Source organism: Phocoena sinus, chromosome 13 (assembly GCF_008692025.1).
Source record: "Phocoena sinus isolate mPhoSin1 chromosome 13, mPhoSin1.pri, whole genome shotgun sequence".
Classification (NCBI taxonomy): Eukaryota; Metazoa; Chordata; class Mammalia; order Artiodactyla; family Phocoenidae; genus Phocoena; species Phocoena sinus.
The window spans coordinates 25,179,728-25,323,906 of NC_045775.1; the positions used below are offsets into that span (position 1 = coordinate 25,179,728).

Below are 144,179 nucleotides of genomic sequence, written 5' to 3' on the forward strand. Positions count from 1 at the left end.
GATAAAGTTAACCAAGGTGGTGAAAGACCTGTGTACTGAAAACTATAAGACACTGATGAAAAAAATAGAAGACACAAATAAATGGAAAGATATTCTGTGTTCATCAACTGGAATAATTAATATTATTAAAATATCCATATTACCCACAGCAACCTACAGATTCAGTGGAGTCCCTATCAAAATTACAATGGCATATTTCACAGAACTAGAACAAATAATTCTAAAATTTTATGGAATCACAAAAGATCACAAATAGCTGAAACAACCTTGAGAAAGAAGAAAAAATCTGGAGGTATCATTCCCTGATTTCAAACTATACTACAAACCTATAGTAATCAAAACAGTATTGTGCTGGCACAAAAACAGATACACAGATCAGTGGAACAGAATTGAGAGCCCATAAATAAACCCATACATACATACAATTCATGTATGACAAAGGAGCAAAGAACATACAATGGAAAAAGGATAAACTCTTCAATAAATGGTGTTGAGAAAACTGGACAGCAACACGCAAAAGAATGAAAGAAGACAACTATATTACACTATACACAAAAATTAATCCAAAATGGATAATGAATCTAAGACCTGAAACTACAAATTCTCAAAAGAAAACATAAGCAGTGACATTGGTCCCAGTGATGCTTTTGTGGATCTGCCTTTAAAGGCAAGGAAAACAAAGCACAAATAAACAAATGGGACTACATCCAACTAAAAATTTCTGCACAGAGAAGGAAACCATTGTCAAAAAAAGAAAAGGTAACTTACTGAGTGGGAGAAGATACTTGCAAATCATATATCCAATAGGGGTTAATATTCAAAATATATAAAGAACTCAACAAGATAAAAACAAACAACCAGATTAAAAAATGAGCAGAGGATCTGAAGAGACACTTTTGCAAAGAAGACATACAGATGGCCAACAGGCACATGTTCAACATCACTAATTATTAGGGAAATACAAATCAAAACCACAATGATATGTGACCTCTCACTTGTCAGAGTAGCTATTACCAAAAACACAAGAAATAACATTGTTGGATAGGATACGGAGAAAAGAGACCCCTCATAAACTGTTGGTTGTACTGTAAATTGGTATACCCACTATGGAAAACAGTATGGAGGTTCCTCAAAAAATTAAGAATAGAGTTACCAGCTATTCCACTTCCAGGTATTTGTCTGAAGAACCAGTAATTTGAAGAGATATATGAACCTCTATGTTCACTGCAGCATTATTTACAGTAGCCAAGATATGGAAACAACCTTAAGTGTCCACCAATGAATGAACGGATAAAGAAAATGTGGTATAAATATACAATGGACTACCACTCAGCCATAAAAAAGAATGAAATTCTGCCATTTGCAACAACATGAATGGACCATGAAAGTACAGTGCTCAGCAAAGTAAATCAGAGAAAGACAATACTGTATGACTTCGCTCATATGTGGAATCTAAAACAAATAAGTGAACAAACAAAATAAAATAAAAACAAAGATATAGAGAACAGGTTAGTGGTTAGCAGGGGGTGCGGGGATTAGAGGGTGGGCAAAATGAATGAAGGGGGTCAACTGTATGGTGATAGATGGCAGCTAGGCTTGTGGTGGTGACCACTTTGTAGTATACACAGATGTCAAATTATAATGCTGTAACACCTGAAACTTAGAAAAAGAAAAAGAGAAGAGCAGAGAGGCAAGGGAAGAAGAGTGAGTTGAGGGAATTCTGAAGCAACCTATCAAATCAGCAGCAGTTACTGAGCCCTGTATGCCTTCACACAATGCTTTGTGCTAAAAGTACATTGAAGTGTGAGACATGTGCTCTAGAACTCAGAGGGGACTAGACATGGATCCATAAAACGATCGAGAAACCATCCTAGGCAGGATGTAAATCATGACCAAGTTGTGTGGGACCACTGGGAAATTCATGAACTACAAATCAGCAGAGGGAGGGCGTCTGGGGAACTTGAAAGAAGGGAGTGACACTTGAGCAGGATTCTGAAGAAGAATTTGAATTAGCTGAGGAGAAGAAATGCAGTGGGGGAGACATTACTAGTTTGGGTAGAAAAGGAACAAAAACTTGAAGGGGTAATTGAGTGCAGAATGTTCATGTGACAAGAAGGAAGTAAAGTATAGAAAGAGTGGATAAGGGATTCATAAGAGTCAAGCCATAGAAGATTTTGTAAGCTGATAGGTTCGTTTGATTTCATGTTTGGGGAAATACAAAGCCTTATTAGTAAATCTATCAATTTAGCTGCTATAAGGGCCAGGACTAGAATGAGGCAAGTGAGGTGAAAGGGGCACTTGCCTCTATTGCAAAATTTAAGAAGGCACAAAAAACTCAGTAATCAATATTCTAATGCAACATTTAAAAGACAAATCAATGTACAAAAAGTCCATGATAAGCAAAATATCTAGGGTTTTTTTGTTTTGTTTATTTACTTATTTATGGCTGTATTGGGTCTTCATTTCTGTGTGAGGGCTTTCTCTAGTTGTGGCGAGCGAGGGCCACTCTTCATCGCGGTGCGTGGGCCTCTCACTATTGCAGCCTCTCTTGTTGCGGAGCACAGGCTCCAGACGCGCAGGCTCACTAATTGTGGCTCACGGGCCCAGTTGTTCCGTGGCACGTGGGATCCTCCCAGACCAGGGCTCGAGCCCGTGTCCCCTGCATTGGCAGGCAGATTCTCAACCACTGTGCCACCAGGGAAGCCCTCAAGGTTTTAAATAAAGGCAAAATCAGTAACAGTGGCACACTGAGCCATATTAAAGCCTGAGACAAAAGCAAAAATAAGTAATATCTTGTCCTCTTTTGGAAACTCAGAACATGTATTAGCATATTAAAGGCTTTGAAAAATACTGCAGAAAAGAACCCTATTAAACTTTGCTTAATCCTACAGATTCCGAACATACTTAACCACCCAACAATTTTGCAAGCAACATCTCTTATCACTGTAGAATATTTTTCAGGGAAGGTCAGTATAGTCTAACTTTTTTTTAAACTGGTAATGAAACCGAGGCATTGAGAGTCGGCAAGATCTCTCTAGTTAACTAGGAGTAAATCAATGAAAAATGTTATAGATGTATGAGTTCTTTTCTTCATTAATAAGTGTGTTAATAATGAACAGTTTTAAATTTTTCTTTAATTATTTTTTACATACTTTAAGTCATTATACCTCTTGATTCATTGAGAACCATCTGTGAAATATGGCTGTATAAATCGTGAGTGGTTGGGTTAAACCCACGCTGACTCCAAGGTAAAATATTACCTTTAGTTTCTGCTTACTGTATTGGGAAATGAACACCTAAAAACCTGATCTTGCTGCAAGTAAGAGTTATAAAGTCTGGACAAAATATAAAAACAACTACCTGAGACTCTAGAGATGGAACAGAAGCAGGCAGTTTTTGGAGGAGAGTTGAAATCTGCTGCATGGAAAACAATAACATCCCCTTCTTGTGACTTTCTTCTGAAAGCAGTAACTTGAAGATGGATCAATAGGAAGTATACAGTCCAAACAACAGGAAAAAAAGTCAACACAACCTCTTAGATATATGGAACAATTTCCAAAGGTCTAACATATGTGTAAATGTAATTAAAGACAAAGAAGAGAGAGAAAAGGGAGCAGAAAAAATATTTGAAGAAATAATGTCCAAAAACTTCCAAAATTTGGTAAAGGATTTAAATTTACAAATTCTGTAGTTTCATGAACCCCAAACAGGATAAATATGAAGAGGCACATGAGGTTCAAACAGTTGAAAAACAAAGATAAAGAGAAAATCATGAAGTATGATTTCCGAAAAAATATGACACATAACGTTCAACAATTATTTGAATGATCACAACTTCTCATCGGAAACCAAGGAGGCCAGCATACAGTGAAACATCTTTACAGCACTGACAGGTTAAAAAAAAACTGTTGACTATGAATTTTGTATCCTACAAAAAATGCTTTTCAATAATGAAGGTGAAATAAAGATACTTTCAAATAGTGGAAAACTAAGGGTACTACCACACTTGCACTATAAGAAATGTTGCAGTGAGTTCTTTAGGCTGAAGGAAAGTAATACCACAAGAAAAATCAGGAAAGAGTAAATATAGAGATGTAGGTACAAGACTATTTCTTCTCTTAAGTCCTTTATAATACAGATGGCTATTTAAAGAAAAAATTTTAACATTGCCTTACAGACTTTACTATGAATGTAGATGTAATACATATGACAACTACAACATAAAGCATTGTGGGGGCATAAATGAATGGACCTTTACAATTGCAAGGAATATAGATAGCTAGACGAAGTGATATAAGGTTAACTCTAAGTTACTAAGTCTAAGATTAATTCTAGGACCATAAAAAGCTAAGGAGGGATATGTAATCCCTAAAACATTAACTAAAAATATAACACAAAGAAATATAGCTAAAAATCCAATATATAACATTAAAATGGATTTCTAAAATGTATATAAACAAGGCAAAAAAAGAATAATAGAGGAACAGTGAACAGAGGGAACAAATCAAATAAATTGGTAGACCTAAATCCAATCATGATAATAATTTCATTAAATGCTAATGGACTAAACATACCAAAAATTATCAGACTAGATTTTTTTAAAGGCAAGATTAAACCTGTGCTGCCTACAAGAGGCTTTTTTTTTTTTTTTTATGGTACGTGGGCCTCTCACTGTTGTGGCCTCTCCCGTTGCGGAGCACAGGCTCCGGACGCGCAGGCTCAGCGGCCATGGCTCACACGGGCCCAGCCGCTCTGCGGCATGTGGTATCTTCCCGGACCGGGGCACAAACCCGTGTCCCCTGCATCGGCAGGCGGACTCTCAACCACTGTGCAAGAGGCATATTTTAAATATAAAGACACAGAAAGACTGAAAGCAATACATGGGAAAAGATACAGCATGTAAAAGCCAGCTTAAGAAAGCTGGAATGGATATATTTAAATCAGATAAAACAGACTCTCAGATAAAGAGTAGAGTATTGTCAAATATAAAGAGATGCATTTCATCATGTTAATGTTATCTATTAGCTTTTTAGCTTAATTGAGAAGATATAACAATAAAACATACATATGTATACACACACACACACACACACACACACACACACACAAAGTGCCTCAAAATACAAGAAGCAGAAACTGATGGACTTAGAAATAAACAACCTCATAATTATAAAAGGAGAATTTAACATTCTCTCAGTAATTTATTGAATAACTAGTCCAAAAAATCACTTTAAAAAGTAGAACCTGTTTTTGATCATTTTCGTTTAATTTGTACTTGTAAAACACTATAGCCAACAATGGCAGAATACACATTCTTTTCAAGTGCACATGATCATTTACAAGCATAGAACATGTTAGGTCATAACAACAGTTTTAATAAATTTAAAAGGATTCAATCCATACAAAGTATGTTCTTACCACAATGGAAGCAAATTAGAAATCAATAACTAAATAAAACATTTCTAAGCAGTCCAAGGCCAAAGAAGAAAACATAAAGGAAATAAAATATTTGAACTGAATGACAATGGATATACAAGATACCAAAATTTGTGGGGATACAGTAAAGCAGTGCTTACAGGGAAATTTATAGCATCAAATACTTAGAAAATAAGAAATCTAAAATTCTACTTTTTAAAATTAGGAAAAGTAAATTAGAGTTCAAAACAGAATACAGAATTTATAAAACTGCCATTTACAATAGCATCCAAAAATGGACTACTTTGATATAAATTCTACAAAATATGTACAGGATTTGTATGCAGGAAACTACAAAACACTGATAAAAGAAATCAAGTAAGATCTAAATCAATATTTATGGATTGGAAGACTCAATCTTATTAAGATATCAATTCTCTCCAGGTTGAGCTCTAGTTACAGTGAAATACAAATAAAAATATAAAAAAGGGGTTTTTTGTAGAGAATAATAAGCTGATGCTAAAATATATATGGAAAGGCAAGTGATTTACAATAGCCAGAATAATTTTGAAAAAGAAAACAAAGTTGGAGTATCCCACTGCTTGATATTGAAACTTATAAATCTAAAGTTATCAAGACAGTGTGGTATTGGTAAAAAGATAGACACACAGAACAGTGAAACAGAATAGAAAGTGCAGAAATAGAACCCACAAATACAGTCAACGAGTTCTTGGCAAATATACAAAACAAATCAATGGAGAAGAGAGCCTTTTCAACAAATGGGGTCTGAGCAATTTGATATTCATATGTGAAAGAGTTCATCTCAACTCATATCTCACATCTTACAAAAAATTAACTCAGAATGGATTATAGACCTACATGAAAAACATAAAACTACAAAACGTCTAGAAAAAAAGTAATGATGCAGCCACTTTGGAAAAACAGTTTGACAGTTTCTTCTTTTTCTAAAAAATAAAACCGTTTAAACTAAAAAAAGAAAAACAAAAACCATTCACCCATTTCAGTTTCAGAAACAGTTTCCTGTAAACATATGCATATCATAATCCAACAATCCCTCTCCTATGAAGTTACCCAAGAGAAATTAAATTTTTGTTTGTACAAAAATCTATACATAAATGTTTATAACAGCTTTATTTATAATCGCCAAAAACTAGCAACCGTTCAAATATCCATCAATATATGAAAGGATAACTAAAATGTATATATTTTGGCAAATTTAATGCAATATTACTTCGCAGTAATAGGGAATGAACTACTGATCCACACAGTAACACAGATGAGTCTCATGACTGCTGTGTTATGCCCAGTGAAGGAACCAACACATACTAGAGTATACACTGTATGATTCCATTTAGGTAAAACACAAACTAACCTGTAATGAGGAAAATCACAACAGTGGTTGTCTGTGACTAGCGGTGAAGGGAAGAATGGACTGCAAAGAAGCATAAGGAATCTTTTATGAGGATGAGGAAATATTCTGTATCTTGATTACAGTTGTAGTTTCACTGATGTATATGACTGTCAAACTCATCATATATACACTTGAAACAGATGCAATCTGTTGTAAATCAATTATTTCTTATCAAGTTGATAAGGAAAAGATATCTCTACTATCATTTTGCTTTCTTATGTTCTTCTTTCTCCTAAAAATGAATGAAAAAAGTTTGTCTAATAAAGTGATTTACATAATCAAGTCACTGATATATCATCTTTCTAGAGCCTCTTCTCCTCTGTCACAGTTTCTCCATCTTTTTTCCTTCACTAGTTCCCTTGAATGCAAGTAGTACAAGTGTTTTGGAGCACTAACCCCACTTCTGTAGACAGAAGTTCCATAGCTGTTGTCCAGAATCTGGTGCTCCAGAAGGTACAGCTTTCCCTGGAACTGAGCTAAGCCTCTTGAGTCCTGCATTTTTCCATCCACACACATCCAGGTGTTACTGGCTCAGACCCACAACCCGATGCAACTGAATTACTGATGCCTTGAGAGATCCTAGGTAGGGCTGGATTGATTTCCATAAAACAATTGTAACTGTAGGCCAGGTTGGCCCAGGAAAACTTGTCAACCAGGAATTTTGTCAATGCCTAGCGCTTAGAGTCAGAAACTTTGAAGGGCTTAGAGACCACTAGTCTAAACCCTGGCTTCCATTCAACCTGACCTTCCCCAAGTCGTCTTCCAGCCTCTTCTTTTTCTTTTTTTAATTTTTATTTATTTAACATCTTTATTGGAGTATAATTGCTTTACAATGGTGTGTTAGTTTCTGCTTTATAACAAAGTGAATCAGCTATACATATACATATACCCCCATATCTCCTCTCTCTTGCGTCTCCCTCCCACCTTCCCTATCCTATCCCTCTAGGTGGTCACAAAGCACCGAGCTGATCTCCCTGTGCTATGTGGCTGCTTCCCACTAGTTATCTATTTACATTTGGTAGTATATATAAGTACATGCCACTCTCTCACTTCGTCCCAGCTTACCCTTCCCCCTCCCCGTGCCCTCAAGTCCATTCTCCACATCAGCATCTTTATTCCTGTCCTGCCCCTAGGTTCTTCAGAACCATTTTTTTTTAGATTCCATGTATATGTGTTAGTATACGGTATTTATTTTTCTTTTTCTGACTTACTTCACTCTGTATGGCAGTCTCAGGTCCATCCACCTCACTACAAATAACTCAATTTCGTTTCTTTTTATGGCTGAGTAATATTCCATTGTATATATGTGCCACATCTTCTTTATCCATTCATCTGTCGATGGACACTTAGGTTGCTTCCATGTCCTGGCAATTGTAAATAGTGCTGCAATGAACACTGTGGTACATGAATCTTTTTGAATTATGGATTTCTCAGGGAATATGCCTAGTAGTGGGATTGCTGGGTCGTATGGTAGTTCTATTTGTAGTTTTCTAAGGAATTTCCATACTGTTCTGCATAGTCCATCCTCATCTTGAATGCTCCAGTGATGGGGAATTCACAGCCAGGTTCTTTGTCTTCCTTATAGCTAATCAAATCTCTCTCCCTTGAGGTTTACCCTTTGGTTCATTTCTGGCCTGTCTCCCCCAGTCCACGGGGTGCCCATAATCCTCATCCCAACCCCCAGTTGCCCACAACCCCTGCTGCACGTCTAAACAATCCCCACCAGAGGGCACTCCAAGCACTGCCCGGTCTCTCCCCTCTGTCGGCTCCTCCTCTGCTTCCATTTCTTTGACCTGCTGCAGGCTGACCCTGTGACAAAAGGTCAACCAAAGTAACCCCTGCCAAGAGATATTTAACTGAGTGTCATTTCAGGTCACTTGGTGCTTTAACCCAACTAGAAGAAGGTAAATACCTAGACTTGCTGGGTTATAGGGTAACCTAAGTTTAACATTTTCAGGAACATTTCAGGAACTGCCAAACTGTTTTCCAAAGATGCTGCACCATTTTGTATCCCTACCAGCAATGTATAAGGGCTCTGATTTCTTCACATCCTCATCAACCCTCATTATTATCTGTCTTTTTGATTATAGCTGTTCTAGTGTGTGCGAAATGGCATCTAATTGTGGTTTTGATCTGCATTTCCCTAATGACTAATAATGTTCAGCACCTTTTTATGTCCTTATTGGACATTTGTATATCTTTTTTAAAGAAATGTTTATTCAAATCCTTTGTCCATTTTTAATTGGGTTATCTGTCTTTTTATTATTGAGTTGTAAGATTTCTTTATATATTCTGGATATGTCTATTATCAGGTATGATTGGCAAATATTTTATCCCAGTCTGTGGGTTGCCTTTTTACTTCCTTGGTGGTGCCCTTTGAGGTACAAAAGGTTTTAATTTTGGGGCTTCCCTGGTGGCGCAGTGGTTGAGAGTCCTGCCGATGCAGGGGACGCAGGTTCGTGCCCCCATCCGGGAGGATCCCACATGCTGCGGAGCGGCTGGGCCCGTGAGCCATGGCCGCTGAGCCTGCGCGTCCGGAGCCTGTGCTCCGCAACGGGAGAGGCCACAACAGTGAGAGGCCCGCGTACCAAAAAAAAAAAAAAAAAAAGGTTTTAATTTTGATAAAGTTCAACTTGCCAATTTTCTCTTTTATTGCTTGTGCTTTTGGCATCATGTCTAAGAAATCATTGCCTAATCCAACATCATAAAGATTTATTCCTATGTTTGCTCCATTGGGTTTTATAATTTAAGCTCTTACATTTAGCTTTATGACTCACTGTGAGTTAATTTTTGTTCATTGTGTAAGATAGGGACTCAAATCCATTCTCCTGCATGTGGATATCCAATTATCTCAATATAACTTAGCTTAATGAATGAAAAATATGATATGACGTGTCTTCAGCAATCACCAGGCATCTGGGTTTTTCTTACAGTTCTTATAGGCTAAAGGAAAATGATGAATCTATCAAACTAGTACAGGGCAGAACAAATCTGCTTTTACCTAACATATTTCTATGCCTTTTAGGGTGGAGAGTGCGTTAGAACTGTTGATAAAGTGTGGTGGTGTTTCAGCTACATGAGGCTCTGCTAATAATTCTGCTAGTTGCCAAGTGGGGGATGGAGAGGGTTAGAGCATTCCTAGCACCTATAAATTTGGGAAGAGTAATGCCTCATATGTCAGGGAAGAGTAGACTTCAGTTGCATTGAGAAGACCAGATAAGGATTAGATAGAGCCCCCAGAGTCCAAATGACTACTGTATAGAAGGCTACAAGGCTCATTTTCATCCCTTAAATTTTTCTATCTCAAATTTTCAATAAAATATATTGAGAGTTTTGTCCATATTTAAAATTCATCTCTAGTTTCATAATGGACATAATGAGGGCCCAGTATATGTGACTGACCCTGTGAACCCTTCCCAGACTCCTCACAAATACCATCTCACTATTTTCTATTCTCCCCTTCTGGGTTTTGTTTTGTTTTGTTTTTTAATTTCTTCTGCTTTTACTGCACTATTTTGGGATTGAGTAGTTTTTTGTGATTGTTTTTCTTTTCCACTATTAGTTTATTATTTATATCTCTTTTTTAAATTGTTGCCCTAGAGTTTGTACAACATATATATCTTTAACTTAACACAATTTACATTTATATTTATACCTCTCTCTGGATAGTTAAAGAATCTTACATTATTGAAAATGAATTAATGCATTAATGAATTAACAAAATTTAATGGATTTTTATGGTATTTGCTTTCTAGTCAGTGCTGAAAAATGCACCCCAAAAGGATTCTCTTCTCTAAGGCCTCTGGAGTAACGGAAAACAAAGACCATTACAAGGGAAAACCCTGATGGATGCTGACTCCTCCGGCTGCTCTCCCTCCCCACTGGCCTCACGGAACTTGGATGCTGCCATACGCTTCTCAGAACAACTCCTTCACCTCTTTTTCACAAGTGTCACTTCTGCACAGACTTAAAACCATCTTTATGAGGTGAGCGGACAGAAATACAATAAAATTATTTATCGTGAGGCACAGCCATATGGCTTGTGTTTAAAGAAACTCAGCTTCTTCCCTTATAAAAAAGGAGCTCCAAGAAGAGCTTATTTTCTCTCTCAGAGGGATTTTTTTTCCCTGCGAGGATAAGGAAAGGATCTGGCTTATGCAGACCTGGACACAAGGGAAAGAGAAGAAACCACTCTGTCACGAGAGGCCACCCTCTCCCAAGGCCCCTTGCCTCACTTCACTGCAGACCTTCTGCCACCGCAGCCCATTCCTCCCACATAAGTCCCCACCTTCCTCCACTTTCTCTCTCTGTTTCCCTCCTCCTCCCAGCCAGGCTGCCACGTGGGAGAGGATACTGGCATATCCTTCACTTAGACTCTGACTACAGTGAGCAAAGCCAAGCCCTGCACCCACAAAGGTTAGAACAAAAGGAACTAACACAGCTTAGTACATACTTTAACCTTCCCCCAAAACATATTTCACTCATCCAAATCCCAAGCTATGGTTAGTGGGAAGAAATAAGACACAGGTAACACAGAACCTTTTAAGATCAAGGCTCAGTGGACTTACAGAGAGAAAAAGCAAATCTCTTATTTAGAAATTAAATCCATTCAATGGCTATTAAATCATCCAAGCACCCACATTACCAAGTGGCACCATGCCTCTTTCTTTTATCATAAGACAGTATAGATGCTTTAAAACAATCAGCAGCCCTCTCTAGAAGGTTTTGCCTTACATTTATTGTTACCCTGCTTATTTGCCATGCCCGGACCTCAGCCCACAGCCTATTAAAGAATCAAAAAGGCAGGCAAAAATGGAAACGACTCTTCACAAGTCCATTCTTTCACATGCCAAGAGCTTTCTCTTGGTGAGACTAACATGAGGTTACCACAAAAAGTCAAGATGGCTATTGCAAGGGCTTCCGGGAAGATGGCGGAAGAGTAAGACGCGGAGATCATCTTCCTCCCCACAGATACACCAGAAATACTTCTACACGTGGAACAACTCCTACAGAACACTTACTGAACGCTGGCAGAAGACCTCAGACCTCCCAAAAGGCAAGAAACCCCCCACGTATCTGGGTAGGGCAAAAGAAAAAAGAAGAAACGGAGACAGAAGGATAGGGGCGTACCAGCACCAGTGGGAGGGAGCTGTGAAGGAGGAAAGGTTTCCAAATACTAGGAAGCCCCTTTGCGGGCGGAGACTTTGGGAGGCGGAGGGGGGAGCTTTGGAGCCGCGGAGGAGAGCACAGCAACAGGGGTGCGGAGGCCAAAGCGGAGAGATTCCCGCACAGAGGATCGGTGCCGACCAGTACTCACCAGCCCGAGAGGTTTGTCTGCTCACCCACCGCGGCGGGCAGGGCTGGGAGCTGAGGCTCGGGCTTCGGTCGGAGGCAGGGAGAGGGCTGGGGTTGGCGGCGTGAGCACAGCCTGCAGGGGGTTAGTGCGCCACGGCTAGCCGGGAGGGAGTCCGGGGAAAAGTCTGGACCTGCCGAAGAGGCAAGAGACTTTTTCTTGCCTCTTTGTTTCCTGGTGCGCGAGGAGAGGGGATTAAGAGCGCTGCTTAAAGGAGCTCCAGAGACGGGCGCGAGCCGCGGCTAACAGCGTGGACCTCACAGACTGGCATGAGACGCTAAGGCTGCTGCTGCCACCACCAAAAAGCCTGTGTGTGAGCACAGGTCACTATCCACACCCCCCTTCCAGGGAGCCTGTGCAGCCCACCACTGCCAGGGTCCCAGGATCCAGGGACAACTTCCCCGGGAGAACGCACGACGCGCCTCAGGCTCGTGCAACGTCACGCCGTCCTCTGCCGCCGCACGCTCGCCCCACCCTCCGTGCCCCTCCCTCCGCCCGGCCTGAGTGAGCCAGAGCCCCCGAATCAGCGGCTCCTTTAACCCCGTCCTGTTTGAGCAAAAAACAGACGCCCTCCAGCGACCTACGCGCAGAGGCAGGGCCAAATCCAAAGCTGAGCCCCTGGGAGCTGTGAGAACAAAGAAGAGAAAGGGAAATCTCTCCCAGCAGCCTCAGAAGCAGCGGATTAAAGCTCCACAATCAATTTGATGTACCCTGCATCTGTGGAATACATGAATAGACAAAGAATCATCCCAAATTAAGGAGGTGAACTTTGAGAGCAAGATTTATGATTTTTTTCCCCTTTTCCTTTTTTTGTGAGTGTGTATGTGTATGCTTCTGTGTGAGATTTTGTCTGTAGAGCTTTGCTTCCATTTGTCCTAGGGCTCTATCCGTCCGTTTTTTTTTTTCTTTTCTCTTAATAATTATTTTTTTATTTTAATAACTTTATTATATTTTATCTTACTTCATTTTATTTTACTCTATTTCCTTTCTTTCCTTTTTCCTTCCTTTGCTCCATCCTCCCTTCCTTCCTCCCTCCCTCCCTCCTTCCCTCCCTCCCTCCTTTCTTTCTACTTCTACTAATTCTTTTTTTTTTTTTTTTTTGTATTTTAAACATCTTTATTGGGGTATAATTGCTTTACAATGGTGTGTTAGTTTCTGCTTTATAACAAAGTGAATCAGCTATACATATACATATGTTCCCATATGTCTTCCCTCTTGCGTCTCCCTCCCTCCCACTCTCCCCATCCCACACTTCCAGGCTGTCACAAAGCACCGAGCTAATATCCCTGTGCCTTGCGGCTGCTTCCCCCCAGCTACCTACCTTACTACGTTTGTTAGTGTGTATATGGCCATGACTCTCTCTCGCCCTGTCAAAACTCACCCTTCCCCCTCCCCATATCCTCAAGTCCGTTCTCCAGTAGGTCTGCGTCTCTATTCCTATCTTACCCCTAGGTTCTTCATGACATTTTTTTCCCTTAAATTCCATATATATGTGTTAGCATACGGTATTTGTCTTTTTCTTTCTGACTTACTTCACTCTGTATGACAGACTCTAGGTCTATCCATCTCATTACAAATAGCTCAATTTCATTTCTTTTTAAGGCTGAGTAATATTCCATTGTGTATATGTGCCACATCTTCTTTATCCATTCATCCGATGATGGGCGCTTAGGTTGTTTCCATGTCATGGCTATTGTAAATACAGCTGCAGTGAACATTTTGGTACATGACTCTTTTTGAATTTTGGTTTCCTCAGGGTATATGCCAAGTAGTGGGATTGCTGGGTCATATGGTAATTCTATTTGTAGTTTTTTAAGGAACCTCCGTACTGTTCTCCACAGTGGCTGAACCAATTCACATTCCCACCAGCAGTGCAAGAGTGTCCCCTTTTCTCCACACCCTCTCCAGCATTTATTGTTTCTAGATTTTTTGATGATGGCCATTCTGACTGGTGTGAGATGATATCTCATTGTAGTTTTGATTTGCATTTCTCCAATGATTAATGATGTTGAGCATTCTTTCATGTGTTTGTTGGCATTCTGTATATCTTCTTTGGAGAAATGTCTATTTAGGTCTTCTGCCCATTTTTGGATGGGGTTGTTTGTTTTTTTGTTATTGAGCTGCATGAGCTGCTTGTAAATTTTGGAGATTAATCCTTTGTCAGTTGCTTCATTTGCAAATGTTTTCTCCCATTCTGAGAGTTGTCTTTTGGTCTTGGTTATGGTTTCCTTTGCTGTGCAAAAGCTTTGAAGTTTCATTAGGTCCCATTTGTTTATTTTTGTTTTTATTTCCATTACTCTAGGAGGTGGGTCAGAAAGGATCTTGCTGTGATTTATGTCATAGAGTGTTCTTCCTATGTTTTCTTCTAAGAGTTTGATAGTTTCTGGCCTTACATTTAGGTCTTTAATCCATTTTGAGCTTATTTTTGTGTATGGTGTTAGGGAGTGATCTAATCTCATACTTTTACATGTACCTGTCCAGTTTTCCCAGCACCATTTATTGAAGAGGCTGTCCTTTCTCCACTGTACATTCCTGCCTCCTTTATCAAAGATAAGGTGTCCATATGTGCGTGGGTTTATCTCTGGGCTTTCTATCCTGTTCCACTGATCTTTCTGTTTTTGTGCCAGTACCATACTGTCTTGATTACTGTTGCTTTGTAATATAGTCTAAAGTCAGGGAGCCTTATTCCTCCAGCTCCTTTTTTTGTTCTCAAGATTGCTTTGGCTATTCGGGGTCTTTTGTGTTTCCATACAAATTGCGAAATTTTTTGTTCTAGTTCTGTGAAAAATGCCAGTGGTAGTTTGATAGGGATTGCATTGAATCTGTAGATTGCTTTGGGTAGTAGAGTCATTTTCACAATGTTGATTCTTCCAATCCAAGAACATGGTATATCTCTCCATCTATTTGTATCATCTTTAATTTCTTTCATCGGTGTCTTATAATTTTCTGCATACAGGTCTTTCGTATCCTTAGGTAGGTTTATTCCTAGATATTTTATTCTTTTTGTTGCAATGGTAAATGGGAGTGTTTTCTTGATTTCACTTTCAGATTTTTCATCATTAGTATATAGGAATGCCAGAGATTTCTGTGCATTAATTTTGTATCCTGCTACTTTACCAAATTCATTGATTAGCTCTAGTAGTTTTCTGGTAGCATCATTAGGATTCTCTATGTATAGTATCATGTCATCTGCAAACAGTGACAGCTTTACTTCTTCTTTTCCGATTTGGATTCCTTTTATTTCCTTTTCTTCTGATTGCTGTGGCTAAAACTTCCAAAACTATGTTGAATAAGAGTGGTGAGAGTGGGCAACCTTGTCTTGTTCCTGATCTTAGTGGAAATGCTTTCAGTTTTTCACCATTGAGGATGATGTTTGCTGTGGGCTTGTCATATATGGCTTTTATTATGTTTAGGAAAGTTCCCTCTATGCCTACTTTCTGGAGGGTTTTTATCATAAATGGGTGTTGAATTTTGTCGAAAGCTTTCTCTGCATCTATTGAGATGATCATATGGTTTATCACATTGATAGATTTGCGTATATTGAAGAATCCTTGCATTCCTGGAATAAACCCCACTTGATCATGGTGTATGATCCTTTTAATGTGCTTTTGGATTCTGTTTGCTAGTATTTTGTTGAGGATTTTTGCATCTATGTTCATCAGTGATATTGGCCTGTAGTTTTCTTTCTTTGTGACATCCTTGTCTGGTTTTGGTATCAAGGTGATGGTGGCTTCGTAGAAGGAATTTGGGAGTGTTCCTCCCTCTGCTATATTTTGGAAGAGTTTGAGAAGGATAGGTGTTAGCTCTTCTCTAAACGTTTGATAGAATTCACCTGTGAAGCCATCTGGTCCTGGGCTTTTGTTTGTTGGAAGGTTTTTAATCACAGTTTCAATTTCAGTGCTTGTGATTGGTCTGTTCATATTTTCTATTTCTTCCTGATTCAGTCTTGGCAGGTTGTGCATTTCTAAGAATTTGTCCATTTCTTCCAGATTGTCCATTTTATTGGCATAGAGTTGCTTGTAGTAATCTCTCATGATTTTTTTTATTTCTGCAGTGTCAGTTGTTACTTCTCCTTTTTCATTTCTAATTCTATTGATTTGAGTCTTCTCCCTTTTTTTCTTGATGAGTCTGGCTAGTGGTTTATCTATTTTGTTTATCTTCTCAAAGAACCAGCTTTTAGTTTTATTGATCTTTGCTATTGTTTCCTTCATTTCTTTTTCATTTATTTCTGATCTGATTTTTATGATTTCTTTCCTTCTGCTAGCTTTGGGGTTTTTTTGTTCTTCTTTCTCTAATTGCTTGAGGTGCAAGGTTAGGCTGTTTATTCGAGATGTTTCCTGCTTCTTAAGGTGGGCTTGTATTGCTATAAACTTCCCCCTTAGAACTGCTTTTGCTGCATCCCATAGGTTTTGGGTCGTTGTGTCTCCATTGTCATTTGTTTCTAGGTATTTTTTAATTTCCTCTTTGATTTCTTCAGTGATCACTTCATTATTAAGTAGTGTATTGTTTAGCCTCCATGTGTTTGTATTTTTTACAGATCTTTTCCTGTAATTGATATCTAGTCTCATGGCGTTGTGGTCGGAAAAGATACTTGATACAATTTCAGTTTTCTTAAATTTACCAAGGCTTGATTTGTGACCCAAGATATGATCTATCCTGGAGAATGTTCCATGAGCACTTGAGAAAAATGTGTATTCTGTTGTTTTTGGATGGAGTGTCCTATAAATATCAATTAAGTCCATCTTGTTTAATGTATCATTTAAAGCTTGTGTTTCCTTATTTATTTTCATTTTGGATGATCTGTCCATGGGTGAAAGTGGGGTGTTAAAGTCCCCTACTATGAATGTGTTACTGTTGATCTCCCCTTTTATGGTTGTTAGTATTTGCCTTATGTATTGAGGTGCTCCTATGTTGGGTGCATAAATATTTACAATTGTTATATCTTCTTCTTGGATCGATCCCTTGATCATTATGTAGTGTCCTTCTTTGTCCCTTTTAATAGTCCTTATTTTAAAGTCTATTTTGTCTGATATGAGAATTGCTACTCCAGCTTTCTTTTGATTTCCATTTGCATGGAATATCTTTTTCCATCCCCTTACTTTCAGTCTGTATGTGTCTCTAGTTCTGAAGTGGGTCTCTTGTAGACAGCATATATAAGGGTCTTGTTTTTGTATCCATTCAGCCAATCTGTGTCTTTTGGTGGGAGCATTTAGTCCATTTACATTTAAGGTAATTATCGATATGTATGTTCCTATTTCCATTTTATATATTGTTTTGGGTTCGCTACTATAGGTCATTTCCTTCTCTTGTGTTTCGTGTGTAGAGAAGTTCCTTTAGCATTTGTTGTAAAGCTGGTTTGGTGGTGCTGAACTCTCTCAGCTTTTGCTTGTCTGTAAAGGTTTTAATTTCTCCATCAAATGTGAATGAGATCCTTGCTGGGTAGAGTAGTCTTGGTTGCAGGCTATTCTCCTTCATCACTTTCAGTATGTCCTGCCACTCCCTTCTGGCTTGTAGGGTTTCTGCTGAGAGATCAGCTGTTAACCTTATGGGGATTCCCTTGTGTGTTATTTGTTGTTTTTCCCTTGCTGCTTTTAATATGCTTTCTTTGTATTTAATTTTTGACAGTTTGATTAATATGTGTCTTGGCGTGTTTCTCCTTGTATTTATCCTGTATGGGACCCTCTGTGCTTCCTGGACTTGATTAACTATTTCCTTTCCCATATTAGGGAAGTTTTCAACTATAATCTCTTCAAATATTTTCTCAGTCCCTTTCTTTCTTTCTTCTTCTTCTGGAACCCCTATAATTCGAATGTTGGTGCGTTTCATGTTGTCCCAGAGGTCTCTGAGACTGTCCTCAGTTCTTTTCATTCTTTTTTCTTTATTCTGCTCTGCAGTAGTTATTTCCACTACTTTATCTTCCAGGTCACTTATCCGTTCTTCTGCCTCAGTTATTCTGCTATTGATCCTATCTAGAGTGATTTTAATTTCATTTATTGCATTGTTCATCGTTGCTTGTTTCATCTTTAGTTCTTGTAGGTCCTTGTTAACTGTTTCTTGCATTTTGTCCATTCTACTTCCAAGATTTCGGATCATCCTTACTATCATTATTCTGAATTCTTTTTCAGGTAGATTGCCTATTTCCTCTTCATTTGTTAGGTCTGGTGGGTTTTTATCTTGCTCCTTCATCTGCTGTGTGTTTTTCTGTCTTCTCATTTTGCTTATCTTACTGTGTTTGGGGTCTCCTTTTTGCAGGCTGCACTTTCGTAGTTCCCGTTGTTTTTGATGTCTGTCTCCTGTGGCTAAGGTTGTTTCAGTGGGTTGTGTAGGCTTCCTGGTGGAGGGGACTAGTGCCTGTGTTGTGCTGGATGAGGCTGGATCTTGTCTCTCTAGTGGGCAGGTTCACGTCTGGTGGTGTGTTTTGGGGGTGTCTGTGGCCTTATTATGATTTTAGGCAGCCTCTCTGCTAATGGGTGGGGTTGTGTTCCTGTTTTGCTAGTTGTTTGGCATAGGTTGTCCAGCACTGTGGCTTGCTGGTCGTTGAGTGAAGCTGGGTGCTGGTGTTAAGATGGAGGTCTCTGGGATATTTCCACCGTTTAATATTATGTGGAGGTGGGAGGTCTCTTGTTGACCAGTGTCCTGAAGTTGGCTCTCCTACCTCAGAGGCAGAGCCCTGACTCCTGGCTGGAGCACCAAGAGCCTTTCATCCACACAGCTCAGAATAAAAGGGAGAAAAAGTAGGGAGAATTAGTAGAAGTATGAGTAAAGAAAGAAGGAAAGGAGGAAAGGAAGGAAGGAAGAAAGAAGCAAAGAAGGAAAGAAAGGAGGGAGGGAGGGAGGGAGGAAGGAAGGAAGGAGGGAAAGAAGGAAAAAAGACAGAAAGAAAGATGATACAGTAAAAATAAAATAAAGTATTATATAGTTATTGAATTAAAAAATATTTAGAAAAAAAAAAAGGGACGGATAGAACCTTAGGACAAATGTTGGAAGCAAAGCTATACAGAGAAAATCTTACACAGAAGCATACACATACACCTTCACAAAAAGAGGTAAAGGGGGAAAAATCATAAATCCTGCTCCCTGAGACCACCTCCTCAATTTGGGGTGATTCGTTGTCTAAAGGAGGGAAGGAAGGAAGGAAAGAAAGAAAGAACGAAGGTAAAGTATAATAAAGTTATTACATTTAAACTTAATTAAGAAAAAGAATTTTTAAAAAAAAGTCATGGACGGATAGAGCCCTAGGACAAATGGTGGAAGCAAGAGTATACAGACAAGATCTCACACAGAAGCATACACGTACACATTCACAAAAAGAGGAAAAGGGAAAAAAATCATAGATCTCGCTCCTAAATTCCACCTCTTCAATTTGGGATCATTCCTTGTCTATTCAGGTATTCCACAGATGCAGGGTATATCAAGTTGATTGTGGAGCTTTAATCCGCTGCTTCTGTGGCTGCTGGGAGAGATTTCCCTTTCTCTTCTTTGTTCTCACAGCTCACAGGAGCTCAGCTTTGGATTTGGCCCTGCCTCTGCGTGTAGGTCGCTGGAGGGCGTCTGTTTTTTCGCTCAGACAGGACGGGGTTAAAGGAGCCGCTGATTCGGGGCCTCCGGCTCACTCAGGCCGGGGGTTGGGGGATGGGGGAAGGAGGGGCACTGCGTGCGGGGCGGGCCTGCGGCGGCAGAGACAGCATGACGTTGTGGCAGAGGCCGGCGTGACGTTGCACCAGCCTGAGGCCCGCCGTGCGTTGTCCCGGGGAAGTTGTCCCTGGATCCCGGGAACCTGGCAGTGGCGGGCTGCACAGGCTCCGCGGAAGAGGGGTGTGGAGAGTGACCTGTGCTCGCACACAGGCCCCTCGGTGGCGGCAGCAGCAGCCTTAGCGTCTCCCGCCCGGCTCTCGGGTCCGCGGTTTTAGCCGCGGCTCGCGCCCGTCTCTGGGGTTTGCGCTTTCAGCCGCGGCTCGCGCCCGTCTCGGGGGCTCGCGCCCTCAGCCGCGGCTCGCGCCCGTCTCTGGGGTTCGCGCTTTTAGCCGCGGCTCGCGCCCGTCTCTGGAGTTCCTTTAAGCAGCGCTCTTAAACCCCTCTCCTCGCGCACCAGGAAACAAAGAGGGAAGAAAAAGTCTCTTGCCTCTTCGGCCGGTGCAGGCTTTTCCCCGAACTCCCTCCCGGCTAGTCGTGGTGCACTAACCCCTTCAGGCTATGTTCAAGCCGCCAACCCCAGTCCTCTCCCTGAGCTCCGTCCAAAACCAAAACCCGAGCCTCAGCTCGCAGCCCCGCCCGCCCTGGCGGGTGAGCAGACAAGCCTCTCGGGTTGGTGAGTGCTGGTCGGCACCGATCGTCTGTGCAGGAATCTCCCCGCTTTGCCCTCCGCACCCGTCGCTGTGCACTACTCCGCGGTCCCGAAACTCCCCCCTCTGCCTCCCGCAGTCTCCGCCCGCGGAGGGGCTTCCTAGTGTGTGGAAACTTTTCCTCCTTCACAGCTCCCTCCCACTGGTGCAGGTGCCGTCCTTATTCTTTTGTCTCTGTTTTTTCTTTTGCCCTACCCAGTTACGTGGGGAGTTTCTTGCCTTTTGGGAGGTCTGAGGTCTTCTGCCAGCCTTCAGTAGGAGTTCTGTAGGAGTTGTTCCACGTGTGGATGTATTTCTGGTGTATCCGTGGGGAGGAAGGCGATCTCCGCATCTTACTCTTCCGCCATCTTCAAGGTCCAGTGCTTAGCTGACTCCGAGGCAGAATTATGTCCAGTTAAGCCGAGATGCTGAGGCCACGGGGGAAGCCTCAGGGAGCGAGGAGCAGGCGCCGCGCGGTGCCAGGACTCGTTGCCGGCACGCCTGCCTGGTGGAGTCCCCACGACGTCTCAGCCGCTGCCTCACGTGCTCTACTAATTCTTTCTTTCTACATTTTCTCCCTTTTACTCTGAGCCGTGTGGATGAAAGGCTCTTGGTGCTGCAGCCAGGAGTCAGTGCTGTGCCTCTGAGGTGGGAGAGCCAACTTCAAGACACTGCTCCACAAGAGACCTCCCAGCTCCACATAGTATCAAACGGCGATAATCTCCCAGAGATCTCCATCTCAACACCAGCACCCAGCTTCACTCAACGACCAGCAAGCTACAATGCTGAACATCCTATGCCAAACAACTAGCAAGACAGGAACACAACCCCACCCATTAGCAGAGAGGCGGCCTAAAATCATAAGTCCACAGACACCCCAAAACACAGCACCAGACGTGGACCTTCCCACCAGAAAGACAAGATCCAACTTCATCCACCAGAACACAGGCACTAGTCCCCTCCACCAGGAAGCCTACACAACCCACTGAACCAACCTTAGCCACTGGGGACAGACACCAAAAACAACGGGAACTAAGAACCTGCAGCCTGCAAAAACGAGACCCCAAACACAGTAAGATAAGCAAAATGAGAAGACAGAAAAACACACAACAGATGAAGGAGCAAGATAAAAACCCACCAGACCTAACAAATGAAGGGGAAAGACAGTCTACTTGAAAAAGAATTCAGAATAATGATAGTAAAGATGATCCAAAATCTTGGAAGTAGGGCTTCCCTGGTGGCGCAGTGGTTGGGAGTCCGCCTGCCGATGCAGGGGACACGGGTTCGTGTCCCGATCCGGGAGGATCCCACGTGCCGCGGAGCGGCTGGGCCCGTGGGCCATGGCCGCTGGGCCTGCGCGTCCGGAGCCTGTGCTCCGCAGCGGGAGAGGCCACAACAGTGAGAGGCCCGCATAACGCAAAAAAAAAAAAAAAAAAAAAAAAAAAAAAAAAAAAAAAAATCTTGGAAGTAGAATAGACAAAATGCAAGAAACATTTAACAAGGACCTAGAAGAAATAAAGATGAAACAATGATGAACAACAAAATAAATGCAATGAAAAATACTCAGATGGGATCAATAGCACAATAACTGAGGCAGAAGAACGGATAAGTGAACTGGAAGCTAAAATAGTGGAAATAACTACTGCAGAAGAGAATAAAGAAAAAAGAATGAAAAGAACTGAGGACAGTCTCAGAGACCTCTGGGACAACGTTAAACACACCAACATTCGAATTATAGGGGTTCCAGAAGAAGAAGAGAAAAAGAAAGGGACTGAGAAAATATTTGAAGAGATTATAGTTGAAAACTTCCCTAATATGGGAAAGGAAATATTTAATCAAGTCCAGGAAGCACATAGAGGGCCATACAGGATAAATCCAAGGAGAAATACGCCAAGACACATATTAATCAAACTGTCAAAAATTAAATACAATGAAAACATATTAAAAGCAGCAAGGGAAAAACAACGAATAACACACAAGGGAATCCCCATAAGGTTAACAGCTGATCTTGCAGCAGAAAGTCTGCAAGCTAGAAGGGACTGGCAGGACATATTTAAACTGATGAAGGAGAAAAACCGGCATCCAGATTACTCTACCCAGCAAGGATCTCATTCAGATTTGATGGAGACATTAAAACCTTTACAGACAAGCAAAAGCTGAGAGAGTTCAGCACCACCAAACCAGCTCTACAACAACTGCTAAAGGAACTTCTGTAGACAAGAACCACAAGAGAAGGAAAAGGCCTACAATAAGGAACCCAAAACAATTAAGAAAATGGGAATAGGAACATACATATTGATAATAACCTTAAATGTAAATGGACTAAATGCTCCCACCAAAAAATATAGACTGGCTGAATGGATACAAAAACAAGCCCCATATATTTGCTGTCTACAAGAGACCCACTTCAGACCTAGAGACACATACAGACTGAAAGTAACGGGATGGAAAAAGATATTCCATGCAAATGGAAACCAAAAGAAAGCTGGAGTAGCAATTCTCATATCAGACAAAATAGACTGTAAAATAAAGACTATTAGAAGAGACAAAGAAGGACACTACATAATGATCAAGGGATTGATCCAAGAAGAAGATATAACAATTGTGAATATTTATGCACCCAACATAGGAGCACCTCAATACATAAGGCAAATACTAACAGCCATAAAAGGGGAAATCGACAGTAGCACATTCATAGTAGGGGACTTTAACACCCCACTTTCACCAATGGACAGATCATCCAAAATGAAAATAAATAAGGAAACACAAGCTTTAAATGATACATTAAACAAGATGGACTTAATTGATATTTATAGGACATCTCATCCAAAAACAACAGAATACACATTTTTCTCAAGTGCTCATGGAACATCCTCCAGGATAGATCATATCTTGGGTCACAAATCAAGCCTTGGTAAATTTAAGAAAATTGAAATTGTATCAAGTATCTTTTCCGACCACAACGCTATGAGACTATATATCAATTACAGGAAAAGATCTGGAAAAAATACAAACACATGGAGGCTAAATAATACACTACTTAATAATGAAGTGATCACTGAAGAAATCAAAGAGGAAATTAAAAAATACCTAGAAACAAATGGCAATGGAGACACGACGACCCAAAATCTATGAGATGAAGCAAAAGCAGTTCTAAGAGGGAAGTTTATAGCAATACAATCCTACCTTAAGAAACAGGAAACATCTCGAATAAAAACCTAACCTTGCACCTAAAGCAATTAGAGAAAGAAGAACAAAAAAACCCCAAAGTTAGCAGAAGGAAAGAAATCATAATAATCAGATCAGAAATAAATGAAAAAGAAATGAAGGAAACAATAGCAAAGATCAATAAAACTAAAAGCTGGTTCTTTGAGAAGATAAAGTTGATAAACCATTAGCCAGACTCATCAAGAAAAAAAGGGAGAAGACTCAATTCAATAGAATTAGTAATGAAAAAGGAAAAGTAACAACTGACACCGCAGACCTACGAAAGATCATGAGAGATTACTACAAGCAACTCTATGACAATAGAATGGACAACCTGGAAGAAATGGAAAAATTCTTAGAAATGCACAACTGCCAAGACTGAATCAGGAATAGAAAATATGAACAGACCAATCACAAGCACTGAAATTGAAACTGTGATTAAAAACCTTCCAACAAAGAAAAGCCCAGGATCAGATGGCTTCACAGGACAATTCTATCAAACATTTAGAGAAGAGCTAACACCTACCCTTCTCAAACTCTTCCAAAATATAGCAGAGGGAGGAACACTCCCAAATTCCTTCTACGAGGCCACCATCACCTTGATACCAAAACCAGACAAGGATGTCACAAAGAAAGAAAACTACAGGCCAATATCACTGATGAACATAGATGCAAAAATCCTCAACAAAATACTAGCAAACAGAATCCAACAGCACATTAAACGGATCATACACCATGATCAAGTGGGATTTATTCCAGGAATGCAAGGATTCTTCAATATACGCAAATCAATCAACGTGATACACCATATTAACAAATTGAAGGAGAAAAACCATATAATCATCTCAATAGATGCAGAGAAAGCTTTTGACCAAATTCAACACCCATTTATGATAAAAACCCTGCAGAAAGTAGGCATAGAGGGAACTTTCCTCAACATAATAAAGGCCATATAGGACAAACCCACAGCCGACATCGTCCTCAATGGTGAAAAACTGAAAGCATTTCCACTAAGATCAGGAACAAGACAAGGTTGCCCACTCTCACCACTCTTATTCAACATAGTTTTGGAAGTCGTAGCCACAGCAATCAGAGCAGAAAAGGAAATAAAAGGAATCCAAATCGGAAAAGAAGAAGTAAAGCTGTCACTGTTTGCAGATGACATGATACTATACATAGAGAATCCTAAAGATGCTACCAGAAATCTACTAGACCTAATCAATGAAGTTGGTAAAGTACCAGGATACAACATTAATGCACAGAAATCTCTTGCATTCCTATACACTAATGATGAAAAATCTGAACGTGAAATCAAGAAAACACTCCCATTTACCACTGCAACAAAAAGAATAAAATATCTAGGAATAAAGCTACCTAAGGAGACAAAAGACCTGTATGCAGAAAATTATAAGACCCTGATGAAAGAAATTAAAGATGATACAAATAGATGGAGAGATATACCATGTTCTTGGATTGGAAGAATCAACATTGTGAAAATGACTCTACTACCCAAAGCAATCTACAGATTCAATGCAATCCCTATCAAACTACCACTGGCATTTTTCACAGAACTAGAACAAAAAATTTCACAATTTGTATGGAAACACAAAAGACCCTGAATAGCCAAAGCAATCTTGAGAACGAAAAACGGAGCTGGAGGAATCAGGCTCCCGGACTTCAGACTATACTACAAAGCTACGGTAATCAAGACAGTATGGTACTGGCACAAAAACAGAAATATAGATCAATGGAACAGGATAGAAAGCCCAGAGATAAACCCACGCACATATGGACACCTTATCTTTGATAAAGGAGGCAGGAATGTACAGTGGAGAAAGGACAGCCTCTTCAATAAGTGGTGCTGGGAAAACTGGACAGGTACATGTAAAAGTATGAAATTAGATCACTCCCTAACACCATACACAAAAATAAGCTCAAAATGGATTAAAGACCTAAATGTAAGGCCAGAAATTATCAAACTCTTAGAGGGAAACGTAGGCAGAACACTCTATGACATAAATCACAGCAAGATCCTTTTTGACCCACCTCCTAGAGAAATGGAAATAAAAACAAAAATAAACAAATGGGACCTAATGAAACTTCAAAGCTTTTGCACAGCAAAGGAAACCATAAACAAGACCAAAAGACAGCCCTCAGAATGGGAGAAAATATTTGCAAATGAAGCAACTGACAAAGGATTAATCTCCAATATTTACAAGCAGCTCAATATCAAAAACACAACCCAATCCATAAAAGGGCAGAAGACCTAAACAGACATTTCTCCAAAGAAGATATACCAATTGCCAACAAACACATGAAAGGATGCTCAACATCACTAATCATGAGAGAAATGCAAATCAAAACTACAATGAGGTATCACCTCACACCAGTTAGAATGGGCATCATCAGAAAATCTATAAACAACAAATGCTGGAGCAGGTGTGGAGAAAAGGGAACCCTCTTGCACTGTTGGTGGGAATGTAAATTGATACAGCTACTGTGGAGAACAGTATGGAGGTTCCTTAAAAAACTACAAATAGAACTACCATATGACCCAGCAATCCCACTACTGAGCATATACCCTGAGAAAACCATCATTCAAAAAGAGTCATGTACCAAAATGTTCATTGCAGCTCTATTTACACTAGCCCAGAGATGGAAACAACCTAAGTGTCCAACATTGGATGAATGGATAAAGAAGATGTGGCACATATATACAATGGAATATTACTCAGCCATAAAGAGAAACAAAATTGAGCTATTTGTAATGAGGTGGATAGACCTAGAGTCTGTCATACAGAGTGAAGTAATTCAGAAAGAGAAAGACAAATACCGTATGCTAACAGATATATATGGAATTTAAGGGAAAAAATGTCATGAAGAACCTAGGGGTAAGACAGGAATAAAGACACAGACCTACTAGAGAATGCACTTGAGGAAATGGGGAGGGGGAAGGGTAAGCTGTGACAAAGCGAGAGAGAGGCATGGACATATATACACTACCAAACCTAAAATAGATAGTGGGAAGCAGCCGCATAGCACAGGGAGATCAGCTCGGTGCTTTGTGATCGCCTGGAGGGGTGGGGTAGGGAGGGTGGGAGGGAGGGAGACGCAAGAGGGAAGAGATATGGGAACATATGTATACATATAACTGATTCATTTTGTTGTAAAGCAGAAACTAACACACCATTGTAAAGCAATTATACTCCAATAAAGATGTTTTTAAAAAAAGATGGATATTGCAAAACTACAGGACAGTAAAATCATAGATTTATTGGCTTTTGAAAGAGTTTAAACCACCTAAGTCACTATTTAATTGCAAATTTCTCATTAGCAGTCTTTTCTCCTTCTGAACACGACAGAACCAATGCTGCTCTGTATGAAGATACGTGTTTGGGATGAGGGGAAGTTGTGACTTAACATCTTTTCCATGCTGAACACAAATGTCATCTCTACTACACCTTCATTTTATCAAATAGGTTCAAGATAAGGGCATCAGCCAGATCCTCCCCCACAGAGTGAAAAAAACAGTTTCCACCCAATGCCCAGGACAGTCAGTGTGTATCTGAATTGTGACACAGCACATAAGCTCTGGCTATTTTTCTCCTGCAGTTGTTCTTCAGAAATCCAAATGGCAGCCCCTAAATGGCAAGAATCATGTCTAATTCAACAATATCCTCCTACCCCTTACCATTTTTCACATCATAAATACTCAAAAATGACTGCTGAGTGCATGATTATGTTCAGGCCTTAAATTCACACCTATCTGGGTAGGCTCTGCTGGGTCTCTCTTGTAAAAGTCTGCTGTGCTTTACAAAGAAAAAAAGACTTCTGATCCTTAAAGGGACAAGACCAGCTATGCAACACCTTGGGAGGCATTTAACACTGGGTCTTAGTGTCTGCATCTGTGATACAAAGGGGTGGACCTAGCTGATGTCTTTATTTTTTAACTATTTTGTTTTGATTGTTTTTTTTTTTTGCCTGTTTTTGTCTTTTATTTTACTTTTTATAATTTTATTAATTTTTAAAAAATTTTTATTGGAGTATAGTTGATTTACAATGTTGTGTTAGTTTCAGGCCTACAGCAAAGTGAGTCAGTTATACACGTACATATATCCACTCTTTTTTAGATTCTTTTCCCATATAGGCCATTACAGAGTATTGAGTAGAGTTCCCTGTGCTATTCAGTAGGTCCTTATTAGTTATCTATTTTATATGTAGTAGTGTGTATATGTCAATCCCAATCTTAGCTGATGTCTTAAATGTGCTTTGGCTCTTTAATTCTGAAAACAAAACATTACAGCACCTCCTACAGGCCAGTAGGAAAACATTCCCACCAGGAAAAGCCACTGTCATATTTTAGCCCCTAATTTCAAAAACCAGTCCACAGAAGCCTAAATTAACCAAATTTTTGCTGCACTCCAGTTTTAGGAGAAAGGGGAAATACGTTTAGGGATGAGCAAGGCTCCAGACCTTTATTGTATTCCTTCTGCATACATATTCTAGACCTAAACAGAGAAATCGAGTTGAATAGCCCTACAGCAGAGAATACCTCAGTTATCAAGAAAATATTTAAAATTACATAAAAGTTATTCCACCCTATTTTTAAATTAAGGAGGTCCACGATCATGTTAACTTGAAATGACAGTAGAATTTCTTAAATTTCCAGACTTGCGTTTCCTAAGTAAATCAGGGTTGGCCTAAATAAAATTCTAGACAGCACCCTCTAGTGGCAAAAAAATGCAATTGCTGAATAGCAGTTTCGTCCTGAGATTGCACACACCGGGCAAATAGTAGCTACCATTTGTTGAGCACTCATTACATTTCAAGGACTGGCCTGGATGTTTTACATGGTAATAAGAGAAAGGATTTAATAAAGGCACTTTTCAATGTCACGGAGAGAACAGGGAGTCTTATTTCACAGAGGCCAAGCTACACTTTAAGATTTATTTCACTGAGTGTGTTTCTCCCACTCCCCCGTGTATGCCTGAACACGAGGAGGGGCATCCAGCCTTAGCACATTCTCCTGTGCCTTTATTGCACCTGCTTGGAGTTCTTAGCTGTGTGACAAGCTCTATAAGTCGTATTTCTCTTTTATTTTCAGCTCAGAGCCCTGAATTTCAAGTTGGCAAAATGAAGAGAGAAGAGAAAAAAAGGAAGTAACACTTGGAGAAAAAAAAAAATAAAGGGGAAACAAACACAGCTCAACACTTTATGAAAATCGTCGTGAGTCTGAGGATCTTTTAATTCAAAAAAATTACTTAACATCCATGATTTGAGAGGCATTTAAACAGCAAAACATGTATATATATGATTATAATTTATATTTTTCAGTAATGTACATCATCTTCAGATCTTTTGAGTGTCCTGTGTGTTTTATCCTAGTGAATTTCTGCACTTAGCACTACATATGATAAAACTGGTGCCCATTCTCAAAGGGGTTTGCTAAATATTACCAATGCTGAGTACAAACCTAGACCTACATAGACAAGTATCATCATACATTCTAATTATGAATGTTCAGCCCCTTCCTTAAAGAGCCCAAAGTCTCAGCACCCATGCAAGGGTGACCCCTCCACGAGGTTGCAAATTCTGATGTCTCCCAGCTGATCAGTCCCAGCTCTTAGCTGGCTCCATGGGTCCAGATCCTCCAACTTTTTAAAGGACACTAGAGAATGCAGAAACCTCCTAATTTTTAAATTTTGGAAATTTTGTAAACAAAAAAAGAAAACCAGACTGGGGCTTCCCTGGTGGCGCAGTGGTTGAGAGTCCGCCTGCTGATGCAGGGGACACGGGTTCGTGCCCCGGTCCGGGAAGATCCCACATGCCGCGGAGCGGCTGGGCCCGTGAGCCATGGCCGCTGAGCCTGCGCGTCCGGAGCCTGTGCTCCGCAACGGGAGAGGCCACAACAGTGAGGCCCGCATACCACAAAAAAAAGAAAAGAAAAGAAAACCAGACTATGTGAGAAACACTGTCAGAGCCAAACAAAGCAGGTTTTCTGCCTAAAGGCGTCCCTCCGGTTGCAATTTTCAGCCTCTGCTCCCAGGACTTTTGAGAACTGATGTTCAAGGCACCCCTAGGGAACGCCTTCTTGATCAGATCCTGAGGACTGCGATGCAGAAACTCCAGAAAGGAAGAGTTGTTGGGTGCTTCTGAGATGCTTTACCATCATTGTACATGTCTTGTCCAGGCAAACAACATGTGCTCTTATTCGGCGATTCCTTATCTGACACTCATTATTTGGATATTCCCACCAGTTTCTAAGAATATAAGAATTTGCGGTCTATTGTAAAACACTTTTCTGCTCTTTGTAGTCAACCAGAGTCATCTCTTCTTCTCTGTAGTCATTAAAATCTGACCTTCAATAAAGCCCACACCAGTTTTCTGGATTAGCCTATAATATCTCTAACAGGGAATGTGTACTCTTCAGGAAGACAGAGGCACTAAGACAATGCACAAATTTGAAATGGGGTCAATGCGTTGTTGCATTTTCAGCAATAGGAAGACAGAGCTCCCCTATTAAAAGTCTACGTAATCATTTCACATTTTTCACAGTTAACTAAGGAAAACCCACGTGAGTGGGTTTTCATTTGGAAGAAAAATTGCTCTGGGTCCGTGCAGCTTCAGAATTTAAATCGCTGCGGATATGTATGTGTCAAATGTGCACCTTTAATAAATTCTATAAGCACTGCCCTCAACTCAAAACTTTCTCAACTACCGAGCTGTCTTACACGGATACAGAGCAGGTATAAAGCCACCTGTACTTGGGTCTTTCAAAGAAAAAAATACATAGGGAACTTTGCACTTTCTAGGAGGAATAGCTAAGTAGATGTCTTTACGTAAAAACAAGGGCCTTGTTGAAGCTTCAGTAGGAGATCTGGACAGGGAGGATGGGAGGAAACACTAAGGGGGCCCATGCAGAATCCTCAGGCCAGCTGCCAGAACACCAGAGGCCTCCTATTACATATACACGATGAGACTAAAAAGTTATAGGTTCAGGGCTTCCCTGGTGGTGCAGTGGTTGAGAGTCCACCTGCCGATGCAGGGGACGCGGGTTCGTGCCCTGGTCTGAGAGGATCCCACACGCCGTGGAGCGGCTGGGCCCGTGAGCCATGGCTGCTGAGCCCACGCGTCTGGAGCCTGTGCTCCGCAACCGGAGAGGCCACAGCGGTGAGACGCCTGCGTACCGCAAAAAAAAAAACAAAAAACACAAAAAAAAACCAACAAAAAAACTTATAGGTTCAGCAGCTTGATGGTTTTCAAAAGGATTGTGGGAGCTTTGTTCCCTTTTTATTTGGTTTCTTTAAAAGATGACTGGAATGAGGGCTTTCCGAGACTTGGGGTAGTCCTCAAACATCTTGAGGTAGAATCTAAAAGACAAGAGAGGAATAATTATAAATACAACCAAGCAGTGGTCAACGACTGAGGTTTGATCTGTTTGGAATCCCTGTTACAAACCAGCCTGCAGTTGTTCAGGGTCTGACTCTTCCAGATGGCCATCTATCTATCTTCTTCCTCCCTCCCGCATCCTATCTCTTGTAGATGTTGAAGCTTCTCAGGTTGAGAAATAAAAAGTAATAGCCAGAGGACAGCAGTGGTGGCTGCACGATACGATGGGTGTACCCGATGCCACTGGATTATACACTTAAAATCGTTAAAATGGTAGATTTTATGTTATGTATATTTTACCCAATAAAAAATACATCATAGCCAGAAAGAAGTACTCAGTGGATTCAACTGAGAAATACAGGGAACCAGAGACCCCAAAGAGCATAGGCAACATTAACCCTAGGGAACTGGTCATGTTCCCAGGAAAAATATCCCTTCGTGAGGCCTGGGAAACGCCAAGAAAATGTTACCTTGTATTATGGGTTGAATTGTGTTCCCCCCAAATATATACTGAAGTTCTAACCCCCAGTTCCTGAGAATGTGACCTTATTTTGGAAATAGGTTCACTGCAAATATAATTTATTAAGATGAGGTCATACTGGAGCAGGGTGGGCCCTTAATCCAGTATGACTGGTGTCCTCATGAGAAGGGGAAGAAGAGACACACACGCGGGAGAAGGCCACGTGAAGACAGAGGCAGGGATTAGAGTGAGGCCGCTATAAGCCATGAACACCAAAGACTGCCGGCCACTACCAGAAGCTAGGAAAAGACAAGGAAGGAGTCTTCCCTCGAGCCTCCAGAGAGAGCGTGGCCCTGCCCACACCTTGATTTCAGACTTCTGCCTTCAGAACTGTGAGAGAATAAATTTCTGTTCTTTAAGCCACTCGGTTTGTGGTCATCTGTTTCGGCAGCCCAGGGAGACTAATACATCTTGTAAAAAGGCTTTCCCTTTAAGTGACCAGGCTGTTCTCTTACCTAGTTGAAGCTGGCAGCTCTCAAGTTATAATTAAGATGATACACTCTGTTCAAGTACCATAGCTTGAACTGAGGGACAAATAGTATTAATATGACACAGGAGGTGGCTGGTTTTCCGTGCTGTGATTTGAGGTCTGCTGAGCTGCCTCTCACAAACCCCAGTAAGCCCTGTGAAAAGATGCCCTCCGCCCTTCCCTATTATGGGAAGGCTGACATAATAGGACAGGGCCTCAGTTTGGATTCTGCTGTTGTACTAGCTAGAACCCTCTGGTGGGATTGCTATCCCTCCCCTGACCAAGCCCAGCGCAGGCCACCCTTCTCAGGGCCCCTCCAACTGCTGGCTGATGCCCTGTCCTCTCCCCCGCCCCTCTGACTCTGGTGGGCAACAGGCCTACCTGAATGGGGAAGAACTATTACACTGACCCCCTTCCAGGCTGGGGACCCTCCGGCGCCCTTCCCCACCAAGCAAAGGAGGGGGTAAGAATAGATCATGAGGAGTTGCTGTTTCATTCATTTCTCGCAGGTCTCTGCATAAATTCCACTCCAAGGAAAAGAACACATTCTTATTTAAACTTTCAAAACTTTGAAATTAATCATTAGCGGGACTAAAACACCTATGCAGGAGTATAAAGGGTTCCTTCAGGGTCCTGGTTCCAAGGCCATTCTCTCTTTGGGCTTCCATCCCCTCTGTCACCAGTAACCACAGGCTTTCTCTTTCCTCCAGCCCCATTTCAGCGAAGGGATCTGACATTTGCCTTTACAGCCTGATAGCAACTTAGTATGTAACCCTTTCCCTTCCAGTGATACTTTTCCTTAAATCTTTTGTCCCCACCCCATCCCAGGCTCAGGGATTGGGAGGGAGGGAGGCGTTAGTAAAGCTTTAGGCTAGACCTACAGGGGAATGGGTCTAAACCCCTGCAATTCCCAGCATTCCCCAACAGATGGCACAGTCCTGAAACTGCACCACACAAGTACATAATTGTTGATCCTATCTTCCCAGGAAGCCAGCAATGACCTTGGTAATGATTTATGGAGGGTGGAGGTAGAGGAAGGAGGAGTACCAAAATAAGCCCTGGTATTACACAGATTCCAAGAAAATAATCCTAGAGTTTCCAGGGCTCTGTGATTACCTGAACAGTTAGCACCAAACCTAGAATTAAAAATAGTAGGCACACTAGGTACAGGGCTAGTACTTTTCCCCAGTGGTTATCCATCCTGGCTGTACCTCAGAATTACCTGTGAAGCTTTGGAAAGTGCAACCTGGGCTCCCACCTATGGAACACACTTGGAGAGATGTGGCGGAAGTGAATTGAAGCACGGAAATGGAATCTACGTCTTGTACCTCCTCTTACCTGTAGCCCGCTGCCAAACAGCAGCCATTGCCAGATAAGCCTGATAGGAGGGCACAGAGCTGGGGTCAACTAACTCATGTGGACACTGAGTGCTTCTCTCTGGGAAGCCTTCTTCAACAAGGGGGCGTGTGGCTTCCCAAGCCACTTTGGTGCTCCTGTCTACCTGGGTTTGGTTTTGCTCATAGGAAGAAAAAAAAATGTTACTGTTACTGTCATCCAGCTAAATTTCAACTTCAGTGAAAATCCAAAAAGTCAGAATTCATCCGTCTGGATAATTGTATCAACCTTACCTTGTAAAAAAAAAAAAAAAAAATTCTCTTCCGTGTCTATATCTGACTCCATGTGTTAATAAAAGCCTATTGGGAGAAGAAAGCTCCATGGATGCTGCCACCTTGATTGAAAAGTTTACCTATGGTGGTGAAAAGCTCGCAGCCCAAGGAAACAAAGTGAGAAAAATGCAAATGCAAGTGCTGGGAGGGACCAAGTGGCCAGGGCATAGCCGATCCATTCAATGATCTCGCCAAGGAAATTGGCTCCAGAAACGTACGTGAACAAGCCACCTGTGTGCAGAAGAATCAACAAGTCAATCATCAGTCCTAGATCAGTGCCGCATTAAAACCCCTGTGCTTTGTTCCAAAATACATAAGGGAACCTAGGATGAATGTGGGGCTGGAGACTGCCTTCAGAGTCATGGGAGTTTGGTGGAATCCTCTTGGGGAGAAGGGAAAACAGCATCAGCATCCTGTAGCCCTCAGAACATCCTGGAATCGTGAGGAGTGGCCCCAACTGCTGGATGGGCTCCATCTAAATCTCCAACAACTGCTGGGCTACTGGCTCTGGACAGGACAAGGATGAGGTACAGGAGGTTGGGGATGGTTTCGTTCTATTAAGCAACATTTCCAGCTACCACTCACCTTCTCACTCCTTCCCTGGACACCCACACAGCACGTCCACCGCACAAAAGTTAAAAGAACACACCACGTGAAAACAATAACAACCTGAACTGATGTGAGAATTAGTCAGATTCTCCTTTGGCATTTGCCCTCCCACTTCTGCAAAGCAGTACACTCGTTCGAGTTTAAAGTACAGAGTGGGAGCTGCAAGGGTTTTGCCCTACTGGAGGCTGGTGAAGTCTGTTTCTATTGATTTTAAAGATCTCCTTTTCTATCCAACCTCTATTTCTGACCTCAAAACTGTACCTAGAAATCAACACATTTATAATGTTAGGAAATATATCTACACTCAATATTTCTGCCCTACACTAAACTGGGAAAGTTTCACCCCAAACAATTTTTTCTTTCCATACTTATACAAAGAATATTTTGTTTTTAAGTCATTATCTAACTTAACAGTTGGAGACTAACCTTGGCAATTTCACTTTTAAGAGCTTTCTCTGCTCTTCTCTATTTGTCTAGTTACTGAATGAAGACTTAAAAAATCAAAGCCCCTTAAAGCTATCTTCCTGAAGGATGCTATTGCATCAGCAGCTCCTGACCTGTAACCCCCCAGGAGTTAACACGGGCCTACTGCAAAGGGTCAATAAATAGTCTGTGAATATAGCAAATGGTGTGTCTCAACCTACAGTATTATTTTTGTTTGATGTAGGTACTGAAAGGATGTTAGCAACATTCAAATTCATTTAAGTGTTACCTAATTCAAAGTAGCTTTGTCATTATTTTTTTAATCAGTGGATATTAGTCTGTGCCAACATCATGTCGTAATTCAGTAATTTTTAAATGTAAATAAAGAGTTGTATTTACATCAAAAAGGGTGAGAGCCATTGACCTACACAAATACCCACCTAAAAATGTTGAAGGATGACTTGGACGAATTCACTCCCACCTGCTTATACTTGTCAACCTCACACCTTTGTTACTTGGGAACAGTTAGGACTTCAAATATTCTGCACCTTTATCTCTGAAAATGCACTTGTACTTGTTAAACTTCCCATCCTAATTTTTGATTAAGTAAATATGGTTCCCTACACCTTTTAGAACATACAAGTGGCAGGAAATAAACAAATACTACCCCCTGACTACTCACTAGGTAAGTCTAGTGAGACTTATTGAAGGGGACCAATTTGTTGGTCATGCATGATTAGGCTTCATTTGCTAACCTAGGAAGCATCGACACTCCGTACATATGATTGTTAATTTTTTGTGTCAAGTTGACTGGCCATGGGGTGCCCAGATACTTGGTTGACCATTATTTCTGGGTGTGCCTGTGAGGGTGTTTCTGGATAAGATTAACATCTGAATCAACAGAATGAGTAAAGCAGATTGTCCTCCCCAGGGTTGATGGGCATCCAATCCACTGGAGGCCTGAATAGAACAAAAAACAGGGTAAGGGAGAATTCACACTCTATTTTTGAGCTGGGACATTGGTCTTCTCCTGCATTAGGACTGAAACTACACGGAAGCTCTCCCAGTTCTCAGGCCTTGGGACTCAGACTGGAAATTACACTGCCTACTCTCTGTGGGCTCCACCTTGTACATGGAAGATCATGGGATTTCTCAGCCTCCATAGTCATGTGAGCCAATTCCTCATAACAAATCTCTTTATTTATCAATGTCTAAATCTATATTCTATTGGTTCTGTTTCTCTGGAGAACCCCAGTACAGCACATAATAATCTTACCTACCGCAACTAAGAGGCAGCCTACTTTCACCCTACCCCAAACCCCTCCCTCCCCCCACCTGCAGGGTATTGTGATCATGAACCTTCCTGGGGGCTCTTCTCTTGAACTTCCAGGTTCCGATGAGGACTGCAAATGTGCTGTGGGGTAGGATGGGATGTGGAGGAGAAGTAAGGGACATATTGGGATATATTGTGTCATCTGGGCCCTCTCTGCCCCCTGTCCCTTTGTTACTCATAGTGTAATTCCTGAGACAGGCTCTCAAGGAGGAGTGGGAATCTGGAGGGCAGGGGAGACATTACCTTGTGGAATCCTATAGATGATTTCTCCAGGCTTCCTGAGCTGGCGCAATATATAGTCACTATGAATGTTGATTCCCATTCCCAAAATAAATAAGAAGACACCTTGGCAAAGAAGAGAGGGAGAAGTTAAGAATATATCCTGTTTTTGGTGTTTTTCTCACAATCTAAAGTTTTTGTTGTTGCTATTGTTTTTCTAAAAATGAAGGGAAGGGCATTTGACTTCGAATTTTAAGAATGAAACTAAGGCAAAAAAGGGGGGGAGGGGGCAACTAACCCTGGTTCTAAACTTGAATAAAGGGGCTGTGCTGTTTCATAAACCCAAGGGCTGAAAATGCAGAGTGTCACGTGATAGAGGCAAGTGGGGGGGGGGGGAAGGAGAGAGGGAGGCCCTACCGTGCAATACTTAAATAAGTAAATAAACAAATAAATGAATGAATAAATAGCAAGCTTTCAGCCCATTCACAGATAATCAAAACATGGTCGGCAAACTCAACAGCCAACTCTAATCCCTTCACCTTTGCCACCCCCACTACAGAGGCTGAGAGACGGTCTTGTGACCTAGTTCTGCCAAGAGGATGTAAAGGGAAGTCTTCTGGAGGTTTCCTTGGAAATCTTTTGCTTTTCTGAAAAAGGGGGCTAAATGGGACCAGTGTCTCTATGACCTCCCTCTTCCTTTGTTGCCAGATGCGATACCTTGAGCTACAGGAAATATCTTGCAACCATGATGTGACTGTGATGAGGACTAGAAGTAAATATTCTCACAACAGTGGAGCAGAAAGTGCCTGAGATCTTAATGACACCAGCAAGCAGCTGAAGGAATGCAGAAGCCACCTACCTTAGGACAATCTTGTTATGTAGGAAATATAAATTCTGAATTATTTCACTAAGAGTTGGGTTTCTGTGACTTATTGCTGAGAGCACTACTGATTGATATACCCACGCTCATGGAAGTAATTGGAGAGCTTGGCACCTAGCAAACTGGTTTCCACCACGGCCAGTTCACACGCACACTCCCCTTCCCCATTCACAGGTACAGAAAGGGCTCTGGTCTGAGATGAGGAGAGCTGGGGTCAGGGATGCTATGTATTATGTCCCAATGGGCCCAGAATCACACTGTTCCACACAGACGCCGAACCCCAGCTCTCAGCCAAGTGTATTTGTGCTGATCAAAATACATCAGGCAGGGGACTTCCCTGGTGGTGCAGTGGTTAAGAATCTGCCTGCTAGTGCAGGCGACATGGGTTTGATCCCTGGTCCGGGAAGATCCAACATGCTGCAGAGCAACTAAGCCCGCAAGCCACAACTACTGAGCCCGCTCACCACAACTACTGAAGCCTGTGTGCCCCAGAGCCCATGTGCCACAACTACTGAGCCCACATGCTGCAACTACTGAAGCCTGCGCACCTAGAGCCCGTGCTCTGCAACAAGATAAGCCAGCACAATGAGAAGCCCATGCACCGCAACAAAGAGTAGCCCCCGTTTGCCACAACTAGAAAAAGCACACACACAGCAACAAAGACCCAATGCAGCCAAAAATAAAAATATAATAAATTAAAAAAAAACAAAATACATCAGGCAAAAAGCAAGAACAGTTGAATTAAAAACAGTCACATCTACTCTCACCTCATTTGCTATGATATGAAATAATGATTGTTGTCTTGTCAAAAGATTATTAGCCTGGAAGAAAGGAAACCTGGAAAGGGACACCAGTGGAGGGAGGACGAGGGTGTGAGAGAGGGAGGGGAGATAGCATGCACAGCAGTGGAAAAGCAGGCACCTTAGATTCGATGTCTGTGTGTCCTTGGACAAGTCACTTATCCTCTCTCAGCCTCACTTTTCTTATCTGTAACATGTAGATTCCAACAGTACCTATCTTAAAAGGATGGTATGAGACTCATTCATGTGTTGATTCTTTCATTCATTTATTCAGATAACAGGTGTTGAGGTCTTACTATGTACCAAGCACTGTCCTAAACACCAGGGATACAGTAGTGAAAAAAACAGTCAAGGTGTCTGTTCTCATAGAGCTTACATTTCAGTGGAGAAACACAGAAATGAATTAAAATAATGAAACATTTTAAATCACATAATATCACTACAAAGCAGAAAATCAAAGTAGGATAAGGAGATAAAAAAGAATGAATTGGGGTGGGGAGGAAGTGTCTCTACTTTAGATGAGGTCAATAGGGAAAGCTTTTCTGAAGATCTGGCATCTGTCCTATGATTTGAATAATGAGAATACAAAGATCTGAGGAAGAGCATTCTGGTAGAGGGACTAACAGATGCAAAGGTCCTGAGGCTAGTATAGGTTTAGCATGTCTAAGAAACAGAAGGAAGGTGCTACAGCTAATGCTTTAAGATAGATGGTGGGGGGCGGGGGTGGTGGTGGTAATGAGGAGATGAGAAGAGAATGGAACTTTCAAAATCCCATCAAGCTCTACAGGATATGGTGAGGAGTGTGGATTTGTAATTGCAACAGGAAGCCAATGGCAGGTTTTAAGCAGGGGAGAATAGGATCTGATGTTAGTTTATTATCATTACAAAAGAAGTATATATGTTTTGTGTAAGATGAAATGCTAATTAGCAGAAATAAGAAAACCAAGACACTTTGTTCCTACTACCCAAGAACTACCACCATTAAACACTTTGGTGCACGTCCTTCCAGATCTTCATCTTATGTAACATGTAGGCATATTCCAATTTCCTCAAATGTCCCCAGAATACCACTTCTAGCTGGTTCGTGTAAACCAAAGTCCAATATAGGACCACACCCGACATCTGGTCATTACATCCTTTAAGGCCATTTTCATCTAGCCCAGACCCCTGTCTTTTTTTTTTTTTTTTAGGACACTGACTTCTTTTTTTTTTTTTTTTTTTTTTAAATTTATTTATTTTATTTATTTATTTTTGGCTGCGTTGGGTCTTTGTTGCTGTGCGCGGGCTTTCTCTAGTTGCGGCGAGCAGGGGCCACTCTTCATTGCGGTGCATGGGCTTCTCAATGCGGCAGCCTCTCTTGTTGCGGAGCACGGGCTCTAGGCACGCGGGCTTCAGCAGTTGTGGCACGTGGGCTCAGTAGTTGTGGCTCACGGGCTCCAGAGCACAGGCTCAGCAGTTGTGGCACACGGGCTCAGTTGCTCCGTGGCATGTGGGATCTTCCCAGACCAGGGCTCGAACCCATATCCTCTACATTGGTAGGCGGATTCTCAACCACTGCGCCACCAGGGAAGCCCCGGACACTGACTTCTTAAAAAGACCAGACAGGTGTCCCTCAGAAAGCCCCCCTTTCTAGATAAGACTGGCTTACTTCCTCACGGTGGCATCTAACTGATTTGATTCTCTGTATTTCCTGTAAACTGGCATAAATCATTTTCTTGTGTGGTTATGGGATCAGTTTAATAACTATACAGTTAGGTACATTTATTTATCTGTTCTCAGTGTTGAGCAACTTTCATTTGGATTTTTAATTAAGTTATGAAGTTTCACGATTCAAAGGACAAAACTGTATTAAAAGAAAATTTCTGCCCACCATCCCATTCTCTTTACCCCAAACCCTACAGATACGCTTTTTAAAACGTTTCTCTTTTATCAATCCAAGAGGTCCTCCTCCAATTTTTTACACAAACAGCAGCACACTGTACACACTGTGCACACTTTATGTTTATTTAACCTCATGCTCTAGGGATGTCTCCAGACGAGCACAGAGACAGTCCTTGCTTTTGTTCTGCTTTGTTTTTGTGGCTCCAGAATACTCCACTGGGTGCGTGTACCAGCATTCGTACAACTAATCCTCCGGTCATTCGTGTGTTCAAATGTTCCCTCTGACCGCTGTGTGGAGAAGGAGCTACTGAGGGTCAGGACTGGAAGTAGGACGTTTTGCTTGAAGGTCACCGTGGCAGTCCAGGCAAGAGGTCATCCTGGCTCAGACCAGGATGAAGTTAGCGCAGTCATGGAGAGCTGAGCTCAGTCGGCACATGTTTTAGAACTAGAGGCAGCTGTACTAAGCTGATGGAGGGAACGTGATATGTGATGTAAGGAGAAGGATTAAGGATAATCTCTGCCTTTTTCCTTTGAGCCAAAAGAATGTACAAACAGTTGAACCTTTACTTTAGTAAAGAACTTTAGCTCCTCTTGCAGATAATGAAAAACATTCAATGATCAGTGTTTTCTACTATTTTGGATAGGTGGTCAGGAAAAGTCTCTCTGAGGAGGTGTGAATTAATAGAGACCTAAATAAAGGGAGGGAGCAAGCTCCCCAAGTATACAGGGACTGAGCATTCTACACAGAGGATGTAGTCTGTACGACAGCTCTGGAGCAGGACAAACTTGAGTATTCCAGGCCCAGCAGGAAAGCCACTGAGGCTACAGCACAGTGAGATGGATGGAGATAGGAAATGAAGTCAGGAAATGGGGCAGGACCAAGAACATCTGGGTTTCATAGGCAGTGGTAAGAAATTTGTATTTTATCCTGAGAGTAACAGAAATGCACTGGAGGGTTTTGAGATGGGTAATGACATGATGTTTTTCAAAGATCTCTCAGGCTGCTATACAGAGAAAAGACCAGGGTGGAGGCAGTCGTGGGGTGGGGGTGGGGGGAATGGAATCCTTGGAAGGTTATTGCAGTAGGATAGCGAAAGGTAATGGTGATTTAGCCTGTGGGAAGGGGTGTTAACTGGGGTATGGGTGAGAAGTAGTCAGATTCACTTACCCAAGCTAAACCGTATGTCTGTGTACCACTCAGCAGGGTATTCAGCACAGTAAACCAGATAGTAGCCTTGGAGGAGTCCATTTCCCATGCAGAAAACAAAGCCTCTGAAAAGGAATACAACTGGAAACGGCCTCCCTCTAGTGAGCAGTGAGTAAACAAATGTCCTAGGGTATATGGGGGAGAAAGGTCAGGATCCATTGTTAAAATCAATCACTGAGATGAAGTAACAGGCAATCACATCAAACCCATTTTGAAAAACCATTTCCCTTAACTGTATGCAATGAAAGGACATTATCTGGTTCTAGAGCAATCATTTAGGCTATTATTTGTCTTGTTTCATTAAAATACACAGTAGCCACCATGCCTTTCAAGCCACAACAGCCTTGAAAGGTAAATTTCATCCTTATAAATTAAGTTAATAAATTCAATCCTATAAACACAGGACTGGAGATCAGCTTTACATGGATCTAGAAGTGAAATCCAGATTATGCTGGAAGAAAGATAAAGCCAGGCTTATCCCATGTAGCAGTGGAATGGAATTGTGATAGGAGTCGTTCAGACATATGTGGCTTTCCATATGTCTCTCTAATATGATTTAATTACTGATATTGTAGCATTCCCTAGAAAGTGGGCTGCAGAACCCCTTGAGAAAAGTGAGAGATTCCTTTAAATGCTAGGAACTATGAATCTAGAGGAATCTAGGAAGAGGTTAAAAAATATAAATAACGTCAAAATTAAAATTTGCCCAAGATATAATGCTAAATACTAGACAGCAAACTATGTCCTGTTTTTGATTTTTCTTCTTTTATGGTGCAATATAACCATCATACAGGAAAGCTCATAAACCTATGTGAATAGTTTAATGAATTACTATCAAATAAACACGCATAATGTCACTAACCCAAGTCAAGAAACGGAATATTGCCATCACCTGGAAGCCTCCTATGGGTCCCTCCTGTTCACAGTGCCACCATTACCCCAGAGGTCACCACCATCCTGATTCCTGTAATAATCATTTCCTTTTGCTTCTTTACAATTTTACCTCACTTGTATGCATCCCTAAAAACATAGTTTATTTTGCTCATATTTAATTCCATATGAAAGGAAACTCATCATGTTTCTAAGACTCAAGCATGTTGTTGTGGATAGCTATAGTTCATTTATTTTCATTGTTGTGTATTATTTTCATTTATGAATATACCACATGTGCTTATCTATTTTACTTTGTTGAGTATTTGAGTTCCTTCCATAGTGTTTTACTTACTCAAAGATAATTTTCCCAACTCACACACAAATGGCCACCTTATTTTTGATAAAGGAGGCAAGAATATACAATGGAGAAAAGACACCCTTGCTGGGAAAACTGGACAGCTACATGTAAAAGAATGAAATTAGAACACTCTCTAACACCATACACAAAAATAAACTCAAAATGGATTAAAGACCTAAATGTAAGGCCAGAAACTATCAAATTCTTAGAGGAAAACATAGGCAGAACATTCTATGACAAAAATCACAGCAAGATCCTTTTTGACCCACCTCCTAGAGAAATGGAAATAAAAACAAAAATAAACAAATGGGACCTAATGAAACTTCAAAGCTTTTGCACAGCAAAGGAAACCATAAACAAGACCAAAAGACAACCCTCAGAATGGGAGAAAACATTTGCAAATGAAGCAACTGACAAAGGATTAATCTCCAAAATTTACAAGTAGCTCATGCAGCTCAGTATCAAAAAAACAAACAACCCAATCCAAAAATGGGCAGAAGACCTAAACAGACATTTCTCCAAAGAAGATATACAGACTGCCAACAAACACATGAAAGGATGCTCAACATCACTAATCATTAGAGAAATGCAAATCAAAACTACAGTGAGGTATCACCTCACACCAGTTAGAATGGGCATCATCAGAGAATCTACAAACAACAAATGCTGGAGAGGGTGTGGAGAAAAGGGAACCCTCTTGCACTGTTGGTGCGAATGTAAATTGGTACAGCCACTATGGAGAACAGTATGGAGGTTCCTTAAAAAACTAAAAATAAAACTACCATACGACCCAGCAATCCCACTACTGAGCATATACCCTGAGAAAACCATCATTCAAAAAGAGTCATGTACCACAATGTTCATTGCAGCACTATTTACAACAGCCAGGACATGGAATCAACCTAAGTGTCCATCGACAGATGAGTGGATAAAGAAGATGTGGCACATATATACAATGGAATATTACTCAGCCATAAAAAGAAACAAAATTGAGTTATTTGTAGTGAGGTGGATGGACCTGAGGCTGTCATACAGAGTGAAGTAAGTCAGAAAGAGAAAAACAAATACCATATGCTAACACATATATATGGAATCTAAAATATATATATATATATATATATATGGTTTTGATGAACCTAGGGGCAGGACAGGAATAAAGATGCAGTCTTAGAGAATGGGCTTGAGGACACGGGGAAGGGGAAGGGTAAGCTGGGACGAAGTGAGAGAGTGGCATGGACATATATACACTACCAAATGTAAAATAGATAGCTAGTGGGAAGCAGCCGCATAGCACAGGGAGATCAGCTCAGTGCTCTGTGACCACCTAGCGGGGTGGGATAGGGAGGCTGGGAGGGAGATGCAAGAGGGAGGAGATATGGGGATATATGTATATGTATAGCTGATTCACTTTGTTATAAAGCAGAAGCTAACACACTATCGTAAAGCAATTATACTCCAATAAAGATGTTAAAATAGGAAAGATTATTTTCCCATTATTTTAATGATTTTTCATTTTATGTTTTAACATTTATGTTTTAACATTTCATCTTATGTTTAACATTCCAAATGTTTATACATTTGGAATTCATTTTGTTGCAAGAAATTAGATAAGAATCCAACATAATTTTTTTCCTAATGTTAGTAAATTTACTAAATATCTCTTCCTCACTGACACGCATTGCCATTGATATTATACACTAAATTATCATACATATTGGTTTCTCTTCTAGACACTTGTTTCTGTTCCATTGATCTATTTATTCCCAGTACTATGTTATTTTGATAATTGTACTTTTAAAATATGTCTTAATACTAGGAGGGGCTGTTCTTATATCATTACTTTTTTTATGGATTTTCAAGTTACTCTTCACTGTTTTTCATGTGAACTTTAAAACTAACTTGTGAAACACCCACTCCCAAATCTCACTAATGTTAGAAATACCATTGACCCTTGAACAATGGGGGTTTGAACTGCCCAGGTAAACTTATCCATGAATTTTTTTCAATAGTAAATACTACAGTACTACACTATACAGGGTTGGTTGAATGCAGGGATACAGAACCTCAGATAAGGAGGAATGGCGTTTACTGAGGAACCACAGATATGGAGGACTGACTATGAGGTACACATGGATTTTTCAATTGCTTGGAGGGTCAGTTCCCCTAACACCCATATTGTTCAAGGGTCAACTGTACTCTTAAATTTAAAAATTAATTAGAAGAGTGAAACTGCAGAAGGAGAACCTCCAAGAGCACTCCTCCATAAAAAAAAAAACTGACAAAAAAAAATGTCAGACCTCTGGGAACCAACCAAGGCTTGCAGCAACCCAGGGAGCATTTAGGCAAGAAAAAGGCTAAATCTCAGGAAGGACAACAAGCTCTGTGGCATTTTCAACTAACCTTAATCCCATCTCCCACTTTCCAGTTCTGCACAGCGTTGAAAAGTAACAGCTTCCACTCCCAGGATTGGAGGGAGCAAAACAGGGCTTGAGCTCTTTCAAAGCCCCATTTCCAAAGAGAAGTCATTATTTTACCTGTCTGGTAGTTCCCTGAAAGACTCCACTCAAAAGGCTTGTCTTTAGTCCACCTCACTCAAACCTACCTAGTGCTAAAACTTTCTGGGGATGGGGGGATGTTTTTGAATGTTTTAGCAGCACAGTGCCCTGAGGTAATGGATAACAGGTGGGGCAAATGTTAGACTAATCAAAAAGCTTAAAAGGAAAGACTGAGGAATGAGATGCCCATAGGGGCTTTGAAAATCTCATACATATTTCTGGGAATCTAGACAGTCATGCACATGCATAGGGCCATGCACATACTCAAAAGAAGACCTGAAAATGTCCTAAGCTCTCATGTCTGATTGACCTTGAGGTCTGTGAAAGTAGCAAGTGAGGCCAAAGCAGAGTTGTAATCTACATGAGTGGTTGTTGAAGGACTTCTCTAAGATGCACACAGAGGCCCTTGGCAAAGACTGGGAGACTTATTGGTCCCAGGTGTTTAAGGAAATCTCTGTCTGATCATTAACTGGTCATTAAGAAAACCAAGTAGTGACTTCAGTGGCCACACAACCAAGAGGAAGGCTTCATAGAATGAGCTCAGAAAAGCTACTAGGCAAACAGCAACAACAAACCCTGGGAGGCAGAGAGAATCTGATTTCCAGAGTTGCTACACAGTATTATTTGAAATGCTTAGTTTTCAACAATAAAATATGGAACATGCAAAGAAACAAGAAACTATGACCCAAACATAGGGAAAAATGCAACCAATTGACACTGTCTCTGAGAAACCCAGACATTGGACTTCCTGGGCAAAAATTTTAAATTGACTATTTTAAATATGTTCAAAGGGCTAAGGAAACCATGTCTAAAGAACTAAATGAATGTATAAGAATGAGAGACTATCAAATAGAGAATATCAATAGAGATAAAAATTATAAAAAGGAACCAAATAAAAATCTGGAGTTGAAAAGTATAACAACTGAAATGAAATTTACACTAGAGGAACTTAGCAGTAGACCTGAGTAGGCAGAAGAAACAATCAATGAAATTGAAGATAGGTTAATTGAATTATTCTAGTCAGGAATAGAGAGAAAAAAGAATGGAGAAAAATAAACAGAGGTTCAGAAGTCTGTAGGACACAGAGATAATGACAAAGGGACAAAAGAACATGTGCAGAAATAATGTCCAAAAACTTCAGAACTTGATGACAAACATTAATCAACACATCCAAGAAGCTCAGTGAATTCCACATAGATAGACTCACAGATATCCAAATGTAGGTATATCATGATCAAACTGATGAAAGACAAAGAGTCTTGAAAACAGCAAAAGAGAAGCAACTCACCACATGCAATACAATACTAGCTGATTTCTCATCAGAAACCATGGAGGCAAGCAGGCAGTGGAATGACATATTCAGTGTGCTGACAAAAAAAAAAGAAAAAACCTGCCAAACAATAATTTTTTATCTGGGAAAACGACCCTTCAAAAGCTAAGGAGGTGGGGAGTTTCAAGACGGTGAAAGAGTAGACGTGGAGATCACCTTCCTCCCCACAAATACATCAAAAATACATCTACATGTGGAACAACTCCTACAGAACACCCACTGAACGCTGTCAGAAGACCTCAGACCTCCCCAAAGGCAAGAAACTCCTCACGTCCCTGGGTAGGGCAAAAGAAAAAAGAAAAAACAGAGACAAAATAAAAGGGACGGGACCTGAACCAGTGGGAGGGAGATGTGAGGAGGAAAGATTTCCACACACTAGGAAGGCCCTTTGTGGGCGGAGACTGCGGGTGGCAGAGGCGGGAGCTTCGGAGCCACGGAGGAGAGCGCAGCAACATGGGTGCGGAGGGCAAAGCGGAGAGATTCCCGCACAGAGGATCAGTGCTGGCCTGCACTCAGGAGCCCGGGAGGCTTGTCTACTCACCAGCTGGGGCGGGTGGGGGCTGGGAGCTGGGGCTCGGGCTTCGTAGGTCGGATCCCAGGGAGAGGACTGGGGTTGGCTGCGTGAACACAGCCTGAAGGGGGCTGGTGCACCACAGCTAGCCGGGAGGGAGTCCGGGGAAAACTCTGAACCTGCTGATGAGGCAAGACACTTTCTTGCCTCTTTGTTTCCTGGTGCGCGAGGAGAGGGAATTCAGAGCACCGCTCAAAGGAGCTCCAGAGACGGGCGCAAGCGATGGCTATCAGCGGAGACCCCAGAGATGGGCATGAGACGCTAAGGCTGCTGCTGCCGACACCAAGAAGCCTGTGTGCAAGCAGAGGTCACTATCCACACCCCCCTTCCAGGGAGCCTGTGCAGCCCGCCGCAGCCAGGGTCCCAGGATCCACAAACAACCTCCCGGGGAGAACACACGATGTGTCTCAGGCTGCTACAACGTCATGCAGGCCTCTGCCGCCGCAGGCTCCGCACTCCATACCCCTCCCTCCCCGCTGCCTCAGTGAGCCACAGCCCCTGAATCAGCTGCTCCTTTAACCCCGTCCTGTCTGAGCGAAGAGCAGACGCCCTCAGGCGACCTACACACAGAGGCGGGGCAAAATCCAAAGCTGAATCCCAGGAGCTGTGCGAACAAAGAAGAGAAACGGAAATTTCTCCCAGCAGCTTCAGGAGCAGTGGATTAAATCTCCACAATCAACTTGATGTACCCTGCATCTGTGGAATACCTGAACAGACAACGAATCATCCCAAATTGAGGAGGTGGACTTTGGGAGCAATGATATAAATATTTTTTCCCTTTTTTTCTTTTTGTGAGTGTGCATGTTTATGCTTCTGTGTGTGATTTTGTATTAATGGCTTTGCTTTTAAAATTTGTCCTAGGGGTCTGTCTGTCCGTTTTTTGGGTTTTTTTGTTTCTTTAGTTTTGTTTGTATACTTTTTAGCATTTGTTATCATTGGTGGATTTGTTTTTTGGTTTGGTTGCTCTCTTCTTTCATTTAAAAATTTTTTTTAATAATTATTTTTTATTTTAATAAGTTTTATTTTATTTTATCTTCTTCTTTCTTTCTTTTTCTCCCTTTTATTCTGAGCCATATGGATGACAGGCTCTTGGTGCTCCAGCCAGGTGTCAGGGCTGTGACTCTGAAGTGTGAGAGCCAAGTTCAGGACACTGATCCACAAGACACCCCGCAGCTCCACGTAATATCAAACAGTGAAAATCTCCCAGAGATCTCCATCTCAATGCCAAGACCCAGCTCCACTCAACGACCAGCAGGCTACAGTGCTGGACACGCTATGCCAAACAACTAACAAGACAGGAACACAACCCCACCCATTAGTAGAGAGGCTGCCTAAAAAAATAAGACCACAGACACCCCAAAACACACCACCAGACATGGACCTGCAAAACAGACAAGATCCAGCCTCATCCACCAGAACACAGGCACTAGTCCCCTCCACCAGGAAGCCTACACAACCCACTAAACCAACCTTAGCCACTGGGGACAGACACCAAAAACAATGGGAACTACGAACTTGCAGCCTGCGAAAAGGAGACCCCAACCACAGTAAGATAAGCAAAATGAGAAGACAGAGAACCACACAGCAGATGAAGGAGCAAGGCTAAAACCCACCAGACCTAACAAATAAAGAGGAAATAGGCAGTCTACCTGAAAAATAATTCAGAATAATGACAGTAAACATAATCAAAATCATGGAAATAGAATGGAGAGAATACAAGAACCGTATAACAAGGAACTAGAAGAACTAAAGAGCAAACAGTGATGAACAACAGAATCAATGAAATTAAAAATTTTCTAAAAGGGATCAATAGCAGAGTAACTGAGGCAGAAACAGATAAGTAACGTGGAAGATAAAATAGTGGAAATAACTACTGCAGAGCAGAATAAAGAAAAAAGAATGAAAAGAATTGAGGACAGTCTCAGAGACCTCTGGGACAACATTAAACGCACCAACATTCGAATTATAGCAGTTGCAGAAGAAGAAGAGAAAAAGAAAGGAAATGAAAAAATATTTGAATAGATTACAATTGAAAACTTCCCTAATATGGGAAAGGAAATAGTTAATCAAGTCCAGGAAGCACTGAGAGTCCCATACAGGATAAATCCAAGGAGAAACATGTCAAGACACATATTAATCAAACTATCAAAAATTAAATACAAACAAAAAATATTAAAAGCAGCAAGGGAAAAACAACAAATAACACACAAGGGAATACCCGTAACTTTAACAGCTGATCTTGCAGCAGAAACTCTGCAAGCCAGAAGTAAGTGGCAGGACATATTTAAAGTGATGAAGGAGAAAAACCAGCAACCAAGATTACTCTACCCAGCAAGGATCTCACTCAGATTTGATGGCGAAATTAAAATCTTCTCCAAGCAAAAGCTAAGAGAATTCAGCACCACCAAACCAGCTTTACAACAACTGCTAAAGGAACTTCTCTAGGCAGGAAACACAAGAGAAGGAAAAGACCTACGATAATAAACCCAAAACAATTAAGAAAATGGTAATAGGAACATACATATCGATAATTACCTTAATTGTAAATAGATTAAAGGCTCCAACCAAAAAATATAGACTGGCTGAATGGATACAAAAACAATACCCATATATATGCTGTCTACAAGAGACCCACTTCAGACCTAGGGACACATACAGACCGACAGTGAGGGGATGGAAAAAGATATTCCATGCAAATGGAAATCAAAAGAAAGTTGGAGTAGAAATTCTCATAAAAGACAAAATAGACTTTAAAACAAAGACTATTACAAGGGACAAAGAAGGACACTACATAATGATCAAGGGATCAAACCAAGAAGAAGATATAACAATTCTAAATATTTATGCACCCAAAATAGGAGCACCTCAATACATAAGGCAAATGCTAACAGCCATAAAATGAGAAATCAACAGTAACACAATCATAGTAGGGGACTTTAACACCCCACTTTCGCCAATGGACAGATCATCCAAAATGCAAATAAATAAGAAAACACAAGCTTTAAATGGTACATTAAACAAGATGGACTTAATTGATATTTATAGGACATTCCATCCAAAAACAACAAAATGCACATTCTTCTCAAGTGCTCATGGGACATTCTCCAGGATAGATCATATCTTCGGTCACAAATCAAGCTTTGGTAAATGTAAGAAAATTGAAATCATATCAAGTATCTTTTCCGACCACAATGCTAAGAGCCTACATATCAATTACAGGAAAAAAATCTGTAAAAAAATACAAACACATGGAGGCTAAACAATACACCACTTAATAACTAAGAGATCACTGAAGAAATCAAAGAGGAAATCAAAAAATACCTAGAAACAAGTGACAATGAAAACATGATGACACAAAACCTATGGCATGCAGCAAAAGCAGTTCTAAGAGGGAAGTTTATAGCAATAAAATCCTACCTTATGAAACAAGAAACATCTCAAATAAACAACCTAACCTTAAACCTAAAGCAATTAGAGAAAGAAAACAAACTTAGCAAATGGAAAGAAATCATAAAGATCAGATCAGAAATAAATGAAAAGCAAATGAAGGAAACGACGGCAAAGATCAACAAAACTAAAAGCTGGCTCTTTGAGAAGATAAACAAAATAGATAAACCATTAGCCAGATTCATCAATAAAAAAAGGGAGAAGACTCAAATCAATAGAATTAGAAATGAAAAAGGAGAAGTAACAACTGGCACTGCAGAAATACAAAGGATCATGAAAGATTACTACAAGCAACGCTATGCCAATAAAATGGACAACCTGGAAGAAATGGACAAATTCTTAGAAATGCACAACCTTCCAAGACTGAAGCAGGAAGAAATAGAAAATATGAACAGACTAATCACAAGCACTGAAATTGAAACTGTGATTTAAAATCTTCCAAAAAACAAAAGCCCAGGACCAGATGGCTTCACAGGCAAATTCTATCAAACATTTAGAGAAGAGCTAACACCTATCCTTCTCAAACTCTTCCAAAATATAGCTGAGGGAGGAACACTCCCAAACTCATTCTACGAGGCCACCATCACCCTGATACCAAAATCAGGCAAAGATATCACAAAGAAAGAAAACTACAGGCCAATATCACTGATGAACATAGATGCAAAAATCCTGAACAAAATACTAGCAAACAGAATCCAACAGCACATTAAAAGGATCATACACCATGATCAACTGGGGTTTATCCCAAGAATGCAAGGATTCTTCAATATGGGCAAATCAATCAATGTGATACACCATAGTAACAAACTGAAGGAGAAAAACCATATGATCATCTCAACAGATGCAGAGAAAGCATGTGAAAAAATTCAACACCCATTTATGATAAAAACCCTCCAGAAAGTTGGGATAGAGGGAACTTTCCTCAACATAATAAAGACCATATATGAAAAACCCACAGCCAACATCGTACTCAATGGTGAAAAACTGAAACCATTTCCACTACGATCAGGAACAAGACAAGGTTGCCCACTCTCACCACTCTTATTCAACATAGTTTTGGAAGTTTTAGCCACAGCAATTAGACAAGAAAAAAATAAAAGGGATCCAAATTGGAAAAGAAGAAGTAAAGCTGTCACTGCAGATGACATGATACTATACATAGAGAATTCTAAAGATGCTAGCAGAAAACTACTAGAGTTAATCAATGAATTTGCTGATGTAGCAGGATACAAAATTAATGCACAGAAATCTCTTGCATTCCTATACAGTTGTTATGAAAAATCTGAAAGTGAAATTAAGAAAACACTCCCATTTACCACTGCAACAAAAAGAATAAAATATCTAGGAATAAACCTACCTAAGGAGACAAAAGACCTGTATGCAGAAAAGTATAAGACACTGTTGAAAGAAATTAAAGATAATACCAACAGATGGAGAGACAGACCATGTTCTTGGACTGGAAGAATCAACATTGTGAGAATGACTCTACTACCCAAAGCAATCTACAGATTCAATGCATTTCCTATCAAACTACCACTGGCATTTTTCACAGAACTAGAACAAAAAGTTCACAATTTGTATGGAAACACAAAAGACCCTGAATAGCCAAAGCAATCTTGAGAAAGAAAATCGGAGCTGGAGGAATCAGGCTCCCTGACTTCAGACTATACTACAAAGCTACAGTAATCAAGACAGTATGGTATTGGCACAAAAACAGAAAGATAGATCAATGGAACAGGATAGAAAGCCCAGAGATAAACCCACGCACATATGGACACCTTATCTTTGATAAAGTAGGCAAGAATATACAGTGGAGAAAAGACAGCCTCTTCAGTAAGTGGTGCTGAGAAAACTTGACAGCTACATGTAAAAGAATGCAATTAGCACACTCCCTAACACCATACACAAAAATAAACTCAAAGTGGATTAAAGATCTAAATGTAAGGCCAGACACTATCAGATTCTTAGAGGAAAACATAGGCAGAACACTCTATGACATAAATCACAGCAAGATCATTTTGACCCACCTCCTAGAGAAATGGAAATAAAAACAAAAATAAACAAATGGGACCTAATGAAACGTCAAAGCTTTTGCACAGCAAAGGAAACCATAAACAAGACCAAAAGGCAACCCTCAGAATGGGAGAAAATATTTGCAAATGAAACAACTGACAAAGGATTAATTTCCAAAATTTACAAGCAGCTCATGCAGCTCAATAACAAAAAAACAAACGACCCAATCCAAAAATGGGCAGAAGACCTAAATAGACATTTCTCCAAAGGAGATATACAGATTGCCAACAAACACATGAAAGGATGCACAACATCATTAATCATTAGAGAAATGCAAATCAAAACTACAATGAGATATCATCTCACACCAGTCAGAATGGCCATCATCAAAAAATCTAGAAACAATAAATGCTGGAGAGGGTGTGGAGAAAAGGGAACACTCTTGCACTGCTGGTGGGAATGTGAATTGGTACAGCCACTATGGAGAACAGTATGGAGGTTCCTTAAAAAACTACAAATAGAACTACCATATGACCCAGCAATCCCATTATTGGGCATATACCCTGAGAAAACCATAATTCAAAAAGAGTCATGTACCAAAATGTTCATTGCAGCTCTATTAACAACAGCCCGGAGATGGAAAAAACCTAAGTGTCCATCATCGGATGAACGAAGAAAGAAGATGTGGCACATATATACAATGGAATATTACTCAGCCATCAAAAGAATTGAAATTGAGCTATTTGTATTGAGGTGGATAGACCTAGAGTCTGTCATACAGAGTGAAGTAAGTCAGAAAGAGAAAGACAAATACCGTATGCTAACACATATATATGGAATTTAAGGGAAAAAAATGTCATGAAGAACCTAAGGGTAAGACAGGAATAAAGACACAGATCTACTAGAGAACGGACTTGAGGATACGGGCAGGGAGAAAGGTGAGCTCTGACAAAACAAGAGAGAGGCATGGACATATATACACTACCAAACGTAGGTAGATAGCTAGTGGGAAGCAGCCGCATAGCACAGGGAGATCAGCTTGGTGCTTTTTGACCACCTGGAGAGGTGGGATGGGGAGGGTGGGAGGGAGGGAGATGCAAGAAGGAAGAGATATGGGAACATATGTATATGTATAACTGATTCACTTCGTTATAAAGCAGAAACTAACACACCACTCTAAAGCAATTATACCCCAATAAAGATGTTAAAAAAAACAAAAAAAGGAAAAAAAAAAGAATGCTCAACATCATTAATCATTAGATATACAGAAATCCAAGCTACAATGAGATATCATCTCACACCAGTTAGAATGGCCATCATCAAAAAATCTACAAACAATAAATGCTGCAGAAGGTGTGGAGAAAAGGGAACCCTCTTGCACTGTTGGTGGGTGGTGCACTATTGCACTGTAAATTGATACAGCCACTATGGAGTTTCCTTAAAGAGCAAAAAATAGAACTACCATACGACCCAGCAATCCCACTACTGGGCATATACCCCGAGAAAACCATAATTCGAAAAGAGTCATGTACCAAAATGTTCACTGCAGCTCTATTTACAATTCCAGGACATGGAAGCAACCTAAGTGCCCACCAGGAGATGAATGGATGAAGAAGATGTGGCACATATATACAATGGAATACTACTCATCCATAAAAAGAAACAAAATTGAGTTATTTGTAGTAAGGTGGGTGGACCTAGAGTCTGTCATACATAGTGAAGTAAGTCAGAAAGAGAAAAATAAATACCATATGCTAACACACATATATGGAATCTAAGAAAAAAAATGGTCATGGAGAACCTAGTGACATGATGGGAATAAAGACATAGACGTACTAGAGAATGGACTTGAGGATACGGGGAGTGGGAAGGGTAAGCTGGGACAAATTGAGAGAATGGCATGGACATATATACACTGATAGCTAGTGGGAAGCAGCCACATAGCACAGGGAGATCAGCTCGGTACTCTGTGACTACCTAGAGGGGTGGTATAGGAAGTGCGGGTGGAGACACAGGAGGGAAGAGATACGGGGACATATGTATATGTATAACTGCTTTACTTTGTTATAAAGCAGAAACTAACACACCATTGTAAAGCAATTATACTACAATAAAGATGTTAAAAAACAAAAGCTAAGGAAGAATATAAACAGCTCATGCAGCTCAGTATTACAAAAAGAAACAACCCAATCCAAAAATGGTCAGAAGACCTAAATAGACATTTCTCCAAAGAAGACATACAGATGGCCAAGAGGCATATGAAAAGCTTCTCAACGTCACTAATTATTAGAGAAATTCAAATGAAAACGACTATGAGGTATCACCCCACACCAGTTAGAATGGGCATCATCAGAAAATCTACAAACAACAAATGCTAGAGAGGGTGTGGAGAAAAGGGAACCCTCTTGCACTGTTGGTGGGAATGTAAATTGATACAGCCACTATGGAGAACAGTATAGAGGTTCCTTAGAAAACTAAAAATAGAACTAACATACGACCCAGCAATCCCACTACTCGGCATATACCCAGAGAAAACCATAATTCAAAAAGATACATGCACCCCAATGTTCATTGCAGCACTCTTTACAATAGCCAGGTCATGGAAACAACCTAAATGCCCATCGACCGACAAATACATAAAGAAGACGTGGTAAATATAAACAATGGAATATTACTCAGCCATAAAAAGGAATGAAATTGGGTCATTTGTAGAGATGTGGATGGACCTGAGACTGTCATACAGAGTGAAGTAAGTCAGAAAGAGAAAAACAAATACCGTATGCTAACTCATATATGTGGAATCCAGAAAAGTGGAACAGTTGAACTCGTTTGCAAGGCAGAAATAAAGACACAGATGTAGAGAACAAATGTATGGACACCAATGGGGAAAACGGGTGTGGGGGGGGTTTGTGTGGGATGAATTGGAAGTTTGGGATTGATATATATATACTAATATGGATAAAATAGATAACTAATAAGAACATGCTGTGTAAATTAAATAATAAATAAAATAAAATTCAAAAAAAGCTAAGGAGAAAAAATAGATATATTGGACTTCATCAAAATTAAGAACTTTTGTACAGCAAAGAACATTATTAAGAAAGTAAATTGACAATCTACAGAATGGGAGAAAATGTTTTCAAAGCTGTATCTGATTATGGTTTTATATCCAGATATATAAAGAACTACAACACAACAACAAAGACAAACAACTCAATTAAAAGGGCAACGGATATGAATAGACATTACTCCAAAAAAGATAAACAAATGTTCAATAAGCAAATGAAAGGATGCTCAACATCTTTAGAGATTAGGAAAATGTCAAACAAAACCATAATGATATACCACTTTAAGGCAACTAGGCAGGCTATAATTTAAAAAAAGAAAAGAACAAGTGTTGGTGAGGAGAAATTAGAACTACTATACAAGTGTTGGTGGGAATGTAAAATGGTGTAGCCACTTCAACAGAAACAGCCTGACAGCTCCTCATAAAGTTAAACAGAGTTACCATATGACCCAGAAATTCCACTCCTAGGCATCTACCCTAGATAAATGAAAATGTATGTTAATACAAAACTTGTACACAAATGTTCATAGCAGCATTATTCATAGTAGCCAAAAAAATAGAAACAATGTCCATCAACTGATGAATAGATAAACAAAAATGTTATAAAGCCATACTGATGGCATATTATTCAACTATAAACCACATGGATGAACCTTGAAAACAGTATCTTAGGTGAAAGAAGCTACATATTTTATGATTCCATTTACATGAAATATGCAGAATAGGCAAGTCCTTAGAGACAGAAAGTAGATTGAAGGTTGGCAGGGGATGGGGAATTAAGGAATGGGGAGTGACTGTTACCAGGTACAGGACTTCTTTTTGGGGTGATGAAAATATTCCGGAATTAGATAGTGGTAATGATTGCACAATTTTTTGGATATACTAAAAACCAGTGAATTGTACATTTAACATGGTGCATTTTATGATATGTGAGTTACATCTCCATTTTTTAGGTTAAGTAAGAGAAAATTCTGGCAGTGGAGCCCAGAGGTTAAATTGTAGGGCCTCTTCCACTTACCAGATGGATGACTCTGTCACTTAACTTCAGTACGTCTGTTTCTTCCTCTGCTCATTTCATAGCATTGTAAGGATTAAGTGAATTAACATACTCAAAGTGCTTAGAACAGGACAAATAATAAAAGCTGATTAAATATGTTATTCTTGTAAACATTATCTTTATTAGTTGTTGTTGACATTACTCTTCTATTCAGGTACAGGATGTTCCTTTCCACATATTTGGGTCTTTTTTTGTGCGTCCCTCAGTAGGTTTTAAAGTTTTTTCATATATATTTTGCACATTTTTAATGTTTAAACCCAAGGGTTTTTTAAAAGGGTTTTTAAAAGGTTTTTTTCTTTTTAAAATTGTGTTACTGTAAATAGGATTTTCCATTTACATCTATAACTGTTTTACATATACAAGAAGGCCTTTAACATTAATTTTGTTCCCAGCCACATCCTGAACTCCCTTATTATTTATAATACTTTTTCAGTATATTTTCCAGGTCTATCAGCATCTGCAAATAATGTTACGTTCTGCTCTTTAAAAAGAATCTGGAAGCGTTTGTTCTTTGACCATGCTCTGGAATGACATAAATAGCACCAGAATTACCCATATTTAAATATCTGGTAAAAGCCCTTTGTGAAATCTACCTTGGACTGTATTATTGGGAGGAGGAGTTGTTAATATTATTGATCATATTTCTATTTCTCTCATGGTAATCGGTTTGTTTAGATTAGCTATGCCTTCTGGGGCATCCTAATAAATTTTGGAAAATTTATATTTTCATAGAAAATCATGCATGTTATTCAAGTTTTTGAATGCATCTGTAAAAAACTAAGATAGTATTTTATGACACTTTTAAACTTCAGTATATTTGCTTATTACTCCATCACCACAAGGATTCTACATGCTGTCTTTTCATAGCCACAGATGTATGCCTACCCTATTCTGACCCCTGGTAACCACTAATCTGTTATCCCTTTCCATAGTTTTATCATTTCAAGAATATTACGTAAATGGACTCATACATATGTAACCTTTGAAATCAGCTTTCTTCACTCAGCATATCTCCCTCGAGATTCATCCAAGCACTAAGACACATTTGTTAGTGAAAAAAGAAAGCTATAAAATAGTATCTAAAATTTGGCCCCTTTTCATAATCAAGAAAGGGAAATAAGAATATATATACAGATTTGCTTATTTTTATAAAAGCTTTATTGAGATAAAATTAACATACCTAAAATTCACCCTTTTAAAGTGCACAATTCAGTGTTTTTTAGTATATTCACAAAGCTGTGCAGCCATCACCACTAATTCCAGAACATCTTCATTACCACAAAAAGAGGCTCCATACCTAGTGGCAGTCAATCCCAATTTCCCCCACTCCCTAGCCCCTGGAAACCAGCAATCTATTGCTAATATCTGTCTGAAAGGATTAGCCTGTTCTGAATATTTCATATAAATGGAATTACATAATATGTGGTCTTTTGTGACTGACTTCTTTCATTTAGCATAATGTTTTCAAGGGTCATCCATGTTGTATCACTACTTAATTCCATTTTTATAGCCAAATAATAGTTAATTGTATGGATATATGACATTTTGTTTACCCATTTGTCAGCTGATAGAAATTTGGGTTGTTTCCACTTTTTTTAACATCTTTATTGGAGTATTATTGCTTTACAATGTTGTGTTACTTTCTGCTGTATAACAAAGTGAATCAGCTATATGTATACATATATCCCCATATCCCCTCCCTCTTGCATCTCCCTCCTACCCTCCCTATCCCACCCCTCTAGGTGGTCACAAAGCACAGAGCTGATCTCCCTGTGCTGTGCAGCTGCTTCCCACTAGCTATCTATTTTACATTTGGTAGTGTATATATGTCTATGCTACTCTCTCACTTTGTCCCAGGTTACCCTGCCCCCTCCCCGTGTCCTCAAGTGCATTCTCTACATTTGTGTCTTTATTCCTGTCCTGCCCCTAAGTTCATCAGAACCTTTTTCTTTTTCTTTTGGATTCCATATATATATATATGTTAGCATACGGTATTTGTTTTCTCTTTCTTATTTCACTTTGTATGACAGACTCTAGGTCCATCCACCTCACTACAAATAACTCAATTTCGTTTCTTTTTATGGTTTAGTAATATTCCATTGTGTATATATGTCACATCTCCTTTATCCATTCACCTGTCAATGGACACTTAGATTGATTCCATGTCCTGGCTACTGTAAATAGTGCTGCAGTGAACATTGTGGTACGTGTCTCTTTCTGAATTATGGTTTTCTCAGGGTATATGCCCAGAAGTGGAAATTTTTGATGATGGCCATTCGAACTGGTGTGAGGTGATACCTCATGGTAGTTTTGTTTTCTGTTTTTTTTTGCGATACGTGGGCCTCTCACTGTTGTGGCCTCTCCTGTTGCGGAGCACAGGCTCCAGACGCGCAGGCTCAGCGGCCATGGCTCCTGGGCCCAGCCGCTCTGCGGCATGTGGGATCTTCCCAGACTGGGGCACGAACCCATGTCCCCTGCATCAGCAGGTGGACTCTCAACCACTGCGCCACCAGGAAGCCCCTCATTGTAGTTTTGATTTGCATTTCTCTAATGATTACTGATGTTAAGCATCCTTTCATGTGTTTCCTGGCAATCTGTATATCTTCTTTGGAGAAATGACTTTTTAAGTCTTCTGCCCGTTTTCGGATTGGGTTGTTTGTTCTTTTGATATTGAGCTGCATGAGCTGCTTGTATATTTTGGAGATTAATCCTCTGTCAGGGCAAGAGAGAGTCATGGACATATACACACTAACAAACGTAGTAAGGTAGATAGCTAGTGGGAAGCAGCCACATGGCACAGGGATATTAGCTCGGTGCTTTGTGAAAGCCTGGAGAGGTGGGATAGGGAGAGTGGGAGGGAGGGAGACGCAAGAGGGAAGACATATGGGAACATATGTATATGTATAACTGATTCACTTTGTTATAAAGCAGAAACTATCACACAATTGTAAAGCAATTATACCCCAATAAAGATGTTAAAAAAATAAAAAATCTTCTGTCAGTTGCTCCGTTTAGAAATATTTTCTCCCATTCTGAGGGTTGTCTTTTCATCTTGTTTATGGTTTTCTTTGCTGTGCAAAAGCTTTTAAGTATCATTAGGTCCCATTTGTTTATTTTTGTTTTTATTTCCATTCCTCTAGGAGGTGGGTCAAAAAGTATCTTGCTGTCATTTATGTCATAGAGTGTTATACCTATGTATACCTCTAAGAGTTTTATAGTGTCTGGCCTTACATTAAAGTCTTTAATCCAATTTGAGTTTATTTTTGTCTATGGTGTTAGGAAGAGTTCTAATTTCATTCTTTTACATGTAGCTGTCCACTTTTCCCAGCACCACTTATTGAAGAGGCTGTCTTTTCTCCATTGTATATTCTTGCCTCCTTTATCAAAGATAAGGTAACCATATGTGCATGGGTTTATCTCTGGGATTTCTATCCTGTTCCATTGATCTATCTTTCTGTTTTTGTGCCAGTACCAAACTGTCTTGATTACTGTAGCTTTGTAGTATATTCTGAAGTCAGGGAGCCTGATTCCTCCAGCTCCGTTTTTCTTTCTCAAGATTGCTTTGGCTATTCGGGGTCTTTTGTGTTTCCATACAAATTGTGAAATTTTTGTTCTAGTTCTGTGAAAAATGCCAGTGGTAGTTCGATAGGGATTGCATTGAATCTGTAGGTTGCTTTGGGTAGTAGAGTCATTTTCACAATGTTGATTCTTCCAAGCCAAGAACATGGTATATATCTCCATCAGTTTGTATCATCTTTAATTTCTTTCATCAGTGTCTTATAGTTTTCTGCATACAGGTCTTTTGTCTCCTTAGGCAGGTTTATTCCTAGGTATTTTATTCTTTTTGTTGCAATGATAAATGGGAATCTTTCCTTAATTTCTCTTTCAGATTTTTCATCATTAGTGTATAGGAATGCAAGAGATTTCTGTGCATTAATTTTGTATCCTGCTACTTTACCAAATTCATTTATTAGCTCAAGTAGTTATCTGGTAGCATTTTTAGGATTCTCTATGTATAGTATCATGTCATCTGCAAACAGGGACAGTTTTACTTCTTTTCTGATTTGGACTCCTTTTATTTCTTTTTCTTCTCTGATTGCTGTGGCTAAAACTTCCAAAATTATGCTGAATAATAGTAGTGAGAGTGTGCAACCTTGTCTTGTTCCTGTTCTTAGAGGAAATGGTTTCAATTTCTCACCACTGAGAACGACGTTGGCTGTGGGTTTGTCATATATGGCCTTTATGATGTTGAGGTACGTTCCCCCTATGCCTACTTTCTAGAGAGTTTTTATCATAAATGGGTGTTGAATTTTGTGGAAAACTTTTTCTGCATCTATTATATGGTTTTTATCCTTCAATATGTCAATATGTTGTATCACATTGATGATTTGTGTATACTGAAGAATCCTTGCATTCCTGGGATAAACCCCACTTGATCATGGTGTATGATCCTTTTAATGTGCTGTTGGATTCTGTTTGCTAAGATTTTGTTGAAGATTGTTGCATCTATGTTCATCAGTGATATTAGCCTGTACTTTTCTTTTTTGGGACATCTTTGTCTGGTTTTGGTATCAGGGTGATGGTGGCCTCGTAGAATGAGTTTGGGAGTGTTCCTCCCTCTGCTAATTTTGGAAGAGTTTGAGAAGAATAGGTGTTAGCTCTTCTCTAAATGTTTGATAGAATTCGCCCATGAAGTCATCTCGCCCTGGGCTTTTGCTTTTTGGAAGATTTTTTATTACAGTTTTAATTTTAGTGCTTCTGATTGGTCTGCTTATACTTTGTATTTCTTCCTGGTTCAGTCTGGGAAGGTTGTGCTTTTCTAAGAATTTGTCCATTTCTTCCAGGTTGTCCATTTTATTGGCATATAGTTGCTTATAGTAATCTCTCATGATCCTTTTATTTCTGCAGTGTCAGTTGCTACTTCTCCTTTTTCATTTCTAATTCTATTGAGTCTTCTCCTTTTTTTTCTTGATGAGTCTGGCCAATGGTTTATCAATTTTGTTTATCTTCTCAAATAACCAGCTTTTAGTTTTATTGATCTTTGTTATTGTTTCCTTCATTTCTTTTTCATTTATTTCTGATCTGATGTTTATGATTTCTTTCTTTCTGCTTATTTTGGGGGGGTTTTGTTCTTCTTCTCTAATTGCTTTAGGTCTAAGGTTGGGTTGTTTATTTGAGATGTTTCCTGTTCCTTGAGGTAGGATTGTATTGCTATAAAGTTCCCACTTAGAACTCCTTTTGCTACATCCCATTGGTTTTGGGTCATTGTGCTTTCATTGTCATTTGTTTCTAGGTATATTTTGATTTCCTCTTTGATTTTTTCAGTTATTTCTTAGTTATTTAGTAGCATATTGTTTAGCCTTTCATGTGTGTGTGGTTCTTTTTTTACAGTTTTTTTCCTGTAATTGATATCTAGTGTCAAAGGGTTGTGGTCGGCAAAGATATCTGATACTATTTCAATTTTCTTAAATTTATCAAGGCTTGATTTGTGACCCAAGACATGACCTATCCTGGAGGATGTTCCATGAGCATTTGAGAAGAAAGTGTATTCTGTTGTTTTTGGATGGAATGTCCTACAAATATCAATTAAGTCCATCTTGTCTAATGTGTCATTTAAAGTTTGTGTTTCCTTATATATTTTCATTGTGGACAATCTTTTCATTGGTAAAAGTGGGGTATTAAAGTCCCCTACTATTTTTGTGTTACTGTCAATTTCCCTTTTATGGCTGTTAGCATTTGCCTTATGTATTGACATGCCCTATGTTGGGTGCATAAATATTTACAATTGTTATATCTTCTTCTTGGATTGATCCCTTTATCATTATGTAGTGTCCTTCCTTGTCTCTTGTAACATCCTTTATTTTAAAGTCTATTTTATCTGATATGAGAATTACTACTCCAGCTTTCTTTTGATTTCCATTTGCATGGAATATCCTTTTTCAGTCCCCTCACTTTCAGTCTGTATGTGTCCCTAGGTGTGAAGTGGGTCTCTTTTAAACAGAGACAGCATACATACGGTCTTCTTTTTGTGTCCATTCAGCCAGTCTATGTCTCTTGGCAGGAGCATTTAATCCACTTACATTTAAGGTAACTATCGATATATATGTTCTTATTATCATTTTCTTAATTGTTTTGGGTTTGTTTCTGTATGTCTTTTCCTTCTCTTGTGTTTCCTGCCTAGAGAAGTTCCTTTAGCATTTGTTGTAAAACATGTTTGGTGGTGCTGATTTCTCTTAACGTTTGCTTGTCTGTAAAGTTTTTAATTTCTGCATTGAATCTGAATGAGATCCATGCTGGATAGAGTAATCTTGGTTGTAGGTTTTTCTCCTTCATCACTTTAAATATGTCCTGCCACTCCCTTCTGGCTTGCAGAGTTTCTACTGAAAGATCAGCTGTTAACCTTATGGGGATCCTTTTGTATGTTATTTGTTGCTTTTCCCTTGCTTTTAATATTTTTTCTTTGTGTTTAATTTTTGATAGTTTGATTAATATGTGTCTTGGCATGTTTTTCCTTGAATTTATCCTGTATGGGAGTCTCTGCACTTCCTGGACTTGATTGACTATTTCCATTCCCATGTTAGGGAAGTTTTCAAGTATAATCTCTTCAAATATTTTCTCAGACTCTTTCTTTTCCTCTTCTTCTGGGACCCCTATAATTTGAATGTTGCTGCATTTAATGTTGTCCCAGAATTCTCTGAGACCGTCCTAAATTCTTTTGATTCTTTTTTCTTTATTCTTCTCTATGGTAGTTTATCCACTCTTTTATCTTCAAGGTCACTTACCCATTCTTCTGCCTCAGTTATTCTGTTATTGATTCCTTTCAGAGAATTTTTAATTTCATTTATTGTGTTGTTCATTATTGTTTGTTTGCTCTTTAATCCTTCTGGGTCCTTGTTAAATGTTTCTTGTATTTTCTCCATTCTGTTTCCGAGATTTTGGATCATCTTTACTATCATTACTCTGAATTGTTTTTCAGGTAGACTGCCTATTTCCTCTTAATTTGTTTGGTCTGGTGGGTGTTTATTTTGCTCCTTCATCTGCCGCATATTTCTCTGTCTTCTCATTTTCCTTAACTTACTGTGTTTGGCTGCAGGTTCATAGTTCCTGTTGTTTTTTGTGCCTACCCCCAGTGGGTAAGGTTGGTTCAGTGGCTTGTGTAGGCTTCCTGGTGGAAGGGATTGGTGCCTGTGGTCTGGTGGGTGGGGCTGGATCTTGTCTTTCTGTTGGACAGGGCCACATCCGGTGGTACGTTTTGGGATGTCTGTGAACTTAGTATCATTTTAGGAAGCCTCTCTGCTAATGGGTGAGGTTGTGTTTCTGTCTTGTTAGTTGTTTGGCATGCGGCATCCAGCACTGGAGCTTGCTGGCTGTTGGGCGAAGCTGGGTCTTAGCGTTTAGGTGGAGATCTCTGGGAGAGCACTTGCCAATTGATATTACATGGGGCTGGGAGGTCTCTGGTCGTCCAATGTCCTGAACTCAGCTCTCCCACCTCGGAGGCTCAGGCCTGACACCAGGCCAGAGCACCAAGACTCTGTCAGCCACATGGCTCAGAGGAAAGGGAGAAAAAAAAAAAAGGAAAAAAATAAAGTTACAAAAAATTTAAAATTATTAAAATAAAAAAAAAAATTAAAAAAACGGCAACCAAATGAAAAAACAAATCCACCAATGATAAAAAGCGCTAAAAAGTAAACTAAGATAAGCATAAAAATCAGAAACAAATCAGTAGCAGACAGCAAACCCTAAGTCTACAGTTGCTCCCAAAGTCCACCACATCAATTTTGGGACAATTCTTTGTCTATTCAGGTATTCCACAGATGCAGGGTTCATCAAGTTGATTGTGGGGATTTAATCCCTGTTCCTGAGGCTACACTGGGAACTTTCCCTTTCTCTTCTTTGTTCGCACAGCTCCTGGTGTTCAGTTTTGGTTTTGGTCCCACCTCTGCATGTAGGTTGCCCTCAGGCGTCTGTTCCCGCCCAGACAGGAGGGGGTTAAAGCAGCAGCTGATTGTGGCGCTCTTGCTCACTCAGGCCATGGAGAGGGAGGGGTATGGTAGTCTCAATTGGAATGTGGGGCAAGCCTGCAGCATCAGAGGCTGGCATGACGTTGCAACCGCCTGAGGCTTGCTGTGTGTTCTCCTGGGGTAGTTGTCTCTAGATCATGGGACCCTGGCAGTGGCGGGCTGCACAGGCTCCAAGGGGGTTTGGATAGTGACCTGTGCTTGCACATAGGATTCGTGGTGGCAGCGGCAGCAGCGTTAGTGTTTTGTGCCCGTCTCTGGGGTCCAAGCTGATAGCCACGGCTCACGCCCATCTCTGGAGCTCACTTAGGCAGTGCTCTGCCTTCTGTGGGCACATGGAGGAGGAATCCTCTCTCCTCATGCACCCCAAAAACATGGTCTCTTGCCTCTTTGGCAGGTCCAGACTTTTCCCCAGACTCCCTCCTGGCTAGCTGTGGTGCACTAGCCCCCTCAGGCTGTCTTCACACAGCCAACCCCAGTCCTCTCCCTGGAGTCTGATCTGCGAAGCCCAAGCCTCAGCTCCCAGCCTACACCCACCCCGAAGGGTAAGCAGACAAGCCTCTCGGGCTGGTGAGTGCTGGTTGGCACTGATCCTCTGTGCAGGAATCTCTCCGCTTTGCCCTCTGCACCCCTGTTGTTGCACTCTCCTCTGTGGCCCCAAAGCTTCCCCCTCCCACCCACCCCTCATCTCCGCCAGTGAAGGGGCTTCCTAGTGTGTGGAAACTTTCCCTCCTTCACAGCTCCCTCCCCAAGGTGCAGGTCCCTTCCCTATTCTTTTGTCTCTGTTTTTTCTTTTTTCTTTTGCCCTACCCAGGTACATGGGACATTTCTTGCCTTTTGGGAAGTCTGAGGTCTTCTGCCATTGTTCAGTAGGTGTTCTGTAGGAGTTGTTCCACATGTAAATGTATTTTTGATGTATTTGTGGGGAGGAAGGTGATCTCCACATCTTACTCCTCCACTATCTTGAAGGTCCCTCCTTGTTTCCACTTTTTAACTACTATGAATAATGCTGCTATGAATATTCACATCTAAGTTTTATGTGTATGTATGTTTTCATTTTTCTCAGATAGATACCTAGGAGTGGAATTTTGGGGTCTTATGGTTAACATTTTGAGGAATTGACCGAATGTTTACCAAAGTGACCATATTTGCTTACTTCCCCCCCCCAAAAAAATAACCTTAAAAGGATAAATGGGAAAGTAATTTTAAAAGATACTTACCTATAAAGGGCAGAAGGATGGGAGGGGATAAAGAGTGGAAGGGATTGACATGAAGTGAAACATTGCTGAATTTACCTTCTTCATATAGTTTTGAACTTTTGACCATGTAAATGCCTTTAAATACAAAAAAAGACATCAAATATCAAAAAGTGAAGAAAGCAAATTGTAAAACTGAAAACAAACCAAAAAATCGATATGAACCCAATTGTATATAAAACCAGTAACACACACACAAAAAGAATAATTTCAAGTGACATTTGAACATAGTGCTCTGACCATATAGCCTTAGTGGGCTGTATTCATTCTAAGCATGGAAAGAATGGTAAATATATAATAAATTTTAATTTATTCTATTTTTACCAATAATAATGGTATTGTAGCTTATAAATTATTTTATGAATATTGTCAGATAGAGAAATCAAGGAAATATGCTATGTAACTAAGAACTAAGATTTTCAGTGTAGAAGACACAAATATAAAATTAAATGAAAAGTTGTAATGTTAAATTTGAATTGAAAATATCAGTATGGATCCATGACTTTTAAAACTGGCCCACTCGAAGATCTAGGAGAAATGGCACACCAGCAACAAAAACACACTAAGCAACTGGGTCTTCATTTGTATATACCATTACCTAAAGGAAGCAGGGCACCACAGAGATGTAGCTCATTCTAGATCAAAGTCAGGAAAAGTACAAGGTTGAGTCAGAAATTTTTTGTGTGTTGGAAAATAAGGAAACAATTGAAGATTAAACAGGAGACAGGAGTTGTCAAAATTACATAGATGCCAACTGGAAAGGAATTCCATTGGCCAAATTTGTGACCAACTGGGTATTGAAAAGAATAATGACCATAGTTGATTATAAACATCTGTAAATGGAGGTTAATCATTACTACCTCACTGGATTCTTATAAAATTTAAATAAGATGGTGTAAGAAAAATTGCCTGACACAGGATAATTGCTAAACAATTTGTTTCTCCTCCTATTTATATAGGTTATGAAGCTTTGAGGGTGTGAAGGTGGCTTAAGTTCTTAGAGGGAAAGGGTTTTAGAAGGCTAAAGAAAGCCTATTAAAAGATAGCTGTTGGCCTCCCAATGTGGCCCTGTCAGTGCCAACAATGCCCTCAAAACAAGCCCAAAGGCAAAGTCCTTGCCTTTTGAAAATCCAGGACATAGTGCATGTAGCCATTTTCCAAATTAAATCATGTATCCATCCAACCTCTATCTTCTGGATGTTATATGTTTTTTTTTTTTTTTGGTAATTCTTTTTTTTAATTAATTAATTAATTTTTTAAATAGAACTTTAGTTGCAGCATGTGGGATCTAGTTCCCTGACCAGGGATCAAACCCTGGCCCCCTGCATTTGGAGCACAGAGCCTTAGCCACTGGATGACGAGGAAAGTCCCCAGACTGTCTAAGTCTGAATGCAAAGTCAGTACTCAGTCACTTCTCATCCAAAGAGTATATTCATCAAGACAGGCTCGCTACTATAATAAACAACTCCAGAGAGTTTCCATGTAATAAAAGCTCATTTCTTGCTTGTGTCAAGAACAGCACAATGCTGTTCAGGGGTGATGCTCTGCTCTATAATCATTGAGGATCCAGGCTCTTTCCGTGCATCTTCCTCCTCTGGCCAACAGACAAAGACAGCGTGGAGGATTGTGTAAAGGTTTTCTTAAGGGCCAGGCTGCGGACTAGAAGTAGCACATATAACTCCCACTTTCATTCCTTTGGTGCCACCCAACTGCAACAGCGACTGGGAAATGCAGCCTAGCTGAACAGGCAAAAGACTCTGGAAAGCCAGGAGTCCTGGAGAACAAATAAGATTCTTCTGATTGGAAAAACTTTGATATTGGAAAACTGAGAGCTGTTTAAAATAAGTGTTTCCGTGTAGAAAGTGATAAAAACAATGGAGAGGAAGGGGAGGAGAGTCCACCCAAGAGGCTAATAACCATTAGTGCTCGGGGCGTTGCAGGTGAGTTTCACCTTCAGATCCCAATATGGCCTGAGACTCAGTTTCCCTGGGGTTTGGAACAACTTCCCTTTAATTCCCTCCTACACGTCTAATGTACATTTTCATTCTTCTGTGTTTGTTCTGATACAGAGCCTGATAAGCACTATGTAACTATAAAGTTTTCTATCACAGCTAAGTAAATATTCATTTGGGGGGATGCTTATTGGAAAGGGTTAACTGAAATTGCAAATCCAAATTAAACTAAAGGAAAAACCTTTAAAATTACACATCTTGCAATAGACTATCTCATATTTAACTAAGTCTTCTTCAAATATAAATGCTACTGCTGAGATTATCAAGCCTATTGAAGACTTCTCACTATATTAAATTTTAGACTTCATTGTCAATCAAAATAAATTCAAGTTCTATATATAAATACAAGGCTTCCATGTATACATTTACTTGTTATGTATAGTAATAACTCCTTCCTCAACCCCATCTCCCCCTTCATCCACTACCTCATTTTTCTGCTTTCCTTTACAGCAGAACTCCTCCAAAGAGTTCTCTATAGTTTCCATCTGTGTCTTTTCCTCCTTATTTCCTCCCTCCCCCCCAATAGAAACTGATCTTGGCGAGACCACCACAGACCTCCACATTTCCAAATCCAAGAGCCAATTTTCAGCCCTCTTATTTGACAAGTTAATCACTCCATCCTTCTGGAAACACTGTCTTCACTCAGCTTCCAGCACACCATTTTCTCTTGATTCTTCTCCTTCCTCACTGATTTCTCTTCTTTTTCGATTGCTGGTTTCTCGTCATCTCCTTGACCTCTAAATATGGGAGTACCCCAGGGCTCAGGACTCTTTCTTTATTTATTTACAGCCATTGTAGATGTGATCACATCTAGTCTCATACCTTTTAATATCATCTGTAGAATGACAACTCCCAAATTTATGCCTCCAGGCAGGATGTCTGCTGTCCTTGAACTCAGACTCATGTAGCCAACTTCCTACTAGACATCTAATTTAAAGGACATCTCAGACTTAATACATCCAAACCCAAACCCCTGATCCCCTACTCTTCCCCAAACCTGCACCTCCCTGAGTCTGCCCCATCTCAGTTCATTCTTCTGCTTGCTCCGACTGAGGACTTGAACCCTCACTGACTTCTCCCTCTTCTCTCTTCTTCTTCTTCTTCTCCTTTTCTCTCTCTCTCTCTCTCTCTCTTTCTCTCTCTCTCTCTCTCTCTCATAATCCACATAGAATCTGTTAGCAAATCCTGTCAGCTCTACCTTCAAAATATTTCCAGGATCTGGCCACCTCTCACCATATCAATCAAACAGAAAGATGATAAGAAAATCTCCAAAACTTGGAAACTTAACATCACACTTCCAAATAATTTACGTTTCAAAGAGGAAGCCTCAAGGGAAAATTTAAAACTATATTGAACTCAATGAAAATGAAAAATACAATATATCAAAATTCACGTGACACAGCTAAATCAGTGCTCATAGAAAATTTTGTAGCACTCAATACATACAATAGAAAATAGGAAGGGTCTCAAAACCTCTACCTTAAGAACCTAGAAAAAAAGAAAAGAATAATAAATCCAAAGGAGGCAATAAAAAAGATAAGAGCAAAAAATCAATAAAATTCCAAATAGTAAAACAGTAATAAAATTAATTCTTTGAAAAGATTAATAGAATTTACCTTTAATGAGACTAATAAAGAAAAAAGAGAAAACATAATCAGGAAAGAAACAGGGGATAACATTAGAGAACCAGCAAATAACAAAAGGATATTAATGAAATACTATGAACAACTATACATGCATAAATTTGACAGTTTAGATGAAATGGACTAATTCCTTGAAAAACACAAGCAATCATAACTCATCCTAATGAAACAGATTATTTGACTAGCCTTATAACTATTAAGGAAATTTAATTCATAATTTTAAAACTCCTCAAAAATGAAATCTCCAGGTCCGGATGGTTTCACTGGAGAATTCTACCTAACATTTAAAGAAGAAATAACACTAATTCTGCACAATCTCTTCACTTTATAAAGCTAATATTACTCTGACACAAAAACCAAACACAGTACAAAGAAAAAAAACTACAAGCCACTAATGCCAATGATTATAGACACAAAAATTTTTTTAACAAACTGTTAACAAATAGAATTCAGCAATATATAAAAAGAATTATACAGCATGACCAAGTGAGGTTTATTCCAGGGCTGCAAGACTGGTTCAATATTGAAAAATCAATCAATGCAACCCAACATTTTAACAGAATAAAAAAAGAAATATTATGATCATATCAATCATTGTAAAAAATATGATGAAATTCAACTCCTTTACTGATAAAAGTTCTGAGAAAACAGGAATAAAGGAAAACTTTCTGAACTTGATAAAGCACATCTACAGCTAACATTATACTTAATGGTCAATGACTGAATGTTTTCCCTCTAAGTTCATGAGCAAGACAAGATGTCTTTTCTCACCACTCTCACTTAACAAAGTGCTGGAAATTCTAGTCAGTGCAACAAGGCAAGAAAAAAATTAAAAGCATACAGATAAGAAATAAAACTGTTCCTGTTTGAAAATGACATGATTGTCTCTATAGAAAATCCCAAAGAACCATCCATAAAAGGAAAAATGCATAAATTGGACTTAACCAAAATTTTTTAAACTTTTGCTTTTTGTAAGACCCTGTTAAGAGAATGAAAAGACAAGCTACACATTGAGAAAAATATCTGCAAACCACATATCTTACAAAGAACTAGAAGTTTAGAATGCATAAAGAGCTCTCTTAACTCTCTCTTAGGCAGCATCTTTTCAAGGAAATCATATCAAAAAATATGTATTTTTTTGGCTTCCCTGGTGGCGCAGTGGTTGAGAGTCCGCCTGCCGATGCAGGGGACGCAGGTTCGTGCCCCGGTCTGGGAAGATCCCACATGCCGCGGAGCGGCTGGGCCCGTGAGCCATGGCCACTGAGCCTGCGCGTCCGGAGCCTGTGCTCCACAACGGGAGAGGCCACAACAGTGAGAGGCCCGCGTACCGCAAAAAAATATATATATATAATATATATATATATATATATATATTTAACTATCACAATGACCTTGGCAACTTAACTCCTCTGAACCTCAGTTTTCCATTGGTAAAAGGAGGAGAATAATAACCAACCTCAGAGGTTGTTGAAAGAATTAAATGGCATTATTAATGTAACTGGCACATATTAAAACTTAATGACTAAGTGTTTCTTTCCCCAACCAAGGAAATATATCATTAGAGTTTCTCTGTATAAAGCCGAGGGTCAGCCTAAGACCAATGGTGAAAATGGTCTTTGTGCCCTAGTCTTTGGGTCTGCTCAGATCATATCCCCTGTGGGGCTCTCTCCCACTGCTTCCCTCTTTGCCCTAGGTTCTCAGGATTCCAGACATGCCTGACACAGACAAGCATGACTGTTCCCCAAAATGTTTATTTTTCCTGGAAATTTCCCAGTCTTCAAATCTTTTCTTTCCAGTTCCTTTATTGAAACCTACCATTCCTTTGTCCTAATCCCTCAGGATGCTCTACTTCCTATTATCTTCTAAGCAACACCTAAAACCTATGGGCAATAATCTCTCAGAAGTGGAGTTAGCACCTGCTATAAGCACATTTGTAACTGATCTTTGGCGACTAGGAAAGAGACCTAAGTATCCTTCTCAAAAACTCTTACACCAGGGCTTCCCTGGTGACGCGGTGGTTAAGAATCTGCCTGCCAATGCAGGGGACATGGGTTCGAGCCCTGGTCCGGGAAGATCCCACATGCCGCGGAGCAACTAAGCCCGCGCACCACAACTACTGAGCCTGCACTCTAGAGCCTGTGAGCCACAACTACTGAAGCCCGCGCACCTGGAGCCCATGCTCTGCAACAAGAGAAGCCAGCACAATGAGAAGCTTGCTCGCCACAACAAAGAGTAGCCCCCACTCACTGCAACCAGAAAAAGCCCGCGCACAACAACGAAGACCCACGCAGCCAAAAATAAATAAATAAAATAAATTAATTTTTTAAAAAACCTCTTACGCCAAAATAGAAGATTGAAGATAAATATTGTTTATCCCCTGAAAGAAAGTTGAGCCTATCCCTCATTCATGCTTTGCATAAATACTTTAATCAAATAGTAATCAGATGGCACTCACCCTACCTAACATCAGTTCCAGTGTGAAAATGAGAATTGTGATTATGGAGAAGAGAGTCATCTCACAACTAGAGACACTTGGGGAAAGGAGAACACTACACAGAGTTTTTCCTTGTGGAGGTTCCCTATGGCTTTGGGTATCACTAGGGAACATGAAGGCCCTGCCTGAGTGAAAGGAGAAACAGTGAGAGAAGAATCCTAAAATAGATGAGGAAGGAAGAGAAAGCATTTTTCTCCAGGTTTTAACTGTTGCCTTGCATGTGGCAATAAAAATCATCTCACAAGGTGACTTTCTCTGGTTCATCCCCTCCAAGACGGCAGATAAAGAGTAGTCAGTGATGCAAGATTTCCTGTTACCTCTCCTTGGGGGTTTTTTGCAGTTTTTACCTGGCTCCCTGGAGACACATTGCTTTAAACCAAAGAAAACACTTGAATGGTAGGAATTTCAGACATGTTTCAGGGCCACAGAAGAGAGTTGTAGGGGCAGATGGTTTTTTGGTACCGATCAGATTGTGTTCAGGTAGGCTTATTCTGTTTATGCACCCTGCTGTCCTGATAAGAAGGCATCTATCCTGAGTGTGTGTGTGTGTGCGCGCGTGTGTGTGTGTGTTACTACTACTGGGCCAGTGAAGAATATGAACTCACAGAGGTGTGGTAATTTTCCTAGGGCCACACAGCTACAAAGGGGCAGCAGAGATGAGATTTAAATGAGGGTCTTCTGCTTCAAAACAACTCACTCATTTCCAGTTGGAAAGGAAAATTCACATCAAAACATACAATTGGAAAAAAAAAATCTCACATGCCCTTCAAAAGAATCCATGTTTGGTTTTCAGTCATTTTAGTCTAAGGATCTTGTTGCATCTCTGGTAGTCATTTGTTGTATTTGCTACCCAGCATTCATTCTTCCTTTTTATGCTAACTACCCTGGTTCTCCACTCCCTTTCCATCTTAGCCCATGAGAGGGTTCATCCTCAGTCAATCAGAACAGTGACAGCCCTATTACACTGGTTGTTCAGAGATGGGCATATGACCCAACAAACCCCTTATGTTTTTTTCTAGAACTGTTTTTTCCCACATGCCTTGGATCTGAGAGTACATATACTCTTAGATGTTACAGTTGTCTTGCCACCACCAAAGGACAGCCTTTCTGAAAACAGAGCCAGTAAAAGAAGTAGAGCCAAGAGCTGGAGAGAGAAACCAGGTCTTGATGGTATCTTTGGAACCACTACATCAATCTGGACCTTAAGTTAGAATTTTCCAGTCATGAGAGTTAACAAATTCAGGTTTTACTTAAACCTACTTGAATTTTCTGTCATTTGGAACTGAAAGAGTCCTGATTAATGAACCACCACACTGTTCTCTTTTGAAATAAGCATCAAACTTTTCCAAGTTTGAAACCAGACTTGGTGAAGGTTTTGAGTTGCATTTAATCATAAAACAGAGTTTCCCCAAAATTATTTTCTTGGAGCAGAACTCACCAAGAGGTCTTTCCTTGTTGGAGCCTCTATGTATGCCAAAGGGCATTAGGCCAACCCATCCTCTGAGCCCTTGGCCCACTTCCCCAAGTCCTTCCCAAGAAATAACAAACAGTGACAATGAACAGTCATTTGTCTATATACTCAGATGATACCCGTCATTGTAAGTAATGGTTTTGGACATATTAGAAAGCGGGAAGTGCAGGCCAAATGCAAAGGTGACTAAATACAGAATGAGTCAGTGGTGCATCCCATCCAAGTTTATGTTTTACTATGGACCTTGTGTTGTGGTTTGAATGGTGGCCCCCAAAATATGTTTATGCCCTAATCCCCAGAACTTGTGAATACTACTTCATTATAACAAAAGAGCGAATATTCTTACATGGCAAAAGATGAGTTTAAATGAAGGATCTTCAGAAGATGGTGTTATCCTGGATAATCTGGATAGACCCTAAATGCAATTACATGTATCCTTATACAAGAAAGGAGCAGAAGAAAAGAAAGATACACAGAGAAAAAGGCAATGTGAAGACAGAGCATAGAGATGTAACCACAAGCCAAGGAATGCAAACAGCTACCAGAAGCTGGATGAGGCAAGGAACAGATCTTCCTTTAGAGCTTCCACAGGGAGCCCTGCTGGCACCTTCTGGCCTCCAGAATGACAAGAGAAAAAATTTCAGACTTCTGGTCTCCAGCATGATGAGAGAAAAAATTTCTGTAGTTTTAAGCCACCCCATTTGTGGTAATTTATTATAGCAGCTACAGGGAACAAATACACCTTGTTAGAGTAATATTAGGTCACTGAAATTAATTTCAGTTCAGACATCCGGTAAGGGAACTGCCAGCAAAGGACCACATACAGCTAATATTTATACGTTGCTTACTATGCTCCAGGTAATGTTCTAAGTGCTTTGCACATATTAACTCATTTAATCTTTATAGTAACCCTAGGAGATAGGTAATATTGTTATTATCCCCATTATACAGATAAGGAAACTGAGGCACAGTGAGATTAAATTAGCCCAAGTTGACACAGCTATGAAATGTCACAGCTGGGATCCAAGTCCAGGTGGAGCTGTTTCCAGAGTTTATGCTCTTGAGCACTTTGCTCTATTGCAGTCACTGTGTGAAAAACATCAGTTTCATGAGCATTTGTTTACATCAGAGGTTCTCACCTCTGGTTCTATATTCAAATCACCTAAGGGGCTTTAGGAACGCTAAAGGGGAAGAGGCACACTGAGGACAAATTAATCAGCATCTTAGGCAGAGGATCCTGAGCATCAGTAGCACTTATGAGTCCCCCCAGATGACTCTGATGTGCAGACAGGGTTAAAAACCACTAACAGCATAAACTTCAATAGCAAATTTAACTTTTTCAAATTGGAAGTGACCAGATGGTTTGGTTTCTCCAAAGACTATGTACACACAGAGAAATTAGACTGCCAAATCTAGTTTTTTTTTAAGGGACTCAATTCAATAAAACTACATTTCTTTTTCCTGCAATACAGTGGTTGATCATTTTCTACTAAGTGTGATACCATGGGAAAAATTCAGTACAAAGTTTTTCCCAAAGCTCCTGAGACTTCTTCTTATCTTGCTCTGATGCCCTGGAAGTGAGGACAGACAGGCCCCATTGTCAGCCCCTTGCAGATGTCATCCGGTGTGAACCACCTGGCGGTCATGATCCAGTAGATATATTAAAATTATGAAAAGCATTGAGATGATTAGCTCATGAAGACCTAAAATACAGTATACCATTTTTAAGTTTCCTGTTTATATTATTTCTTAATCTTTGTGTCCTGGTAGTATTGGGAGACCCTGGGACTGCTCACTCACTCAATTTTCCTCTTTCTTCCCACCTCTGCATCAAAGCAGAAGTTCAGTCTGAACATCCAATGAATTACTAAGGTTTTAAGAAACTTTGAGGATCTTCTGAATGATGGAAAGAGTAATCATCAAGGCTACAACCTCCTACAAGAGACAAGCTACAGACCACTGACCCTATTTATTTGTTTGTTTGCTTGCTTCCTTATTTATTTATACCCTAGAAGATCAAAATCTTAGTGTACAAATAGAACCAGATCAATCTCTCGGCCTGAGTAACTAATCAATTAATTTGAATAACTAGTTTACCTTTTCTTTTTCTTTAAGTTGATTGCTTTGGTGTGGGTTTTGACATGGTGTAGACACATCTCCTCAGCCACTCATGCTAACTGGTCATGACGAAGTTAATAAATTATAAATTGTGACATGGGGTGGTCTTCAGCTTGAAGTACAAAGTTCAGCAAGGCTACTAAGGTAAGATAAGGACAAGACACATTCACTGTTGGACACAAATACATAATTTCTCTAAGCTGTAATTTTGTCTCCTTTATTTTTCATTATTTGCAAAAACAATGCTGTGGTTTTCTAATTCTAGTTGTTTGACTTTATACTGCAGCCTAGCTTTAGAGGGATCCTGATGTCATTTGGAATGGGCCAGGAATAGAACCCATTCCCACCAGCCAGACTGAAAAACTCACAATACATGGGACATTGGGTAGAGTACTCAGAAAGGCCTTAGCTCAGAGGAGGGGATTAATTAGCCCTTGCACTAGCACTCTTCTAGAACCACCTAATAAACCACATTAAGACCTGAAAGGGCCAAATTACTTCCAAGTAATTTAACTGCACCCCAGAACAAAGCTCAAGAATATTTATAGGAATACAAAAATATCCAACAGCCAGCAAGGTACAATGTCTGACCAACCAATCAAAGATTACCAGGCAGGGCTTCCCTGGTGGCGCAGTGGTTGAGAGTCCGCCTGCCGATGCAGGGGACACAGGTTCATGCCCCGGTCCAGGAAGATCCCACATGCCGCGGAGCGGCTGCGCCCGTGAGCCATGGCCGCTGAGCCTGCACGTCCGGAGCCTGTGCTCCGCGACGGGAGGGGCCACAACAGTGAGAGGCCCGCGTACGGCAAAAAAAAAAAAAAAAAAAAAAAGCAGCCAGAGGGCTTCCCTGGCGGCGCAGTGGTTGAGAGTCCGCCTGCCGATGCAGGGGACATGGGCTCGTGCCCCAGTCCGGGAAGGTCCCACGTGCTGCGGAGCGGCTGGGCCCGTGAGCCATGGTCACTAAGCCTGCGCGTCTGGAGCCTGTGCTCCGCACTGGGAGAGGCCACAACGGTGAGAGGTCCGCATACCGCAAAAAAAAAATAAAAAATAAAAGCAGCCAGAGATCAAAGACATATGTACAGAGGAACAAAGATAAGGAGAACGACAGGTTTCTTTTTGGAAACAATGCAAGCTAGATAACAGTGGAGCAACACCTTTAAAGTACTGAAAGAAAATAACTGTCAATCTGAATGCTATATCTAGAAATATATACCTTCAGAAACAAAGGAGACATAAAGACATTTTCAGATATTCAAAATACGAAAAAACTGTTCTAACAAAATTAATTTCTTCAGACAAAAGAAAGAATAATATCAGATAGAAGTATAGATCAACCTCCAAAAGTAAAGAGCATCAGAAATGGCAAATACATGTTTTTTATTATTTGAATCTCTATAAAAGATAATTATTTAAACAAAAATAACAGCAATAGGTTGAAGCTTCTTATGGCATGTGTATAAGTAAAACAAATAACAACAATAGCATAAAGGTCAAGAGGGAAGAAAGGGAAGTATATTATTTCACATTCCTACAGTACACATGAAGTGGTATGATATCACTTGAAAATAAATAGTGATAAATTTAAGATACATGCTTTAAAGCTTTAATCAAACTAAAAAAAGAAAGAGTTATAGCTAATAATCCAACAAAAGCTATAAAATGGAATAAAATAACACTCAATTCAAAAGATGGACGATAAAGGGAAAATGAACGCAAATAACTGAGAGACAAAAAGACACAAATAGCAATGTGATAGATTTAAACCAAACTACATAAATAATCCCATTAGCTATAAACATTCTAAAAGTCCCAATTAAAAAGCAGAGATTGTCAGTACTGAGCAAAAAGCAAGACTTGACCATATACTGCCTTCAAGAAACATACAGTGAATTTAAACACAGAGACAGATTCAAAGTAAAATGTTGAAAAAATATGCCATGCCAACCCTCAGAAAAAGAAAACCATAGTGACTACATTAATATTAGATAAAAGTAGATTTCAGAGCAAAGAATATTATCAGGAATAAGGGTAATGATAATGAAGTAGTGATAATAAAGGAATAATGATAAAAAGGATCAATTCATCAAGGACATAGCAATCCTAAATGCTCATGCATCTAATAACAGAGCTTCAAAATACATGAAAAACACCTGACAGAACTTTGAGGAGAAATAGGGAAGTCCTATTTTAATCAGACATAAATCAATACTCCTCTCTCAGTACTCAGAGAAAAAGTAGACAGAAAATCAGCAGGATATAGAAGATCTGAAAAGCACTTTCAATCAAATTAACCTATGGACATTTTTAGAACACTCCTCCTTACAGCAGAATACCTATTCTTTTCAAGTTTAAAGAGCACATTTACCAAGACAGACCAAATTCTGGGCCATAAAACAAGTTTTAATTCAACAAGTAAAAGGCTTTAAGTCATATAAAGTATGTTCTGTGTCCATGATGAAATTATATTAGAAATTGATAACAGAATATATCTGGAAAATCCCTAACATTTGGAAACTAAATAGTACCGTTCCAAATAACCCATGGATCAGAGAAGAAATCAAAAGAGAAATATCAGTATTTTGAAATGAATTAGAAAAACAACATATTAGAATTTGTGAGGTGCCATAAGCAGTATTTTGTGATTTTCATAGCAATATATGCCAAATCAGAAAAAGGAGGTCTTAATGCATAACCTCAGCTTCTGCCTTAAAAAACTAGAAAAAGGAGAGCAAATTAAACCCAAAGTAGGAAATAATAAAGATCAAATCAGAAAACAAATAGGAAACATAAAAATCAATAGAGAAACTCAACGAAACCAAAATCTGGTTCCTTGAAAATATCAATAAAGTTGATAAAACTCTAGCTAGACAGAGTAGGGGAAAAAGTGAGAAGACATACATTACCATTATCAAGAATCAGACAGGTGACATCCCCATGTATTCTATACATATTAAAAGAATATTTGTGTATTGATACTTTACCAGGTAACATCTGCCTTTTAAGGGATCTTCAACATCCTAACTCAAAGGATCAATATGAAAGATGACAATTTCAGGAGTTAGTGATGTCACAGTGGCTTAGTGGGAGAGATCTTACACATTAATGGTGACTTTTCCCTCAAGGCAGTGCTTATTTGTAGAAATGTCTTGATCTCTATTGGCATTTAACTGCATGCTCAGTTTGCGAGGTAATTCTTAAAATCTTGTAATGTCAGTATTATTTCTTCTATTAGGTATAGTGGGAGTTATGCCATTAAACACTTTGAAAATATTACATAAAAATCTAGAAACCAGGGATTTCCCTGGTGGCACAGTGGTTAAGAATCCGCCTGCCAATGCAGGGGACATGGGTTCGAGCCCAGGTCCGGGAAGATCCTACATGCTGCAGAGCAACTAAGCCCGTGCACCACAACTACTGAGCCTGCGCTCTAGAGCCCATGAGCCACACTACTGAGCCCATGAGCCGCAACAACTGAAGCCCACATGCCTAGAGCCCGTGCTCTGCAACAAGAGAAGCCACTGCAATGAGAAGCAAGTGTACCACAGCGAAGAGTAGCCCCTGCTTGCTGCAGTAAGAAAAAGCTCGCTCACAGCAATGAAGACCCAACACAGACAAAAATTAATTTTAAAATTTATTTTAAAAAATCTATAAACCCAAAGTATCAGCTATTCACATCACTTTATATTCTAATCATTATCTATATTAATTCATATGTGTTGATGTGGACTTATTTAAAGCATACTTATTGTGTGCTATTTTTTCACTAAATGACTTTATATTCTTATTTCCATCACAGATATAGATACAAGAAGGTAATATTTTTGAATTATATGTAATATTCAATCATACTAATTACAATCAGCCCTTAATAGTAGAGCATTTAAGTAACTTCCAGTGTTCTACAGTTGTGAATAGTAACACTATAACTTTGTGTAAATTGATTTCTTTCTTTTGGACTATTGCCCTTGAGTATTCTCCCTAAGTGAAATTCCTGGGGGAAAAAAGTGAACTGCTTTTCAGCTATTGTTAAACATTGCCAGATTAGCTTCACAGAAAGTTTGAACAATTCTCAGTGACACAGGGCCACACATACAACAATTTTTTCAAAGGCCTACCTATAGTTTTTTTTTTAATCTTTACTGAGGTATAATTAACAATCAACTGCATGTATTTAAAGTATGCAATTTGATAAATTTTAAAACCATCATGGTATCAAAATAATGAACATCTCCATCTCTACCAAAATTTTGCTCATACTCTTCATGATCTCATCCTTCTCTCTCTCCCTTTGTCCCCAGGAAACCCCTGATGTACTTCATGTACCATAGGTTAGTTTAAATTCCATAGAATTTTATACAAATGGAGTCATAAAGCATGTACTGGGCTTCCCTGGCGGCGCAGTGGTTAAGAATCTGCCTGTTAACACAGGGGACACCGGTTCGAGCCCTGGTCCGGGAAGATCCCAAATGCTCCAGAGCAACTAAGCCCATGTGCTGCAACTACTGAGCCTGTGCTCTAGAGCCCACAAGCCACAACAACTGAAGCTGCCTGCCACAACTACTGAAGCCCACACGCCTAGAGCCCGTGCTCTGCAACGAGAAGCCACCACAATGAGAAGCCCACACACTGCAACGAAGAGTAGCCCCTGCTTGCCGCAACTAAGGAACGCCCGTGAGCAGCAATGAAGACACAATGCAGCCAAAAATAAATAAATAAATTTATTAAAAAAACAAAAACGCATGGACTATTTTTTTTGCTTGGCTTCTTTACCCAGAATAATTATTTTGACTTTCATCTTAGTGTAGTTCACATCAATAGTTCACTCATTTTTATTGCTGAGTAGTATTCTATTATATGGTTATACCACAATTTGTTTACTCATTCACTTTTTGATGGACATTTAGGTTGTTTCTGGTTTTTGGCGGCTACAAATAAACCTGCTAAAAACATCTGTATAGAAGTCTTTGCGTCGACATGTGCTTTTTTTTTTTTTTTTTTTTTCCTCTCACTGTTGTGGCCTCTCCCATTGCGGAGCACGGGCTCCAGACGCACAGGTTCAGTGGCCATGGCTCACAGGCCTAGCCGCTCCGCGGCATGTGGGGTCTTCCCGGACCGGGGCATGAACCCATGTCCCCTGCATCGGCAGCCGGACTCTCAACCACTGCGCCACCAGGGAAGCCCCAGACATGTGCTTTTATTTTGCTTGGAAAAGAGCTAGCAGTGGAATGGGTAGGTCACATGGTATGTTTATGTTTAACTTTTTAAGAGACTTCAAAATGTTTTCCAAAGTGGTCGTCATTTTACATTCCTATCAACAATGTATAAGAATTCTAGTCTTCCATATCCTCAGTAGCACTTGGTATGTTCAGTCTTTTTATTCTAGCCATTCTAATGGAGGCATAGTAGTATCCCACTGTGGTTTAATTAGCATTTCCCTAATGACTAATGATGTTGAGCATCTTTCTCCATTTTTATTTGCCATTCATATGTTTTCTTTAGCAAACTATCTGTTCATATCATGAGGTGCAGGAGCAATTTCATTAGAGAAAGAAAAGTATTTTCAACAAATGGTACTGGAACAATTGGCTATCTATAGGCAAAAGAAAGAACTTTGATTCATATTTCTAACTCCATATAAGAATTAACTCAAAATAGATCATAGACATAAATGTAAAACCTAAAATAATAAACCTTTTATAAGAAAACATAAGAAAAAAACCCATGTGACTTTAGACTAGGCAAAGATTTCTTAGATTTAACTGCATGAAAATAAACAGAAAAATTGGACTTCATCAAAATTAAAAACCTCTGCTTTTCAAAAGATATGGTTAAAAGAATGAAAAAGACAAGCCACACATAGTAGGAGAAATTATTTGCAAAGTATATATCTGGTAAAGAATTTGTATCTAGAATATATAAAGAACTTTCAAAACTCAATAATAAGAAAACAAAGGACCCCAAACACTAGTGTTTAGATTTGTTTATCTGATAGGCAACTTTGGGTAAGTAAAGAACATTCACTGGGAGACTGAAGTGAGACCAAGTACTGCTGTTGAAAGAGTACAGATAGAGGCAGAAGAGAGAAACAGAGACTGTACACAGAAAGGGAGTTGGGGGTTTTTCATGGTCAAACAGGAAAAATGTCAAAAGCAAACTGCCTTATTTTCTTCACAGTAACTTTTAGGATCAGCCTTGACAACACAAAGCAAGTAAATGGAAGAATTTTGAAAATGGCCCAGACCTGATTTAAGGCTTGGATAGTAGGATCAGATATTATGGCATAGATACAAAAGATATTTGGTATTGTGGGAAGCAGCCGCATAGCACAGGGAGATCAGCTCCGTGCTTTGTGACCATTTAGAAGCATGGGATAGGGAGGGTGAGAGGGAGATGCAAGAGGGAGGAGATATGGGGATATATGTATATGTATAGCTGATTCACTTTGTTATAAAGCAGAAACTAACACACCATTGTAAAGCAATTATACTCCAATAAAAATGTTAAAAGAAACAAAAGATATTTGGTATTAAAAAGGTATTCTAAGACGGAGTACATATGGCACACAGGGCAATTTTAAGTCATAGGTCACCAAACAGACCCCTTTTCCTGACTGAACATCTCATTCCCACCCACATAGACCATCTTTACAGGACCAGCTAAGTGCTTAGTCATCACTCCCCCTCACTCCCACCAATCACTGCAATCAGACAGAGTGCAGTTATTTGTGAAATTGCATTAATAACAGAGATTGTCTCAAGGATAAAATGAGATAACTGATATAAAACACGTAACATAATTCCTGGAACACCTGGAGCTCAATAAATATTGGTTTCTCCTTCCCATATCCCCCCTTCCATAACCAAATGGAAGGCAAATTGCACTGTTGGCCCTGGTTCAGAGGGTTTTAAAATTTAGAGCTCCTACGATGAGTCTCCTTAAAGGCTGCTGGGTTGAGCCCAGCAACTTTTTAAACATCTTGAGTCCAGCCTTTAATGTCTCCATTGCCATATGTGGCAAGGAGTCAAAAAGCAGAAAGGGAAGTGCCCCAGATTCCAGAACCAAGTTGCCAGGCTCTGGCAAAAATCAACACGTAGACAACTTTCATATTCTATCTTGTAACAGAAAACATTAATGTTCTCCCTCCTGCTGGCCGAGGACCTTTCATTTGAGTATACCTCCTTGCCTTTCCACTCTCCCTCACTCATTGCTCCTCAGGAAAGGAGTAGTAAATTACCCAATTGGTAAATTTGAAAGCAGGACCTCTCTAGGGGTGTGTGCAGCGCAGCCCTTCTTCCGTTCTGCTATCTTTCCAGAACAGGCACCACTGGGTAAGGCCCATAGTATTCAGCCATCTGTTGTCGCTGAGTTTTTCTGAGGGACAGTGTTAGGATCCAAAATGGAAGCCATGTTGCCCCAAACCAGCTTTACCACTAATAAGGGTAGTAATTTGTCTCTAGTTGCCTAATTCCTGGATCTGTCTCTTAGTTGATTATGAACTTGGGTGGGGGAAGAAGGGTGCCATTTATTGGGTTCCCTCAAAACCCACCCACCCATCTGCCCACTCTTCCATGCACACTCAAACACAGAGAGGCACCAGAGACCTCAGCATGTTCAGTGGCATGACCACGGTCCCCCTTGTGGACCATGGCCCACATGTCCCTCAATTTGCATTTTCCCACCTGTCCTGAGCTTCTCACACTGACATTACCACCACCAAACTTTCACACCAGAAAGAGTGTCAGACACACTATGATGCGTTTTCCTGCCTTTCTCCTGGAGGGCAAGCACCAGCTTTGTGTTTCTTTTGTGTGCTCCCCTAGGACCCAGCACAGTTCTGAGCATGTGGAACTCTGATAAAGAATTAGGACACCTAAGTTCAAGCCCCACTCTGCCCCTTCCTCACCATGTAACTTCATACACATCACTTAACCAGCTTGGATCACTGTTTCCTTATCTTGTTTGTTAAGTGACATTAAATTAGACTTAACATGAGCAATAAGTTGGACCTTTCTTCAATGTGGTAAAAGTGGTCAAGATCTCTAAATCTTGTTTACATTTTTGGCAAACATAGCTGTATATGTTTCAGATGTGCTTATGATGTCATCCCATTTAGAATGTAAACTCCAAGAGTCCTACTATTTCCCACAAAGGATCAAATAAAGGACTTGCAACCCAGGAATTCACAGAAAATCAGATTTACTACCAAATTCCTATTTAAATGTAGCAGAAATTTTCTAGACTATGCCCAGTACTTTACTATAGGATTTAACAAAATTTTATAATAGAACTACCAGAGCACTGAATGTAAAGCTATGCCACACATGGTTTTCTTAAGCAGAGGCTAGCAAACTATGACCCACAGGCCAAATACAGCCCAATACCTGTTTTTGTAAATAAAGTTTTACTGGAACATTACCTCACTCATTTGTCTAGATAATTGTCTGTGCTGTTTTCATGCTACAAGAGCAGAGTTGAGTGGTTGTGACAGAGACTGCATTACGACAAAGCCTGAAACAGCTACTATCTGGCTTTTCTACAGAAAAAGTTTGCTGACCCCCAGTTTAATTGATCCAAATTATGCCTCATGAATGTCCTTAACACATGAATAAGTGACCACAAGAATTCAGTTTATTCTGCCTGGGACTTCCTTCTCAGTGTGTAAGAGGAGAGATTTTTCTAGGTGGTTTCCAATGTCCGTATTAATCATCCTCCTGATTCTCAGCCAATGAATAATTTCCTTCATGAGGTTTGATTACTTCTGAATATTTGACACATCTGCAGATCTTATGAGATTGGAGAAGCATTGACACGGCACATGATGAGACTCAAGTTCCAGTGCCCTCTTTGCCCCTAATTGTCTTAACTTTGTGGTGCTCTGCTTCTATAAAATGAGGAGGCTAGACAGATGTGACGTTTCCTTAAAACAGAGAATTATGATCCTGTGTGTGAAGTGCCTCATGGAAGGCCACACTGGCTACTATGAAAACCACACCTTGACTTACAAAAGGAGAAAGGACACAGAGAAGCCTTCTTGGAGGAAGTGATGCCCGATCTGAGTCTTGAAGGATGGGGAAGAATTCATGGTGCTGGAGAATGAACTGAGCATTCGAGCAAAAAGGCCTCTTATTGAGAGATTGGTTCAAGATGGCAGAGTAGAAGGACGTAGGTGCACTCCCTCTTGGGAGAGCACTGGATTCACAACTAACTTCTGAGCAATCATCAACACGAAGACACTGGAACTCACCAAAAAAGATACCCCACATCCAAAGACCAAGGAGAAGCCACAATGAGACGGTAGGAGGGGCGCAATCACAACAAAATCAAATCCCATAACGGCTGGGTGGGTGACTCACAAACTGGAGAACACTTATACCACAGAAGTCCACCCACTGAAGTGAAGGTTCTGAGCCCCACGTCAGGCGTCCCAACCCGGGGGTCCAGCAACAGGAGGAGGAATTCCTAGAGAATCAGACTTTGAAGGCTAGTGGGATTTGATTGCAGGACTTTGACAGGACTGGGGGAAACAGACTGCACTCTTGGAAGGCATACACAAAGTAGTGTGCACATCGGGACCCAGGGGAAGGAGCAGTGATCCCATAGGAGACTGAACCAGACCTACCTGCAAGTGTTGCAGGGTCTCCTGCAGAGGCGGGGGGTGGCTGTGGCTCACCCTGGGGACAAGGACACTGGCAGCAGAAGTTCTGGGAAGTACTCCTTGCTGTGAGCCCTCCCAGTCTGCCATTAGCCCCACCAAAGAGCCCAGGTAGGCTCCAGTGTTGGGTTGCCTCAGGCCAAACAACCAACAGGGAGGGAACCCAGCCCCACCCAACAGCAGTCAAGCAGATTAAAGTTTTCCTGAGCTCTGCCCACCAGAGCAACACCCAGCTCTACCTGCCACCAGTCCCTCCCATCAGGAAACCTGCACAAGCCTCTTAGATAGCCTCATCCACCAGAGGACAGACAGCAGAAGCAAGAAGAACTACAATCCTACAGCCTGTGGAACAAAAACCACATTCACAGAAAGATAGATGAAAAGGCAGAGGGCTACATACCACATGAAGGAACAAGATAAAACCCCAGAAAAACAACTAAATGAAGTAGAGATAGGCAACCTTACAGAAAAAGAATTCAGAATAATGATAGTGAAGATGACCCAGGACCTCAGAAAAACAATAGAGGCAAAGATGGAGAAGATGCAAGAAATGTTTAACAAAGACCTAGAAGAATTAAAGAACAAACAAACAGAGATGAACAATACAATAACTGAAATGAAAACTACACTAGAAGGAATCAATAGCAGAATAACTGAGGCAGGGGCTTCCCTGGTGGCGCAGAGGTTGAGAGTCCGCCTGCCGATGCAGGGGACACAGGTTCATGCCCTGGTCCGGGAAGATCCCACATGCCGGGGAGCAGCTGGGTCCGTGGGCCATGGCTGCAGAGCCTGCGCATCTGGAGCCTGTGCTCTGCAATGGGAGAGGCCACAACAGTGAGAGGCCCGTGTGCTGCAAAAAAAAAAAAAAAAAAGAATAACTGAGGCAAAAGAAAGGATAAGTGACCTGGAAGACAGAATGGTGGAATTCACTGCTGCAGAACAGAATAATGAAAAAAGAATGAAAAGAAGTGAAGACATCCTAAGAGACTTCTGGGACAACATTAAATGCAAAAACATTCACATTATAGTGGTCCCAGAAGGAGAAGAAAGAGACAAAGGACCCGAGAAAAAATTGGAAGAGATTATAGTCGAAAACTTCCCTAACATGGGAAAGGAAATAGCCACCCAAGTCCAGGAAGCACAGCGAGTCCCATACATGATAAACCCAAGGAGAAACACTCCAAGACACATAGTAATCAATTTGGCAAAAATTAAAGACCAAGAAAAATTATTGAAAGCAGCAAGGGAAAAACGACAAATAACATACAAGGGAACTCCCAAAAGGTTAACAGCTGATTTCTCAGCAGAAACTCTACAAGCCAGAAGGGAGTGGCATGATACACTTAAAGTGATGAAAGGGAAGAACCTATAACCAAGATTACTCTACCCAGCAAGGATCTCATTCAGATTCGATGGAGAAATCAAAAGCTTTACAGACAAGCAAAAGCTAAGAGAAATCAGCACCACCAAACCAGCTCTACAACAAATGCTAAAGGAACTTCTCTAAGTGGGAAACACAAGGGAAGAAAAGGACCTACAAAAACAAACCCAAAACAATTAAGAAAATGGTCATAGGAACATACATATTGATAAATACCTTAAACGTGAATGGAAAAATGCTCCAACCAAATGACACAGGCTGGCTGAATGGATACAAAAACAAGATCCATATATATGCTGTCTACAAGAGACCCACTTCAGACCTAGGGACACATACAGACTGAAAGTGAGGGGATGGAAAAAGATATTCCATGCAAATGCAAATCAAAAGAAAGCTGGAGTAGCAATACTCGTATCAGATAAAATAGACTTTAAAATAAAGAATGTTACAAGAGACAAGGAAGGACACAACATAATGATCAAGCGATCAATCCAAGAAGGAGGTTTAACAATTATAAACATGTGCACCCAACATAGGAGCACATCAATACATAAGGCAACTGCTAACAGCTGTAAAAGAAGAAATCGACAGTAACACAATAATAGTGGGGGACTTTAACACCTCACTTACACCAATGGACAGATGATCCAAAATGAAAATAAATAAGGAAACAGAAGCTTTAAATGACACAATAGACCAGATAGACTTAATATTTATAGGACATTCCATCCAAAAACAGCAGATTACACTTTCTTCTCAAGTGTGCGCGGAACATTCTCCAGGACTGATCACATTTTGGTTCACAAATCAAGCCTCAGTAACTTGAAGAAAACTGAAATCATATCAAGCATCTTTTCTGACCACAACACTATGAGATTAGAAATGAATTACAGGGGAAAAAAACGTAAAAACAAAAACACATGGAGGCTAAACACTACGTTACTAAATAACCAAGAGATCACTACAGAAATCAAAGAGGAAATCAAAAAATACCTAGAGACAAATGACAATGAAAGCATGACAATCCAAAACCTATGGGATGCAGAAAAAGCAGTTCTAAGAGGGAAGTTTATAGCTGTACAAGCCTACCTCAAGAAACAAGATAAATATCAAATAAACAATCTAACCTTACACCTAAAGGAATTAGAGAAAGAAGAACAAAGAAAACCCAAAGTTAGCAGAAGGAAAGAAATCATAAAGATCAGAGCAGAAATAAATGAAATAGAAACAAAGAGAACAATAGCAAAGATCAATAAAACTAAAAGCTGGTACATTGAGAAGATAAACAAAATTGATAAACCATTAGCCAGATTCATCAAGAAAAAGAGGGAGAGGACGCAAATCAATAAAATTAGAAATGAAAAAGGAGAACTTACAACAGACACCACAGAAATACAAAGCAACCTAAGAGACTACTACAAGCAACTCTATGCCAATAAAATGGACAACCTGGAAGAAACGTACAAATTGTTAGAAAGGTATAACCTTCCAAGACTGAACCAGGAAGAAACACAAATTATGAACAGACCAATCACGAGTAATGGAATTCAAACTGTGATTTTAAATCTTCCAAAAAACAAAAGTCCATGACCAGATGGCTTCACAGGTGAATTCTATCTAACATTTAGAGAAGAGCTAACACCCATCCCTCTCTAACTCTTCCAAAAAACTGCAGAGGAAGGAACACTCCCAAACTCATTGTACGAGGCCACCATCCCCCTGATACCAAAACCAGACAAAGATACTACAAAAAAAGAAAATTACAAACCAGTATCACTGAGTTATGAATATAGATGCAGAAATCATCAACGAAATACTAGCAAACAGAATCCAACAACACATTCAAAGGATCATACACCACGATTAAGTGGGTTTTATCCCAGGGATGCAAGGATTCTTCAATATACTCAAATCAATCAATGTGATACACCATATTAAAAAATTGAAGAATAGAAACCATATGATCAACTCAATAAATGCAGAAAAAGCTTTTGACAAAATTCAACACCCATTTATGATAAAAACTCTCCAGAGAGTGAGCACAGAAGGAACCTACCTCAACATATTAAAGGCCATATACGACAAACCCACAACAAACATCATTCTCAATGGTGAAAAACTGAAAGCATTTCCTCTAAGATCTGGAACAAGATAAGGATGTGCACTCTTGCCACTATTATTCAACATAGTTTTGGAAGTCCTAGCCATGGCAATCAGAGAAGAAAAAGAAATAAATTAATACAAACTGGAAAAGAAGTAAAACTGTTACTGTTTGCAGATGACATGATACTATACATAGAGAATCCTAACGATGCTACCAGAAAACTACTAGAGCTAATCAATGAATTTGGTAAAGTTGCAGGATACAAAATTAATGCACAGAAATCCCTTGCATTCCTATATACTAATAATGAAAAATCTGAAAGAGATACTAAGGAAACACTCCCATTTACCATTGCAACAAACAGAGTAAAATACCTAGGAACAAACCTACCTAGGGAGACAGAATACCTGTATACAGAAAACTATAAGACACTGTTGAAAGAAATTAAAAATGATAGAAACAGATGGAGAGACATACCATGTTCTTGGATTGGAAGAATCAATATTGTGAAATTGACTATACTATCCAAAGGAATCTACAGAGTCAATGCAATCCCTATCAAATTACCAAAGGCATATTTTACAGAACTAGAACAAAAAAACCTTAAAATTTGTATGTAGACACAAAAGACCCCAAATAGCCAATGCAATCTTGAGGGGAAAAAAACGGAGCTGGAGGAATCAGACTCCCTGACTTCAGACTATACTACAAAGCTACAGTAATCAAGACAATATGGTACACAACACAAAAAACAGAAATATAGATCAATGGAACAGGATAGAAAGCCCAGAGATAAACCCACACACCTATGGTCAACGAATCTATGACAAAGGAGGCAAGGATATACAATGGACAAAAGACAGTCTCTTCAATAAGTGGTGCAGGGAAAACTGGACAGCTACATATAAAAGAATGAAATTAGAACATTCCCTAACACCATACACAAAAATAAACTCAAAATGGATTAGAGACCTAATTGTAAGACCAGACACTATAAAACTCTTAGAGGAAAATATAGGAAGAACACTCTTTGACATAAATTACAGCAAGATCTTTTTTGATCCGCCTCCTAGAGTAATGGAAATAAAAACAAAAATAAACAAGTGGGACCTAATGAAACTTAAAAGCTTTTATAAAGCAAAGGAAACTACAAACAAGACGAAAAGACAACCCTCAGAATGGGAGAAAATATTTGCAAATGAATCATCGGACAAAGGATTAATCTCCAAAATATATAAACAGCTCATGCAGCTCAATATTAAGAAAACAAACAACCCAATCCAAAAATGGGCAGAAGACCTAAATAGACATTTCTCCAAAGAAGACATACAGATGGGCAAGAAGCACATGAAAAGCTGCTCAACATCACTAATTATTAGAGAAATGTAAATCAAAACTACGAGTTTTCACCTCACACCAGTTAGAATGGGCGTCATCAGAAAATTTACAGACAACAAATGCTGGAGAGGGTGTGGAGAAAAGGGAACCCTCTTGTACTGTTGGCAGGCATGTAAATTGATACAGCCAGTATGTAGAACAGTATGGATGTTCCTTAAATAACTAAAAATAGAAGTACCACATCACCCAGCAAACCCACTACTGGGCATATACTCAGAGAAAACCATAATTCAAAAAGACACATGCACACCAATATTCACTGCAGCACCATGTACAATAGCCAGGTCATGGAAGCACCCTAAATGCCCATCAACGGACAAATGGATAAAGAAGATGTGGGGCCTTCCCTGGTGGCGCAGTGGTTGAGAGTCCGCCTGCCGATGCAGGGGACACGGGTTCGTGCCCCGGTCTGGGAAGATCCCACATACCGCAGAGCGGCTAGGCCCGTGAGCCATGGCCGCTGAGCCTGTGTGTCCAGAGCCTGTGCTCCACAACGGGAGAGGCCACAACAGTGAGAGGTCCACGTACCGCAAAAAAAAAAAAAAGAAGATGTGGTACATATATACAATGGAATATTACTCAGCCATAAAAAGGAACGAAATTGGCTCATTTTGTAGAGATGTGGATGGATCTAGAGACTGTCATACAGAGTGAAGTACATCAGAAAGAGAAAAACAAATATCGTATATTAACGCATATATGTGAAACCTAGAAAAATGGTACAGACGAACCTGTTTCCAGGGCAGAAATAGAGACACAGATGTAGAGAACAAACGTATGGACACAAAGGGAGAAAAGTGGTGGCAGGGCGGGGTGTGGTGTGATGAACTGGGAGATTGCGATTGACATATATACACTGATATGTATAAAATGGATAACTAATAATAACCTGTTGTATAAAAAAATAAATAAAATTCAAAGAAAGAAAAAAAAGGCCTCCCATTTAATCCATCATTTTATTAGGCTGAATAGAAAATGTCATTATTTTCAGCATCTAAACCCCAGGAAAGTTCTTTCCAAATTCAAACAGACTCTAATGTGTGCATTGCCCTCTGCTTCTGCATGTGCATCAAGGAAGGTCACACTGCCAGCAACTTTTTACAGAATAGTCACCTTTATTTGAAAACAGTTTTCTTTTTCATCTAAATACCAAGGTCACACCCAAGGCTTGAAAAAACATAAGCTCCCACAGGCATAGGTGTTGTGATGACCATTGCGTGAGACACCAAGGCATCTTGAGAAAACGATGAATCAGAGAGTGGGGGGAAAGGATCATTCCAGGCCGTAGTCAAGGTCAAGAGGTGAGATAACTCTGACTTCAAACAACTCTAGATGTGGGATTAGACAACATGCTTACACAGCAGTCATTTTCATGTAGCTAAACCAACCAAATATCCACAACAATAGATTCTGAAGGGAAGAGAATGATCTGAGTTGACCTAGCCATGCAATCTCAGCAATGATTCCTAAGTAATTGCTAGCCCTCCCACAATTCTGACTGCCTGTACTGATGTCAGAAGTAGAGTTCATTCATGCATTCAACAAATTTTAGTGAGTACCAAATATGTACTGGCACTTTTCTATACACTGAGGACACAGTCATGAACAAATGAGATAAAAATCCTTGCCCTTGTGGGACTCACATTCTAGCATGTCACCCTTGTATGGAGAAAAGTGCAGAGTTTCACCTTCTATCCAATGGGACATATTGCTTTTCTGAATAGCCCCGAAGGGACATTTTGCAAAAGAGTCTAAGCCACAGCTGAGCCAGCTTTCTCCTGAACCCCTGTTCCTCCATCGTATTCTCTGTGTCATAGCTACACACAGCACAGGGTAAAGCCAAGGCAGCCTGGAGCTTTTTCCTTAATGTGCCCTCACTATCAAGCCTAATGACTCCTAAAACCTCAAGGCAAAAATGCTCATAACTTTGAACCACTTCTGGGAATCCTGGCTAAGAGAATAGTGATGCCTTCTGAAAAAAATTTAGGTGCAAAAATGTACATCATAACCTTATTTAGCCAAAATAAAAAGACAAATTAAATGCCCAATTTAATATAAATTATATTTTTAAAATATTAAAATTATCAAAAAACTATAGATTAATGGATAAATTATTGTTTTTAGATGAAATAACAAGCAGCCACTAAGATGATATTTACTAAGATTCTATGATAATGTGGAAATATATTTATTATAGACAGTAATCAAGCAGAACTAAAACCTACATATATTCAATATAGCAAGCATGTATAAAAATTGACCAAGAAAAATTAGAACCTTGATGGAGGGAGACGCAAGAGGGAAGAGATATGGGAACATATGTATATGTATAACTGATTCACTTTGTTATAAAGCAGAAACTAACACACCATTGTAAAGCAATTATACCCCAATAAAGATAAAAAAAAAAGAACCTTGATGGAAATGTTCCAAAACATTAACAATTAATGTACTTAAGTGTTGAAGTTATGGGAATTTTTCTACTTTTGTACTTTTCATTTTTTCTTTAGTAAACATTATTTTTATCATTAAAAAATAATTTTAAGCCTAAATATAGTTTTTAAAAGGCAAGAACAAGGCAGCAAGAACAAATATAAAACAGTTTATCATGGTAGCTAAGAGCCTGAGATCTGGATTCAGATTCCCTGGATCTGAACCCTGGCTCCCTGGTTACTTTGTGACCTTGGGCAAGTTATTTAAGCTTTTCTCGCCCCAGTTTCCCACCTGCAAAATGGGGGTGATAATAGTGCTTCCTCAATTGGCTGGTATGAGGATTAGTAGATAAATCACATAGTGTTTAGCACAGAGCGTAACCCCTTGTAAGCACTCAAAATGATAATAGATTCAACAGTCCAGTGGCCACAAAGAAAGAGTTCACACAAAGGGAATGGTGGACAAACATCACATCTTCATTCCTCAGGGACAACTCACTCACCCTGAGTGGTGTTTTCTGTGGGGAATTTTCCCTCAGGCAGAATCAATCCCCAAATCCTCTAAATTTTACATTTTAAATTTTCCCCTGAAGAAGGTGAACAGTATGTTGATATTCATTTTATGAGTAATTACTTCCTTGGTTTTTTAAATGTACTTGTCATAATTTATTAAGGCAAAGTACCTTTTGGCTTTAAAAACAAGTCTAAAACTTATGTTAATAGGAGTGTCAGAATGCACTAATCTATACTGTAAGATGAAATGAACTCATAAAAATATTGTTTATGGTGCCAATAGACAGTAGTTTTAGAAGTTAAAAGTAATTGCCTGATAAAATCACATTTTTCTGTCAAATGTCTTTTCCAAAAACAGTGAAATCAAAAGCTGGTCTCTTATCTCCTACACCCAACATCCTTCTTTCTGTGCAAATTAAACCACCTAAATCTGGATAAAATAAAATGGTTAGTAAATAGCTCCAGAAAGGACACCCATTTATGAAATGGTTGCTTGGCAATAATTATTAAAAGAGTGAGAATCCAGTTAAAATTGCATAAATATTAAATCTTGACCAATAAAAAAGATCCAGAAGAAGGGATTATATGGAAAAAGAGGTTAAAACTTGTTTCTCTACACTTCCTTTTCCCAAAATGAGGCATCACTTTTCCCTTATGATCCTTATGAGAGAGGATCATGCCTTTCAGCTTCCAGAGGAATTCTTTGCCCTAATTTCTAATCTAGATTTCCTTGATTTTTTTTTTACCCCATAAATTCTCTGCAAAATAAGGCTGTGCCTCTGTTCCAGTTCTTGATTTGGTTTGGCAACTTTTCTGTCCATGGATTCTGTTTTCTCCTTGCAGAGTATCCGCCTGCTTAACATGGTGGGAAAGTCTTATGGAGTTTCACAGGCTTAGATTTGAATTTGGCTGGGCACTAGCTGTATCATCTTCATTCAGTCACTTAACTTTACACAGCCTCAGTTCCTTTGTCTATAAAGTGGGCACAGTATCTCACAAGGTTACTATGGGGCTACATGGGAAGACATGGTAAATGACTAGGCATGGTAGGCAACTGAATCTTAAGCTCTTCTCTTCCCCTAGGAGTCTCTTTTAAACATCTATTCTCCGAATCTTGAAAGCCCTTGGTTTCTTTCCTGTCTTTCCTTCTCAGAGCAGAAGGTAAAGTTCTCCTGAATTTGGGATTTTTAATTCAGAAGAACATTTGAGCTCTAAGTTAACTTCAACCCATCCACACTTTAGTGCCAGCGGAACTTGCTTGCAACGAGTTGGTGGTGAGCGCGGTCCCTTTTCGGTGGTTCCTGAGAAGTGGGACTCTGCTCAGGTCAGTGGGTTCCCATCACGTTCTCTTTCTCACCGTTAAGTCCAGGGTCTGGGTCTGCCCATCTCCCTGCGGAGATACGTTGATCCAGTCCCTCTGAGCCGAGTTTCCTTCGGGAGATGCCAATACTTAGACTCCCTCAAGATCTCAGAATAAGCCCGCCCCCACCCTGCAAAGGAAAGGTGAAGGGAGAACGAGAAGGGGTGGTGGGCAAGACGCCACAGGTGACGCGGGACGGCGCGGAGTTGCAGAGGTAACTGTCTGAGCCAAGAGCTCTGCCCAGCTTGGGCTTTCCAGCTTGCCTCCCGCCCCGCTCCACCGCTTTCCCCGGAGCAGGCCAAGGATTCGAAGCGGACCCAAGACGCGCGCGGGGCCATGGAGAGTGAAGGCGGCGTCTGCCCGCGATCGCTCCTCCACTAGCCCGCGTCTGGCCCGTAGCCCCGGCCCGGCCAGGTGCTCCCCTCGCGCCGCGCTCCGCGTTCCTTGCAGCGGCTCGCGCCGCGCGCTGCGCTCCTGGACGCCGGGAGCCTGGCAGTGCGCTGCGCTCCGCACCCTCAAGGGAAAACGCTATGCTACCTGTGGAAGTAATGTGCGCAGAAGAGGCCCAGAAGCACAGTCGCAGGCTGGCCGAAGAGAGAGCGGGGCTGCCCGGCAAGGATCCCCGCGGGCACCGCGAAGGAGGGCAGCTCCTGCAGGAACCAGGCGGCGCGGGCGGACAGGCGGGTAGCCACGGGCATCCGGCTCTCCGTGTACTTCCCATAGCCGGCGGGCTCCGCGAGGCACAGAACCAGTGCCCCCAGGACGGCCAAAGTGGCGCTGCCTGCCAGCACCGGACTCTCCTGGCAGCGAACGGACATTGCGCCCTGTTCCCCGCTGGTGGCCGCTGCCTGCGCAGAAGAGAGCGCGGCCCTCGCCGCCCCTTTATGGAGAGCTAGACGCCACCCCGTGTCCGCCCCTTCGGCCTTGGCTCCCGCCCGTCTATCCTACCTCCCATCTCAGAGTGGCCAGCCCTGGCTAGGCTCAGCAGCGATGCCCCTTTCGCAGGGCTGGCACTTCGGAAAGCAGCCAGGCGGAGAGTGGATGAAGGCTTTCGTGGAGCCAACTTAGTGTCCTGCGCCCTTCCTTTAGCGCATATTCGCGCCGTCGCCCGCGCGTCCGCCCCTCTCCACATCCTGCCACTGTTCTCTCCTTCTAACTACCCTTCGAAGATTTGTTCTTCACCCATCAACCTCTGATGCTGCAACTTCTGGGACTAGGAAATAGAAAACTACAGGTACGACTTAGCCAGGGTAGTTCTTCTGCCCTAACACACACCCTCTGTGTGGTCGCCACGCAGTCCCCACCCTCTGACCATCCACAGCCAGAATCTCCCCAACCCCTCCGGTTCCCTGTGCTCCTTCACTCTCCGCCAGCTTCCACTCAACCCTGAATCCTTCCTTCGACTCTGGGCCCAGCCTCCAGCCACTTACCGCGTCCCCCAGGCCTTCTGCGGTGGGGCGCCTCTCTCCTTGGCCACTTTCGGCATTAGTGGCCCCTCCACACCACCTCGCCCCCAGGCAGGTACCAGCCTCTCCCCACCCTTATTTCCTCTGCTTTCTCTCTGCTTTGAAGAGACGAGTCAACTGAGCGTGGGCGTGGAAGCACGGATTTCGACCCTGAGTAGTGATCCTGTCTGTCTGCCCTAGCCTCTCCTCTTCCTGGGAACTTCCCGAGCTGGTCCAGATTCAGGCTCATGTCTAGGGCTTCAGCCGCGGGACACCCTCTCCCATCTCCTGGAGCGGATGAATCGAGTCCCATATGATGTTGCCCTTTGAAGTGCAGCTGGGCTCTAGAACACCTAAGACGCGGTTCTTTCTGTCTCCCTTCTATTTGCTGCCCTCCTGTCATTCTTCACTCCCTCGTTCATTATCTGTTTCCTCTTCCCTTCTCTCATTCAGTATCCAGACTTGCTTAACTGCTTTCTTCATATATTTTGTACCCCTTTTCCCCTCTTCTTTCTTTAATCCAGTTTTCTCCTCCCAGGTTGGCCTCCTCTTCCCACCTGCTGTTTGCCTCCTCATCTTCTTGTCCCACCTCCCTTGATTGCTTCATCTCTGTTAATTTTCTTCTCTTGTCCCTACTTCAGGCTCCACCCATCTTTCCCTTGCTCTCCCTCCCCTTTCTGGGCGCTTTCTTCATCCTTCGCCCTTTGTTCCCACTAACTGCCGCTCAGAAGCCCCACTCGGTATTACTCCATCCACTCCTGCCCTGTCCTACCAGCTATTCCAATGAAAGGTACATAGTGTTTCACCTGCCCAGTTTGAGGTTCTTTCCTGATTCCTGGGACACGGTGGTGTATGGTGATGCCCTCTGCTTGCTGAAGAGGTATTCACCACTTTCCTGTTAGGTTAAAAATTAAATTGTAAATAGGCTTCAGTTTTCAGTTGACCACCCTGTAGGAACCACCCATATTGGCTGAAGCACTCTCCATGGAGTGGCCAGGCTCAGCTCTCACAGATACCTAGAGCTGTATTTGCACTGGCTTTCCAGATCCAGTCCCAGATTCCTTATTTACTACTTGCTAGTTGAGAACACCCAAATCTAGACCTCCAGCAAAGACTGGAGCTTCTCATCTGCGTTTCTTCCCTGCTGGACAACTCTACTTCGATGTCCTTCAGAGACCTCAAATTCAACCCTACCCAAAACTAAACCCATTTATCTTCCCCTCCACTCTCCTCCACCCACACCCAGATCCTCCCTGTGTGTTCTTGGTTACCTCTTCTCTGTCCGAAATAGCCATAGCCTCCCTGGGAGGCTGGCTTGCAGACTCAGGAAATTCTAGATTTCTTTTTTTTTTTTTAAGATTTTTTTGATGTGGACCTTTCTAAAGTTTTTACTGAATTTGTTACAGTATTGCTTCTTTTATTTTATGCTTTGGTTTTTGGCCATGAGGCATGTGGGACCTTAGTTCCCAGACCAGGGATCAAACCCACACCCCCTGCATTGGAAGGTGAAGTCTTAACCACTGGACTGCCAGGGAAGTCCCTATATTTCTTGATAACATACAGTATCAGGATAATAGGCAGTGTGACATTTCAAACCCAACTTGATGGAATACTTTTTTTTTAATGACATTTCTCCTGTCCCAATTCTCTCCTCTCTTTTCTTACAACTTTGCCCAATTTTGGTCCTCATCATCTTATTTCCACTACTGTATCAGTTAGCTTTTGCTGCATAACAAACTACCCTAAAAGTCAGTTATCTTCAGATTATGCATCTGTGAGTCAGCTGGAGGTCAGCCGTCCTAGGCTAGGCCTGGCTGATCTTGCCTATGCTCACTCATTCATCTGCTGAGCAACTGAGAGGCCTGCTCCAGGCTGGGTTTGGATGGAGAACCTTAGCTGAGACAGCTCTGTTCCACATGGCTCTGGTCCTAGCATAAGTGAGCTAGCCCCACCATATCTACACAGTCTCAATAACAGAAGTACAAGAGGACAAGAAACACAAAAGACCTCTTGAGGCTCAGGCCAAGAACTAGTACACTCTTATTTTGTACTTTTTCTGTTGTCCAAATCAAGTCACATCGTGGATTCCACAGTCAGAATAGGAAAGTATTGCAAAGTTACATGGCAAAGGACAGGGATACAGGGAGAGGTAGAGAATTGGAACCAGTAATGCAACTGCTCTGAATTACATGCATAAAGAAAGTGCTCAGATTGGAAATATACAACTTGATTGATTTGCACAACCTGAACACATTCTTGCAACCAGCACCTAAGTCAAGAAACTGATTGCTAGCATACCAGAAGCTCCCCTCAGACCTCCTTACATCCTCCCCTCAGGCCTCCTTACATCCCCTCCCAGAATAACCACCACCCTGACTTCTGACATCATAATTAGTTATGCCAGCTTTTGAACTTTACATAATATAATCATACAGTATTTACTTTTCGTGTGTGTTTTAATGGTACTGGAAATTTATTTTAATCAGTATGGTGAGGCATGCAGACATGGAAATGACCATCGTGAAGGAAGTTTATACTCACAGATCCCCAGAAACAGGAGACACAGAAAGCCACACGAGACAACACAGGGAAGAATCAGGCTCAGTCAGTAGGCAGAGGGAGTGACAGGAAATCATGGACAAGAGCTTTATTGTGGTTTCTGCAGGAAGGAATGGACAAGGTAAGGTAAGCAGACTTAGGATTGGCTAGTTTGAATATTTTCAGTGGGCTGTTGGTTGTAGGGGTTATTTCTAGTTGGCTGGTACCTGGCACTGGGGTGATTAAGTCTGGCGAACAGTGGTCCAGAGTATAAGAGCTTGATGTAAGAGATGATTGGGGTATGGCTGGTGTGTGCGTGCGTGTGTGTGTGTGTGTGTGTGTGTGTGTGTCAGAGAAAGAAAGAGATCACCTGGGAAATTCAGTAGTGATCCCAGAAGGTCATGCTTTAGTGGTAGGAATAATTTATTTTTACAGTGAAGACTACCTTCCTAACAAAATGTTCAATCAATTCCCCCAAAAGATCAAGATGATTCACAAGTAATTTAACAATGTCCAACCCTCTTTAAACGGAGACAATTACATACAGACAAGTAACAATGTAGCCTTCACAATATCCAACATCCCCCAAGTTACTAGACATGTTGTGTTGACTTCTGACACCAACTACTCAAGTTGAGCCAAACTTCAGAGGTTTAGGACACAGTCCTCCACAAGACTGCCCTCACTTCAGATACAAGTAACTTCAGGGGTCTCCAGGCCACACATACTTCTGAACAGCTCACTATAAATATGAGGGTTCCCACTAAACCTTCAGGTTCAGTAATTCTCTAGAGCAACTCACAGAACTCAGGAAAGTAATATATTGATGATTACAGCTTTACTATAGCAAAAAGACATAAATCAGAGCTAGCCAAAAGAAGAGATTAGGTCAAGGGAGGTGGTCCCAAACATGAAGTTTTCTTGTCCTCTCCCCATAGAGTCAGGATCCACTACCTTCTCAGCACATCAGTGTGTGACAATTGCAGTAGCTTGCCTACCAGGAAAGCTCATCCAAGCTTGTGTCCATATTTTTTATTAAGGTTTCATTCACAATTGATCGATCACTGGCTATGTGACTGAACTCAATCTCCAGCCCTGCTCTGCTCCTCAGAGGTCAGGCTGATATCACGTGGCTCAAATCCCAACCCTCTAATCACATAGTTGGTCATTCTGGCATGGCCAGCCCCCATTCTGAGTCATCTACTTAGTATAAACTATCAGGGCCCCCATGAACAGCAAAGATACTCCTATCACTAAGGAAATTCCAAGGATTTCGGGGCCACTTTCCAGAACTGGGGAAAGGGCTAACCAAATTCTTTATCCCAAGGGTTTAGAGGCTATCCCCAAGGAACTGGCACAAAGACCAGACCTCTCTTTGGATAAATTTAATTCTTCACTACACACATCAAGAAGCAAAAAAATGTGTCACATAACCAAGAGGAAAATCGGTCAACAGAAACAGACCCAGATATGACAGAGATGCTGGATTAACAGACAAATACCCTAAAATACCTATTTTAAGTATACTCAATATGCTTAAGGTTTTTAAAAAATTAACATAATGAGATAAATGGAAAATATAAGAATGGAACTTACAACAATGAAAAAGTGTGAAGTGAAAAATTCCCTGGATATGATTAATAATAGGCTAGACATTTCACAAGAAAAGATTAGTAAATTTGAAGACATCATAATAAAAATAATCTAAAAGAATTATGAGATTTCTAACAGAGAAAAATGAGATTGGGGTTGTAGGGGGAGGAGGAAATGAATGGAGACTCAGTGACCTGTTGGACAATATCAAAAAGTCTAACAATAGATAGAATCCCATAAAAAAAAGGAAGAGTGACAGAAAAAAAAATGAAGAAATAATATTTGAAGACTTTCCAGATTTGATGAGAACCCCATCTTACAAATTCAAGAACCTTGATAAACCTCAAGCAAGATAAACACACACACTCAAATCACACCAAGGTATTTCATAACCAAACTGCTGAGAACCAGCGATAAAAGGGAAAACCTTAAGCAGCCAGAAAAAAAAGACATAGAGGAACAAAGGCAATAAGTACAACAGATTTCTCAGAAAATATGTAAGCCAGAGGATGATGAAATATTTAAAATGCTGAAAGAAAAAGTTTTTTCAACCAAGAATTTCATATCCATTGAAAATATCCTTCATTTTTATGAAGATAAGGAGATTTGCTACCAGGTATCATGATGGACTAATATTCTGCCAGACACACAAACACACATACACACGCCAGAAAGCAATGATAAAACCTAAGAGCAGGATTTCCCTGGTGGTGCAGTGGTTGGGAATCTGCCTGCCAATGCAGGGGACATGGGTTCGAGCCCTGGTCTGGGAAGATCCCACATGCCATGGAGCAACTAAGCCTGTGCGCCACAATTACTGAACCTGCGCTCTAGAGCCTGTGAGCCACAACTACTGAAGTCCACACACCTAGAGCCCGTGCTCCTCAACAAGAGAAGCCACTGCAATGAGAAGCCCACGCACCACAACAAAGAGTAGCCCCCACTCGCCGCAACTAGAGAAAGCCCACGTGCAGCAACGAAGACCCAACGCAGCCAAAAAATAAATAAAATAAATAAGTAAATAAAAGAAAAAAAAACCTAAGAGGAAGAAAACCTACCTGAAGGTACTGGAGAATAAACAGCAGCAGACAGATACTGATGGGGAGTTTATGTTCACATGGAAGGGGGATGTGGACAGCTATAGGCATAAGTTCCTCTTTTCTGAGACTCTTAGTCTGGCCTAAGTGCAGTCTGAATCATCTACACAGCAGCAACATAGACACATGGGGAAAAACCTACCATATTCCTGGAAAGGAAAGAGCCAGAGAGGGAATCCCCAAATTCTGTCTACCCGCATCTGCACACATGCAGAACAGATTCAAAGCAATTCAGCTTAAGACAAAAGTTCTGAACAAAACAAAAGAAAGTTTGAAGTTCAAGACCAGACAGGGAAATTACCATCTAAAACAAAGGAAATAATATTCATGAGAGAAAAATAATACAACCCATAATCTATACAATTTAACAGACAAGGACAAAAGACACAGATTGGGGCATTAAAAGTATGCAAAGAAATAATGGCTGAAATATTCCCCAAATTGATAAAAGACAGAAATTGACAGATTCAAGGTATTCAATGAGCAACAAGCAGAAAAACACAAAGAAGCCCATGCTGAAGCAAATCATATTTAACTTATTAAGGTCAAAAATAAAGAACAAATAATAAAAGCAGCAATATAAAAACAACATTATAGAGAGGAGAGCAACAATCTGATTAACAGCTAACTTCTCATCAGAAAACATGTAAATCAGAGGAGATCTTTAAAATGCTGAAAGAAAATAATATATGCCCGGAATACTATATCCAGCAAAAATATTATTCAATAATGAGGGTAAAATATTTTCAGATAAACAAAAACTATGAAGATTCATAACTTCACTACAATAAATGGTAAAGAAAGTTCTTTTGGCTGAAGGAAAAACATACTTGGTTAAAATATGGATCTTCAGAAAAAAATGTAGAGCATCAGAAATGGACATCTATACAACATTGTAAATCAATTATACTCCAATAAAAATTAATTTAAAAAAAGAAACTGAATGAAAACAAAGACATCTGTGATGAATACATGATCGTGTGTTAATCAGGAGGGTAAGTGTAATTTTCTGAAATGCATGTTTGGGAAACCATATTTCCTCCAATGTTTGAACCAAGCAGCTTTATTGAAAACAGTGAACCATTTATCACTGCTTCCTTGACTAACACAACCTGATTTCTAGCTGTGGATTCCAGAGAGATTCATTCTGGACAAATAAAAGTGTCTTTCTTATGTGAACTGATACTTGCCCTGGTGATAAATTCCTGTTCTCTTTGCCCAACCCGAGCTTTATTTTTCCACAGCAATAAACACATCACTGATGAAAAAAAAAGAAAGAAAGAAAGAAATGGACATCTGGATAAATATAATTAAAAAACCTATTTTTGCCTTTTTCTTCTTAGTATTCTTTAATCCATATAACTGTTTAAAGCTAAAAGTATTACACTATTTTATGAAGTTTTAATGTATGTTGTTATACCACATATAACAATCATAACATAAAGGGTGAAGAGATATGAGTTTATAAGTTTGAAAGATTTCTTTTTAAAATTTTTTTATTGAAGTATATAGTTGATTTACAATGTTGTGTTAGTTTCTGGTGTATAGCAAAGTGATTCAGTTTTACATATATATATATATATATATATATATTCTTTTTCATATTCTTCTCCATTTTGGTTTATTACAGGATATTAAATATAGTTCCCTGTGCAGCACAGGGAACTATATTCAATAAGTTGTTTATCTATAATATTTCTATCTTTTAAGTGAAGCATATAACTATAACTGCACTATAGTCCTATATAACCATATGTAGTTATAGAACTACAACTATACTGTCAAAATTATGAATGTAATTGAAGTCCACAGGGCAACCCTATAAAAATGCAGTAAAGATTAACTACTATATATGGGCCTGGATGTTAACTAGACTTATTGTGGTGATCATTTCACAATATATACAAATACCAAATCACTATGTTGTATACCTGAGACTAATATAATGTTATATGTCAACTATACCTCAATTTTAAAAAGCTATAAATTCAACAGGAAAATTAAAATAAAATCTTTAAAAAATCAAATAATTCTAAAGGAAGGGAACAGGAAAGGAATGACAAGAACAAAACAGAAGAGTTAGATGGTGGGAACAATTTGGAAAGAAAGAAGTAAAACTATATTCACAAATGACATGATCTTATATATAAAAATGGTAAGCAAGGGCTTCCCTGGTGGTGCAGTGGTTGAGAGTCCACCTGTCAATGCAGGGGATATGGGTTCATGCCCCAGTCCAGGAAGATCCCACATGCTGCGGAGCGGCTGGGCCTGTGAGCATGGCTGCTGAGCCTGCACATCCGGACCCTGTACTCCACAACGGGAGAGGCCACAACAGTGAGAGGCCCGCGTACCACAAAAAAAAAAAAAAGATAAACAATCTACTAAAAACTATTAGAACAAATAAGTGAGTTCAGCAAGGTTGCAGGATACAGGATCAGTATACAAAAATCAATTGTATTTCTATAAACTAGCAATGAAAACCTGAAATGAAATTACTAAAACAATTCTTTTACAACAGCACCAAAAAAAAATACTAAGGTAACATTTTAACAAAAGGACTTGTACACTGAAAACTACAAACATTGTTGGAAGATATTAAAGAACATTTAAATAAATGGAAAGATATCCCAAGTTCATGGATTGAAAGACTTAACATTATTTAGATGTCATGCTCTCTGCTATAGAGTAAATTGTGCTTTCACAAAATTCATATGTTGAAACCCTAACCCCCAATGTGATTGTATCTGAAGATAGGGTCTTTAGGAGGTGATAAGGTTAAATGAGGTCATAAGTATGGAGCTCTCATCAGATATAGGACTGTGACCTTCTGAGAAGAAGATCTCTCAGTCTCTCTCTCTCTCTCCCTCTCTCTCTCCCCACTACAACCCTATGTGAGGACACATTGAGAAGACAGTCATCTGCAACCCAGGGAGAGATGTCTTGCCAGACACCAACCCTGCTAGTACCTTCATCTTTGCTGTCTAATCTTCATAATTGTGAAAACAAATTACTGTTTAAGACACCCAGTCAACAATATTTTGTTATGGCAACCTGAGCAGACTAATACACTCTCTAAACTGATCTACATATTTGGCTCAATTCCTATCAAAATCTTAACTGATTTTTCTCAGAAATGGTAAAGTTAAGCCTAAAATCCACGTGGAAATGCAAGGGACCCAGAATAGACAAAACGATCTTTAAAAAGAAGAAAAAAATGGAAGGACTAGTATTTCCCAACTTCAAAACTTACTACCAAGAAACAATTATCAAGACAATGTGGTATCAGCATAATAACATACAGACCAATGGAATAGAACTGAGAGTCCAAATATCAGTTCATACCCTCTATCGTCAATTGATTTTCAACAAGGGTGCCAAGATCATTCAATGGGAAAGGAGTAGACTTTTCAACTGGTCTTGGTGCAAATGGATATCTACATGCAAAAGAATGAAACTGGACCCCTACCTCACACCATATACAAAAATTAACTCAAAATTGATCAAACACATAAAATGAGAGTTAAAACTATAAAACTCTTAGAAGAAAACAGAGGTGTATATCTTCATGATCTTATATTAGACAATGATTTCTTAGCTATGACACAAAGTACAAGTGACAAAAGAAAAATAGATAAACTGGCTTCATTGAGACTAAAACCTTTTCTGTGAGTAATACCATCAAGAAAGGGAAAATATAAGTCACTATGTTGTGCATTAGATCTCCAGAACTTATTCATTTACTAGTTGTGTATTTGTACCCTTTAACACCTTCTCCCCGATTCACCCACACCCCAGACCCTAGTAACCACCATTCTATTCTCCATTCCTATGAGTTCAGCTTTTTACATTTCACATATAAGTGATATCATGCAACATTTGTCTTTCTCTGTCTCAGTTATCTTACTCAGCATAATACCCTCAAGGTCCATCCATGTTGTCACGAGTGGCAGAATAATATTCTATTGTATATGTATACTACATCTTTCTAATCCATTCATCCACTGATAGAAACTTAGGTTGTTTTCATATCTTGGCTACTGTAAAATAATGCTTCAATAAACACAGGAGTGCAGATATATTTTTGATATCCTGTTTCCATACTCTTTGGATATATATCCAAAAGCTGGATCTTATGGTAGTTCTATTTTTAATTTTTTGAGGAACTTCTATGCAGTTTTCCATAGTGGCTAAACTAATTTACATTCCCACCAACAGTGTACAAGTGTTCCCTTTCCTCCACATCTTTGCAAACACTTATTATCTCTTCTTTTCTTTCTTTTTTTTAACATCTTTATTAGAGTATAATTGCTTTACAATGGTGTGTTAGTTTCTGCTTTATTAACAAAGTGAATCAGTTATACACATACATATATCTCCATATTTCTTCCCTCTTGCATCTCCCTCCCTCCCACCCTCCCTATCTCACTCCTCTAGGTGGTCACAAAGCACCGAGTTGATCTCCCTTTTCTATGCAGCTGCTTCCCACTAGCTAGCTATTTTACATTTGGTAGTGTATATATGTCCATGCCACTCTCTCACTTTGTCCCAGCTTACCCTTCCCCCTCCCCGTGTCCTCAAGTCCATTCTCTAGTAGGTCTGCATCTTTATTCCCGTCTTGCCCCTAGGTTCTTCTGACCTTTTTTTTTTTTTTTAGATTCCATATACGGTATTTGTTTTTCTCTTTCTGACTTACTTCACACTGCATGACAGTCTCTAGGTCCATCCACCTCACTACAAACAACTCAGTTTTATCCCTTTTTATGGCTGAGTAATATTCCATTGTATATATGTGCCACATCTTCTTTATCCATTCAGCTGTTGATGGACATTTAGGTTGCTTCCATGTCCTGGCTATTGTAAACAGAGCTGCAATGAACATTTTGGTACATGACTCTTTTTGAATTATGGTTTTCTCAGGGTTCTTCTTTTCTTGATGATAGCCATTCTAGCAGATGTGAGGTTATATCTCATCATGGTTTTGATTTGCATTTCCCTGATGATTAGTGATGTTGAGCATTTTCTCATGTACCTATTAGCCATTTGTATTTCTTCTTTGGAAAAATATCTATCCAGTTCCTCTGCCCATTCTTTATTTGGGTTGTTTGCTGGTGTTGTTAAGTTGTATGAGTTCTTTATATATTTTGGATATTAATCTTTTATCCAATATATGATTTTCAAATATTTTCTCCATTCCATATATTGCATTCATTTTGTTGACTGTTCCTTTTGCTGTACAGAAGCTTTTTAGTTTGATGTAGTCTCACTTGCTAACTTTTTCCTTTGTTGCTTGTGCTTTAGATGTCATACCAAAAAGTTAATTGCCAACACTGATATCAAGAAGTTTCCTCCCTGTTTTCTTTTAGGAATTATGGTATCAGGTCTTATGTTAAAGTCTTTAATCCACTGCGAGTTAATTTTTGTGAGCAGTATAAGGTAGGGGTCCAATTTTATTTTTCTGCAAATCCAGCTTTACCAGCAAGGTTTATTAAAGAGACTGTCCTTTCCCAATTGAGTGTTCTGGCATGCTTGTCAAATATTAGTTGACTGTATATGCAGGGGATTATTTCTGGGCTCTCTGTTCCATTGGATTGGTCTATTTGTCTATTCTAATGCCAGTAACATACTTTTTGAATTACTGTAGATTTGTAGTATAGTTTGATTCTCAACAGAAGTTGCCAAAGCTATCCAATGGAGAAAAAAATGGTGCTGGAAAAATTAGATCTCTCTATGGAAAAAGTAAACCCCAACTCTTCCATTACATATAAAATCAACTTTAAAAATAGATCATAGATCTAAATGTGTGAGTTAAAACTATTAAAATTATAGAAGAGAACATAGCATAAAATCTTTGTGACGTTGAGTTAGATAAAGATTTCTTAAACAAGACATTCTAAAGAACAAAGTATAAAAGAAAAAATGATAAATATCAACTTCATCAAGATTAAAAACTTTTTTCTTTTTCCAAAGACACACTTAAGAAGACTAAATGGTGGGCTTCCCTGGTGGTGCAGTGGTTAAGAATCCGCCTGCCAATGCAGGGCACATGGGTTTGAGCCCTGGTCCAGGAAGATCCCACATGCCTGGAGCAACTAAGCCTGTGCGCCACAACTACTGAGCCTGCACTCTAGAGCCCATGAGCCACAACTACTGAGCCCATGCACCACAACTACTGAAGCCCATGCGACTATAGCCTGTGCTCTGCAACTGCAACAAGAGTAGACATCACAATGAGAAGCCCACGCACCACAATGACAAGTAGCCCCTGCTCACCGCAACTAGAGAAAGCCCAGGCAGAGCAACGAAGACCCAACACAGCCAAAAATAAATAAATTAAATAAATAAATTTTTTTAAAAAGGACTAAATGGCAATCCATACATTTGGAAAACATTTTTGCCACACATATATTCAACAAAGGAATTGTATCCAGAATATGTAAATAACTTTTACAATTCAATAATTAGATGACCTACAACCAAATCAAAATGGGCAAAATATTTTAATAGACATTTCACAAAGAAGATCTACAAATAGCCAATAAACACATAAAAATATGCTCCACATTAGTCATCAGAAAAATGTAAGCTAAAACACAATGTGATACTACTACATACCCAAAAGAGTGGTTAAAATTTAAAAGAGTGAAAATCCTAGGTGTTGACAAGGATGTGTAACAGCTTGAAATTTTGTACCTTGAGATGTAAAATAGTACAACCAATTTGGAAAACAGTATGCAGTACCTTATAAAGTTAAACACACATTTACCATGTGATCCAGTAATTCTTCTCATCTGAGTATTTACCCAAGAAGAAACGAAACGTATGTCCACACAAAACAGGTAATTGAATGTTCAAAGCAACATTATTCATAATAGCCCAAAACTGGAAGCCAAATGTTCACCAAGAGGTGAATGGGTAAAAAAATTGTGGTATAACTACACCATGGACCACTACTCATCAATACAAACAAACAAAATACATACAATAACATGGGTGAATCTCAAAAACATTATGATAAGAAGTCAAGCACAAAATATTAGGTAACACATATCAGTAGCATACACACATCCAGTTGTGACAACCAAAAATATGTCCAGATATTACCAGATGTCCCCTGGGGAGACAAAATTGCTCCCAGTTGAGAATCAGTAGTTTAGACGTATTTGAGTTTTTCGTACTTAACATATATATAAACACTTAATATTGTCTCTATAAGCTTGCTCCATTTAATTAAGGAGATATTATAATCTGAATATTTGATCCCCTTTGGTGAAAGATAAGTTATACCAATTTATTTGCTGATGGATGGATGGATGGATAGATGATTGACTGATATGTAGGCAGATCAATAGATTTTATCAACTCTTGTGCAAACCAGAAGAGCAAGTTGTGATAAAGCAGCAGTGACTAAAGTAGAAATAGAGAGCCAGTATCTATAAAGAATATTAATCAGTTAAGGAAATAAAACATATTTTAAGTAACTCTAGGTCTCCCAAAGGAGAATCATTATAAAATCTGAGTTTTTAAAATTTTCCTTCTGAATTTAACAGGAAATCAGTTTTGTTTTTCAGTGCCCAAATCCCTTACAATAAAGACAACCTTCTTTCTTTAGCCTTAATTAGAAATTTCTAAAGAAACATTAATCTGAAATTATTCATGTTAGTAGCTTCACCAATAAAATTTTTAGTCAGTTTCTGTTGCTTGCATCCAAAGATCCCTAAATGACAATGTATCATATTGAAAACAACTGTTCATGAGTTCCCCTCAGAACCACATCTTACTCATCTTTCAAACTCTCAAATTTAGAATAACTTCCGGCCCATAAGACATGCTTTATAGAAGTTTCCTAGACAGAGACATGTATATAGCACAGATTCGATTTTGTTCTCTCTGGGTCTTCCCTGCTACCTCATTTCTAATGAAACTTTAGAAACATTACTCATACCCCTCATTAACTAACCTCTATTTTTGAACATTCCAGGCTAGGAAGAACAATTTTCTTTCTCTTCCTAAATTTCTATTTTAGTCCATAAAATAGAAAGTTTTAGGAAGTATAGAGAAGAGAGAAGAGAGCTTCTTTCCTCTCCCTTCACTCATTCTCCCTACAGGGTAGGTGAATAAAGTATGTGTGTGTGGGGGGGTGATATGTCTGATGGGGAGATTTGGAGGATAAATGCATATGCAGCCTGGGGTCCCCTCTCTTGTTTTCAGAGCAGCCCTCACAGTGATGCTAGCTGTCTTCTCTCTTTTAAGTGTTGCTTATAGAAATAGGCTCTGGCACTGTAGTTGAACAAGAGGAATACGAAGTATTTTAGCTCCTCCATCTTAGTTTGTGTAAGCCAATTCAATTCAAGAGAAAAGTATTAGTCTAATAGGTCAAGGTTGTGTTCTCCAAGGAAACTTTACCAATGAAACTAATGTTTTGATTTTTTGTTGTTATTATTGTTATTTGGGTATTTATGAGAGAGGGATTTTTAAAAGGCAGATTACACCAATAGATGAATGGCATAAATATCTAAATTTTTAGATTCAGGGATTCTTATTTATATAACAACAAAATTCATCTTATCTGCTTGGAAAACTCCTAAGCATTCTTCAAAACCTAGGTCACATTGACCTCTCCTATGACTCTTTCCTGGAAAGAATTAATTACTCTCTGTTCCATGTGTTCATAGTACTTTCTGCATGCCTGTACTATATCACTTGCCACAGTTCTCACAAGTTTCTGTTCCCATAGCCATTTCTTCTGTTAGAATGTGAGCTCCTTAAAAGCTGTATAGAATAACTATTAAGATAACAGGCGGTGGAGAGGGGGAAGATGGCCGAAGAGTAAGACGCAGAGATCAACTTCCTCCCCACAGATACATCAGAAATACATCTATACGTGGAACAACTCCTACAGAATACCCACTAAACGCTGGCAGAAGACCTCAGACCTCCCAAAAGACAAGAAACTCCCCACGTCCCTGGGGAGGGCAAAAGAAAAAAGAAAAAACGGAGACAAAAGAATAGGGACAGGACCTGAACCAGTGGGAGGGAGCTGTAAAGGAGGAAAGGTTTCCACACATTAGGAAGCCCCTTTCGGGGCGTAGACTGTGGGTGGCAGAGGGGGTAAACTTCGGAGCCGCGGAGGAGAGCACAGCAACAGGGGTGCAGAGGGAAAAGCAGAGAGGTTCCCGCATAGAGGATCGGTGCCAACTGGCACTCACCAGCCCGAGAGGCTCGTATGCTCACCCGACAGGGCGGGCGGGGGCTGGGAGCTGAGGCTCGGGCTTCAGTCAGATCACAGGGAGAGGACTGGCGGCGTGAACACAGCCTGAAGGGGTTAGTGCACCACAGTTAGCTGGGAGGGAGTCCCGGGAAAAGTCTGGACCTGCCGAAGAGGCAAGACACTTTTTCTTCCCTCTTTGTTTCCTGGTGCGCCAGGAGAGGGAATTAAGAGCACTGCTTAAAGGAGCTCCAGAGACAGGCACGAACCTCGGCTATCAGCGCGGACCCCAGAGACGGGCATGAAACGCTAAGGCTGCTGCTGCCGCCACCAAGAAGCCTGTGTGCGAGCACAGGTCACTGTCCCCACCTCCCCTCCCGGGAGCCTGTGCAGCCCACCACTGCCAGGGTCCCGGCATCCAAGGACAACTTCCCCGGGAGGACGCACGGCGCCCTCAGGCTGGTGCAACATCACGCTGGCCTCTGCCACCACAGGCTCGCCCTGCATCCGTACCCCTCCCTTCCCCCTTCCTGAGTGAGCCAGAGCCCCCGAATCAGCTGCTCCTTTAACCTCGTCCTGTCTGAGCGAAGAACAGACACCCTCCGGCGACCTACACACAGAAGCGGGGCCAAATCCAAAGCTGAACCCCAGGAGATGTGCGAACAAAGAAGAGAAAGGGAAATTTCTCCCTGCAGCCTCAGGAGCAGCGGATTAAATCTCCACAATCAACTTCATGTACCCTGCTCGGTGAAATACCTGAATAGACAACGAATCATCTCAAACTGAGGAGGTGGACTTTGAGAGCAAGATATATTATTTTTTCCCTTTTTCTCTTTTTGTGAGTATGTATGTGTATGCTTCTGTGTGAGATTTTGTCTGTATAGCTTTGCTTTCACCATTTGCCTTGCGGTTTGTCCATCCGTTTTTTTTATCGGTTTGTTTGTAGGGTTTTTTTGGGTTTTCTTTTACTTAAAAATTTTTTTTCTTAATAATTATTTTTTATTTTAATAACTATTTTATCTTACTTTATTTTATTTTATCCTCTTTGTTTCTTTCTTTCTACTGTTTTTCCTTTTATTCTGAGCCGTGTGGATTAAAGGCTCTTGGTGCTGCAGCCAGGAGTCAGTGCTGTGCCTCTGAGGTGGGAGAGCCAACTTCAGGACACTGGTCCACAAGAGACCTCCCAGCTCCACGTAATATCAAATGGCAAAAATCTCCCAGAGATCTCCATCTCAACACCAACACCCAGCTTCATTCAACGACCAGCAAGCTACAGTGCAGGACACCCTATGCCAAACAACTAGCAAGACAGGAACAAAACCCCACCCAGTAGCACAGAGGCTGCCTAAAATCATAATAAGGCCACAGACACCCCAAAACACACCACCAGATGTGGACCTGCCCACGAGAAAGACAAGATCCAGCCTCATCCACCAGAACACAGGCACTACTCCGCTCCACCAGGAAGCCTACACAACCCACTGAACCAAATTTAGCCACTGGGGACAGAAACCAAAAACAACGGGAACTACAAGCCTGCAGCCAGCAAAAAAAAGACCCTGACCCCAAACACAGTAAGATAAGCAAAATGAGAAGACAGAAAAACACACAGCAGATGAAGGAGCAAGATAAAAACCCACCAGACCTAACAAATGAAGAGGAAATAGGCAGTCTACCTGAAAAAGAATTCAGAATAATGACAGTAAAGATGATCCAAAATCTTGGAAATAGACAAAATGCAAGAAACAATTAACAAGGACCTAGAAGAACTAAAGAGGAAACAAGCACAATGAACAACACAATAAATTCAATGAAAAATACTCTAGATGGGATCAATAGCAGAATAACTGAGGCAGAAGAATGGATAAGTGACCTGGAAGATAAAATAGCGGAAATAACTACTGCAGAGCAGAATAAAGAAAAATAATGAAAAGAACTGAGGACAGTCTCAGAGACCTCTGGGACAACATTAAACACACCAACATTCGAATTATAGGGGTCCCAGAAGAAGAAGAGAAAAAGAAAGGGAATGAGAAAATATTTGAAGAGATTATTGTTGAAAACGTCCCTAATATGGGAAAGGAAATAGTTAATCAAGTCCAGGAAGCACAGAGAGTCCTATACAGGATAAATCCAAGGAGAAACACGCCAAGACACATATTAATCAAACTGTCAAAAATTAAATACAAAGAAAACATATTAAAAGCAGCAAGGGAAAAACAACAAATTACACACAAGGGAATCCCCATAAGGTTAACAGCTGATCTTTTAGCAGAAACTCTGCAATCCAGAAGGGACTGGCAGAACATATTTAAAGTGATGAAGGAGAAAAACCTACAACCAAGATTACTCTACCCGGCAAGGATCTCATTCAGATTTGATGGAGAAACTAAAACCTTTACAGACAAGGAAAAGCTGAGAGAGTTCAGCACCACCAAACCAGCTTTAAAACAAATGCTAAAGGATCTTCTCTAGGCAAGAAACACAAGAGAAGGAAAAGACCTACAATAACAAACCCAAAACTATTAAGAAAATGGGAATAGGAACATACATACTGATAATTACCTTAAATGTAAATGTATTAAATACTTCCACCAAAAGACACAGACTGGCTGAATGGATACAAAAACAGGACCCATATATATGCTGTCTACAAGAGACCCATTTCAGACATAGGGACACATACAGACTGAAAGTGAGGGGATGGAAAAAGATATTCCATGCAAATGGAAATCAAAAGAAAGCTGGAGTAGCAATTCTCATAACAGACAAAATTGACTTTAAAGTAAAGGCTATTACAAAAGACAAAGAAGGACACTACATAGTGATCAAAGTATCGATCCAAGAAGAAGATGTAACAATTGTAAATATTTATCACCCAACATAGGAGCACCTCAATACATAAGGCAAATATTAACAGCCATAAAAGGGGAAACCAACAGTAACACATTCATAGTAGGGGACTTTAATACCCCATTTCACCAATGGACAGATCATCCAAAATGAAAATAAATAAGGAAACACAAGCTTTAAATGATACACTAAACAAGATGGACTTAATTGATATTTATAGGACATTCCATTCAAAAACAACAGAATACACATTTTTCTCAAGTGCTCATGGAACATTCTCCAGGATAGATCATATCTTGGGTCACAAACCAAGCCTTGGTAAATTTAAGAAAATTGAAATTGTATCAAGTATCTTTTCTGACCACAACGCGATGAGACTATATATCAATTACAGGAAAAGATCTGCAAAAAATACAAACACAGGGAGGTTAAAAAATACACTACTTAATAACGAAGTGATCACTGAAGAAATCAAAGAGGAAATCAAAAAATACCTAGAAACAAGTGACAATGGAGACACGATGACCCACAACCTATGGTATGCAGCAAAAGCAGTTCTACGAGGGAAGTTTATAGCAATACAATCCTACCTTAAGAAATATGAAACATCTCTAATAAACAACCTAACCTTGCACCTAAAGCAATTAGAGAAAAAAGAACAAAAAACCCCCCAAAGTTAGCAGAAGGAAAGAAATCATAAAAATCAGATCAGAAATAAATGAAAAAGAAATGAAGGAAACAACAGCAAAGATCAATAAAAGCAAAAGCTGGTTCTTTAAGAAGATAAACAAAATTGATAAACCATTAGCCAGACTCATGAAAAAGAAAAGGGAGAAGACTCAAATCAATAGAATTAGAAATGAAAAAGGAGAAGTAACAACTGACACTGCAAAAATACAAAAGATCATAAGAGATTACTACAAGCAACTCTATGCCAATAAAATGGACAACCTAGAAGAAATGGACAAAATCTTAGAAATGCAAAACCTTCCAAGACTGAACCAGGAAGAAATACAAAATATGAACAGACCAATCACAAGCACTGAAATTGAGACTGTGATTTAAAATCTTTCAACAGGGCTTCCCTGGTGGTGCAGTGGTTGAGTGTCCGCCTGCCGATGCAGGGAACACAAGTTTGTGCCCCAGTCCGGGAAGATCCAACATGCTGTGGAACGGCTAGGCCCGTGAGCCGTGGCCACTGAGCCTGCACGTCCAGAGCCTGTGCTCCATAACGGGAGAGGCCACAACAGTGAGAGGCCCGCATACCGCAAAAAATCCAAAAAATCTTCCAACAAACAAAAGTCCAGGACCAGATGGCTTCACAGGCGAATTCTATCAAACATTTAGAGAAGAGCTAGCTCTTATCCTTCTCAAACTCTTCCAAAATATAGCTGAGGGAGGAACATTGCCAAGCTCACTCTACAAGGCCACCATCACCTTGATACCAAAACCAAACAAAGATGTCACAAAGAAAGAAAACTACAGGCCAAGATCACTGATGAACATAGATGTAAAAATCCTCAACAAAATACTAGCAAACAGAATCCAAGAGCACATTAAAAGGATCATACACCATGATCAAGTGGGGTTTATTCCAGGAATTCAAGGATTCTTCAATATACGAAAATCAATCAGTGTGATACACCATATTAACAAACTGAAGGAGAAAAACCATATGATCATCTCAATGGATGCAGATAAAGCTTTGACAAAATTCAACACCCATTTATGATAAAAAAAAAAAAAACCCTGCAGAAAGTAGGCATAGAGGGAACTTTCTTTAAACAATAAAGGCATATATGACAAACCCACAGCCAACATCATCCTCAATGGTGAAAAACTGAAACCATTTCCACTAAGATCAGGAACAAGACAAGGTTGCCCACTCTCACCGCTCTTATTCAACATAGTTTTGGAAGTTTTAGCCACAGCAATCAGAGAAGAAAAAGAAATAAAAGGAATTCAAATCGGAAAAGAAGAAGTAAAGCTGTCACTGTTTGCACATGACATGATACTATACATAGAGAATCCCAAAGATGCTACCAGAAAACTACTAGAGCTAATCAATGAATTTGGTAAAGTAGCAGGATACAAAATTAATGCACAGAAATCTCTGGCATTCCTACACACTATTGATGAAAAATCTGAAAATGAAATTAAGAAAACACTCCCATTTACCACTGCAACAAAAAGAATAAAATATCTAGGAATAAACCTACCTAAGGAGACAAAAGACCTGTATGCACAAATCTATAAGACACTGTAGAAAGAAATTAAAGATGATACCAACAGACAGAGAGACAGACCATGTTCTTGGACAGGAAGAATCAATACTGTGAGAATGACTCTACTACCCAACGTAATCTACAGATTCCATGCAATCCCTATCAAACTACCACCGGCATTTTTCACAAAACTAGAACAAAAAATTTCACAATTTGTATGGAAACACAAAAGACCCCGAATAGCCAAAGCAATCTTGAGAAAGAAAAATGGAGCTGGAGGAATCAGGCTCCTTGACTTCAGACTATACTACAAAGCTACCGTAATCAAGACAGCATGGTACTGGCACAAAAACAGAAATATAGATCAATGGAACTGGATAAAAAGCCCAGAGATAAACCCATGCACATATGGTCACCTTATCTTTGATAAAGGAGGCAAGAATATACAATGGAGAAAAGACAGCCTCTTCAATAAGTGGTGTTGGGGAAACTGGACAGGTACATGTAAAAGTATGAGATTAGAACACTCCCTAACACCATACAAAAAAATAAGCTCATAATGGATTAAAGATCTAAATGTAAGGCCAGAAACTATCAAACTCTTAGAGGAAAACATAGGCAGAACACTCTATGACGTAAATCACAGCAAGATCCGTTTTGACCCACCTCCTAGAGAAATGAAAATAAAAACAAAAATAAACAAATGGGACCTAATGAAACTTCAAAGCTTTTGCACAGCAAAGGAAACCATAAACAAGACCAAAAGACAGCCCTCAGAATGGGAGAAAATATTTGCAAATGAAGCAACTGACAAAGGATTAATCTCCAAAATTTACAAGCAGCTCATGCAGCTCAGTAACAAAAAAACAAACAACCCAATTGAAAAATGGGCAGAAGACCTAAATAGATATTTCTCCAAAGCAGATATACAGATTGCCAACAAACACATGAAAGAATGCTCAACATCACTAATCATTAGAGAAATGCAAATCAAAACTACAATGAGATATCATCTCACACCAGTCAGAATGGCCATCATCAAAAAATCTAGAAACAATAAATACTGGAGAGAGTGTGGAGAAAAGGGAACACCCTTGCACTGCTGGTGAGAATGTAAATTGATACAGCCACTGTGGAAAACAGTATGGAGGTTCCTTAAAAAACTACAAATAGAACTACCATACGACCCAGCAATCCCACTATTGGGCATATACCCTGAGAAAACCACAATTCAAAGAGTCATGTACCAAAATGTTCATTGCAGCTCTATTTACAATAGCCAGGAGATGGAAGCAACCTTAGTGTCCATCATTGGATGAATGGATAAAGAAGATGTGGCACATATATACAATGGAATATCACTCAGCCATAAAAAGAAACGAAACTGAGTTATTTGTAGTAAGATGGGTGGACCTAGAGTCTGTCATACAGAGTGAAGTCAGTCAGAAAGAGAAAAACAAATACCGTATGCTAACACATATATATGGAATCTAAGGAAAAAAAAAAAGGTCATGAAGAACCTATGGGTAAGACGGGAATAAGGACACAGACGTACTAGAGAATGGACTTGAGGATGTGGGGAGGGGGAAGGGTAAGCTGTGACAAAGTGAGAGAGTGGCATGGACATATATACACTACCAAACGTAAAACCGATAGCTAGTGGGAAGCAGCCGCATAGCACAGGGAGATCAGCTGGGTGCTTTGTGACCATCTAGAGGGGTGGGATAGGGAGGGTGGGAGGGAGGGAGACGCAAGAGGGAAGAGATATGGGAACATATGTGTAACTGATTCACTTTGTTATAAAGCAGAAACTAACACACCATTGTAAAGTAATTATACTCCAATAAAGACGTTAAAAAAATGATAATAGGCTTGCAGCTAAACATTAGTTCTCTACCCTACTATTAATAGTTGTATGACCTTGAACATCTGATAACATTTCTGAGCCTGATTTTCTACATCAGTAAAATGGGTATGATAATAGTGTAATGGGCAGTAGTTTTTACGATATAAGGGATAGAAACCAATCTCAAACTAGCTTAAGCAAGGATATATGTACATTTTATATATACATATATATGTATGTATGTATGTATTCATTCATGTTGGGAAGCCCAAAAGGTGGCTTCAACGCAAAGCTGGATCCAGGGGTTCAACCATCATCACTAGACTCTCCCACTCATCATCTAATAACTGTGCTTTCTTCTGCTTCATCCTCAGGCAGTGTATTCCAGCAGCTCCAGGTTTATCCAGGCCTTAGTTCTTGCAATCTAAGAAGTAGATTCCTCTATGAAGATATTCTCCTAAAAGAACTCTATCCCTGATTAAGTCATATTCCTGGAAGAAACACTGTCCAAAGGTACATCATGTACCCTTCATGGGGTACATCATGTACCTATCCTGTGGCCAGGAAGTTTTCATTGATAATCCCATAAAACTTTAAATTCTCATGGGGTGTGTGTATGTGTATGCACACACAGGGATGGAAGTTAGCCACAGTTTACTGCAAAAAATAGAAACTACTCAAACTATTTCGAGCAGAAAGGTTTGTCACGCAGGGAATTACCAAAGGGGCTGGAGTACTTAAAGTCAAGACACTGCTGCTGGGCTTCAAAATCACCTCACTATTGACTTCATAGTCATACCACTGCAATTGAGATGTAGAAGCCTAGAAACTGCTGTCAGCATTTTAATATGCCCCACGAAGCTGGTAAACACACAGTGGAAAGTAGGCTCTGGCAGTTGCTGAAGCTCACTTTTGCAGAGCCCTCACATAGCCACCACGAGGACAAGTAGGCTGGCCTCCATCTCCCTTTCACATTCTAAGCTTCAAGGGAGTGCATCTCACTGGCAGAACCTAAATCATGTCCAGAACCCTAACTGCAAGGGAGTGTTATTCAGGCTAGTCCTGGGAATGCAAGGAGATCACAGAAGGGAGGGATTTGGATGTTGACCACCAACAAACAATACTGAACACTGGCAACCAAAACTAACAAATCAGACAACTGGTTTTAAATACCTATTTTAATACACATTTTGCAGTTTTACACTGAACCAACTGACATATAATTCATAACTACCAATTTTTTCCACGTGTCATTCTAACTTCTTTAAGTATTTACAGGTCGAAGGATGAGTTCGCTTCTTAGTTCCCATGATTATTGTTATACAGTATCTATCTGTCACCTAACAACTTTATTTTTATTTTTTATACAGCAGGTTCTTGTTAGTTATCTATTTAATACACAATAGTGTATATATGTCAATCCCAGTCTCCCAATTCATCCCACCACCACCACCCCCAACTTTCCCCTTTTGGTGTCCATACATTTGTTCTCTACATCTGTGTCTCTATTTCTGCCTTGCAAACCGGTTCATCTGTACCATTTTTCTAGATTCCACATATGTGTGTTAATATACGATATTTGTTCTTCTCTTTCTGACTTACTTCACTCTGTATGACAGTCTCTAGATCCATCCACGTCTCTACAAATGATCCAATTTCGTTCCTTTTTATGGCTGATTAATACTCCATTGTTTATATGTACTATATCTTCTTTATCCATTCATCTGTCGATGGACACTTAGGCTGCTTCCATGACCTGGCTATTGTAAATAGTGCTGCAATGAACACTGGGGACCTAACAACTTTAATTCATTCCTCAAAATCCTGCTAAGTGAAAAAATGTTAAATGGGTAGACATTCCATTAAGTTCAATAAGAAAAATCAAGATGAATTTCAAAATACCCAAACAATTTTAGAAAAAAGTGTCAATTAACACTGAAATAATTTCATATACATAATATATAGCAATTTTTAAAATTTATTTATTTTATTTATTTATTTTTGGCTGCATTGGGTCTTCATTGCTGTGCACAGGCTTTCTCTAGTTGTGGCGAGTAGGGGCTACTCTTCATTGCGGTGCACGTGCTTCTCATTGTGGTGGTTTCTCTTTGTTGCGGAACACAGGCTCTAGATGCACGGGCTTCAGTAGTTGTGGCATGTGGGCTCAGTAGTTGTGGCTCATGGGCTTAGAGCACAGGCTCAGTAGTTATGGTGCACAGGCTTATTTGCTCCGTGGCATGTGGGACCTTCCCAGACCAGGGCTCAAACCTATGTCTCCTGCATTGGCAGGTGGATTCTTAACCACTGTGCCACAAGGGAAGCCCTATAGCAATTTTTAAAAGAACAAATAAATAAAATTTGTACTTACAATGTAATTTAAAGAAAGTTTATCGTACTCACTAAAGAAGAGAAAGAAAAACTGATAATACGTGGCAGTTGGTGTAGCTGGTAGTTGGTGTAGTTTGAAAGGCACGGTTTTCTTTCTGCACCATGATGTTCATAAGTATTTCAACATTTTGGTGGATTGTGGCTATCTTACATTCAAAATGCACTCAACAGTGAAAATAAAAAAATAATTGGAACAAAATAGAAGCTCACTATAAGAACATTTTGAAACATATGGAATCACGCACACATACATCAGAGGAAAGAATCATGTTACTACTTCTTGCTACTCTTGCTTAGTATATGTACACAAAGCAAAATATTTGAGGCTCATCCAAACATACCGTACAGTTCAAATCTGTTCCATGTGCTATTTTCTGATTAAAAACTGTTCTGTCAAGTAAACTGATGAGTCTTTGCCTAAAATCATAATGTTGAAGTATTACTTCTTTGTGGCATTTATTTCTTTCATGGTGAAAAGCTATACCAAAAAATGTCCAAAAAGTGATATATTTTTTCAACAGTTATGTCCCAAAGTCCTTAACTGAACAGTCGTTATGTAAGGTAAGTCTATACTTGAAAAATCTAAAGTACATAATTTCAGTAAATTTACTTGCATTGAGAGAAGCACCTTAGGCTCATAGGATCACATTAAGAATTAAATGAATTAACATATGTAAAGCACTTAGAACTGGGCTTGACACATAACAAGGGATTTATTAGTATTAAATAATATTAGTCTCAAATTTTAAATTATATACAGTTCTTAAATGTGTGATATTCCACTCCCAGTTTAAAATCAAATTAAAAACCATACTGTGAAACTTTAAGCTAAATTGATGCTGGGCCAGGACAGTAGAAAACAACATTGCTGCCAACACCAATCTAGCAAACACTGAAAAATAAGAAATAGCAGTCTACTAATGGAGAAAGGGCACGAGTGTATAAAGAAATACCCTCTGTGGTACATGTATATGGGAAAGTCCAAAAGCTGAGACTGGACCAGAAATACTGAAATGAACTTGCTCACATCCTAGCCTTCACCCAAAACAGGATAACACAGAGGAAATTGAAAATAGTAATGCACTAAAGGAATCTCAATTTTTGACTAGATGACTCAATGCCATACACATGAACAGTCAACCAGAATAAGATATATTCTCATTTCCAGAAATAAATACTATTTACCTCAGTTTCTACTATTCTATATACAATGTCAAACACTGATTCAAAAATGTGAGACACAAAAAAGTGAGATATAAACAACACATGACAAGAGATAGAGCAATCAACAGAAACAGACCCAGAGATAACTCGGATGTTGGAAGGAACAGGCAAGGAATTTAACAACTATAATTAATATACAAACAACTGTAGTGGAAAAGGTGAACAATATGCATGAATAGGGAAATATCAGAAAAGAGATAAAAACTACAAGAAAGTTAAATGGAAATGCTAGAAATAAAACACATGAAAATAGAAATGAAGAATTGTTTTCACAGGCTTATAATTAGACTGGATATTTCCAAGAAAAGAATCACTAAGGGGAGGGCTCAAGATGGCAATGTAGGAAGATCCTGAACTCACCTCCTTCCATGGACACAACCAATCTACAACTACATATGGAATAATTCCCTTGGAAATAGATGTGAAAACTGGACGAACAGAGAGCTTCCACCACAAAGTGTAAAAGGAAAGAACTGAGACAGGTAGGAGAAGCAGAGGGATGGTCTTACCAAGGAAAAGGCTTACCCCAGCTGCAGTTATTGACAATCAAAGTGAACACAAAGATATGGATCTCTTCCCTGAGGAGTGAGGGATTCAAGCTCCACATCATGCACCCTAACCTCTACAGCATGCACAGGAGAGACAAGCCCCCAAAACACCTGGCTTTGAAAACCAATGGGAAATACACCCAGGAAAATTAGAAAATTGCAGGGAATGGAAAAGCCCACTCTTAAATGGCTCATATGCAAACTCACTCAACCCCAAAACCAGTGCAATAACACCTGATTGAAAAGCACATGGACCATAGGTAAAGGACACCCACTTAGTAATCTTGAAACATCAGCCAGAGTGGTAGAAATCAGTTGAAATGATCCTTGGAGACTGAGACACTGACAGGAGCCATGTTTGCAATCTCAGGCTATTTTGCTAACAATAGAACAGTCATTCTCCCTCTAACCTGTCAGTTAGAGGGAGAATGACTGTTCTATTGTTAGCAAAATAGCCTGACAGGTGCACCCCCCTGAGAGCCCTGCCCACATCTGGGCCTTGTTTGTATGTCACAGCAAGCCAACTGATAGGCCCACCAGCACACACAGCACTCAAGCACAGGCCCCACAGTTAGTCCAGGGGCCAGCCCCACCCACCAGCACAGTGCAGCAGCCATGACCAAGTCCTGCACCTGGTCCAGGGGAGAGCTCCACCCACCAGTACACCACAGCAGCTGTGACTGTGGGCCCCAACAGCCATCCTGGGAACAGCCCCACCAATGCACCACAGCAGCAGCCACGCCCCAACACAACATAAGGGCACATGCAGCACATGTAAGGGACACTCCTTGAGCACCTGGCTCTGGTGGCCAGGCGGGATTGCACCTCTGAGCCCCACAATACATCTCCTAAATAAGGCTACTGCTTTAAGACCGACAGAAAAGCTGATATACCTAATACACAGAAACAAACACAGAGAATCTGACAAAACGAGTATACAGAGACATATGTTCCATTAAAAAGAATAAGACAAAACCTCAGAAAAAGGGGTAAATGAAATGGAGATAAGAAATCTACCTGATAAAGGGTTCAAAGTAATGGTCATAAAAATACTCACTGTACCCAAAAGAAGAATTGATGAACATTGTGATAATTTCAATAAAGAGATAGAAAATATAAGAAAATACTAAACAGAGCTTGTAAGTGAACTGAAAAATACCCCAGAAGGATTTAACAGCAGACCAGTTGATGTAGAAGAATGAATCAGTGAGGTGGAAAACAAAACAAAGGAACTCACCCAGACAGAGCAACAAAATGAAAAAAAAATTTTAAGTGAGGATATTTTATGGGACTCTGGGGACAAAATCAAGTGGAATAACATTCACATTATAGGGGTCCCAGAAGGAGTTGACAGAGAAAGGGCACCAGAAAAATTGAAGAAATAGTGGCTGAAAAATCTCCCTAATCTAGGGAAGAAAACAAACATCCAGGTCCAGGAAGCCTAGAGAGTTCAGAAAAAGATGAACCCAAAAAGACACACACCAAGACATGTTATATTTAAAATGGTAAAAGTTAAGGATAAAGAGAGAATCCTAAAAGCAGCAAGAGAAAAACAAACCAGTTACATACAGGGGAAACCCCATAAGGCTATTAGTAGATGTTTTTAGAAGAAATGTTATAGGACAGAAGAGAGTGGCATGACATAGTCAAAGTGCTAAAAGGAATAAACTTCCAACCAAGAATTCTCTACCCAGCAAGGTTATCATTCAAAAGTGAAGGAAGATAAAGAATTTCCCAGGTAAGTAAAAGCTTAAGGAGTTCACCACCACTAAACCAGCCCTACAAGAACCAGTAAAAAGACTTCTTTAAGCTGAAAAAAAAAGGCACTAATAATAAGAAAACGTACAAAACTAAAAATCTCACTGGAAAAAGTAAAGATATGATAAAGGCAGTGGATCAATCCCTTATAAAGCAAGTATAAAGATAAAAGAGAAAACTAGTACAAGTAACTAAAATTATAATAATTAACTAAGGGATACATAATATAAAGATATAAACTTGCCATCAAAAGGGAGGTGGTATAAAAAGATAAAGCTTTGGAATGTGTTCAAATTAAATTTCTACCAATTTAAAACAAACTACTACTTAAACAGGATGTCATAAGTGAACTTCATGTAACCACAAGGAAAAATTTATAGTAAATACACAAAAGAAAATGAGAAAGGATTCTAAACATAACACTAAAGAAAACCACCATGACGCAACGGAAGAGAGAAAGAGCACAAGAAAGGAACAGAGAGGAACTACAAAAACAGCCAGAGAAAAATTAACAAAATGCCAATAAGTACATACCTATCAATAAATACTGTAAATGTAAAAGACTAAATTCAACAATCAAAACACATAGAATCAAGAGGAGTGACCAAGATGGCAGAGAAGGAAGACCCTGAGCTCACCTTCTCCCATGGGCACACCAAAATTAGAACTATTTACAGAACAACTATCGATGAAAATGACCTGAAGACTAGCAGAAAAGATCACCTACAACTAAAGATATAAATAAGGAGTAACAGTGAGATAGGTCAGAGGGTTGGAAACAGTATTGTGAAGACCCACACCCCCAGTCAAGCCCAAAATGGGAGGATAATCACAATTGCAGAGATTCTTCCCCAAGAAGTGAGGGGTTCAAGCCCACAACAGGCTCCCCAGCCTGGCGGACCTGCGCCAGGAATAAGAGCCCCCAGCACATCTGGCTTTGAAGGCCAGCAGAGCAAAAGGGCTGAGGAAACAGAGACTCTGCTCTTAAGGGATGCACACAAAATCTCACACAGTCCAAGATCCAGGGTAGAAGCAGTAATTTGAAGGAGCCTGGGTTGGACCTACTTGCTGATCTTGGAGAGCCTCCAGGAGAGGCAGAAGGCAACTGGAACACAGATGCTGGAAGCAGCCATTTTGGGGAGCTCATTTTACCACAAGGAAGGACACTGGTGTGGGCAAGCACAATTTTGGAGTCCTCCCTCTAGCTTATTAGTGCCAGGACATGATCTCATTCACCAGGTGCTTGGCACCAGTCCTAGGACTCAGGAGCTACCCAAGCAGGGACAGGAGCTACCCAAGAAGGGACACAGCCCCACCCACCATCAGGCTGGCTACCATAGACCCCCCTGAACCTCCCAGTTGCCCTGGGACCTGGCCCCACGCACCAGAGGCCCAAGGACACAGCCCAGCCCACCAGCAAGATGACATCAAATTGGAGACCCCTGAGCCTGCAACTAAAGACCCAGGGACTCAGCTCCACCCAACAGTGTACCAGCATTAGCTATAGGACCTGGTTTCACAAACCAGTAAGCAGGCACCAGCTCCAGGACCCCCCAGCTTCATAGCCAGCCATCCCAGTTGTGGCTGTGTCCACCAGCAGGCCAATACCAGCCCTGGGACTGCCATGTCACCGCAGCTAGCCCTGTCTGGACCTGGACCATCTACCAGTTGGCCAGTACCAGCCCTGGGAACCCTAGACCTGTTCCCAGGGGAGGGGACCAGCCCCAGGACCCCTAAGCCCCACAGCCAGCGACACAAAAACCCAGTTCCACCCACCAGCAGACTAGCACCAGCCTGGAAACCCCACCCATCCCAGCCCACCCCCCCCATCCCAGCCTCCCCCACTAGCAGGCCAAACCAGCCATGGGACCCTCACAGCTCCACAGACAGCCATCTCAGGACTAAATCTGCCCACCAGCAGGTTGGCACCAGCCCCAGGACCCTGGCACGTGAAGCCAGCCACCTCCATTACCTGGCCCTACCCACCAGCAAGCAGCACCAAGATACTGACCTCCCAGCCATGCAGCCAGCCACTCCAGAACCCAGATCTGCCCACCAGTGACTGGCAGCCTCTGCACTAGGCAGGGCCTGGCAACCAACCAGGCCAGGGTCCTGTCACACCTACCAGCACACCAACAGTAGTCAGCTCACCACAACAGAAAGGCAGACAACATAGAGGGCACTCCTAGAGCATATAGCTCTGGTGACCAGAAGGGAGTGTGCTGCTGGGCCCGGAGGATGTCTCCTACATAAGACCATGTCACCAAGATGATGAAATATAACTGACCTCCTAATACATAGAAATAAAAACAGGGAATTATGCAAAATGGGGTGACAGTTCCAAATAAAGAAATAAGAAAAAAGCCCAGAAGAACAAAGTGAAATGGAGATAAACAATCTACCTAGTAAAGAATTCAAGTAATGATCACAAAGATGCTCAATGAACTCAGGATAAAAATGGATGAACACAGTGAGAAGTCTGAAAAAGAGTTAGAAAATATAAAGAAGAACCAAACAGAGCTGAAGTATACAATAACTGATATAAAAAATACACTAGAAGAAATCAAGAGTAGATAAGATGATGCAGAGGAACAGATCAGCAAACTGGAAGACAGGGTAGTGAAAATCAATCAAGCTGAACAGAAAAAAGAAATATTTTAAATGAGGATAGTTTAAGAGACCCCTGAGACAACATCAAGCATACTAACATTGGTATCATAGAAGTCCCAGAGGAGGAAAGAGAGATAAAGGGATGGAGAACATATTTGAAGACAAAGTAGCTGAAAACTTCCTTAACCTAGGAAAGAAAACAGACATCCATTTCCAGGAAGCACAAAGAGTTCAAAACAAGAAGAACCCAAAGAAGTCCACACCAAGATGCATTGTAATTAAAGTGGCAAAAGTTAAAGATAAAGAGAAAATATTAAAACAGCGAGGGAAAAGCACCTAGTTACTTACAAGGGAACTCCCACGAGACTAACAGTTGACTTTTCAGCATAAATTCTGAAGGCCAGAAGAGAGTGGCACAAAATATTTAAATTGACAAAAGGAAAAAACCTACAACTGAGAATACTCTACCTGACAAGTCTATCATTCAGATTTGAACGACAGATCAAAAGGTTTACAGACAAGCAAAAGGTAAAAGAGTTCAGCACCATGAAACTGGTTTTACATGAAATCATAAAGGGACTCCTCTAAGTGGAAAATAAAAGGCCACAACTAGAAATATGAAAATTATATAAAGGAAAAATCTTACTTGTAGCAGATCAACCACTTATAAAGCTAGTAATAAGGTTAAAAGACAAAAGTAGCAAAATCATCTATATCCACAATAAGTAGTTAAGGAATACACAAAACAAAAAGATGTAAAATATGATGTCAAAAACAATAAACGTGTGGGGTTGTAGTGAAAATACAGGGTTGTTAAAAAGCATTCGAACTTAAGAGATCATTGACTTAAAATAACCATATATATAACCACAAACCAACATGCTTGTTACTAGGAATACATACTAAAGTATTAAAAACAAAGGACTGTGATGTCTCCATCTTTATCTAAAAGGTTTAAGAAAAATATAATATCCATAGATAGTATTTTCACATTTATATTTAAGGCAGGATTGTTAATTTTTCTCAAGATTGCAAGTGTTACTGTATTTAGTCTTTAGCAACTTACTCTTTTCTAAAGAAACAAGTGGCATGCCTACAAATATCACCAATTCAGGAAATAGCTATAACTTTTAAGTGCCAGCTGTCACCCTAACTCTGTCATTACACTTTTTTTCCTATTAACACATAGAAAAATATTTTGAGCTTTATGTCACAAGTTTTGAAGACAAACCTGTACATTAAAAGGTCATCCATTTGCTATTTTTCTGATAGATTAAATTAGACACTTTTTAGTTCAATTATGTCAAGAGATAAAACTATAAGCATAACTATCTTTTTATTCATGGATGACAAAGAAAAATAAAAATTTATTTTCATGCTCTCCTTTAAAAAGTTATAAATATTTCCTACAAGTATCTTCCCATAAGTGTTCTTGGGAGGATTTAATGAGTATCTCTCAACATAGTGTTTCATTAATATAAATTTTCAATAAACACTAGTTTTTTATCTTTGTATTACCAGCACTCTAGTATATGAGATAAAATAGGTAATGAATGAAAGAGCAAATGCACACTTCATTAATGGGTGGAGGTATGTGTCTGTGTGTCTATGGGTATATGAATAACATACAAAATTCATGTGCACACAGTACACATATGACTACACACACACACACAGAGGAGGGCTTCTTTACCATAGGATATATTCCTGCATGAGGGCCCCATCTTGCATCCATTTCAATGTTACCTATTTCATTAGTTTCCTTCCACTACACATGCTAAAATCTCTTAGCACTTCAAGTTCTGATGTCAACTTTACCTCCCTCATTTTTCTAAATTTTTCTAGGGAAATTTCTATTTTTATAAATAAAATATATTTGCATATTTGCTCTATATATTTCTATGCTCCTATGTGGGGTGCATATACATTTACAATTGTTATATCTTCTTGATGAATTAATCCACTTATTATTATATAATGATTTTCTTTGTCACAAACTGACTTGAAGTCTACTTTGTCTGATATACTTATAGCCACCTCTGCTCTCTTTTGGTTACCATATGCTTGAAATATTTTTTCTATCCCTTCCCTTTCTTCTTTTTAAACTTTTTATTGGAGTATAGTTGATTTGTAATGTTGTTAGTTTCCGCTGTACAGCAAAGTGAATCAGTTATACATATACATATATCCACTCTTTCTTAGATTCTTTTCCCATATAGGTCATTACAGAGTACTGACTAGAGTTCCCTGTGCTATACAGTAGGTCCTTATTAGTTATTTATCTTACACATAGTAGTGTGTGTATGTCAATCCACATCTCCCAATTTATCCCTTCCCCCCTTTCCCCCCTAGTAACTATAGTTTGTTTTCTACATCTGTGACTCTATTTCTGATTTTTAAATAAATACATTTACACCATTTTTTTTAGATTCCTCATATAAGCGATACCATATATTTGTCTTTCTCTTTCTTACTTCACTTAGTATGATAATCTCTAGTTGCATCCATGTTGCTGCAAATGGCATTATTTCATTCTTTTTTATGGCTGAGTAATATTCCATTGTACCACATCTTCTTTATCCATTCCTCTGTTGATGGACATTTAGGTTGCTTCCATGTCTTGGTTATTGTTAACAGCACTGCAATGAACACTGGGGTGTGTGTATCCTTTCCAACCATGTTTTTCTCAGGATATATGCCCAGGAGTGGGATTGCTGGATCATATGGTAGCTCTATTTTTAGTTTCTTTTTTTTTAATATTACCATATTTTTATTCATCTCATTGATGGATGTTCCTTCATTGCAGGAACAGCAAGGGGAAAGAAGAGGGGAAAACAACAACAACAACAAAAGGAAATTCTAGTTCTTGATGTACTCGTGCCAGCTGAGGCTGGCCTGCTGTCAACCTTTGGGGGAATCGCATTCCAGCACCCAGAACTGGCCCGGCATGGGGAGTGAGGAATCCATCCCTTCCCCACAGTCATACCTCATCCAGGGATGTTGGAGAAAAATGCTGCCAGGTCCCAGGTCCCCAGTCCCTGGTCCCTGTGTCCCTGTGTCCCCAGGTCCCCGGGTCCCCTGTCCCTGTCCCCGTGCCACATCCGCAGCTATAACTGAGCAGAGAAATGTGCAACAGGAGGATCGGGTCCATCATTGTGTCCCACTGCCCTGTGCTCCAGATGCAGCCCACTCACTTGCCTGCCAACTGTCGTGTTTTTAGTTTCTTAAGGAAACTCCATATCACTCTCCATAGTTGCTGTGCCAATTTACATTCCCAAACAGTGCACGAGAGTTCCCTTTTCTACACATCCCTGTCAAAACTTGTTATTTGTTGTCTTTCTGATAGTAGCCATTCTGACAGGTATGAGGTGATATCTCTTTGTGGTTTTGATTTGCATTTCCCTGATGATTAGTGATGTCAAGCATCTTTTCATATGCCCATGGAATACCTATCTGTATGTCTTTTTTGGAAAAATGTCTACCAAGATACGCTGCCCATTTTCAATCAAGTTGTTTGTATTTTTTAAAGTTGAGTGGATGAGTTCTTTGTGTGTGTGTATATATATATATATATATATATTTTTTTTTTTTTTTTTTTTTTTTGTGGCATGCGGGTCTCTCACTGTCGTGGCCTCTCCCATTGCGGAGCACAGGCTCTGGATGCGCAGGCCCAGTGACTGTGGCTCATGGACCCAGCCGCTCTGCGGCATGTGGGATCCTCCCGGACCGGGGCACGAACCCGCGTCTCCCGCATCGGCAGGTGGATCCCCAACCATTGCACCACCAGGGAAGCCCTGTATATTTTTTATATCAACCCCTTGTTAGATACGTCATTTATAAATGTCATCTACCAATCAATAGGCGGCCTTTTCACTTTGTTGATAGTTTCCTTCACATGTGCAAAAGCTTTTTAGTTTAAGGTAGTTCCATTTGTTTATTTTTGTTTTCGTTTCCCTTGCCTGAGGAGACATATTCAAAAACATATTGCAAAAACCTGTAGTAGATATGCAAAAAATAAGACAAAGAGTTATCTAAGCATACCACTGCACAAAATCATCAAATCACAAAGGAGGAGAGCCAGAGAAGAAAGAAACAAAGGAATTACAATACAGTCAGAAAACAATTAATAAAATGGCAATAAGTACATAGTTATCAATAATTACTTTAAATGTAAATGGACTAAATTCTTCAATCAAAAAACAGAGTGGTAAAATGGATTTAAAAAAAATAACACCCATCTATATGCTGCCCACAAGAGACTCACTTCAGATGTAAGGACACACTCAGACTGAAGGTAAAAGGATGGAAAAGATATCCACACAAACAGCAACCAAAATAAAGCTGAGGTAACTATACTTATATCAGACAAAACTGATTTACAACAATCTTTTTTTTTTTTTTTTTTTTTTTTGCGGTATGCGGGCCTCTCACTGTTGTGGCCTCTCCCATTGTGGAGCACAGGCTCCAGACGTGCAGGCTCAGCGGCCATGGCTCATGGGCCTAGCCACTCCGCAGCATGTGGGATCTTCCTGGACCAGGGCATGAACCCATGCCCCCTGCATCGGCAGGCGGACTCTCAACCACTGCGCCACCAGGGAAGCCCCAAAGAAAGTCTTTATATAATGATAAAGGGGTCAACCCACAAGAGAATATACCATTTTTAAATATTTCTGCACCCAGCAAAGGACCATGTAAATATTAAACAGCAAATATTAACAGACCTGAAGGGAGAAATAGTCAGCAATACAATAATAGTAGGGGACTTTAATACCCTACTTTCCTCAATGGATAGATCATCCAGACACAATATCAATAAGAAAACAGTGGCCTTAAATGACACATTAGACCAGATGAACTTAACAAACATATAAAGAGCATTCCATCATGAGAAACAGAGTACACATCTCCTCAAGAGTACACAGAACATTCTCCAGGATAGATCACATTTTAGGCCACAACACAAGTCTTAATAAATTTAGGAAGACTGAAATCATATAAAGCAATTTTTCTGACCACAATGGTATGAAACTAGAAATCAATTACAAAATAAAACTAGAAAATTCACAAATATATAGAGACTAAACAAAACGTTCCTGAACAACCAATGGGTCAAAGAATAAATCAAAATAAAAATTTAAAAACACCTTGAGACAAATAAAAACAGAAATACAACATACCAAAATTTATGGGATGCAGCAAAAGCAGTTCTAAAAGTGAATTTTATAGTGATAAGTGCCTACATCAAGAACCAAGAAATATTTCAAATAAGCAACCTGTATTTACACTTCAAGGAACTAGAAAAAAAGAACAAATGAAGCCCAAAGTTAGTAGAAGGAAGGAAATAGCAAAAATCAAAGCAGAAACAAATAGAGACTAAAAAGACAGTAGAAAAATCAATGAAACTAAGAGTTGGATCTTTGAAAAGATAAACAGATTGACAAATCTTTAGCTAGACTCACCAGGAAAAAAAGAGAGAACGCAAATAAATAAAATCAGAATTGAAAGAAGAGAGACTAGAACTGATACCACAGAAATACAAAGAATTATAAGAGACTACTATGAATAATTAGATGCCAACAAATTTGACAACCTAGAAGAAATGGATAAATTCCTAGAAACATATAACCTACCAAGGCTGAATCATGAAAAAACAGAAAATCTGGACAGACCAATTACTAGCAAGGATATTAAATCAGTAATTAAGTAATCCCAACAAACAAAAGTCCAAGACCAGGCAGCTTCACTGGTGAATTCTACCAAACATTTAAAGAAGAATTAATGCCAATACTTCTCTAATTCTCAAAAAATAGAAGAGGAGGAAACACTCCCAAATTCATTTTACAAGGCCAGCATTACCTTGATACCAAAACCCAACAATAATGCCACAAGAAAAGAAAATTACACATCAATATCCCTGATGAACATGGATACAAAAATCCTCAACAAAATATTAGCAAACCAAATTCAACAATACATTAAAAGGATCATACACCATGATCCAGGGGGATTTATTCCAGGGATGCAAGGATGATTCAACACTCACAAATCAAGTGATACACCATATTAATAAAATAAAGGATTAAAATCATATGAGCATCTCAATAGATACAGAAAAAGCATTTGACAAAAATTCAACATCCATTTATGATAAAAACTTCCAATAAAGTGGATATAGAGGAAATGTACCACAACATAATAAAGGCCATATATTACAAGCAAGCAGTTAATATCATACTCAATAATGAAAAGCTGAAAGCTTTTCCTCTAAGATGAGGAACAAGATAAGGATGCCCACTCTTACCACTTCTATTCAACATAGTGTTGGATGTCCTAGCCACAGCAATCAGGAAATAAAGAGAAATAAAAAACATCCAAACAGGAAAGGAAAAAATTAAATTACCTCTATTTGCAGAAGACACGATCTTGTACATAGAAAATCTTAAAGACTCCGCCAAAAAAAAAAATTGTTAGAGCTGATAAACAAATTCAGTAAAATTACAAAATACAAAATCAATATACAGAAGTATGTTGCAATCATATACACTACTAACGAACTATCAGGAAGAGAAATTTAAGAAAACAATCCCATTTACAGTTGCATACAAAAGAATAAAATACCTAGGAATAAATTTGACCAAAGAGGTAAAAGACCTGCACACTGAAAACTATAAGACACTGATGAAAGAAACTGAAGAAGACACAAATAAATGGTAAGACAGTCCATGCTCACAGTTTGGAAGAATTAATATTGTTAAAATGTCTATATTTACGAAAGCAACTGTAAAAATTAATAAACAGAATCCTCAATTAAATAGAGTCAGGGGACCAGAAGTGGTAGCTCTCATACCTAAGATGACAGCAGAGCCCAACAAGAAGAAAAAAGACTCCACTTCTTTCCTGGCAACAATTCAGCCAATGTAAAGCCATGGATTCCATGGATTCTTTATTTATGGTAGCCCTCCCCAACTTCCTTTGCCCCTCTATAAAAGAATTCTCCTTCCTTTGTTCTGCAGGAACTTGTACACGGTTTGCCATGGTTGCAGATCCCAAATCTCAATTCTCTGCTGATCCCAACTAAACTTTTTTTTTTTTTTTTTTTTGCTGGAAAAATAACTGGCAGTCTACTTGTTTTAGGTCAACACAATGTGCAGTTCAATGTAATCCCCATTAAAATTCGAATAGCATTTTTCACAGAAATACAAAAAAAATCTGAAATTTGTATGGACCTACAAAAGACGCCACATAGCCAAAGCAATCTTGAGATAAAGGAACAAACTAGAGGAATCACACTTCCTGATTTCAAACTATGTTACAAAGCTATGGTATCAGCATAAAAACAGACACACAGGTCAGTGGAACAGAACAGGAGGCCCAGAAGTGAACCCATGCATATATGGTCAGTTAATTTATGACAAAGGAGCAAAGAATATACAATAGAGGAAAGGACAGTTTCTTCAATAAATGGTGTTGGGAAAACTGGACAGCCACATGGAAAAGTATGAAACTGGTCCACTCTCTCACACCATACCCAAAACTAACTCAAAATGAGTTTAAGACTTGAATGTAAGATCTGAAACCATAAAACTCCTAGAATTAAACATAGCCAGTAAGCTCCTTGACAGTCTTGCTGGTGATGACTTTTTGTTTTTGACACCAAAATCAAAGGCAACAAAAGCAAAAATAACCAAGTAGGACTACATCAAACTAAAAAGCTTCTGCACAGCAAAGGAAATCATCAACAAAATGAAAAGGTAACCAACCAAGTGAGAGAAAATATTTGCAAATCATATAACTGATATGGGGCTAATATCCAAAATACATAAAGAACTCATACAACTTAAGGACAAAAACAAAACAAAACAAAAAATGGGCAGAGGATCTGAACAGAGATATTTCTGAAGAAGACAGATGGTCAGCAGTTACGTGAAAATGTACTCAACATCACTAATCATCCGGAAAATGCAAATTAAAACCACAATGAAATTATCACCTCACATCAGTTAGAACAATTATTTTAAAAAAAAGAAAGACAAGAAGTAACAAGTGCTAGAGAGATGTAGAAAAAAGGGAACGCTTGTGCACTGTTGGTGAGAATGTAAACTGTGCAGCCACTATGGAAAACAGTACAAAGGTTCCTCAAAAAACCAAAAATAGAACTACCATAGGATCCAGCAATTCTCCTTCTGGGTATTTATCTGAAGAAAACTAAAGCACAAACTTGAAAAGATATGTGCACCGGATGTTCATTGCAGTATTATTTAAAACAGCCAAGATATGGAAACAACCTAAATGCCCACTGATGGATGAATGGGTAAAGAAAATGTGGTATACATATATAATGGAATCTCATTCAGCCATAAAAAGAAGGAAATCTTGCAATAACATGGATGGACCTTGAAAGCATAATGCTAAGTGAAATAAGTCAAACAGAGAAAGACAAATACCATATAATCTCACTATATATGGAATTAAAAAAAAATTCATGGATACAGAGAATAGATTGGTGATTGCCAAAAGCTAGGGGTATGGGGTTGGCAAAATGGGTGAAGGGGTCAAAAGGCCCAAACTTCCAGTTATAAATAAATCCTGAGAATGTAATGTTCAGCATGGTGACTATAGTTAATACCGTATTATATATATGAAAGTTGCTAAGAGAGTAGAACTCAACATCTCTCATTTCAAGAAAAAAATTGTAACTATATGTGGTGATGAATATTAACTAGACTTATTACAGTGATCATTTCACAATACATACAAATACATTGAATCCTTATGTTGTACACCTGAAATTGTTTCATATAAATAAACTGTTGCATAACAATTATATCTCAATTTTTTTAAAAAGAAGGTAGAGTGTTACCTTATTCAACCTCAGCTGGGAACATGCACTTTGGGCAATTTGAATTTTTCACCACTATGTACATATTTGTGAATAACTATGACAGTGCTACAAGTACGGATTTGGGTGTTACCAATAAATTTTAGTGAAAAGGCAAATTTGAAAATACAGAATCCACAAATAATGAGGATCAAGTGTATATCAGTCAAGTTAGAAAGATAGAACATATTTTATTTAATACTTCATTGGCTTGATTTTATAACTTTTAAATATTTAGACATATGGAATTGGGGCTTCAATTTGACTCTTACCCAGCCCCATAAATGTTTGGGGTAGACCTGCTCCACATCCTAAGAGCTAGCCCTGGACAGAGCTGTGAAGCAGGCAGATTTTGTAGCTAATGCCTTTAATACATACATTTTGGCACACATAATATCTTACGTTAGCTCCTGTCCTTTTATTCATAAGTCATCATTATCTTCCTGTGCTTAGACACACACACACAGGCACACCATGTTTTTTTCAGCAACCTCCCCTACCCAGAATGGAAACCTAAGCTAGCTAGAAAGGAACACTGTAATGCACATTCCATCTCATTCCTACATCAAAAACTACCTGCCCCTGTCCCATTCCCTCAGGATCCTGTGATATGCTTGATGAGATAAGAAAGATATGAGCAAATAAATTCTTTTATGATAGTGGGCCATTCAGCTCTATTAAACTATGCCAGTGTGCTACCATTCCCAGGTGATACCAAGCCTTGACTAAATTTTTTTCTGGAAAACCCCTTAATAATGACTTACTGAGGATTTTTAAAGGATAGTTGTAGGTCCTTCTGGAAGATATCTGAGTGTTGCACAGTGCTGTCGAATCACGTCACCAAATTAGAATCTGTTCCACGGGACACTTTATGTATTAATATGATCCTTTTCCCTACTACTCAGCCAAAAATATCATTAGGAAGAACAGGAGATATCCCTTCTGTGTCTTGAAGGAGAATGGACAGGCCATTAGTCTGGAGGAAGTGCAAACATCAAAGGGCATAAGCTATGAGGACAGACACAGACCACAGCTCTGCTGGGCCAAGTTCACTGTGTTCTTGGAGAAGCAGGTCCACATAAGGAGAAAGCTGGGTCAATCTAAGGGCAGATGAGGTCTAAAAAGGAACAGTGCATGTGGGGAGTAGGAGCTGAATGAATCTAGAAGCAAGGAGCTTTAAACACACCTATTCTAAAAAAATACTCCTTCCCAGTCCCATGCCTCTGGGAAACCTATTCTTCCTTGGAAACCGAAAACAGTGGTTCCTATACTTTGAAATTTCACAGACTACACTTAATTTCTAAAAACTGGGACCCAAGAACTGCCAACCTTTTACTTTGCTGATTGAATACAATTGTTTAAACCAGTATGTGCCATTATATTAATTTCATACAAGAAAATATTTTGATATCAAAATAGTAGACAAATATAATTACAGAATAAAAGCGAGTCTTTTCCATTCTGTAAAGAACAGTTGATGACCTGACACTGACACCGCAAGAACCCCAGTGAAAACACTGCCATGGGCCGGCAGCACAGTCCTGGGAGTGAGCGGCTGGAACCTCTGTTCCAGAACCAAGTTCAACTCTGGGCTCATTGCTCCAGGGCCATGTTAGACACAGGAAATCTGGATGAGCTTTCTCATCAGATGAGGTCTTTATGACTCCTTTATGTGGCTATTTTGGACCTCAACAGTGAGCCTCATTGTTTCTCTAATAAACCTTTCCTTAAACCTCCCTCCTACCTTTGATGTTAATCAGAACTTGTGGTGCCAAGATGAGTTCAAACCTCAAGCAGAACCTGACAGAGAAGGGCTTGACATCAGATGGTTCTTACCTAGAAAGTAACTCACACTCTCCTCCTATCCCCAAAGACAGAGCCTGGCTTAGACCCAGGGGAAATGTATGTACAAAGCACAAAGGCAGCTACTGTTTCATAGTGTATTTCTCTAAGGAAACAAGATTTCAAACTGTAGCCAGTGGACTGGTGGAAGAGACAAGTCAGGGAGAGCATCTATGGAGGCCACAAGCTGTTGCTGGGTTTCAAACACACTTAGGCATGTCATTGCACCTGCTTGAGAGCCGGTCAGGCCAACAGAGGTTTCAGCATACCTCTGAGAGGCCAGGTGGACCATGGTACTGGGCACCAGGATGGGAAAGACAAGGGGACCCATTGTAGAGCCACAGTCAAGGCGTTTTACCTCTTCCCCAGGTGTTTATTTAGTTGAGTTCACATGGGTCTCCTTTGGCCCTCAACTTGGCTGTCCTGAATATAACATAACCATAAGAAGTTCTAACCTATTTCCAGCTTCTGGGAATGTGATTTGGAGCTGAAAACCTGCTAGCATATGTTTCTAAGTTCTAGTGTAAGCTCTTCCACTGATTTGTGATATATTTGGGTATTATCGCCTCCCATCATCTCACCTCACCTCACATCATGTGCCTCAAGTTTGCTGTCTGGGAGACAGAAGTAATAACCCTAGAAGCCCACTTGTGGTGTAGCCATTGCTCCAAGTGTGCATGTCATTATATGTGCCTTTTACGGATGTTTTACTCCACATAGTCTCCTAGAAAGAAGACAACACCAAGATGATGGGTGACATGGGAATCCTATTCAAAATGGTCTTTCAGAGATAGAGGCACTGGCAATGCTATGGAGAAATGACTGACAGAGCTATCATAGCCTTAAGCAGAGCTTCCTATGTGACTTCTGACCAGGGAAAACTTTCTTACAGTTATAGCTCCAGTTGGGTTCCCTGTCTAGGAACCACTGGCCTACAGCCCTTCCCATTTGTCTGGCTCCCAGCTGGTAACTACAGTGGAATGCCCTTGGGACTTTGAACGAAGTTACCATCTAGAAGTTGAACTAGGAAAAGTCTCATGAAATGAATGATATCTTTACCTAAAGGGGCATGATGATTGCTTGATCAAAGTAGGAAGAATGACCTAGGAATCAAATCAAGGTATGAATAAACTTAAGGGGGAAAAAAACCTATTATCTAATTGATTGTAATAACATATGTGAATAAAAGGAATCAAAGAACAAGCTTTGGCAAATGTTAATCCCACCTGGTCCAAAGGAGATAGAGTGAAGACACTGAAATGGATGGGTTGATGCTTTGGTCACGTTAAGGTAATCTTCCCTCCCATACCCAACATCCTTTGCTCTGATTCAAAATTCACCAGGCAAAATGCTGGGATGGTTTTGATTCTCTGTCCTTCGGGAAGAACATGCCCTCAATACAGACACAAATATTTAGGCCTCTGGACAAGCATGTCCTCCTCTAAAACTAAAAAAATTGGCTTTCTGGTTTACATAGAAATCTCTTGTGAATTTCACTTGGGTGGATTGGGCCTAGAAAGTCTTGTGCTCTCTGGAAACACAGACAAAACCAGTCTCTTGCACCAGAATACTGACTACAATTTGAGGATCCCACCAAAACACTACCTGAAGCCTCAACCAGCCTCATCTTTTTCCAGAAGCATCCTCTCATACCAGCAGTCATGACCATTTGCTCTCTGCATATGCTGCCCTGTGTTACTGTTTAGTGCTGTAACAACCCCGACTTTCCAAGTAAAGCACAAACTGGTCCTTTAATTGAAGTAGGTTGCACAGTGCATAGAGTATGCATAGAGTAGGGACATCTAAAAAATTTATCGTTGCACCAGGCAAGGGTCTGGATAGAGGCAAAGAATTTGTAGCAACTGAACAGGAAGTATGATAAGTTAAAATAGAGTTTATGAAATAGATCAAAGACTTAAACATAAGACTAGATACCATAAAATTCCTAGAAAGAAACAGAGGGAAGAAGCTCATTGATATCGGTCTTGGCAAGGATTTTTTTTGACATGGTGCTAAAAGCACAAACAACAAAAGCAAAAATCAACAAATGGAACTACATCAAACACAAAAGCTCTGCATAGCAAAAGAAGCAATCAGCAAAATGAAATGGCAGCCTACAGAATGAAAGGACATTTTTGCAAATCATATATTAGATAAAGGGTTAATTTCCAACATATACAAAGAACACAACAACAAACAAACAATCCAATTAAAAAGTGGGCAGAAGAACTCAATAGACATTTCTCCAAAGAGGACGTCAAAATGGCCAACAGGCACATGAAAAGATGCTCAACATCACTAATCGTCATGAAAATGCAAATCAAAACCACAATGAGGTATCACCTCACACCTATTAGAATGGCTATCAGCAAGAAAATAAGAAACAACAAGGTGAGGATGTGGTGAAAAGGGAACACTTATACACTGTTGATGGGAATATAAATTAGTTCAACCACTATGGAAAACAATACAGAGATTCCTCAAAAAATTATAAATAGATGTAACACACAATCCAGAAATTCCACTTCTGGGTATACATCCAAAGGAAATGAAAACAGGATTTCGATGAGATATGTATACACATCCATGTTCATAGCAGCATTATTCACAATAGCCAAGATATGGAAATAACCCAAATGTCCATCAATGGATGAAGAGATAAAATAGATTATAGATTATATATATAATGAAATATTATTCAGTCATCGCAAAGGAGAATATTCTGCCATTTGCAACAACATACATGGACTTGAGCACATTATGCTAAGTGAGATAAGTCAGACAGAGAGAGACAAGTACTGTTTGATATCACTATCAAACCTGTCAAAAAAAAACAGAGTAAAATGGTGGTTACCTGAGGATGGGGGTGTGGGGGATAAGACTGATGGTGTTTAAGGGTACAGACTTGTAACAAATAGTAAATAAACCATAGCACAGTATAATGAAATAGACAATAACATTATTCTATAATGATGTGATATTGCTTCAATGGCAATCATATTATAATATCTAAATATATCGAAGTAACACACTGTACACCTTAAATGTACAAAATATAACATGTCAAATTTATCAAATTAAAAAATAAATTAAATAACAAAAGTAAAAAGAAAAGAATATGAGCTCGGAATGATGAGACCTGGGCTCTAGTCCCAGTTCTACCACTAACAAACTGTAGGGTGTTAGGCAAACTCAGTACTTTGCCTGAACCTCATTAGATCACCTAGAATTTTTAGGTATATACTACAGTGAATCTGTATTTAATCCACTGAGGTTAAAAACTAGAATATCAACTATTTAAATACCAAAGTCTCTATTTCCCTGAAATCTGGTGTTTTCAGCAAAAGATAGAATGATTTAGGTCTGAGAGGAGCTTCATGCTTTCTCCTTAGCCCCAAGTTTCTACTGGGCCAGAGGCACAAGTATGTACGGATAAATGATTCTCAGAGATGGAGGTAACAGACAAATAATTGAGCCCAGCTGAACCTCCCTAATGGGTCATAGGGGTGGCCACAAGGTCATAGTAAGTCCATCTGAATGACTGCTCCAATGCTTAAAGGACTATCCACGACAGTCTGACCCCAAGTAAGACAGAACTCAAAGCCTCAGGGCAGGATAGAACTGAGGAAAAAGTCCCCAGACACACAGCCACACCCTGTGATCTGTGTCCTGGCCAGTTGTCCTGTTGGCCACTTTCCAACCTTGTGATTAAGGGCCTCAAAGCACACAACCAGTGATGGAACAATCCTATCACTGTAGCCAATAACTTCCAGCTCCCTCAAAGATTAACCAGCAGCACACTCAGGCAGCCAGATGTTTCATTTGTCAGACATCTTTAGAAAGTTTTAAAAGTTTTTATTATTGAGCCTCCCTCTCACCCTCCCTATCCCACCCCTCTAGGTAGTCAAAGAGCACCGAGCTGATCTCCCTGTGCTATGCGGCTGCTTCCCACTAGATATCTGTTTTACATTTGGTAGTGTATACATATCAATGCTACTCTCTCACTTTGTCCCAGCTTACCCTTCCCCCTCCCCGTGTCCTCAAGGAGGCACAGGAGGGAGGGGATATGAGGATATATGTAAACATATAGCTGATTCACTTTGTTATACAGCAGAAACTAACACAACATTGTAAAGCAATTATACTCCAGTAAAGATGTTTAAAAAAATATATGGTAAAAAATAAATAAAAAATAAAATTTTTTACTATTGAAACTTTCAAACCTATAGAAGAGCAGGAAAAATGGTATCATGAACACTCATATCCATCACCTAGGTTTTAAAATTGTTAATATTTTGCCATATTTGCTTCTTTTAGTTTTCTTCTGCTAGAGTATTCTAGAGTAAATATCAGACTTTACAATATCTCACCCCTATATATTTTAGTTTGCACTTCTGAAAAGTAAGGACCTGTTTCTACATGATCACAATAGCATTTTTCACACCTAACAAAATTCATAAGAATCTTCTAATATTACCTACTACCCAGTCTATATTCAAATTTCCTAGTTATCCCCTTCCCCAAGATACCTTTTATAACTGGTTTATTCAAACCAATGTCTGATTGAGTACCATACTCTATATTTGGCGAATGTGTCTCTGAAGTCTCTTTTAAGTGACAACAGCCACACCCTCCTTTTCTTCCCCCTCTTACTAAAGAGACCAAAGTAACTGTCTTATAGAACAGCCACATTCTGGGTATGTCTATTTGATTCCTTGCGGTTTTAATTTTTTCCTGTGTCCTCTGTATTTCTTACAAACTGAAGTTATATCTAAAGGCTTAATTAGATTCTGGTTAAACATTTTAAGCAAGAATACCTCGTAGGTGATGCTGTTTGTGTCACCCTGCATCCAATCTGGAGACAGCACTTGGCATCTGGTTATCCCACCACTGGGATATTGATTTGATTATTGGGGTAAGGTGGTGATTATCAGATCTCTCCACTGTAAATTCTTCTATTTCCCCTTGGGACCAACTCTGGGTCTGGGCATTGATATTTTGTGACTATCCAGTTCCCAACTCTTTTTTGTTTTTATTTTTTTCATTTTTTTAAAATTTATTTATTTATTTTTGCTGTGTTGCGTCTTCATTTCTGTGCGAGGGCTTTCTCTAGTTGTGGCAAGCGGGGGCCACTCTTCATCACGGTGCACGGGTCTCTCACTATTGTGGCCTCTCTTATTGCGGAGCACAGGCTCCAGACGCGCAGGCTCAGTAGTTGTGGCTCATGGGCCTAGTTGCTCCGCGGCATGTGGGATCCTCCCAGACCGGGGCTCGAACCCGTGTCCCCTGCATTAGCAGGCAGATTCTCAACCACTGCGCCACCAGGGAAGCCCCTCTTTTTTGTTTTTAGCAGACATTCTTCAGTAAAGAAGAGCTTTTGCCTAAAAACCGAAACAATGCAGTTGTCTTGATGTAAGTCCCTACTGTGTGTGTGATTCTTTCCCTTTAATTACTAATATCAAGAGTAAGAAGCTGCTGTAGTAGTCACCCTCAATATTTAGTAAACAAGGTTTGGCTCTGTTTAGGATTTTTCTCAATATCATTAGAGATTAACTAACTTTCATATGTTTAATATGTTTTAATCATCTCTAGTCATTGTTCTTTTTGATCCTCAGGTTGTCCCAACTCTGCCCAGTGTGAGCCCTCCAAGCTGGTCCCTGTGTCCTTCTGACATGATCCCACTCCTCTTTGAGTGCTTACTTGCCTTCTACAAAACAAGTTATTCCAGGCTCATCTTATACATCCTGTTCCCCAGACCTGAAACCAGCCATTTCCCCAAGGTATGTTACCTAACCAGGTTCATTTTGCCCAATACACAACAAGCCAAGACACTGAGACACCAAGGTTTGCAGCAAGGAAAGGATTCATTTGCAAGGCTGCCAAGTGAGTACACAGGACAATGAATCTCAAATCCGCCTCTCCAAAGGCAGAGGGCATGGGGTATTTATGGGATAACAAATAAGCAGAGTGGTCTGAGGCATGGGGAGTGTCAGGAAAGGTGACTGGGAAAAGGTGCACTAATCATGATTCTGTGCAGGTGTAACCTCTGAACATTCAAAGGGTCACCGATGGACACTCACACATGCCCAGTTGAAGAGTTGGTGGTCCCATCCAGTCTTAACCAGCTCAGCTGAATAGACACAGCTGACTCATGTTTTTCTAGAAAACAACATGGGCAAACATCTTATTGTTTAGGCTATGCCACACTTGGAGGACATACAAGTCTTAAAACGACCTTGATTAGTGAAGGCAGGTGAAATAGATTTAACCCCCAGTTTTTGATGTCCTGTTCCTCTCTGTAAGAAATGGTATTCATAAACCAAAATCTGGCCACTAGGGGTACTCTGCTACTAGGATGTCATTAAATAATACTTTTGGTACATATCTTAGCATGTTTAACTTTTTTTTGGCTTTTACTACTGGATTTGTCAGCTTTACATTATATCCTTTAATTCCACCTATGTGGCAATCATTTAACTTGTATTTTCTTCCTCCTTTCTTCTTTCCCCTTTATTTTTACAGTTTTAATTTTTTTTTTAGGAGCAAAGGCTGTTAGTTTTGTTTTTGTTTTGATTTATTTATTTTGGCTGCGCCAGGTCTTAGTTGCGGCACACAGGATCTTCGCTGCAGCAATGTGGGATCTTTAGTTGCAGCATGCAGACTCTTAGTTGCAGCATGCATTCAGGATCTACTTTCCTGACCAAGGATCAAACCTGGGCCCCCAGCATTGGGAGCACAGAGCCTTACCCACTGGACTACCAGGGAAGTCCCTATAGTTTTGATTTTTTTATACTTTATCATATACATTACATTTAGATATTATTCTTCCACACTTATTTTCTGCTTTGATTTAGTCTTAGGTCTACATTTGAATGTATCCGATGCTCGCCATTCATTCTTCGGCCTAAGTCTCTCCAGTCATCTCTTGGTTGGCTGAAGCTTATCTTCTAGTAGATTGCAAAGGATAAGCTAACAAATACTTGCACATTCAAAACAGCTTTTATGTACCCTCACTACTTGAATAAAATGGATCGATATAAAATCATTGGCTTACTTTCTCTTTATGTATCCTGTAGAAGTTCCTCAACAACTTTCTACATTAAATGTGGCTATTGGAAAGTCTGATGAAGCTCCAGTATTCTTCTCTTTGTATTGAATAAGTGACTTGGTTTTTTTACCTGGAGGCTCAGAGGATTTTTTTTTCTTTATTTTTAAAATACAATAGTTTTATTAGGACATGTCTAGAGATAACTATAGTGGGAAAACGTTCCCAAAGTCATGGTGTTCCTTTCAATATGTAAATGTGTTTTCTTTCATTTCAGAAGATTTTTCTTGAATTATAATTTTTACTTATTAGTTCTGCTTCAAGTTTGGTTTTTCTTCTTTGCCTTTCTTATAAATATATCACTCTCTCTCCAGGACACCCAGCCCTTCCAGAGCCTCCCAAACTCTTTTCTCTCTGCAGAGGCTGCTTTTCTAGGACTGCTGCACAGTTATCTTTTGGGGAGTTCCCAATAGTGCTGTTCTAAATTGGATCCTCTTGTTCCTGGATGCTATATCTCCCTTTTTCTTGGTTTAGTTCCTTTGTTTTGGTGGAGCACATTCTCTGGTAAGTTACTGATAAACTGTACATGGTAGGTAAAATTTTTGAGAACTTGCATATAAAATTAAATTTAAAAAAAATTTAACTTCAGTCTAGTTTCACACTTTGATCAAACAGAAAATTCTAGGTTAAAAAAAATTTTCATTCAGAATTGCACTTTTCCACTGTCATCTAGCTGGCAAATGTTGAGGCTAAGAAACAGACTAAGAGGTTAAGAATAAGATGCTATTCTTATTCATTATCTCCTGCATGTGACTTTACTTTCTCTGGAAGTTTTT

General features: G+C 39.8%; 1 protein-coding gene across 1 annotated transcript; it reads right to left on the minus strand.

The window, feature by feature from the left end:
• Nucleotides 1-31,031: 31,031 nt before the first annotated feature.
• On the minus strand, nt 31,032-95,066 carry SRD5A2 (steroid 5 alpha-reductase 2). Its single transcript, XM_032653377.1, has 5 exons — nt 94,786-95,066; nt 41,087-41,250; nt 36,382-36,483; nt 33,854-34,004; nt 31,032-31,098 (listed from the first exon to the last, which is right to left on the minus strand). Exons 1-5 carry the CDS (start codon nt 95,064-95,066, stop codon nt 31,032-31,034), a joined length of 765 nt encoding a protein of 254 aa, XP_032509268.1.
• Between the last annotated feature and the right edge of the window lie 49,113 nt (nt 95,067-144,179).

What these genes read in the sequence shown, in the direction of transcription:
- SRD5A2 (XM_032653377.1), bottom strand. Translation starts at nt 95,066, where the DNA reads ATGTCCGTTCGCTGCCAGGAGAGTCCGGTGCTGGCAGGCAGCGCCACT. An exon ending in TGCGCACATTACTTCCACAG is followed by an intron (nt 41,251 to 94,785) that starts GTAGCATAGCGT and finishes CATATACCCTAG; the next exon opens with GACATTTGTTTACTCACTGC. An exon ending in CATCTATAGGATTCCACAAG is followed by an intron (nt 34,005 to 36,381) that starts GTAATGTCTCCC and finishes TTCTGCACACAG; the next exon opens with GTGGCTTGTTCACGTACGTT.